This window comes from Oncorhynchus gorbuscha, linkage group LG09, assembly GCF_021184085.1.
Source record: "Oncorhynchus gorbuscha isolate QuinsamMale2020 ecotype Even-year linkage group LG09, OgorEven_v1.0, whole genome shotgun sequence".
Taxonomy (NCBI): Eukaryota; Metazoa; Chordata; class Actinopteri; order Salmoniformes; family Salmonidae; genus Oncorhynchus; species Oncorhynchus gorbuscha.
This window is the reverse complement of record NC_060181.1, coordinates 19,948,475-20,088,474: the sequence shown is the minus strand read 5'-3', so window position 1 is coordinate 20,088,474 and position 140,000 is coordinate 19,948,475. Positions and strand designations below refer to the sequence as shown.

The 140,000-nt window shown below is 44.6% G+C and overlaps 6 protein-coding genes across 16 annotated transcripts in view; 2 read left to right on the top strand and 4 right to left on the bottom strand.

The window, feature by feature from the left end:
- LOC124043258 (engulfment and cell motility protein 1-like) overlaps positions 1–32,516 on the top strand; it is a 224,797-nt gene extending 192,281 nt beyond the window's left edge. For all 7 annotated transcript variants that reach the window (XM_046361639.1, XM_046361640.1, XM_046361641.1 and 4 more), the window contains 6 exons: positions 10,910–11,073; positions 18,632–18,744; positions 25,953–26,060; positions 26,780–26,862; positions 30,660–30,737; positions 30,934–32,516. In XM_046361639.1, coding sequence (XP_046217595.1) covers positions 10,910–11,073; positions 18,632–18,744; positions 25,953–26,060; positions 26,780–26,862; positions 30,660–30,737; positions 30,934–31,134 — 747 coding nt within the window. In that variant the 3' untranslated portion in view covers positions 31,135–32,516. The remainder of the gene's footprint in view (positions 1–10,909; positions 11,074–18,631; positions 18,745–25,952; positions 26,061–26,779; positions 26,863–30,659; positions 30,738–30,933) is intronic.
- Positions 32,517–60,054: 27,538 nt separating this feature from the next.
- Positions 60,055–92,266, bottom strand: pex1 (peroxisomal biogenesis factor 1). Of its 2 annotated transcripts, XM_046361631.1 has the most exons (24): positions 92,015–92,265; positions 91,661–91,807; positions 91,474–91,557; positions 91,087–91,201; positions 90,084–90,832; positions 89,805–89,924; positions 89,529–89,652; positions 88,052–88,164; positions 87,845–87,930; positions 87,309–87,441; positions 86,973–87,069; positions 86,712–86,882; positions 86,426–86,580; positions 79,918–80,104; positions 77,028–77,194; positions 76,569–76,703; positions 76,159–76,223; positions 75,923–76,065; positions 71,070–71,173; positions 67,475–67,651; positions 61,499–61,735; positions 60,796–60,984; positions 60,567–60,697; positions 60,055–60,377 (listed from the first exon to the last, which is right to left on the bottom strand). In XM_046361631.1, the coding sequence occupies exons 1-24, from the start codon at positions 92,120–92,122 to the stop codon at positions 60,293–60,295; spliced, it is 3,822 nt and encodes a 1,273-aa protein (XP_046217587.1). In that variant the 5' UTR covers positions 92,123–92,265; the 3' UTR covers positions 60,055–60,292. The 2 variants fall into 2 exon arrangements, with proteins under 2 accessions (XP_046217587.1, XP_046217588.1); XM_046361632.1 differs by lacking the exons at positions 60,055–60,377; positions 60,567–60,697; positions 60,796–60,984 and having other exon boundaries at positions 61,595–61,767; positions 92,015–92,266.
- A 62-nt stretch (positions 92,267–92,328) lies between these two features.
- On the top strand, positions 92,329–94,252 carry rbm48 (RNA binding motif protein 48). The gene is made up of 5 exons (XM_046361633.1): positions 92,329–92,490; positions 92,681–92,871; positions 93,043–93,188; positions 93,310–93,914; positions 94,014–94,252. The coding sequence occupies exons 1-5, from the start codon at positions 92,368–92,370 to the stop codon at positions 94,083–94,085; spliced, it is 1,137 nt and encodes a 378-aa protein (XP_046217589.1). The 5' UTR covers positions 92,329–92,367; the 3' UTR covers positions 94,086–94,252.
- A 1,098-nt stretch (positions 94,253–95,350) lies between these two features.
- LOC124043257 (progranulin-like) lies at positions 95,351–105,298 on the bottom strand. Of its 3 annotated transcripts, XM_046361636.1 has the most exons (7): positions 105,113–105,292; positions 104,648–104,744; positions 104,409–104,549; positions 103,779–104,084; positions 102,745–102,918; positions 102,270–102,416; positions 95,351–97,177 (listed from the first exon to the last, which is right to left on the bottom strand). In XM_046361636.1, exons 3-7 carry the CDS (start codon positions 104,547–104,549, stop codon positions 97,049–97,051), a joined length of 897 nt encoding a protein of 298 aa, XP_046217592.1. In that variant the 5' UTR covers positions 104,648–104,744; positions 105,113–105,292; the 3' UTR covers positions 95,351–97,048. The 3 variants fall into 3 exon arrangements, with proteins under 3 accessions (XP_046217592.1, XP_046217593.1, XP_046217590.1); XM_046361637.1 differs by lacking the exon at positions 104,648–104,744 and having other exon boundaries at positions 102,270–102,413; positions 105,113–105,298; XM_046361634.1 differs by lacking the exon at positions 104,648–104,744 and having other exon boundaries at positions 105,113–105,291.
- A 15,678-nt stretch (positions 105,299–120,976) lies between these two features.
- Positions 120,977–126,435, bottom strand: fam133b (family with sequence similarity 133 member B). 2 transcript variants are annotated; one of them, XM_046361629.1, is made up of 11 exons: positions 126,286–126,435; positions 125,387–125,484; positions 125,004–125,082; positions 124,777–124,893; positions 124,631–124,681; positions 124,400–124,471; positions 123,994–124,089; positions 123,721–123,792; positions 123,513–123,605; positions 123,181–123,234; positions 120,977–121,777 (listed from the first exon to the last, which is right to left on the bottom strand). In XM_046361629.1, exons 1-11 carry the CDS (start codon positions 126,307–126,309, stop codon positions 121,688–121,690), a joined length of 846 nt encoding a protein of 281 aa, XP_046217585.1. In that variant the 5' UTR covers positions 126,310–126,435; the 3' UTR covers positions 120,977–121,687. The 2 variants fall into 2 exon arrangements, with proteins under 2 accessions (XP_046217585.1, XP_046217586.1); XM_046361630.1 differs by having other exon boundaries at positions 123,721–123,756.
- Positions 126,436–138,778: 12,343 nt separating this feature from the next.
- Positions 138,779–140,000, bottom strand: part of LOC124043251 (cyclin-dependent kinase 6-like) — a 73,997-nt gene continuing 72,775 nt past the window's right edge. Inside the window, exons 7-8 of the mRNA XM_046361628.1 lie at positions 139,725–139,860; positions 138,779–139,571 (exon numbers count right to left, since the gene is read on the bottom strand). Of these exons, the coding sequence (XP_046217584.1) occupies positions 139,422–139,571; positions 139,725–139,860 (286 nt within the window). The 3' untranslated portion in view covers positions 138,779–139,421. The remainder of the gene's footprint in view (positions 139,572–139,724; positions 139,861–140,000) is intronic.

Below are 140,000 nucleotides of genomic sequence, written 5' to 3'. Positions count from 1 at the left end.
GAGAGGAAGAGAGGGTAACATAATTAACCATCAGCCTGTTAGTAGGATAGAGAGAGGAAGAGAGGGTAACATAATTAACCATCAGCCTGTTAGTGAGAGGAAGAGAGGGTAACATAATTAACCATCAGCCTGTTAGTGAGAGGAAGAGAGGGTAACATAATTAAACATCAGCCTGTTAGTAGGAGAGAGAGAGGAAGAGAGGGTAACATAATTAACCATCAGCCTGTTAGTGAGAGGAAGAGAGGGTAACATAATTAACCATCAGCCTGTTAGTAGGAGAGAGAGAGGAAGAGAGGGTAACATAATTAACCATCAGCCTGTTAGTAGGAGAGAGAGAGGAAGAGAGGGTAACATAATTAACCATCAGCCTGTTAGTATGAGAGCGAGAGGAAGAGAGGGTAACATAATTAACCATCAGCCTGTTAGTAGGAGAGAGAGAGGATGAGAGGGTAACAGAATTAACCATCAGCCTGTTAGTAGGAGAGAGAGAGGAAGAGAGGGTAACATAATTAACCATCAGCCTGTTAGTAGGAGAGAGAGAGGAAGAGAGGGTAACATAATTAACCATCAGCCTGTTAGTAGGAGAGAGAGAGGAAGAGAGGGTAACATAATTAACCATCAGTCTGTTAGTAGGAGAGAGAGAGGAAGAGAGGGTAACATATTTAACTATCGGCCTGTTAAAGAGAGATTTAGAGGGTAGCTGAATTAACCATCAGCCTGTTAGAGAGACCACCTACAACACCCTCTTCATTCACTAAGGAAGGAACCCACCCCACCCATCTAAATATACATATTTGTCCCCTCTATCACTTCAATCTATACAGTTATAGTATATGTTTCTAATGTGATAAATCAACAAAATGAAATCAAAGTTTATTGGAGACTTCCACAGATCTGCAGATGTTATTGAAGGTGCAGTGAAATGTTTGTGTGTCTAGCTCCAGTGTAGTAATAATACCTAGCAATCACATAATCCCAAAATAAATCAATTAATCCATGTCAGAGTGCAGAATGTAAATATACTGTATATACACTGACTACACAAATCATTAAGGACACCTTCTCTTTCCTTGACATTGACTGATCAGGTGAATTGAGGTGAAAGGTATGATCCCTTATTGATGTCGCTTATTAAATCCACTTCAATCAGTGTAGATGAAGGGGAGGAGACAGGTTAAAGAAGGATTTTAAAGTCTTGAAACATTTGCCCACTGAAGTCGGTTACGACGCCGAACTGCAGTCAGGTCAAAACCGTGGTGAGGACAACGAGCACGCAGATGCGTTTCCCTAAGACGGGTTCTGACAGTTTGTGCAAACCCAGTTTCATCAGCATCCGAGTGGCTGGTCCCGCAGTTAATGAAGCCGGATGTGGAGGTCCTGGGCTGCCGTGGTTACACGCGGTGTCCGGTTGTGAGGCCGGTTGGACATACTGCCAAATTCTCTAAAACAACGTTGGAGGCGACTTCTGGTAGAGACATGGCAACAGCTCTGGTGGACCTTCCTGCAATTAGCATGCCAGTTGCAGGCCCCCTGAACTTGAGACATCTGTGGCATTGTGTTGTGTGTCAAAACTGCACATTTTAGAGTGGTCTTTTATTGTCCCCAGCACAAGGTGCACCTGTGTAATGATTACGCTGTTTAATCAGCTTCTTGATATGCCACACCTGTCAGGTGGATGGATTGCCTTGGCAAAGGGAGAAATGTTCACTGACATGGATGTAAACCATTTTTTGAGAAATTAGCTTTTTGTGCGTATGGAAATCCCAGAGATGGGTTCTTTTTATTTCAGCTGATGAAGCAATGCCATTTTTTTGAGACCAATACTTTACATTTTGCGTTTATATGTTTGTTCAGTATATTTACAGTCGTGGCCAAAAATATTGGCACCCTTGTACTTTTTTCAAGTAACTCACAATTTCCCATAAAAATAAGTACAAATTGACCAAAGTATTTTGCCTCCACAATTCTTTATTTCACTGTTAATATTACAGAACCTTTGTTCTTGTTTCAGAAAATAAACAGAAATGGCATTGACAAAATGATTGTCATCTGAGACTTGGTAGCACAGCCTTTGGTCAAAGTAACTGCAAAGCTTCCTGCACCTCTGTACTGGCAGTTTGGCCCCTCCTCTTGGTCAAACTGCTCCAGTTCACCCAGATTAGAAGGGTGCCTTCTCCTAACTGCTGTTTTCAGATCTCTCCACATGTTTTCAATGGGATTTAGATCTGGACTCATTGGTGGCCACTTCAGAACAGTCCAGTGTTTTGTCTTGAACCATTCCTGGGCGCCTTTTGAAGTGTGTTTGAGGTCATTGTCCTGCTGACACTGGGTCCAACATTGCTCTTCAAAATGCCTTGGTATTCTCCTGGTTTCATGATGCCATGCACACGTTCAAGGCATCCAGTGCCAGAGGCAGGAAAGCAACCCCAAAACATCACTGAACATCCTCAACTTTTGACTGTAGGGAAGGTGTTATTTTATTTGAAGGCTTCCCTACCTTAGTTACAACACAACTGATTTGCTCAAACACATTAAGAAGGAAATAAATTCCACAAAGGAACTTTTAACAAGGCACACCTGTTAATTGAAATGCATTCCAGGTGACTATCTCATGAAGCTGGTTGAGAAAATGCCAAGAGTGTGCAAAGCTGTCATGAAGGCAAAGGGTGGCAACTTTGAAAAATCTAAAATATATTCTGATTGGTTTAACACTTTTTTGGTTACTAAATGATTCCATATTTGTTATTTCATAGTTTTTATGTCTTCACTATTATTCTGCAATGTAGAATATAGTCAAAATAAAGAAAAACCCTGGAATGAGTAGGTGTGTCCAAACTTTTGACTGGTACTGTATAAATATGTTTGGACACATTCCAGGGTTGATTCCAGGCCTTTTCTTTATTTTTACTATTTTCTACATTGTAGAATAATCTTGAAGACATCAGTGCTGCATCAGATGACCTGGCCTCCGCAATCGCCCGACCTGAGATGGTTTGGGATGAGTTGGACTGCAGAGTGAAGGAAAAACAGCGAACAAGTGCTTAACATATGTGGGAACTCCTTCAGGACTGTTGGAAAAGCATTCCAGGTGAAGCTGGTTGAGAGAATGCCAAGAGTGTGCAAAGTTGTCATCAAGGCAAAGGTTGGTTACTTTGAATAATCTAAAATCTCTATGAGCTTTGCACACCTGGATTGTACAATATTTGCACATTATTCATTTTCAAATTCAAGTTCTGTCAGGTTGGTTCTTGATCATTGCTAGACAGCCATTTTCAAGTCATGGCATTGATTTTCAAGACGATATAAGTCTAAACTTCAACTAGGCCACTCAAACATTACATTTCGTCTTGGTAAGCAACTCCAGTGTATATTTGGTCTTGTGTTTTAGGTTATTGTCCTGCTGAAAGCTGCATTTGTCTCCCAGTGTCTGTTGAAAAGCAGACTGAACAAGGTTTTCCTCTAGGATTTTGCTTCGTTTGCTTAGTTCTTTTCCGTTTAATTTAATTTTTAAAAGTCCTTGCCGATGACAAGCATACCCATAACATGCTGCAGCCACGACCATGCTTGAAAATATGGTACTCAGTGATGTGTTGTTTTTGATTTGCCCCTAACATAATGCTTTGTGGTTAGGACATAAAGTTAATTTTTTTTCCCACATTTTTTTGCAGTTTTTACTTTAGTGCGTTATTGCAAACAGGATGCATGTTTTGGAATATTTTTATTCTGTACAGGATGGCCATAACAAAGGGGTTGAATAATTATTGACTCAAGACATTTCAGCTTTTCATTTATTTATTTATTTATTTTACCACTTTTTTTCCCCAATTTCGTGGTATTCAATTTGAAGTTACAGTCTTGTCTCATCGCTGCAACTCCGGACAGGCGACGGTCGAGAGCTGTGCGTCTTCCAAAACACAACCCAGCAAAGCCGAACTGCTTCTTGACACAACGTCCGTTTAACCTGGAAGCCAGCCGCACCAATGTTTTGGAGGACCGTGTCAGCGTGCACTGCGACGGGCCTGCCACAGAAGTCGTTAGTGTGTGATGGGACAAGGATATCCCTGCCGACCAAACCCTCCCCTTAGCCGGACTACGCTGGGCCAATTGTGCGCCACCCTATGGGTCTCCCGGCTGCGGCCTGCTGCGACAGAGCCTGGACTCGAACCCAGAATCTCTAGTGGCACAGCGTGCACTGCGATGCAGTGCCTGAGAACACTGCGCCACTCGGGAGACCCAGGTTTTCATTTTTTATGAATTTGTCAAATGTCCTAAAAATAAAATTCCACTTTGACATTATGGCTTGTTGTGTGTAGGACAGTGACACAAAATTCCACTTTCAATCCAATTTAAATTCATGCTGTAATACAAATACATGTGGAAAAAGTCAAGGGGTATGAATACTTTCTGAAAACACTGTAGATACTCAGCTTTTAGAGACTCCCTAATACTGTTCCTGCCTCACACTTGGCGATTGAATAGAGACTCAAGCCCCCATGTGTAAACTCATCAAAAAAGAAACGTCCTCTCACTGTTAACTGCATTTATTTTCAGCAAACGTAACATGTGTAAACATGTGTGTGAACATAAGATTCAACAACTGAGACATAAACTGAACAAGTTCCACAGACATGTGACTAACAGAAATGGAATAACGTGTCCCTGAACAAAGGGGGGGTCAAAATCAAAAGTAGCAGTCAGTATCTGGTGTGGCCACCAGCTGCATTAAGTACTGCAGTGCATCTCCTCCTCATGGACTGCACCAGATTTGCAAGTTCTTGCTGTGAGATGTTACCCCATTCTTCCACCAAGGCACCTGCAAGTTCCCGGGCATTTCTGTGGGGAATTGCCCTAGCGCTCACCCTCCGATCCAACAGGTTCCAGATGTGCTCAATGGGACTGTAACGCTCATTCCTTTGACGATAAACGCGAATCCGTGACTGGTCAGTGAAGAGCACTTCAGTTTGTGCCCATAGGCGATGTTGTTGCCGGTGATGTCTGGTAAGGATCTGCCTTACAACAGACCTGCAATCCCTCAGTCCAGCTTCTCTCAACCTATTTGCGGACAGTCTGAGAACTGATGGAGGGATTGTGTGTTCCTGGTGTAACTCGGGCAGTTGTTGTTGCCATCCTGTATCTGTCCCGCTGGTGTGATGTTCGGATGTACCGATCCTGTGTAGGTGTTGTTACATGTGGTCTGCCACTTCGAGGGCGATCAGCTGTCCGTCCTGTCTCCCTGTAGCGCTGACTTAGGCATCTCATAGTACGGACATTGCAAGTTATTGCCCTGGCCACATCTGCAGTCCTCATGCCTTCTTGCAGCATGCCTAAGGCATGTTCACGCAGGTGAGCAGGGATCCTGGGCATCTTTCTTTTGGTGTTTTTCAGAGTCAGTAGAAAGGCCCCTTTAGTGTCCTAAGTTTTCATATCTGTGACCTTAATTGCCTACCTTCTGTAAGCTGTTAGTGTCTTAACTGCCATTCCACAGGTGCATGATCATTAATTGTTAATGGTTCATTGTACAAGCATATGAAACAGTGTTTAAATCCTTTAAAATTCAGAGATGTGAAGTTATTTGGATTTTTACGAATTATCTTTGAAAGACAGGGTCCTGAATAAGGGACGTTTCTTTTTTTTGCTGAGTTCATGTATGATTGTGTGTGTGTATCGACAGTATGGACACGATATAAATGGGAAAAGTGTGTACAGCAGTAGTCATATAGGATGAGCCATGACTAAAATACAGTATACACAGTTGAAGTCTGAAGTTTACATACACTTTGGTTGGAGTCATTAAAACTTGTTTTTCAACCACTCCACAAAATTCTTGTCAACAAACTATAGTTTTGGCAAGTCGGTTAGGACATCTACTTTGTGCATGACACAAGTCATTTTTCTAACAATTGTTTACAGACAGATTATTTCACTTATAATTCACTGTATCACAATTCCAGTGGGTCAGAAGTTTACATACACTAAGTTGACTGTGCCTTTAAACTTCTGATAGGCTAATTGACATTATTTGAGTCAGTTGGAGGTGTACCTGTGGATGCATTTCAAGGCCTACCTTCAAACTCAGTGCCTCGTGTTTGACATTTTTTTTCACCTTTATTTAACCAGGTAGGCTAGTTGAGAACACCTTTATTTAACCAGGTAGGCTAGTTGAGAACACCTTTATTTAACCAGGTAGGCTAGTTGAGAACACCTTTATTTAACCAGGTAGGCTAGTTGAGAACACCTTTATTTAACCAGGTAGGCTAGTTGAGAACAGGTTCTCATTTGCAACTGCGACCTGGCCAAGGAAAGCATAGCAGTGTGAACAGACAACACAGAGTTACACATGGAGTAAACAATTAACAAGTCAATAACACAGTAGAGAAAAAAGGGGAGTCTATATACAATGTGTGCAAAAGGCATGAGGAGGTAGGCGAATAATACAGTTTTGCAGATTAACACTGGAGTGATAAATGATCAGATGATCATGTACAGGTAGAGATATTGGTGTGCAAAAGAGCAGAAAAGTAAATAAATAAAAACTGTGGGGATGAGGTAGGTGAAAATGCATGGGCTATTTACCAATAGATTATGTACAGCTGCAGCGATCGGTTAGCTGCTCAGATAGCTGATGTTTGAAGTTGGTGAGGGAGATAAAAGTCTCCAACTTCAGCGATTTTTGCAATTCGTTCCAGTCACAGGCAGCAGAGTACTGGAACGAAAGGCGGCCGAATGAGGTGTTGGCTTTAGGGATGATCAATGAGAGACACCTGCTGGAGCGCGTGCTACGGATGGGTGTTGCCATCGTGACCAGTGAGCTGAGATAAGGCGGAGCTTTGCCTAGCATGGCCTTGTAGATGACCTGGAGCCAGTGGGTCTGGCGACGAATATGTAGCGAGGGCCAGCCGACTAGAGCATACAAGTCGCAGTGGTGGGTAGTATAAGGTGCTTTAGTGACAAAACGGATGGCACTGTGATAAACTGCATCCAGTTTGCTGAGAAGAGTGTTGGAAGCAATTTTGTAGATGACATCGCCGAAGTCGAGGATCGGTAGGATAGTCAGTTTTACTAGGGTAAGCTTGGCAGCGTGAGTGAAGGAGGCTTTGTTGCGGAATAGAAAGCCGACTCTTGATTTGATTTGCGATTGGAGATGTTTGATATGGGTCTGGAAGGAGAGTTTGCAGTCTAGCCAGACACCTAGGTACTTATAGGTGTCCACATATTCAATGTCGGAACCATCCAGTGTGGTGATGCTAGTCGGGCAAGCGGGTGCTGGCAGCTATCGGTTGAAAAGCATGCATTTGGTTTTACTAGCGTTTAAGAGCAGTTGGAGGCCATGGAAGGAGTGTTGTATGGCATTGAAGCTCGATTGGAGGTTAGATAGCACAGTGTCCAATGACGGGCCGAAAGTGTACAGAATGGTGTCGTCTGCGTAGAGGTGGATCAGGGAATCGCCCGCAGCAAGAGCACCATCATTGATATACACAGAGAAAAGAGTCGGCCCGAGAATTGAACCCTGTGGCACCCCCATAGAGACTGCCAGAGGATCGGACAACATGCCCTCCGATTTGACACACTGAACTCTGTCTGCAAAGTAATTGGTGAACATAATGGGAAAATCAAAATAAATCAGCCAGCAATTTCCAATTGCCTGAAGGTAAACACCATGAGACCACACAGCTGTCATACCGCTCAGGAAGGAGACGTGTTCTGTCTCCTAGAGATGAACGTACTTTGGTGCGAAAAGTGCAAATCAATCCCAGAAAAACAGCAAAGGACCTTCTGAAGATGCTGCAGGAAACAGGTACAAAAGTATCTATATCCACAGTAAAACGAGTCCTATATCGGCATAACCTAAAAAGCCGCTCAGCAAGGAAGATGCCACTGCACCAAAACCGCCATAAAAAAAGCCACGGTTTGCAACTGCACATGGGGACAAAGATTGTAATTTTTTGAGAAATGTCCTCTGGTCTGATGAAACAAAAATAGAACTGTTTGGCAATAATGACCATTGTTATGTTTGGAGGAAAAGGGAGGAGGCTTGCAAGCCAAAGAACACCATTCCAACCGTGAAGCACGGGGGTGGCAGCATCATGTTGTGGGGGTGCTTTGATGCAATAGGGACTGGTGCACTTCACAAAATAGATGGCTTCATGAGGATGGAAAATTATGTGGATATATTGAAGCAACATCTCAAGACATCAGTCAGGAAATTAAAGCTTGGTCGCAAATGGGTCTTCCAAATGGACAATGACCCCAAGCATACTTCCAAAGTTATGGCAAAATGGCTTAACGACAACAATGTCAAGGTATTGGAGTGGCCATTACAAAGCCATTACAGACCTCAATCTTGTAGAAAATGTGTGGGCAGAGCTGAAAAAATCCTGTGCGAGCAAGGAGGCCTACAAACCTGACTCAGTTACACCAGCTCTGTCAGGAGGAAGGCTACTTGAAATATTTGACCCAAGTTAAACAATTTAAAGGCAATGCTACCAACTACTAATTGAGTGTATGTAAACTTCAGACCCACTGGGAATCTGATGCAATAAAACCTGAAATAAATCATTTAAAATAAAGTGGTGATCTTAACTGACCTAAGACAGGAAATTTTTACTAGGATTAAATGTACATGTAAAGTGGGTGAAACAGTATGGAAACAGTACTAAAGTGACCAGTGTCCAATGACTTTAGGGTGGTAGCCAGCTAGTACCCGTGACCAAAGTTCAAGGCAGGGTACTTGGTGGAGGCAGGCTAGTGGTGACTATTTAACATTCTGATGGACTGGAGTTTGATAAACAGCTTCTGTCTTTTAGTCCCAGCTTTGATGCACCTATACTGTCTCCTCTTTTTAGTGGGGTGAAGTGGCCGTGGCTGAGGTTATTGATGTTTTTTTTGGCTTCCTGTGACACCGGGTGCTGTAGTTGTCCTGAAGGGCAGGCAGTGTGCTCCCGATGATGTGTCGGGTAGACCTCACCACTCTCTGGAGATCCCTGAGGATGCGGGCGGTGCAGTTGCCGTACCAATAGTGCATCTGTAGAAGTTTGAGGGTTTTAGGGGCCAAGACTAATTTCTTCAGCCTCCGGATGTTGTTGCGCCTTCTTCACAACACTGTCTGTGTGAAGGGACCATTTCAGGTCGTCAGTGATGTGCACGCCGAGGACTTTTGTAAACTCCACTGCGGCCCTGTCTATGTGGATGGGGGCATGCTCTCGCTACTAGCTCCTGTAGTCCATGATCAGCTCCTTCGCTTAGTTGAGGAAGAGGTTATTTTCCTTCACAGTCATGGGTGAACAGGGAGTACATGAGGGGGCTGAGCACGTACCCCTGTGGGTCCCCCATGTTGAGGATCAGCGTGGCGGAGGTGGTGTTGCCTACCTTCACCATTTGGGGTCATCCCATCAGGAAGTCCAGGACTTGTGGAGGGAGGGATTTAGACTCAGGGCCTTGAGCTTAGTGATGTGCTTGGAGTGCACTATGGTGTTAAACACTGAGCTGTAGCTAACGACCAGCATTCTTACAAAGGTATTTCTCTTGTCCAGGTTGGATAGGGCGGTGTGGAGTGCAATGGAGATTGCGTTGTCCATGAATCTGTTGGGGCGGTATGTGAATTGTAGTGGGTCTAGGGTGTTGGGTAAGGTGGAGGTTATATGGTCCTTAACTAGCCTCTCACAGCACTTCATGATGACAGAAGTGAGTGCTACGGGGCGATAGTCATTTAGTTCAGTTACCTTCGCTTTCTTGTACAGGAACAATGGTGGACATCTTAAAGCAAGTGGGTACAACAGACTGGTATATGGGGAGATTGAATATGTCCGTAAACACTCCAGCCAGCTGGTCTGCACATGCTCTGAGGACGTGACTTGGATTCCGTCTGGGCCGGCAACCTCATTAGGGTTAACACGCTTAAATGATGTGCTCACGTCAGCCACAGAGAATGAGAACAGTCCTATTGAGCTGTGGGGGTCTGTGTTGGCAGCACTTTTTCCTCGAAGCGGAGGAGGCGTTTAGCTCATCCGGAAGCCGGTATCTGCGACATGGGTCACAGAGGAGTTTATTCTACAGTCATAACAGCATGTTACACGTTCCATTCAGTAGAACATGTTATTGATGTGATCTGTGGTCATCTAGATATCAATGATGGAATTGTCTCCTGTTAAATTCCTGTTTTAATAAATATGCATGTTTAGTGTACCTGGCTCGCTCAAAGATTTGAGCTCTAATTGTGTGAGCGCTGATCGCACTGCTCCTACAGTCAAAGAAAACAACGGCTGCCTTCCCTATGTAGTGAACTACTTTTGACCAGGGCCCATTGGGCTCTGTTCAAAAGTAGTGCACTATATATGGAATATGGTGCCTTTTGGGACAAAGACGAGGCCTTTGGAGTGTGACAGCAGCCCGTGTCGTCCCAGACTGACAGGTTTTTTGATATGCTGATCATTTGCTTGTTCGTCTGGCTTTCTGCCGCAGGCGTTCACTTCCTCCCCTTCTCACATCGTGTCTCTCCCGAATCCGCTCCTGCTATTCTCCTGAGCTCTGCAAACATCCTGTAGAGCAGATACGTTTTGAGGTGGGATGTTTGCCTGAGAGCTCCAAAAAGTGATCTGAAAATGTCCACTGAGACATCTACTTGTGTGCAAGTAATACAAATACAAATATTCCATCCAAAGTGCCTTCATAAAATGGCATCTTTCCATCACATCATGGGACGGTTTCCTAAACAGAGATTCATCCTAGTCCAAAAAAAGTAAGAACCTCCATTGAGAATGCTTTCTAAACCAGGTATAAAATACATCCGTGTGTGGGAAGCCAGCCCCATATGTGTAACCTAGATTTCCTTCTCTCTCTACCTCCTATCCAGACATCCAAGGTCTTTCCACCTCTCCACTCCTCTAAATCCCCCTCTTTCTTCTCCTCCCAGGTGATGCAGGTGGTGAGGGATCAGACCATGCGAGCGCTGACACAGAAGCCTAATTCCCTGGACCAGTTGAAGAGTCGCCTGCAGAACCTGAGTTACACTGAGATCCTGAAGATACGCCAGTCTGAGAGGATGAACCAAGAAGACTTCCAGTCCCGCCCCATCCTGTGAGTTGTGTGTCTGTGTGTGTCTGTGTGTGTGTGTGTGTGTGTGTGTGTGTGTGTGTGTGTGTGTGTGTGTGTGTGTGTGTGTGTGTGTGTGTGTGTGTGTGTGTGTGTGTGTGTGTGTGTGTGTGTGTGTGTGTGTGTGTGTGTGTGTGTGTGTGTGTGTGAGAGGATGGGAAAGGGGGATACCTCGTCAATTGTACAACTGAATACATCCCGAGTGGCACATCGGTCTAAGACACTTCATCCCAGTGCTAGAGGCATCACTGCAGACCCTGGTCCGATTCCAGGCTGTATCACAACCAGCCGTGATTGGGAGTGCGGCTCACAATTGGCCCAGCGTCGTCCGGGGTAGGCCGTCATTGTAAATAAGAATTTGTTCTTAACTGACTTGCCTAGTTCAATAAAGGTTAAATAAATACTGAAACATGTCTTCCGCATTTAACCCAACCCCTCTGAATCAGAGAGGTGCGGCTACCTTAATCAACGTCATCGGCTCCCGGTGAACAGTGGGTTAACTGCCTTTCTCAGAGGCAGAGCAACAGGTTTTTACCCTGTCAGCTCGGGGATTCGATCCTACCCGCCAGTCCAACGTGCGTGATGGTCCTCTCAATAGGAAAAGACGGAACTGCTTGAGAAGGACACAGCAGTCAGTGATATCGATGTCTAGATGTACCCAATCCTTCATTAAAAGAAGAAAAAAACATTGAGGCAGAATGGAAATAGGAAATAAAGGAAATAGCTGCTAATATTCATGACATGGATGTCCTCATGCCCCATCCTTTACCCAGTCCAAAAACAGACGAAAACAAAGGGAACAAGAGACAATATGACTGTGGAAGAAAGGAAACACGTTAGTTAATACTAATTTAATAAAACGTCCCTCCACCCTCGCTCATTTCCATCCTTTATCCATTTGTTCATATAATGTCGGCTATTGGCACAGCACACCTGCGTTCGGTTCCCCTCAGGATTGAAAATCTGCATTAAAATCGAATTTGTCTACAAATGGTGTTCTGAGTGAACCCTCCATTACGGTCGTATAGTGCATCAGACTAGAGAGAGTGTATGTTCAGTTCTATTAAAGCACTCATTAACTGCTTATGGATGAAGTCGTAGTAATAAAGCACATTGTTTGTCCTGTCACTGTATTTTAAGGAATTTAGCATCTAGCGGCATTGAAAATCATTTCATGCAGCCAGTTTGGTCTCTGACGAACCGGACAGTGGCATGTATGGAGCTGATATTGATCATGTGAAAAAGGGTCGTTGTTATTGGAGGAATGAGGGAGGGGAAATGGTTTTAGCTTTTAGACGGTAAGCGCCAGATGTTTGGGACGTGGGGTTGTTCAAACCTTAGGATTGCAATGTGCTGGAAAGAAAGACCTGTGTAACATTGACCTTCTGTAAGGGCACTCACTCAAATTAGACCAGCTTATATGAACAGGGTCTTAACAAGAATGAATATTACATTCATTAATGCAGAGGAAACATTTATGAGAGAAGGTGTTAGGCTGCATCTCATATGGTTTGAAAATAAAAGAAGGCCGCACACTCTAAGAGCTCAGATGCAAACATTTAATTACCAATTACCAACGTTTCGACAGCCAAGCTGTCTTCTTCAGGGTATAATGCAGGGTATAAACATAATCTCATATGGTTCCAGGTTGGTTCCAGATTTCCTACATAGGGCCCTTGGTCAAAAGTAGTGCACTCAATGTACAGCTTTACCTAATGTAATGTACAATACAGTAACTGTATAGAAGGGGAGAAAAGTCATGTATAATTCATTCTTGAGTCCTCCACATAATTTGCTTCAATATTTCACGCTTCAATAATGAAGTACGTTTCCATTTCTATTTGTATTCCACTCCCATCTCAGTGGGTCCTGCCACTCTATACTCTGTGTCCAGGAACATTTGATACAAGCCATCCCAGAGATTTATCTACAGGATGTGGCCTTTGAAAGAGCTCATTTGGTTGCTTTTCAGAGGTGAAGAGTGAATGAGATTGAGCTGCAATGAATCTGATTTATAAAATGGCAGTGCCAAAAGTCTGAGACACAGACAGGGCAACAGACAGTCTGAGACACAGACAGGGCGACAGACAAAGTCTGAGACACAGACAGGGCGACAGACAAAGTCTGAGACACAGACAGGGCGACAGACAAAGTCTGAGACACAGACAGGGCGACAGACAAAGTCTGAGACACAGACAGGGCGACAGACAAAGTCTGAGACACAGACAGGGCGACAGACAAAGTCTGAGACAGACAGACAGACAAAGTCTGAGACACAGACAGGGCAGACAAAGTCTGAGACACAGACAGGGCGACAGACAAAGTCTGAGACACAGACAGGGCGACAGACAAAGTCTGAGACACAGACAGGGCGACAGACAAAGTCTGAGACACAGACAGACAGAAAGTCTGAGACACAGACAGGGCGACAGACAAAGTCTGACAAAGACACAGACAGGGCGACAGACAAAGTCTGAGACACAGACAGGGCGACAGACAAAGTCTGAGACACAGACAAACAGACACAGGCGACAGACAAAGTCTGAGACACAGACAGGGCGACAGACAAAGTCTGAGACACAGACAGGGCGACAGACAAAGTCTGAGACACAGACACAGACAAAGTCTGAGACACAGACAGGGCGACAGACAAAGTCTGAGACACAGACACGACGACAGACAAAGTCTGAGACACAGACAGGGCGACAGACAAAGTCTGAGACACAGACAGGGCGACAGATAAAGTCTGAGACACAGACAGGGCGACAGACAAAGTCTGAGACACAGACAGGGCGACAGACAAAGTCTGAGACACAGACAGGGCGACAGACAAAGTCTGAGACACAGACAGGGCGACAGACAAAGTCTGAGACACAGACAGGGCGACAGACAAAGTCTGAGACACAGACAGGGCGACAGACAAAGTCTGAGACACAGACAGGGCGACAGACAAAGTCTGAGACACAGACAGGGCGACAGACAAAGTCTGAGACACAGACAGGGCGACAGACGAAGATGATTTCACTATGTGGAGTAACTGAATCCTTAGCGTCCCTTCCCACTGACAGATATCAGAGTAGGGTGAAGTTTCCCCTAGATGCTGATCTTGGGTCAGTTTAACATTTTCCTAACTAGGATTTGGGGAGAGGAAGCTGATCCTCGATCTGTACCTAGGGGAAACTTCAACCTTACATGTATGTCAACTCAACATCCAACGTAATGATGTAGTCCACTGATAAACAGAAAGCACAGAGCCAGTGGAAATAATTGCTAGGGCAAGGCACAGAGAGCCTGACCTAATGAGAAAGAAAATCTGATTCGACAGTCCTCTCCACAGCAGCCCTCTGATAGGCTGTTTTTTCCACAGCAGCGTCCTGACTGGCTGGGAAGTCATGGACTATGTGGGCCCGCGTGTTTCCCCAGTCAGACGAGGTTTTATGTATAACTCATGTTTGTAGATGTTAGGGGCTATGTTCAGAGGAAGAGCATGCAGAGAAACCTACATGCTAGGCTAAATGACAGATCACTGCAGGGGGCTGTGCATCTCACTCCAGGGGATTACGTGTGTGTGTGTGTGTGTTTGTGTATGCGTTTTCCTCTTATGTTTTCCCACCTCACCATATGGTCCTCGCACCCATAATGCTTTGTGTGTGGACAGAGTCAGTTGTTTATGTTTCCAGTTTGAATAGTGCTGTTCTATTCTAATAGGTCGTCTGGTTAGTGTGCCTAATTCCAGTTTGAATAGTGCTGTTCTATTCTAATAGGTTGTCTGGTTAGTGTACCTAATTCCAGTTTGAATAGTGCTGTTCTATTCTAATAGGTCGTCTGGTTAGTGTACCTAATTCCAGTTTGAATAGTGCTGTTCTATTCTAATAGGTCGTTATTATTATTATATTATGAGTAGTGCTGTTCTATTCTAATAGGTCGTCTGGTTAGTGTGCCTAATTCCAGTTTGAATAGTGCTGTTCTATTCTAATAGGTCGTCTGGTTAGTGTGCCTAATTCCAGTTTGAATAGTGCTGTTCTATTCTAATAGGTCGTCTGGTTAGTGTACCTAATTCCAGTTTGAATAGTGCTGTTCTATTCTAATAGGTCGTCTGGTTAGTGTACCTAATTCCAGTTTGAATAGTGCTGTTCTATTCTAATAGGTCGTCTGGTTAGTGTGCCTAATTCCAGTTTGAATAGTGCTGTTCTATTCTAATAGGTCGTCTGGTTAGTGTGCCTAATTCCAGTATGCCTCAGGCTGTGACTGAGTCTAGTCAGGACTGATTTAGACCTGGGACACCAGGTGGGTGATTCCCCTCTAGTCAGGGACTGATTTAGACCTGGGACACCAGGTGGGTGATTCCCCTCTAGTCAGGGACTGATTTAGACCTGGGACACCAGGTGGGTGATTCCCCTCTAGTCAGGGACTGATTTAGACCTGGGACACCAGGTGGGTGATTCCCCTCTAGTCAGGGACTGATTTAGACCTGGGACACCAGGTGGGTGATTCCCCTCTAGTCAGGGACTGATTTAGACCTGGGACACCAGGTGGGTGATTCCCCTCTAGTCAGGGACTGATTTAGACCTGGGACACCAGGTGGGTGATTCCCATCTAGTCGGGGACTGATTTAGACCTGGGACACCAGGTGGGTGATTCCCATCTAGTCAGGGACTGATTTAGACCTGGGACACCAGGTGGGTGATTCCCCTCTAGTCAGGGACTGATTTAGACCTGGGACACCAGGTGGGTGATTCCCCTCTAGTCAGGGACTGATTTAGACCTGGGACACCAGGTGGGTGATTCCCCTCTAGTCAGGGACTGATTTAGACCTGGGACACCAGGTGGGTGATTCCCATCTAGTCAGGGACTGATTTAGACCTGGGACACCAGGTGGGTGATTCCCCTCTAGTCAGGGACTGATTTAGACCTGGGACACCAGGTGGGTGATTCCCCCTAGTCAGGGACTGATTTAGACCTGGTCAGGTGGGAGTCAGGGACTGATTTAGACCTGGGACACCAGGTGGGTGATTCCCATCTAGTCAGGGACTGATTTAGACCTGGGACACCAGGTGGGTGATTCCCATCTAGTCAGGGACTGATTTAGACCTGGGACACCAGGTGGGTGATTCCCATCTAGTCAGGGACTGATTTAGACCTGGGACACCAGGTGGGTGAGTCAGGGACTGATTTAGACCTGGGACACCAGGTGGGTGATTCCCATCTAGTCGGGGACTGATTTAGACCTGGGACACCAGGTGGGTGATTCCCCTCTAGTCAGGGACTGATTTAGACCTGGGACACCAGGTGGGTGATTCCCATCTAGTCAGGGACTGATTTAGACCTGGGACACCAGGTGGGTGGTAGGGACTGATTTAGACCTGGGACACCAGGTGGGTGATTCCCCTCTAGTCAGGGACTGATTTAGACCTGGGACACCACCAGGGGATTTGGGTGATTCCCATCTAGTCGGGGACTGATTTAGACCTGGGACACCAGGTGGGTGATTCCCATCTAGGGGACTGATTTAGACCTGGGACACCAGGTGGGTGATTCCCATCTAGTCAGGGACTGATTTAGACCTGGGACACCAGGTGGGTGATTCCCCTCTAGTCAGGGACTGATTTAGACCTGGGACACCAGGTGGGTGATTCCCATCTAGTCAGGGACTGATTTAGACCTGGGACACCAGGTGGGTGATTCCCCTCTAGTCAGGGACTGATTTAGACCTGGGACACCAGGTGGGTGATTCCCCTCTAGTCAGGGACTGATTTAGACCTGGGACACCAGGTGGGTGATTCCCATCTAGTCAGGGACTGATTTAGACCTGGGACACCAGGTGGGTGATTCCCATCTAGTCAGGGACTGATTTAGACCTGGGACACCAGGTGGGTGATTCCCATCTAGTCAGGGACTGATTTAGACCTGGGACACCAGGTGGGTGATTCCCCTCTAGTCAGGGACTGATTTAGACCTGGGACACCAGGTGGGTGATTCCCATCTAGTCGGGGACTGATTTAGACCTGGGACACCAGGTGGGTGATTCCCCTCTAGTCAGGGACTGATTTAGACCTGGGACACCTGGGACAGTCAGGGACTGATTTAGACCTGGGACACCAGGTGGGTGATTCCCCTCTAGTCAGGGACTGATTTAGACCTGGGACACCAGGTGGGTGATTCCCCTCTAGTCGGGGACTGATTTAGACCTGGGACACCAGGTGGGTGCAATTAATGATCAGATAGAACAGAAAACCAGCAGGCTCCGTTCGTCATAGGGTAAGAGTTGACTGCCCCTGCCCTAAATAGTGCACTATTTTGACCAGGGAATAGGGTGCCATTTGGGACAAAACCCAGTGTGTGTTGTGCCAGTGAGTCTCTATCTCTCTCTCTTACTGACTGACTGGTCTCTGTTTTCTCTGTTACACTGACTGACTGGTCACTGTGTGACTGACTGACTGGTCTCTGTGTGTACAGTAAGGGTATATAGTTAACATAACTTGTGATGGTTTAAATGTTCCGATTAGGCATGACAAATCAATTACCTATTGACATTATACTTCACACAAACATTTCATATGCATTGAATGTAGCATTTTCACCATTGTGTAGTAAGATGTATCTTAAAAAGTATTGACTCGAGCAAATATGATGTAACAATACTGGATGGGTTGCGCTAGCTGACTGGTCTCTGTTTTCTCTGTTACACTGACTGACTGGTCTCTGTGTGACTGACTGACTGGTCTCTGTTTTCTCTGTTACACTGACTGACTGGTCTCTGATACTGACTGACTGGTCTCTGTGTGACTGACTGACTGGTCTCTGTGTGACTGACTGACTGGTCTCTGTGTGACTGACTGACTGGTCTCTGTGTGACTGACTGACTGGTTTCTGTGTGACTGACTGACTGGTTCCTGCATTACTGACTGACAGGTTCCTGTTTTCTCTGTGTTACTGACTGGCTGGTCTCTGTTACTGACTGGCTGGTCTCTGTTACTGACTGGCTGGTCTCTGTTACTGACTGGCTGGTCTCTGTTACTGACTGACTGGTCCCTGCGTTTCTGACTGACTGGTCCCTGCGTTTCTGACTGACTGGTCCCTGCGTTTCTGACTGACTGGTCCCTGCGTTTCTGACTGACTGGTCCCTGCGTTTCTGACTGACTGGTCCCTGCGTTTCTGACTGACTGGTCCCTGCGTTTCTGACTGACTGGTCCCTGCGTTTCTGACTGACTGGTCCCTGTGTTTCTGACTGACTGATTCCTGCATTACTGACTGACTGGTCTCTGTGTTTCTGACTGACTGGTCCCTGTGTTTCTGACTGACTGGTCTCTGTTTTCTCTGTTACACTGACTGACTGGTCTCTGTGTTACTGACTGACTGGTATCTGTGTTACTGACTGACTGGTCCCAGTGTTACTGACTGGTTCCTGTGTTACTCACTGACTGGTATCTGTGTTTCTGACTGATTGGTCCCTGTGTTACTGACTGACTGGTCCCTGTGTTTCTGACTGACTGTTTCCTGTTCTCTCTGTGACTGACTGACTGTTTCTCTGTCTTGTCCGTAGGGAGCTGCGGGAGAAGATCCAGCCAGAGATCATGGAGCTGATCAAACAACAGAGGCTCAACCGTCTGTGTGACGGAACCTGCTTCAGGAAGATCAGCAGCCGCCGGAGGCAAGGTGGGGGTGACACACACACACACACACACACACACACACACACACACACACACACACACACACACACACACACACACACACACACACACACACACACACACACACACACACACACACACACACAACTTACTTAGACTGCCTCCTCTGTCACTATTTGCCTTTGTGATTGGGTCAGTAATGGCTCTGTCACTGTGAATCAAGAAAACACACACATACACACGCACAAACATGTGTGTGCCAAACCAAACATTAAGAACACCTTCCTAATATTGAATTGTGCAATCCATGTCTCAAGACTTAAAAATCCTTCTTTAACCTGTCTCCCCCCTTTCATCTACACAGATTGAAGTGGATTTAACAAGTGACATCAATAAGGGATCATAGCTTTCACCTGGATTCACCTGATCAGTCTATGTCAAGGAAAGAGCAGGTGTCCTTAATGTTTTGTGTAGTCAGTGTTTAACACAGTGTCAGGAATTTACTAAGACATCCTACTGCTTCCAAAAGCAGCTAATATCTGAGCTGTGTGGCCCTTACCTTTTTGTCTGGAACGGTTTCTGTCCCCAGCTCTACAGTTCCACTGAGCCTCATTGCTCTGAAGTGCATGAATCGATTTCACTAATGGAGGAACAGCCTAATTAAATTCTCGGCCGTGCTTCTGAAGCTCTTTCCCGGTCATCTCAGAGTTCTGGAATAGACATGAAGTTGGTTATTGTGACTCTTCAGAACCTTTGGACCCAGATAGAACCAGTTCCTTCAGTGCTGCGGATGTATCAGATGTCTGGGGGAAATGTAGGGCGTTTTATCTGTTAGTGACTCCTCTTTTGTCTGGGCGTTTGTTGGCGTCGTGTGTCCCAGGTCCCATGACATTCTACATAGCTTTTATTAACAGTAACATCAAAATCCCTCCTTTCAGTAGAAGCTTAGTTTATGGCTGTGTTCCCAAATGGCAACTTATTCCTTATATAGTACATTACTTTTGACCAGCGCCCTATTGGTCCTGGTCAAAAGTAGTGCACTTTACAGGGAATAGAGTTCCATTTGGGATATAGCATATATCTCCCTGTCCTTGATTTAACTGTGGCGGTGGAATGGAAGCCTGTTCATCCTTTCCCTGTGGAGCTGGAGGACATATGAAGCGTTTACACTTCAGAGGGGAGTGTTTGGGGAGCATTGAGCCTAATATCCTTTTTCACACTGACTGACTGGCTGGCGCGTAGGCCTGGACACAGCAGGGAGAGAGGACAGCACAGCACAGCACAGCACAGGGGGAGGCCTTATCGGTTAGCACCGCTATAATGTGGTGCCTTTCACAGCCGGCGAGGATTAAATCTCCCACCCGAGACCAGACTCCGTCTCTCTCTATCCTATCCTCCTCCGTCTCTCTCTATCCTATCCTCCTCCGTCTCTCCCTGTCCTCCTCTGTCTCTCCCTGTCCTCCTCTGTCTCTCTGTCCTCCTCCTTCTCTCTCTGTCCTCCCCCATCTCTCTCTGTCCTCCTCCGTCTCTCTCTGTCCTCCTCCATCTCTCTCTGTCCTCCCCCATCTCTCTCTGTCCTCCCCCATCTCTCTCTGTCCTCCTCCGTCTCTCTCTGTCCTCCTCCGTCTCTCTCTGTCCTCCCCCGTCTTTCCCTGTCCTCCTCGGTCTTTCCCTGTCCTCCTCCTTCTCTCTCTGTCTTCCTCCTTCTCTCTCTGTCCTCCTCCTTTTCTCCCTGTCCTCCTCCTTCTCTCCCTGTCCTCCTCCTTCTCTCTCTGTCCTCCCCCGTCTCTCTCTGTCCTCCTCCGTCTCTCTCTGTCCTCCTCCATCTCTCTCTGTCCTCCTCCTTCTCTCTCTGTCCTCCTCCGTCTCTCTCTGTCCTCCTCGGTCTCTCTCTGTCCTCCTCGGTCTCTCTCTGTCCTCCTCGGTCTCTCTCTGTCCTCCTCGGTCTCTCTCTGTCCTCCTCCTTCTCTCTCTGTCCTCCTCCTTCTCTCTCTGTCCTCCTCCTTCTCTCTCTGTCCTCCTCCTTCTCTCCCTGTCCTCCTCCGTCTCTCCCTGTCCTCCTCCGTCTCTCTCTGTCCTCCTCCTCTCTCTGTCCTCCTCCTCTCTCTGTCCTCATCCGTCTCTCTCTGTCCTCCTCGGTCTTTCCCTGTCCTCCTCGGTCTCTCTGTCCTCCTCCTCTCTCTGTCCTCCTCCTCCTCTCACTGTCCTCCTCCGTCTCTCTCTGTCCTCCTCAGTCTCTCTCTGTCCTCCTCCTTCTCTCTCTGTCCTCCTCCGTCTCTCTCTGTCCTCCTCCTTCTCTCTCTGTCCTCCTCCTTCTCTCTCTGTCCTCCTCCTTCTCTCCCTGTCCTCCTCGGTCTCTCTCTGTCCTCCTCCGTCTCTCCCCTGCACAGACATAAACTGCTTCTGTCTCTCTCGCGCTGTCTCTTTCATGCACGCACACACATGCACACACAGGTTACGTATTGTTGAGGTGCCTTGGAAGCGCTGTCGTCCCAGCCCAGGGCCTGTGGGCTATTGGCTGTCTGCCACCACACTGTAGTGAACACAACTGAATAATTAGTATAACTGCAGATCCACACCTCCACCCGGCACTTTCTAAGTGCTTCATTCCTAAAGGACTCCTCTCAAATCATATTTCCACATACAATATATGCATACAAATCACTAAGTGTGAGGCAGGAACAGTATTAGAGTCTCTAAAAGCTGAGTATCTACAGGGCCTTCAGAAAGTATTCACACCCCTTGACTTTTTCCACATTTTGTTGTGTTCCAGCCTGAATTTAAAATGGATTAAATTGAGATTTTGTGTCACTGAAAAACTCACAGCTGTAATCATTGCCAAATGTGATTCTAACAATGTATACTTATGTAAATGAGATATTTCTGAAAAAATCTATTTAATCCATTTTGAATTCAGGCTCTAACACAACAAAATGTGTAATAAGTCAAGGGGTGTGAATACTTTCTGAAGGCCCTGTAGCTGACAAACAGCATCAGTCTGAGGCCCCTGTCTTTCAAGTATCTCCAACCTAGATATCTCCAGTCTAGATATCTCCAGCCTAGATATCTCCAACCTAGATATCTCCAGTCTAGATATCTCCACTCTAGATATCTCCAGTCTAGATATCTCCAGCCTAGATATCTCCAGCCTAGATATCTCCAGTCTAGATATCTCCAGTCTAGATATCTCCAGCCTAGATATCTCCAGCCTAGATATCTCCAGCCTAGATATCTCCAGCCTAGATATCTCCAGCCTAGATATCTCCAGCCTAGATATCTCCAGCCTAGATATCTCCAGCCTAGATATCTCCAGCCTAGATATCTCCAGCCTAGATATCTCCAGCCTAGATATATCCAGTCTAGATATCTCCAGTCTAGATATCTCCAGTCTAGATATCTCCAGTCTAGATATCTCCCGTCTAGATAGCTCCAGTCTAAATCCTCTCGCTCTCTTGTCCCTCGCTCTCTTTCTCTCTTGTCCCTCGCTCTCTTTCTCTCTTGTCCCTCGCTCTCTTTCTCTCTCTTGCTCTCTCTCTCTTGTCCCTCTCTCTCTCTTTGCTCTCTCTCTCATTCTCTCTCCTCTTTTCTCTCTCTCTCTCTCTCTCTCTCTCTTTCTCTCTCTTTCTCTCTCCTCTCTCTCTCTCTTTCTCTCTCTACCTCTCTCTCTTTCTATCTCTTTCTCTCTCTTTCTCTCTCTCTCTCACTCTCTCTCTCTCTCTCTCATTACCTCTACCTCTTTCTCTCTCTCTCTCTACCTCTCTCTCTCTCTAACTCTTTCCCTCTCTTTACCTCTCTACCTCTCTTTATCTACCTCACTCTACCTCTCTTTACCTGTCTTTTCTCTCTACCTCTCTCTCTCCTCTCTTGCTCTCTCTCTCTCTCTCTCCTCTCTCTCTGCTCCCTAAGCAGTCAGTCAGTCGTCTCACACCACCACTACACTAGGCACGACACAGCCACTCCCCACAGACCAGCGCCAGCCTCCCTGCTGCCAAATGTCTATTCTCAGCAATTAGGATTTGGACTGTGTTGTCCATGCGAGCGCCAACCAACCCTCCCTGGTCCCCAGCCTAGTTCTGCTCTTCCAGGGACATGCATAATGGGTAGAGAATAAAGTGCCAGGCCTTGCTCTACAGGAGGCCTGTCCACAGTGCCCAGGCATGCCAGCCTGTGTGCCAGCCGGCCCCAACTGCCCAGTGCCGGGTGCTATCAGTCACGCTAGCCACCTCCGACACATGAGAACATCACACACCACAGCCCATGAGAATAGAGGTCGGCCGATTATGATTTTTCAACGCCGGTACCGATTATTGGAGGACCCCCCCCCCACCAAAAAAAGCCGATATTGATTAATATGCCGATTATTATAAATGTATTTGTAATAATGACAATTACAACAATACTGACTGAACACTTATTTGAACTTAACATAATACATCAATAAAATCAATTATGCCTCAAATAAATAATGAAACATGTTCAATTTGGTTTACATAATGCAAAAACAAAGTGTTTGAGAAGAAAGTAAAAGTGCAATATGTGCCATGTAAAAAAGCTAACGTTTAAGTTCCTTGCTCAGAACATGAGAACATATGAAAGCTGTTGGTTCCTTTTAACATGAGACTTCAATATTCCCAGGTAGGAAGTTTTAGGTTGTAGTTATTATAGGAATTATAGGACTATTTCTCTCTATATGATTTGTATTTCATAGACCTTTGACTATTGGATGTTCTTGTAGGCACTTTAGTATTGCCAGTGTAACAGTATAACTCCCGTCCCTCTCCTCACCCCTACCTGGGCTTGAACCAGGAACACATCGACAACAGCCACCCTCGATGCAGCGTTACCCATGCAGAGCAACGGGAACAACCACTACAAGTCTCAGAGCGAGTGACGTTTGAAACGCTATTAGCGCGCACCCTGCTAACTGAATAGCCATTTCACATCGGTTACACCAGCCTAATTTCGGGAGTTGATAGGCTTGAAGTCATAAACAGCGAAATGCTTGGAGCATTGCGAAGAGCTGCTGGCAAAACGCACTAAAGTGCTGTTTGAATGAATGTTAACGAGCCTGCTGCTGCCTACCATCGCTCAGTCAGACTGGTGCCTACCATCGCTCAGTCAGACTGGTGCCTACCACCGCTCAGTCAGACTGGTGCCTACCACCGCTCAGTCAGACTGGTGCCTACCATCGCTCAGTCAGACTGGTGCCTACCATCGCTCAGTCAGACTGGTGCCTACCACCGCTCAGTCAGACTGGTGCCTACCACCGCTCAGTCAGACTGGTGCCTACCATCGCTCAGTCAGACTGGTGCCTACCATCGCTCAGTCAGACTGGTGCCTACCACCGCTCAGTCAGACTGGTGCCTACCACCGCTCAGTCAGACTGGTGCCTACCACCGCTCAGTCAGACTGGTGCCTACCATCGCTCAGTCAGACTGGTGCCTACCATCGCTCAGTCAGACTGGTGCCTACCATCGCTCAGTCAGACTGGTGCCTACCATCGCTCAGTCAGACTGGTGCCTACCATCGCTCAGTCAGACTGCTCTTATCAAATCATAGACTTAATTATAACATAACACCCAGAAATACGAGCCTTTGTTTCCGGATTTGACCATATTAATGACATATAATTTCGAAAACAAAAAGTTTATTCTTTCAGTGAAATACGGAACCGTTCCATATTTTATCTAACGGGTGGCATCCATCAGTCTAAATATTCCTGTTACATTGTACAACCTTCAATGTTATGTCATAATTACGTAAAATTCTGGCAAATTAGTTCGCAATGAGCCAGGCTGCCCAAAATGTTGCGTATACCATGACTGTGCTTGCAATGAACGCAAGAGAAGTGACACAATTTCACCTGGTTAATATTGCCTGCTAACCAGGATTTCTTTTAGCTAAATATGCAGGTTTAAAAATATATACTTCTGTGTATTGATTTTAAGAAAGGCATTGATGTTTATGTTAGGTACACGTTGGAGCAACGACAATCCTTTTTCGCGAATGCGCACCGTATCGATTATATGCAACGCAGGACACGCTAGATAAACTAGTAATATCATCAACCATGTGTAGTTATAACTAGTGATTATGATTGGTTGATTGTTTTTTCATAAGATAAGTTTAATGCTAACTAGCAACTTACCTTGGCTTCTTACTGCATTCGCGTAACAGGCAGGCTCCTCGTGGAGTGCAATGAGAGGCAGGTGGTTAGAGCGTTGGACTAGTTAACCGTAAGGTTGCAAGATTGAATCCCTGAGCTGACAAGGTAGAAATCTGTCGTTCTGTCCCTGAACAAGGCAGTTAAACCACCATTCCTAGGCCGTCATTGAAAATAAGAATGTGTTCTTAACTGACTTGCCTAGTTAAATAAATGTGTAAAAAAAACTGCAAAATTGGTGCCCAAAAATACCAATTTCCGATTGTTATGAAAACTTGAAATCGGCAATCAAATTAATCGGCCATTGCGATTAATCGGTTGACCTCTACATGAGAACATCACAGACCATGGGATCATCACATACCACAGCCCCATAGTGGTACACAGTGAAAACATTTTCCAGGAGACCATCATCAGACAGACCAGAAAGGTCCAATCAGCCCCACACAGCACTGAACACAGAGTTCCAGATGATGCCATTGGGAAGGTGCTATAGGGTGCCTAGATGCAGGCTGAACATTATTTTGTCCCCCTGTCAATAAAACTGCTAAACAGCAGGGGAGACTGAGGGAGACGGACTGGTGCCAGGCCTGTAGGGCTTCATGTGGAATTGCCACCTGGTCACAGTCTGGCCTGGCTGGGAAGGGGGTGTATGGTAGGCTGTTGTTCTGTGTCTGACTGTCCATATGGGATAGTGTTAGGGTTGTTGCGTCTGGTGTTGCTGCCTTTAGAAAGTAGCGTAAATATGCTTTGGGTGGTTCTGATCTATACAGTACATACACAATCCAGGTGTATTAGTGTCTGTTTCACCAGGTTTGTTGGTCTTTATGCTGGTCTTTTTTTTTCTCTGTCTCTCTCTCGCTTTCTCTCTCTCTCTCTCGCTCTCGCTTTCTCTCTCTCTCTCGCTTTCTCTCTCTCTCGCTTTCTCTCTCTCTCGCTTTCTCTCTCTCTCGCTTTCTCTCGCTCTCGCTTTCTCTCTCTCCCGCTTTCTCTCTCTCTCTCGCTTTCTCTCTCTCGCTTTCTCTCGCTCTCGCTTTCTCTCTCGCTCTCTCTCTCTCTCTCTATAGATAAGTTCTGGTACTGTCGACTGTCTCCGAACCATAAAGTCCTGCACTATGGAGATCTGGAGGAGAGCCCTCTGGGAGAGGTGTCCCATGACCTTCTACAGGAAAAATGTGAGTAATGTGAGCAACACAAATACTGCTCTGGGTCAATGACTGAAACGAATAGCAAAAATCGCTGAAGTTGGAGACTTATATTACCCTCACTAACTTTAAACATCAGCTGTCTGAGCAGCTTACCGATCTCCGCAGCTGTACATAGCCCATCTGTAAATAGCCCATCCAATCTACCTACCTCATCCCCATATTGTTTTTATTTAATTTTCTGCTCTTTTGCACACCAGTATTTCTACTTGCACATCATCATCTGCTCATTTATCACTCCAGTGTTAATTTTCTAAATTGTAATTACTTTGCTACTATGGCCTATTTAGTGCCTTACCTCCTCACGCCATTTGCACACACTGTATATAGACTTTATTTTTTTCCATTGTGTTATTGACTGTATGCTTGTTTATTTGCAGTTGTTTATTTGCAGTTGTAAATGAGAACTTGTTCTCAACTGGCCTACCTGGTTAAATAAAGGGGAAATAAATTTAAAAATGAAAAACAAACTGACTGTCAGTTTTCTTTTTTTCTTTTTTTTTTTTAGCTAAGTGCAACTTGCAAAATAATAGTTTACTGCCAGGGTGCCTGACGAAGATGGTTGTTACTGACGTTGTTAGTAGTTAATGTAGCATGTCAACAGAATAGCAGTTGACACTAAATCTAACGGGTGATTATGAGAGGACGTTATTCTTGATGTTGACGTTCCTCTCTTCCTCCTCCCGTAGTGCCTGTGGCCGATATCAAAGCGGTGGTCACTGGTAAGGACTGTCCTCACATGAAGGAGAAGGGAGCTCTGAAGCAGAACAAGGTGAGTGTGTGTACAGTATCTGTCTGTGTTTCTGTGTCTTATATCACAGTATCTGTCTGTGTTTCTGTGTCTTATATCACAGTATCTGTCTGTGTTTCTGTGTCTTATATCACAGTATCTGTCTGTGTTTCTGTGTCTTATATCCCAGTATCTGTCTGTGTTTCTGTGTCTTATATCCCAGTATCTGTCTGTGTTTCTGTGTCTTATATCCCAGTATCTGTCTGTGTTTCTGTGTCTTATATCACAGTATCTGGCTGTGTTTCTGTGTCTTATATCACAGTATCTGTCTGTGTTTCTGTGTCTTATATCCCAGTATCTGTCTGTGTCTGTGTGTCTCATATCACGGTATCTGTCTGTGTTTCTGTGTCTTATATCACAGTATCTGTCTGTGTGTCTCATATCCCAGTATCTGTCTGTGTCTGTGTGTCTCATATCACAGTATCTGTCTGTGTTTCTGTGTCTTATATCACAGTATCTGTCTGTGTCTGTGTGCCTTATATAACAGTATCTGTCTGTGTGTCTTATATAACAGTATCTGTCTGTGTGCCTTATATAACAGTATCTGTCTGTGTGTCTTATATAACAGTACCGTTTTCAGTGCTGTGAAAAAGTATTTGCCCCCTTTCTAATTGTCTCTACTTTTACATATTTTTGAAACTGAATGTTATCAGATCTTCAACCAAAACCTAATATTAGAGAAAGGGAACCTGAGGGAACAAATAACACAACAATTACATATTTATTTCATTTTTTATCATGAACACAGTTATGCAACACCCAATTCCCCTGTGTGAAAAAGTAATTGCACTCAGTAGCTAGTTGTGCCACCTTTAGCTGCAATGACTTCTACCAAATGCTTCCTGTAGTTGTTGATCAGTCTCTCACATCGCTGTGGAGGAATTTCAGCCCACTCTTCCAAGTGCAGCTGGGTCATGCAGAAAGACAATGATCCAAAACACACAATTAAAAAGCAAAAAAATTGAAGTTTTGGAATGGCATAGTCAAAGTCTAGACCTAATCCCAATTGAGATGTTGTGGCAGGATTTGAAACAAATTTCACTGAGTTAAAGCAGTTCTGCATGCAAGAGTGGGCTGAAATTCCTCCACAGTAGAGGGCTCCTGAGTGGGACAGCGGTCTAAGCCACTGCATGTCTGTGTGTCTGTGCCTTATATAACAGTACAGTAGAGGGCTCCTGAGCCACTGCATGTCTGTGGTCTAAGCCACTGCATGTCTGTGTGTCTGTGCCTTATATAACAGTACAGTAGAGGGCTCCTGAGTGGGACAGCGGTCTAAGCCACTGCATGTCTGTGTGTCTGTGCCTTATATAACAGTACAGTAGAGGGCTCCTGAGTGGCATAGCGGTCTAAGGCACTGCATGTCTGTGTGTCTGTGCCTTATATAACAGTACAGTAGGTGGCTCCTGAGTGGGACAGCGGTCTAAGGCACTGCATGTCTGTGTGTCTGTGCCTTATATAACAGTACAGTAGGTGGCTCCTGAGTGGCACAGCGGTCTAAGGCTCTGCATGTCTGTGTGTCTGTGCCTTATATAACAGTACAGTAGGTGGCTCCTGAGTGGGACAGCGGTCTAAGGCACTGCATGTCTGTGTGTCTGTGCCTTATATAACAGTACAGTAGGTGGCTCCTGAGTGGGACAGCGGTCTAAGGCACTGCATGTCTGTGTGTCTGTGCCTTATATAACAGTACAGTAGAGGGCTCCTGAGTGGGACAGTGGTCTAAGGCACTGCATGTCTGTGTGTCTGTGCCTTATATAACAGTACAGTAGGTGGCTCCTGAGTGGTACAGCGGTCTAAGGCACTGCATGTCTGTGTGTCTGTGCCTTATATAACAGTACAGTAGAGGGCTCCTGAGTGGCACAGCGGTCTAAGGCACTGCATGTCTGTGTGTCTGTGCCTTATATAACAGTACAGTAGGTGGCTCCTGAGTGGGACAGCGGTCTAAGGCACTGCATGTCTGTGCCTTATATAACAGTACAGTAGAGGGCTCCTGAGTGGTACAGCGGTCTAAGGCACTGCATGTCTGTGTGTCTGTGCCTTATATAACAGTACAGTAGAGGGCTCCTGAGTGGTACAGCGGTCTAAGGCTCTGCATCGCAGTACTAGAGGCATCACTACAGACCCGGCTTCGATCCCGGGCTGTATCACAACCGGCCATGATCGGGAGTCCCATTAGGCGGTGCACAATTGGACCAGCATCGCCCGGCTTAGGGGAGGGTTTGGTCGGCTAAGGCCGTCATTGTAAATAAGCATTTGTTCTTAACTGATTTGCCTAGTTAAATTAAATAAACACAAATATGTCAGTGTAGCTGTGCCTTATATGATAACATGATAGCCAACTCAATATCAAGGTATATCAACCCACTATCAAAGTAGATGTTGACATGCCAGCCAAGTTAAACCCAAATCCCTCTATCTTCTATGTATAGACATCTTAACCAAGGTGAAATAGCTGTGTTCAGTCCTGCCAGCCTGTCTGCTGGTACGAAAGCCCCAGCCTCCGCAGATCCTGTCTCAGTAGTGACTAGAAACCAATACATTCTGCTGACACTGACAGATTAGGTCCTGTAAATATAGCCTTGAAGACAAAGGAGCACCGCTCCTCTCTCGCCTGGACCTTTATTACTCTGTCCATAAATCTGGTGTCTGAAAGAATGGGCCTACAGGTCTGTGGGCTGGCTGGATGGCTGGCAGGCTGGATGGCTGGATGGCTGGCTGGATGACTCGACCTTATTTGGGCTGTTTGAATGAGAACACGAGCGGAGCAACATTCATTAGTCAAGCTGTAAGACACAAAAAGTAACCTCTGTGGTCACGGGCAGCGCAGCCATAAACCTAGGATTCGTCTCTAATGGCACCCTATTCCCTATGGGCCTTGGTCAAAAGTGTACTATATGGTTAATAGGGTTGTGGTCAAAAAAGTGCACTATACTGGGTGCCATTTGGGACGTGGAATCACTCTACAGTATACTGGGCCTGGGAGATGGGGAGCCAGGGTACAGTTCAGAGATATCTGTTTGTCAGGCCTATTGGATTGACCTATTGTGTTGAATCAAATACAACATGTCCCATAGTACTAGGACACACATACAGTAGGTGCTCTGGATCAATGCGCTTCCACCATCTATGTGGTTGCGTGCCATATGCTACAAAATGTATCATTATTTCTGCGGCATTTGATGACGAGCGAGAGACATCTGTTTCAATGGAGCCTTAACAGATGTGAACAAATGAGACATCAGCTCTCCTTCAGTGTTCTCTGTGTGGAACTCTCTCAGGTGTCCCTATACATTCCCCATCTGACTCATTGTTTGCATCCACCTGTGTACTTCTGACCCGTGTGGAGAACACAATAAACTGATCCAAAGTCAACTTTTGTGTGTTTTCTCTCTAAGGATTAAGTTAGACTCCAGGGGCAACTTTTCTCCTGTGTTGGATAACCGTCTCAAAGTGCCTTTGCATCCCAGTTTGTCCCCTAGCTGTCCCCCTGCTCGGTGTGTCCTGTCCCCTGGCACACAGACATGACAGCCAAACCATCTGAGAACGTGTTATAGAGGCACTGTGGGAGGGATGCACACACTGGAGTGGTGAGGAGCTCATTAGCATGTTAGTGACAGTGTTACATTTCAACTCCCTCCTTCTGTCTCTCTCTCCTCTCCTTCTCTCCCTTCCCCTCCCCTCTTTCTCTCCGCTCTCTCTCCCTCCTTATCTCCCTCTATCACTCTGTCACTCCCACATTCTCCCCTCCCTCCCGGTCTCTCTCTTTCCCCCTCTCGCTACAGGAGGTTCTGGAGCTGGCGTTCTCCGTCCTCTACGAGTCAGACGAGTATTTAAACTTCATCGCTCCGGACAAGCATGAGGTAAGCACTGAGCAGTTGGCACAGTCACCCAGCCAATGACAGGATTCAGAGATGGACTGAGAGGAAGTCAATGGAGGTTGTCCATTTTACAGCACGACGTGGAACACTTAATGTTAATACACTGATGTACGGTTGTGTGTGTCTTTGTCTGTGTGTCTGTGTGTGTGTGTACTCATCCTCTCCTATCTCTCCTCAGTACTGTGTGTGGACGGACGGTCTGAACGCCCTCCTGGGAAAGGAGATGACCAGTGACTTCACCAAGTCAGACATGGATACCCTACTCTCCATGGAGATGAAGCTCCGCCTCCTCGATCTGGAGAACATCCAGATTCCAGAGGCCCCTCCCCCAATTCCCAAGGAGCCTAGCAACTATGACTTTGTTTATGACTGCAACTAACTAACCAACCGATCAAAATCCCCTAGCTACTGTACTGGACCTACCAACTCTCTCTTTCCTAAAACGGCAACTGGAAAAAAAGAAAAAGAAACTAATGACGATGAAAATTATGAGTGACAGAAAAAGGATTCTATTGAACTAGTTTCCTTCCTTCTTGCTATACTTGCTAAACTTTCTTTTTGAATTAAAGGGTGCGATTTAATACGTTTGCAGCGCTTAATGACTCTTTGCGACACTAGGTGGCCCACTGACTGAATCATCACGTCACCATGGAGACCAAACCAAGAAGCATCCATATGGGTCCTTTGAGTCCTAAACCAGAGATGTTCTAACATTCTCTAAGTTTTGTTGTTTGGTCATCACTCTCCAAGATGTCTTCACAGTGTTCTTCTCACCTCAACCCTGCTCACTCTTCACTCCTCCTTCACTGAAGAATTTGCCATTTGCTTGGGGTTTGTTGTAGAAACTCTCTTTGATAATCGCTTGGTTGTCCTTTTTTCGTTTTGTTGATTTTCTACAGACTGTTGGATGAGAGGTGTGGCGTTTTATAAAATATAAAGAAGTGCTGGGGACGTTAGTCTTTAGTTCTCCAACGTTCTGTGTGTTCAAAATGGCACCCTATTCCTTATATAGTGCGCTACTTTTAGTGCTTTTAGTACTTTTAATAAAGTAGCGCACTATATAGGGAATAGGGTGCCATTTCAGAAGCAGGCTCGGTCCCCCATTCACACTTACGTGGCAGCTAATGTCTCTGAGAGGAAGAAAGGATCAAGCGTGTTTAAGACGTTGAAGTGTGTATTAACACTTTTCTCCCAGGTATCTTTCTGCATACTTCACATCCTGTGTAGACTGTTACAATACGTGTGTCATTCTAAAACCTGACACTGTTATACAATACGGGAAACTGCCTCTGAAGTTCCTGAAGTCTTCTATCCTGTATCACGGCTGCTTTGACCATGCTGTATACCCAAACAAACATAACTGTAATATATGCTTGTTCAGACATACACATCTCTTCCCTCCGACTTGATCCTGGTCAATCAGGCTCCATTACGACTGCTGTAACATTTCCAAGCAATATTGAGCAACAAAAACAAACGTTGTTAAGCTGATGGTGTAATTGAGTGATATTTGTGATGCTGCCAAGTAGTCCGTATGGGGGACGTTTGCGTTTTTAGTAAAGGGAAGTTGATCTCTGTTTGTTTTCAAGAACTATGTGGCCGTCAATTTGGAGGTTCATGGAAATGTAATTTAAAAGCGAATCATGAGTCAACATTTTTAATATGATTTATTATTTTCCATATTTAATACCTTCAGATGTTTGTCTCTAGGTCTGAAAGCCCCTCAACCTGCTGTTTACATTAAAGATTTAAGGAAACTGACCTCTTGTTGCATTGTCCATGTCTTTATCTACACTGAACAAAAATATAAACACAACATGCTAAGATTTTACTGAGTTACAGTTCATATAAAGCCATCAGTCAATTGAAATAAATAAATTAGGCCCTAATCTATGAATTTCCCATGACTGGGACTGTAAATATGCATCTGTTGGTAACAGATACCTTAAAAATATATATATAATTGAACTGGAACAGCGTGTTCCAGTTCAATTATATATATACACTACTGTGACCCAGAGCATCCCAAACGTGCTCAGTGGGTGACATGTCTAGTGAGTATGCAAGCCGTGGAAGAACTGGGACACATTTTAAGCTTCCAGGAATTGTGTACAGATCCTTGCGACATGGGGCTGTGCATTTTAGTGCTGAAGCATGAGGTGATGGCGGCAGATGAACGGTACAACAATGGGCCTCGGGATCTCTGCATTCCAAATGCCATCGATAAAATGCAATTGTGTTCATTGTCCGTAGCTTATTCCTGCCCACACCATAACCCCACCGCCACTCTGTTCACAACGTTGACATCAGCAAAACGCTCGACTTACACAACAGCAGCAACGCCAGCCAGAGTTGAAACTGTGATTCATCTGTGAAGAGCACACTTCTCCAGCATGCCAGTGGCCATCGAAGATGAGCATTTGCCCACTGAAGTCGGTTATGACGTCGAACTGTAGTCAGGTAAAGACCCTGTTCAGGTTGACGAGTATGCAGATGAGCTTCCCTGAGTTTCTGACAATTTGTGCAAAAATTCTTCAATTGTGCAAACCAACATCTTCATCAGCTCTCCGGGTGGCTCATGTCAGACCATCCCGCAGGTGAAGAAGCCAGATGTGGAAGACCTGGACTGGCGTGGTTACATGTGGTCTGCGGTTGTGAGGCCGGTTAGACGTACTGCCAAATTCTCTAAAACAACGTTGGAGGCGGCTTAATGCAGAGAAATTAACATTAAATTATCTGGCAACCATTCTGGTGAACATTCCTGTAGTCAGCACACCAAGTGCATGCTCCCTCAAAACCTGAGACATCTGTGGCGTTGTGTGACAACTGCGCATTTTAGAGTGACCTTGTATTGTCCCCAGCACAAGGTGCACCTGTGTAATGACCATGCTGTTTAATCAGCTTTTTGACATGCCACACCTGTCATGGAATATCTTGGCAAAGGATAAATGCTCACTAACAGGGATGTAAACACATTTGTGAAATAAAATTGGGAGAAGCTTTTTGTGAGTATGGAACATTTCTGGGATCTTTTATTTCATCTTAAACATGGGACCAACACTTTAGATGTTGTGTTTATATTTTTGTTCAGTAAGGTTTCCTATCACACAAGATACCCATACTGCAACATTTATCGTTGATATGGCTTTCTATACAGTCCATTTTGAATAATTGGTGAGACTTCTCTATGTACTGTACGTGTCAGTCTCTTGGATCAGAGTTCTTCCACAGACGAGAGAGAGTGAGATGAGTGGCAGTGATGCCCTGGTGTTGCTGCCTGGTTGTACATACTCTGCTGTGTTTGGGCATATTTATTATCTTTACACAGGTGACAGTGGTTCTTTCTCCCTCTCCGCGCTGAACGCTCCCTCATACACACACTCGCTCCTCCGCGGGGGAATCTCAGGCCATTTACCACTCTGTGGCTCGACCCAATGGAGTCTGTCTGAACAATGTTCCATTCTGTCCATAGACTCCTGAGGGAAGACTGTTCATTTGTTAATGGAAGATGATTTCCCTGGTCATTTTCATATAGCTTAGTATTTGTGTCAGCATTCAACATCTCTCTCACACACACACACACACACACACACACACACACACACACACACACACACACACACACACACACACACACACACACACACACACACACACACACACACACACACACACACACACACACACACACACACACACACAGAGAGAGTTTATATTTAAGCAGCAGGTCACCCCGGAATACACTCCATTTGTCCCTGTACTGTGGTGCTGGCCTGATCAGGCATGTTGGGCTGTTAAGTGGATTAGTCACAGTGGCTGATGGCTCTGATGTGCATCTGGTAATATGTGGATAAAAGAGGGACAAAGTTCCCTCCTCCCTCCCACCTCTTCCTACTGTGCCCTCCTCCCTCATTCTCTTGTTTTTTCTCTGTCTCACTCGCTATCGATCAAATCAAATTATGGGTCACATACACATGTTAATGCGAGTGTAGCGAAATGCTTGTGCTTCTAGTTCTGACAATGCAGTAATATCTAACAAGTAATCTAACAAATTCACAACGACTACCTTATACACACAAATGTAAGGGAAGAATAAGAATATGTGCATATATATATCTGGATGAGCCATGGCCAAACTGCATAGGCAAGATGCAGTAGATGGTATAGAGCAGTATATACATATGAGATGAGTGATGTAGGATATGTAAACATTATTAAAGTGGTGTTATTTAAGGTGAATAGTCCATTTATTAGTGTTCAGAGATTTGAGTCAGTATGTTGACAGCAGTCTCTCTATGTTAGTGATGGCTGTTTAACAGTCTGATGGCCTTGAGATAGGAGCTGTTTTTCAGTTTCTCGGTCCCTGCTTTGATGCACCTGTACTGACCTCGCCTTCTGGATGATAGCGGGGTGAACAGGCAGTGGCTCGGGTGGTTGTTGTCCTTGATGATGTTTTTGGCTTTCCTGTGACATCGGGTGGTGTAGGTGTCCTGGAGGGCAGGTAGTTTGCCCACGGTGATGCGTTGTGCAGACCTCACTACCCTCTGGAGAGCCTTGCGGTTGAGGGCGGAGCAGTTGCCGTACCAGGCGGTGATACAGCCCGACAGGATGCTCTCGATTGTGCATCTGTAAAAGTTTGTGAGTGATTTTGGGTGACAAGCCAAATTTCTTCAGCCTCCAGAGGTTGAAGAGGCACTGTTGTGCCTTCTTCACCACACTGTCTGTGTGGGTGGACCATTTCAGTTTGTCCGTGATGTGTACGCCGAGGAACTTAACTTTCCACCTTCTCCACTACTGTCCTGTGGATGGGGGGGTGCTCCCTCTGCAGTTTCCTGAACTCCACGATCATCTCCTTGGTTTTGTTGATGTTGAGTGAGAGGTTATTTTCCTGACACCACACTTCCAGAGCCCTCACCTCGTCCCTGTAGGCTGTCTCGTTTTTGTTGGTAATAAAGCCTACCACTGTAGTGTTGTCTGCAAACTTGATGATTGAATTGGAAGCTTGCATGGCCACGCAGTCATGGGAGTACAGGAGAGGGTTGAGAACGCACCCTTGTGGGGCCCCAGTGTTGAGGATCAGCAGGGTGGAGATGTTGTTACCTACCTTCACCACCTGAGGTGAAGCATGTGGTGACAACAGACTGGGATAGGGATTGATTGAATATGTCCGTAAACACACCAGCCAGCTGGTCTGCGCATGCTCTGAGGACGCGGCTAGGGATGTCGTCTGGGCTGGCAGCCTTGCAAGGGTTAACACGTTTAAATGTTTTACTGACGTTGGCCATGGAGAAGGAGAGCCCACAGGCTTTGGTGTCAGTGGCACTGTATTGTCCTTAAAGTGATGAAAGAAGTTGTTTAAATTGTCTGGGAGCATGACGTCGATGTCCGCGACGGGGCTGGATTTCTTTTTGTAATCCGTGATTGACTGTAGATCCTGCCACATAGGTCTTGTGTTTGAGATGTTGAATTGCGACTCTATACTGACGCTTTGCTTCTTTGATTGCCTTGCGGAGGGAATAGCTGCACTGTTTGTATTCGGTCATGTTTCCAGTCGCCTTGCCTTCAGTTTTGCGCGAATGCTGCCATCAATCCAAGGTTTCTGGTTAGGAGATGCACTTGCTAATTAACTCGCTCACCGAGTCGGCGTATAAATCAATGTTGTTGTCTGAGGCTATCCGGAACATATCCCAGTCCACGTGATTGAAGCAATCCTGAAGCGTGGAATCTGATTGGTCAGACCAGCGTTGTATTGACCTGAGCACGGGCGTTTCCTGTTTTGTTTTAGTTTCTGTCTATAGGCTGGGAGCAACAAAATGGAGTCATGGTCAGATTTGCCAAAGGCAGGACGGGGGAGGGCCTTGTATACATCGCAGAAGATAGAGTAGCAATGATCCAGAATGCTAGCAGCCCGTGTCGCGCATTCGATATGCTGATAGAATTTAGAAAGTCTCGTTCTCAGGTTAGCTTTGTTAAAATCCCCGGCTACAATAAATTCAGCCTCAGGATGTATGGTTTCCAGTTTACATAGAGTCTAGTGAAGTTCTTTCAGGGCCGACGAGGTATCTGCTTGGGAGGGGGGGATATACACGGCTGTGACTATAATCGAAGAGAATTCTCTTGGACGATAATGCGGTCGGCATCTGATTGTAAGGAATTATCGGTCAGGTGAACAAAAGGACTTAAGTTCCTGTATGTTGTTGTGATTACACCATGAGTCGTTAATCATAAGTCATACATTCCCCGCCCTTCCTCTTACCAGAGAGATGTTTGTTTCTGTCGGCCCAATGCATGAAGAAACCGGGTGCCTGTACCGACTCTGATAACGTATCCCGAGTGAGCCATTTTTCCTTGAAACAGAGAATGTTACAATCTCTGATGTCTCTCTGGAAAGCAACTTGTGCCATAATTTCATCCACCTTGTTATCTTGAGATTGGACATTGGCGAGTAATATGCTCGGGAGCGATGGATGGTGTGCTCGCCTTCTGAGTCTGACCAGTAGGCCGCTCCGTCTGCCTCTCCTGCGGCAACCGCTTTGTTTTGGGTCGGCCACTGGGATAAGAACACATGTCCAGGGTAGAGGTCCGAATAAAGGATCCGCTTCGGGAAAGACATATTCCTGGTCATAATGTTGGTAAGTTGTCATCGCTTTCATATCCAATAATTCTTCTCGGCTGTATGTAATAACACTTGAGATTTCCTGGGCTAACAATGTAAGAGATAATACATCAAATACATTAAAAAACTCATAACTGGGGCTTCCAGTGACGCAATTTAGGAAATAGTTTTTCGTACTGCACATCGGTTGGATATTTCCCCCTCCCTAAATTCAAGTATTTACTCTGAGCATTGTAATAACTTACGCAAAATGGAAAAGGGGAAAATAGGAAAAGGTCGCGGAGGTACAACAACAGCCCGTAACAAGACAGCAGAAGATATAATCGTCGATGAACCCAAAATGGCTAATGCTAGCGCAAATAAGATAGCAGCAGCAGAAGAACCCTCATTTTGTGAGATGATGAAGGAGGAATTGCGCGAGGCGCTCAAAGGCTTATGAGAGGAACTTTGAGAATATGTAAGAAAATAACTAAATGAGTTCAAGAAGGACATTAACCAGAAACTGGACGAAAACAAATTAGAACTTCACAGCATATCTACAAGAATGGGGGACACAGAACAGCACATTGGCGAAACGGACACATGGAACTCGGCAGTCAAAATACTCTATGCCCAACTTCGTGGAGGGTCTATTCAAGGGCATACATGAAGAGGACACTGACCTGGGAATCGAGAGAGCACACCGAGCTCTGGCCTCAAAACCCCCCAGCAGCGCCCCACCAAGATCCATAGTAGTATGGTTCCTAAAAGTCTCAGTCATAGAGAAAGTCTTACATGCAACCTGGAAAAGGCCTGTTAACGTCCAAGGCCAACGAGTGTTCTTTGATCATGACTACGCGGGAGAGATACTGAAAAGAAGGAAAGAATACACCCCCATTAAGAAAGCACTTATAGAGAAGGGTATACGCTTCCAAACACCATACCCGGCAAAAATGCGGGTATTTCTAGAAAATGGCCCGGTTACATATGAGCATGCAGGCAAGGCGGCTGAGGATCTGAAGTCGAGGGGTATCCCAGTGGAGTATACCGCCAGGAGAAAGGCGACATCACCGGCGGAAAGACTCCAGCAGGCTCTCCCATGGATCATTGTCGACAAGCAGAGTCATGGAGAAAGAAACCACCTAGGAGAGAGGACGTTCACATCCGAGAGAGACTCAGGCATTTCCAACGGGAAGATGTAAGACACTGAACCGGATTTAACAGAATTAAGTTACCACGAGCTGTTAAGACTTTGGGTTGTTATGGTTGACATTGCAATAGGTAAAAGTCTGTGTTCTTTACGAACACACTAAGTAGCGTCACAGTAATAACATATATATTAGCTGAGGATTAATGACACATTGACAACGGGGTGACAGAAGGGCGTATCAAGGGGAGGATTCATGATATCCAAGCATGACCGATATAGTTTTCACTTGTAATTAACCGATGTGTATAAGCGACGAAATAGGCGCCCTTATTATTTTCAGTTCCAACAGGTCTTGTTTGTGACTACGTCACGCATTTTCATATCTGAGCGAGGGGCCCATCCTGCGGACAGGCTCAGCACCTCAAACCCCAGAGGCAAGAGACAGTCCTCTGACATGGGAGTCAGAATACCAAAGTATTTTCCCACTTTGGTTTACTTTATTATCGTTCTTGATTTTTAGTTCATTTTTAGGTTCATGATAAGAAGGCAGAAATGGTGCACAGGTTTTCTATTTATATTGATGCATCACCGGGAATTTAAGGTCATAAGTCTCAATGTAAACGGACTGGGGAGTTACATCAAGAGAAGTAAGGTCATAAGTCTCAATGTAAACGGACTGGGGAGTGACATCAAGAGAAGTAAGGTCATAAGTCTCAATGTAAACGGACTGGGGAGTGACATCAAGAGAAGTAAGGTCATCAGTCTCAATGTAAACGGACTGGGGAGTGACATCAAGAGAAGTAAGGTAATAAGTCTCAATGTAAACAGACTGGGGAGTGACATCAAGAGAAGTAAGGTAATAAGTCTCACTGTAAACGGACTGGGGAGTGACATCAAGAGAAGTAAGGTCATAAGTCTCAATGTAAACGGACTGGGGAGTGACATCAAGAGAAGTAAGGTCATCAGTCTCAATGTAAACAGACTGGGGAGTGACATCAAGAGAAGTAAGGTAATAAGTCTCAATGTAAACGGACTGGGGAGTGACATCAAGAGAAGTAAGGTCATAAGTCTCAATGTAAACGGACTGGGGAGTGACATCAAGAGAAGTAAGGTAATAAGTCTCAATGTAAACGGACTGGGGAGTGACATCAAGAGAAGTAAGGTAATAAGTCTCAATGTAAACGGACTGGGGAGTGACATCAAGAGAAGTAAGGTCATCAGTCTCAATGTAAACGGACTGGGGAGTGACATCAAGGTGAAGTAAGGTAATAAATCTCAATGTAAACGGACTGGGGAGTGACATCAAGAGAAGTAATGTCATCAGTCTCAATGTAAACGGACTGGGGAGTGACATCAAGAGAAGTAAGGTCATCAGTCTCAATGTAAACGGACTGGGGAGTGACATCAAGAGAAGTAATGTCATCAGTCTCAATGTAAACGGACTGGGGAGTGACATCAAGAGAAGTAAGGTCATCAGTCTCAATGTAAACGGACTGGGGAGTGACATCAAGAGAAGTAATGTCATCAGTCTCAATGTAAACGGACTGGGAGTGACATCAAGAGAAGTAAGGTCATAAGTCTCAATGTAAACGGACTGGGGAGTGACATCAAGAGAAGTAATGTCATCAGTCTCAATGTAAACGGACTGGGGAGTGACATCAAGAGAAGTAATGTCATCAGTCTCAATGTAAACGGACTGGGGAGTGACATCAAGAGAAGTAAGGTCATAAGTCTCACTGTAAACGGACTGGGGAGTGACATCAAGAGAAGTAATGTCATCAGTCTCAATGTAAACGGACTGGGGAGTGACATCAAGAGAAGTAAGGTCATCAGTCTCAATGTAAACGGACTGGGGAGTGACATCAAGAGAAGTAATGTCATCAGTCTCAATGTAAACGGACTGGGGAGTGACATCAAGAGAAGTAATGTCATCAGTGTCAATGTAAACGGACTGGGGAGTGACATCAAGAGAAGTAATGTCATCAGTCTCAATGTAAACGGACTGGGGAGTGACATCAAGAGAAGTAATGTCATCAGTCTCAATGTAAACGGACTGGGGAGTGACATCAAGAGAAGTAATGTCATCAGTCTCAATGTAAACGGACTGGGGAGTGACATCAAGAGAAGTAAGGTCATCAGTCTCAATGTAAACGGACTGGGGAGTGACATCAAGAGAAGTAAGGTCATCAGTCTCAATGTAAACGGACTGGGGAGTGACATCAAGGTGAAGTAAGGTAATAAATCTCAATGTAAACGGACTGGGGAGTGACATCAAGAGAAGTAATGTCATCAGTCTCAATGTAAACGGACTGGGGAGTGACATCAAGAGAAGTAAGGTCATCAGTCTCAATGTAAACGGACTGGGGAGTGACATCAAGAGAAGTAATGTCATCAGTCTCAATGTAAACGGACTGGGGAGTGACATCAAGAGAAGTAAGGTCATCAGTCTCAATGTAAACGGACTGGGGAGTGACATCAAGAGAAGTAATGTCATCAGTCTCAATGTAAACGGACTGGGAGTGACATCAAGAGAAGTAAGGTAATAAATCTCAATGTAAACGGACTGGGGAGTGACATCAAGAGAAGTAATGTCATCAGTCTCAATGTAAACGGACTGGGGAGTGACATCAAGAGAAGTAATGTCATCAGTCTCAATGTAAACGGACTGGGGAGTGACATCAAGAGAAGTAAGGTAATAAGTCTCAATGTAAACGGACTGGGGAGTGACATCAAGAGAAGTAAGGTCATCAGTCTCAATGTAAACGGACTGGGGAGTGACATCAAGAGAAGTAATGTCATCAGTCTCAATGTAAACGGACTGGGGAGTGACATCAAGAGAAGTAATGTCATCAGTCTCAATGTAAACGGACTGGGGAGTGACATCAAGAGAAGTAAGGTCATCAGTCTCAATGTAAACGGACTGGGGAGTGACATCAAGAGAAGTAAGGTCATCAGTCTCAATGTAAACGGACTGGGGAGTGACATCAAGAGAAGTAATGTCATCAGTCTCAATGTAAACGGACTGGGGAGTGACATCAAGAGAAGTAATGTCATCAGTCTCAATGTAAACGGACTGGGGAGTGACATCAAGAGAAGTAATGTCATCAGTCTCAATGTAAACGGACTGGGGAGTGACATCAAGAGAAGTAAGGTCATAAGTCTCACTGTAAACGGACTGGGGAGTGACATCAAGAGAAGTAATGTCATCAGTCTCAATGTAAACGGACTGGGGAGTGACATCAAGAGAAGTAAGGTCATCAGTCTCAATGTAAACGGACTGGGGAGTGACATCAAGAGAAGTAATGTCATCAGTCTCAATGTAAACGGACTGGGGAGTGACATCAAGAGAAGTAAGGTCATCAGTCTCAATGTAAACGGACTGGGGAGTGACATCAAGAGAAGTAAGGTCATCAGTCTCAATGTAAACGGACTGGGGAGTGACATCAAGAGAAGTAATGTCATCAGTGTCAATGTAAACGGACTGGGGAGTGACATCAAGAGAAGTAATGTCATCAGTGTCAATGTAAACGGACTGGGGAGTGACATCAAGAGAAGTAATGTCATCAGTGTCAATGTAAACGGACTGGGGAGTGACATCAAGAGAAGTAATGTCATCAGTCTCAATGTAAACGGACTGGGGAGTGACATCAAGAGAAGTAAGGTCATCAGTCTCAATGTAAACGGACTGGGGAGTGACATCAAGAGAAGTAAGGTCATCAGTCTCAATGTAAACGGACTGGGGAGTGACATCAAGAGAAGTAATGTCATCAGTCTCAATGTAAACGGACTGGGGAGTGACATCAAGAGAAGTAATGTCATCAGTGTCAATGTAAACGGACTGGGGAGTGACATCAAGAGAAGTAATGTCATCAGTCTCAATGTAAACGGACTGGGGAGTGACATCAAGAGAAGTAAGGTCATAAGTCTCACTGTAAACGGACTGGGGAGTGACATCAAGAGAAGTAATGTCATCAGTCTCAATGTAAACGGACTGGGGAGTGACATCAAGAGAAGTAATGTCATCAGTCTCAATGTAAACGGACTGGGGAGTGACATCAAGAGAAGTAAGGTAATAAATCTCAATGTAAACGGACTGGGGAGTGACATCAAGAGAAGTAATGTCATCAGTCTCAATGTAAACGGACTGGGGAGTGACATCAAGAGAAGTAAGGTCATCAGTCTCAATGTAAACGGACTGGGGAGTGACATCAAGAGAAGTAAGGTCATCAGTCTCAATGTAAACGGACTGGGGAGTGACATCAAGAGAAGTAAGGTCATCAGTCTCAATGTAAACGGACTGGGGAGTGACATCAAGAGAAGTAAGGTCATCAGTCTCAATGTAAACGGACTGGGGAGTGACATCAAGAGAAGTAATGTCATCAGTGTCAATGTAAACGGACTGGGGAGTGACATCAAGAGAAGTAAGGTAATAGCAAAGATGAAACGGGAGAGAGGTGACATACTATTCTGTCAGGAAACTCACTTATCTACACCTGAACACGAGAAACTCAAGAAAATGGGATATAGGAACACTTTTTTTCTTCTTACAAAATGGGTAGAAGGGGAGTTGCAATCTTGATCCCAAATTCAGTTAATTTTGAGTTTGTCAGAAATAAAAGACAAGGAGGGGATTTATACTTGTTAAATATAAACTGGATAACAAGGAAGTTACATTCATGTATACGCATCGTATACGCATCTCAAGGGAGTGACATGGTCTTCTACAGGAAGGTGTTTGATTTAATTACCACAGAAACCTCTGGCACTCTTATCTGTGTATGGTATTTTAACACAATTTTAAACTCTAAATTGGACAGCACAAATCAAAATAGGAAAATTAATCTAGTTGCTAAAAAGATTAATAGGATACTGCAGGATCTAGGACTGCTCAATGTATGGCGTGACATCCACAAGACCGATAAGGAATATCCTTTTTACTCAGCCTGCCACACTGAATACTCCAGGTTAGACAATTTTTTTATGTACAGTGCAGATAGACACGGGCTTAAGGATTGTAGGATCGGGCAGAGCGACTTATCAGATCCTAATGGAGTTTACCCAACTCTACACCTTGATAGCAAACCAAGAAATACTATATGGAGACTTAATACAAGCATGCTGAATGATACAGCATTCAAGGAATCAATAAAGACAGAATTGAACATCTATCTGGAGAATAATGACATTGATATATTGTGGGATGCAGCTAAGGCGGTTATTATAGGGAAGTTCATAGCCACATCTCTCAATAAAAAGATTAAAGCACAGAAACTGCTGACATTACAGGAAACCCTAAGAAACTTAAAACGATCTCATAGTCAATACAAAGACACTCTTATATTACAAGAGATTCAAAAGGTAAAACAGGAAATTGACCAGATTTATAGAGAAGAAGTAGAGAAACTCAGGTTCCTGAAACAACGATATTATGAAGCAGACTCAAAGGAAACCAAATTACTAGCATGGAGACTCAGGAAACAACGATATTATGAAGCAGACTCAAAGGAAACCAAATTACTAGCATGGAGACTCAGGAAACAACAATCTTATGAAGCAGGCTCAAAGGAAACCAAATTACTAGCATGGAGACTCAGGAAACAACGATATTATGAAGCAGGCTCAAAGGAAACCAAATTACTAGCATGGAGACTCAGGAAACAACGATATTATGAAGCAGACTCAAAGGAAACCAAATTACTAGCATGGAGACTCAGGAAACAACAATATTATGAAGCAGGCTCAAAGGAAACCAAATTACTAGCATGGAGACTCAGGAAACAACAATATTATGAAGCAGGCTCAAAGGAAACCAAATTACTAGCATGGAGACTCAGGAAACAACCAGCACAGAATACCATTTTCAAAACAAAAGACCCCAAAACATAAAAGATCACATGCAAATGAGATGAAATACAGAATGCATTTGAATCATATTACACAAACCTGTACAAGCAACCAGAGAAGCAGATGCACAGACAATAGAGCACTTTTTGAACTCACTCGATCTCCCGTCAATTGGGACAGAACAAAATGATAGACTACCTTTAGAAATGTCCACCGGAGAAATTAATAAAGCAATATCTCAACAAAAGGTCAACAAGTCTCCAGGCACTGATGGCTTCCCTTCAGAATGGTTCAAGGCCTTCAGAGAACAATTAGCACCTCTACTTAAGGCCTGTTTTAACTGGACTCTGAGGGAGGGGGGTCTGTGTGCTTAACGTACACAAGACCCAAGCCCTAGTATATAATTATACCCCACAGGAAGAGCTGAAGAGTAGGCATAACTTCACCTGGACCTCTTCATCCATTATATATCTGGGAGTAAATTTACCAAAAGATACACTCAAACTTTATTGCATGAATTACAATCACATTAACAAGAAAATATATGACGACCTAGACAGGTGGAATTCACTTCTCTTGGATCTTAGTAGTAGAATTGTAACAATTAAAATGAACATCCAACCGAGGTTACTGTATTTGTTCCAATCACTGCCCATAGAAATTGCACCTAAACAGTTTAGAGAATGGGATAAACAATATCAAGTTTTATCTGGAACAGTAAGAGACCAAGAACTAGATATACAACATTACAATTACCAAACAACTGTGGGGGTGTGGCCTTACCAAACCTAAAAGAGTATTATGTGTCAGCCCAATTGAGACCTCTGGTGTGTTGGTGCAATTCAGAATTTGAATCCAAATGGAAGGACATCGACACTACTTTGACAGAGACACACATACAGTCAGTTTTAGGAAATAGCAATGCTTACCGAGTCTGCACATTGTCAAAGCTTTCCTTCATTTTGGGTCAGTCACAGTGGTCAGGTATTCTGCCACTGTGTACTCTCTGTTTAGCGCCTAATAGCATTCTAGTTTGCTCTGTTTTTTTGTAAATTCCTTCTGTATCTCGCTCTCTCGATGCTTTGCCTCAGGAGCTCAGACAGGTCATGGCTTTCCCAGGATGTTATTGCTTTTCAGTGAAGTTGCAATAATGATCTTATAAAACAATATTTGTTTCACCAAGTGTCAAAGGTTACTAATACACAATACAATGCATTTAATCTGTACCTTACAAATTGCCAGACTTGTCAGAAGGCAAAAATCCCTACTCAGTGTCATCGTCTGAAGTGCAGCAAAAATAGTTGTTCAAAAACTCAAAATGAAGTGATCAGAAATCTGTGACATGCCAAATTAGTACTAAAACACACTTATCCCCAGACACTGAAAGGAGATAATGTGAGTGCACCCTGGACTCACCTGTGAGTGAAGCCTTTGCTCATCTCATCTGAAGTTGTGAGCAGTCATGCTGTATGTGAATGCTGCTAAAGGCCTCAGCACAGCGGGGGGCAGCTACTCTCCTCTTAAAGCAGGCAACACTAATCAATCTGATTAAGGGTGGCACTGATGTGATGGGAAACACGTTTCTCCGTAACACGCTCACTAACCTCTCACTACACCTAGGATACGTCCCAATTATCTGTCCTGCCTCCTGAAGTGTACACTCGTTCATTACATCCCAGAAATGTACAAACACTGGATTGGTGTTGGCACAGGTCAGATGGAGTTTTCATTTGCCAGTAATTTCCTTTCAAATCCATGAAGGGAAGTGAACAAGTGCACCCTTCAAGAAGAAAGAGATATCATTGGGCACACTCTGACAGGCATCGAGAGATGCCCAGAATGGTCAAAAACAACCAAACCCCGGAATAGATATTTCTACTGCCTGTAATTTATATTTAATAGTACTCTGCCATCCCCTGGGCTTTATTGACTAACTGACATTCTACCTTAGTCATTTGACAAATCTGGAAACATAAAATAGGGGCGCCTTGGGCCCAAGTTCCACAATACATTTCTTCTTCGACTGCCATTGTTTCTAATTGAGTTTTTCTACCCCAGAGTGTACGTTCTCTTTGAAATGATTTACTTCTTAACACATTTGATAAATTCTGTCTTCTCATTGGAGAGATTATCTTTGTTATTGATGTTGATACCACAGCCGGCTCCATTCTTAGCTCTCCCTCCAATCACTATTTTGCTTGAGGGCACCAATCTTGGAGTAATGTGGAACATGTTCTCAGTTATAGTTTGGAACAGAAATTGGAGTGTCTTCGCTAGGAACCAAATGGAGGTAAACAGGTCGAAACAGGGAGAGACTACCCTGAATTTGTCCAATAAGAAACGCTTTCGTTGCTAAACGTTTTGCTACGGTGTGTACTCCTCGATAGCCCACTTTTTAAAACAGTAACTCAACCACCTAGATTCTTAAGCTATACAGTGTTATCAATACATGATATTCAAAATAAATTACTCAAAATCAAATCAATCTAGTCAAAAAATGTATGTACCGATTCCAATCTCTGTGGCCGTAGGGCAGCAGAATTAACAGGGCCAAATTATTTCATTATCAGAGAGAGGAAGCCTATCTTTTTTAAGAGAATCAGCATACAGAGATATTATTCAGAGCTTAATTTGATCTACACCCTCAGTGTTATTTATTTCCTAATTATCCATCTCATATGATCTACCTGGAGGGATGCCATACTGTCTCTAGAATAAATAACAAGATTGTTGGGAATAATCAAATAAGTTAAAATGTACATTTGTGCATAGGACCTGAGTCTGTGTCTGAATGTTGCACATAGTCTGGTGTGTGGGTGCCAAGACATCTATTTTCAGTTGTTTGAAGCTGGTGCACAAAACCAAAAGTAGAAGATGCAAAAATGTTACTTAAGCACAGGGAGCATAGAAATAGAGCACATAGAACAGATATGTAATTTCTTAAGACTTGCTTTCAATGGGAATGATAGATATAACTCATATTTCTATGTGAATATGTTTGGGTTACCCAAAAAGTTGCAGCTTTAACAGTTTAGGCCTACTTATAAAGCTCACTCAAACAACCAACTCAAGGTCTCAAGAAGTGTTTTACCACGCAGATTCTTTGTTATAATCTCTAGCCATTCTAATCTGATCACACACGCACACCAACGTGTGTTCTCGTCTTCAAAGCTTCAAAGGAATCTCAGGCGAAGACGTGAGTCTTCTCTTTATTTATAGCCTGTTTGATTGTCTGCCTGGGAGACATTTTGAACTTGTCACACCGTATTTCTTCAGTGTTTCAGGGAGTATGCCTGTCATAAAGGTAACCATTTTAATAAATAGTCTCTGTCTCAGAGTCTCTGTCTGTCTGGTCTGGTCTGGTCTGGTCTGGTCTGTCTGTCTGTCTGTCTGTCTGTGCTATTCTGGAATTGGTTCTCTGCCTTTTCCCAGCAGTCATGTCACACGGGTTTGTTGTTTTGTATTCAGTTTGTTGTATTCCTCAGGAACTAATTCAATGAGTGTTGCTTTTTGATGCTGGGAAATAGACCAGGCACTTTATTGAAAAACAAAGCCTGCTTTTGGGATTACTTTGAAAAAGCTTGGCTCTGTGGGGGAGGAGGAGGCTTCGTGTGACAAACAAACAACATTGCCCTGGGCGCTGTTTTTTGGTTCACAGGGTTTATTTAGCTAAATTAACCAATTTTTAAAGCTGTCGTTCGCCCTTCTGTTTGTTCTCTTCCATCTGACAGAATTGTGTCCTATGTGAGGGGGAGAGGGACGGAGGGACAGAGGGGGCCTTGGCCACAGATGTTGTCTTAGTCCGTAGCTGTATACAGTCGGGAGGATAGAATGAACAAAGATTGATTTAGACACACAAAGCCGCCCAGTGGCCTTGTGTGTACATCTATTTCTCTGTTGTCATTTGAACCAGAATGCACCACCTTCACGGGACAGAACAGTCTACATTCAGTGTCACAGGTACCCCCTTTTTTTAGGGAGGGGTGTATTTATGTTGCCATGTGGCAGAGAGGAATATTTGCAGTTTCACAGCTAATCTGACGTGTTCACTTCGAAAACCGCAATTATCATTGTTTTTCATTACAGGAAATGAGCTTTAAAACTGCTAACTGAGTGTATGTTTACCAAAGACGGTAATGTGAAGAACAACATGACCTGCACCAAAGTCTAGGATTAGGATACAGGCCAACGACTAGAAAAAGTGTCTTTTTACATGGAGTTTAGTAGGTTACTAGTAGTAGGTTACTAGTTTCACAAATTTTAGTCTTGAAACCTTTGGTTGTTTACTACACTACCTTCCTCACTCTGTTTAGCACATGGCCTCACATGTGAATCCTTAAAGAGATGGGTGGGGTTAAGGCTTAAGAGGGTGTGAACGATGCTGAATGAAGAGCTCTCCAGTAGGTCTCAAAACATTTTCTCAAAAGTGAGGTTGCAAGTTTATGAACTTCCAAGCATAATTACTTTTCCATTATACCTCAAATGCAGTGTAAGATATATCGTTTGTAGCTCTGAGTTGACTTTTATCCAATTTAAAAATAAAATAAAATTCAAATGTTGCTATATAAGACCGAATAGGTCTAGGTCGGTCACATATGCTCTCTGGGGGGCAAGACCTCCTACCACGCGAGTGCCTCCATTTAAACATCCGTGTCACACAGAACAAAAAAGGCCAGGTGATCTATCTCGGACAGCTCTTCGGCACGTGTCTCTCTCTGCAGCTCTGGTGATGGGTTAGCAGACTCCTTTCTCTCTGTTGATGGGTTAGCAGTCTCCTCTCTCTCTTTCTCTCTCTTTTTCTCTCTCTCTTTTCTCTCTCTCTCTCTCTCTCTCTCTCTCTCTCTCTCTCTCTCTCTCTCTCTCTCTCTCTCTCTCTCTCTCTCTCTCTCTCTCTCTCTCCAGCTCTGTGGTGGGTTAGCAGTCTCTCTCTGTGGTGGGTTAGCAGACTCCTTTCTCTCTCTCTCTCTGTGGTAGGTTAGCAGTCTCCTCTCTCTCTCTCCCTCTCTCTGCAGCTGTGTGATGGGTTAGTAGTCTCTCTCTCTCTCTGCAGCTCTGTGATGGGTTAGTAGTCTCCTCTCTCTCTCTGCAGCTCTGTGATGGGTTAGTAGTCTCCTCTCTCTCTCTGCAGCTCTGTGATGGGTTAGTAGTCTCTCTCTCTCTCTGCAGCTCTGTGATGGGTTAGTAGTCTCTCTCTCTCTCTGCAGCTCTGTGATGGGTTAGTAGTCTCCTCTCTCTCTCTGCAGCTCTGTGATGGGTTAGTAGTCTCTCTCTCTCTCTGCAGCTCTGTGATGGGTTAGTAGTCTCTCTCTCTCTCTCTCTGCAGCTCTGTGATGGGTTAGTAGTCTCCTCTCTCTCTCTGCAGATCTGATGGTTTAGCAGTCTCCTTTCTCTCTCTCTGCAGATCTGATGGTTTAGCAGTCTCCTTTCTCTCTCTCTGCAGATCTGATGGTTTAGCAGTCTCCTTTCTCTCTCTCTGCAGATCTGATGGTTTAGCAGTCTCCTCTCTGTCTCTGCAGATCTGATGGTTTAGCAGTCTCCTCTCTGTCTCTGCAGATCTGATGGGTTAGCAGTCTCCTCTCTGTCTCTGCAGATCTGATGGTTTAGCAGTCTCTCTCTCTCTGCAGATCTGATGGTTTAGCAGTCTCCTCTCTGTCTCTGCAGATCTGATGGGTTAGCAGTCTCCTCTCTCTGCAGATCTGATGGTTTAGCAGTCTCCTCTCTGTCTCTGCAGATCTGATGGGTTAGCAGTCTCCTCTCTGTCTCTGCAGATCTGATGGTTTAGCAGTCTCCTCTCTCTCTCTGCAGCTCTGTGATGAGTTAGCAGTCTCCTTTCTCTCTCTCTGCAGCTCTGTGATGGGTTAGCAGTCTCCTTTCTCTCTCTCTGCAGCTCTGTGATGGGTTAGCAGTCTCCTTTCTCTCTCTCTGCAGCTCTGTGATGGGTTAGCAGTCTCCTTTCTCTCTCTCTGCAGCTCTGTTGATGGGTTAGCAGTCTCCTTTCTCTCTCTCTCTCTGCAGCTCTGTTGATGGGTTAGCAGTCTCCTTTCTCTCTCTCTCTCTGCAGCTCTGTTGATGGGTTAGCAGTCTCCTTTCTCTCTCTCTGCAGCTCTGTTGATGGGTTAGCAGTCTCCTTTCTCTCTCTCTCTGCAGCTCTGTTGATGGGTTAGCAGTCTCCTTTCTCTCTCTCTCTCTCTCTGCAGCTCTGTGATGGGTTAGTAGTCTCCTCTCTCTCTGCAGATCTGATGGGTTAGCAGTCTCCTCTCTCTCTGCAGATCTGATGGGTTAGCAGTCTCCTTTCTCTCTCTCTCTCTCTGCAGCTCTGTGATGGGTTAGTAGTCTCCTCTCTCTCTGCAGATCTGATGGGTTAGCAGTCTCCTCTCTCTCTGCAGATCTGATGGGTTAGCAGTCTCCTTCTCTCTCTCTCTCTCTCTCTCTGCAGCTCTGTGATGGGTTAGCAGTCTCCTTTCTCTCTCTGCAGATCTGATGGTTTAGCAGTCTCCTTTCTCTCTCTCTGCAGCTCTGTGATGGGTTAGCAGTCTCCTCTCTCTCTCTGCAGATCTGATGGGTTAGCAGTCTCCTCTCTCTCTGCAGATCTGATGGGTTAGCAGTCTCCTCTCTCTCTCTGCAGATCTGATGGGTTAGCAGTCTCCTCTCTCTCTGCAGATCTGATGGGTTAGCAGTCTCCTCTCTCTGCAGATCTGATGGGTTAGCAGTCTCCTCTCTCTCTGCAGATCTGATGGGTTAGCAGTCTCCTCTCTCTGCAGATCTGATGGGTTAGCAGTCTCCTCTCTCTCTGCATATCTGATGGGTTAGCAGTCTCCTCTCTCTCTGCAGCTCTGTGATGGGTTAGTAGTCTCTCTCTCTCTCTGCAGCTCTGTGATGGGTTAGTAGTCTCCTCTCTCCCTCTGCAGATCTGATGGGTTAGCAGTCTCCTTTCTGTTGATGGGTTAGCAGTCTCTCTCTCTCTCTCTCTCTCTCTCTCTCTCTCTCTCTCTCTCTCTCTCTGCAGCGCTGTGGTGGGTTAGCAGTCTCCTCTCTCTCTCTGCAGCTCTGTGGTGGGTTAGCAGGCTCCTCACTCTGTTGATGGGTTAGCAGTCTCATCTCTCTCTCTGCAGCTCTGTGGTGGGTTAGCAGTCCTCTCTCTCTCTGCTGCTTTGTGGTGGGTTAGCAGTCCTCTCTCTCTCTCGCTCTCTCTCTCTCTGCAGCTCTGTGGTGGGTTAGCAGTCTCCTCTCTCTCTCTCTCTCTGCAGCTCTGTGGTGGGTTAGCAGTCTCCTCTCTCTCTCTGCAGCTCTGTGGTGGGTTAGCAGTCTCCTCTCTCTCTCTTTGCAGCTCTGTGATGGGTTAGCAGTCTCCTCTCTCTCTCTGCAGCTCTGTGATGGGTTAGCAGTCTCCTCTCTCTCTCTGCAGCTCTGTGATGGGTTAGCAGTCTCTCTCTCTCTCTCTCTCTCTGCAGCTCTGTGGTGGGTTAGCAGTCTCCTCTCTCTCTCTCTGCAGCTCTGTGATGGGTTAGCAGTCTCCTCTCTCTCTCTGCAGCTGTGTGATGGGTTAGCAGTCTCCTCTCTCTCTCTGCAGCTCTGTGGTGGGTTAGCAGTCTCCTCTCTCTCTCTCTCTGCAGCTCTGTGATGGGTTAGCAGTCTCCTCTCTCTCTCTGCAGCTCTGTGATGGGTTAGCAGTCTCCTCTCTCTCTCTCTCTCTCTCTCTCTGCAGCTCTGTGATGGGTTAGCAGTCTCCTCTCTCTCTTTCTCCCTCAGCAGCTCTGTGATGGGTTAGCAGTCTCCTCTCTCTCTCTCCCTCAGCAGCTCCGTGGTGGGTCAGCAGTCTCCTCTCTCTCTCTATGCAGCTCTGTGATGGGTTAGCAGGCTCCTTTCTGTCTGTGGTGGGATAGCAGTTTCTCCTCTCTCTCTGCAACCATGTGTGGTGGTTAGCCCATGTGTGGCTGGTGCTGCAGTGGCTGCACTGACAAAAGGCTATATTTTAACCATATTTAACACTGCATTCATAGCCTACTGTGCCAACGTGTAGGACGATGAGCGATTTTCCAGCAGCAATACTGTAGTCAGCTCATAGCTACAGCCCAAAGAAAAGACCAAAGAAAGAGCAGAAGTGAACCAAAGTCTGAGAGGAAAAGGAAAGAGCTAGAGGACATAGAAAGTACTGTAACAGCTAATCAGAAGAGCTTTGAGACATCTTCAGTCACAGCAGCAGAAGCATAACCCTGAGACTACGTTGGCAGACATTTCACGGAGCACTTTGGAGACCTCCTTGAGAGTTTAGTTTCTTACCTGTCAGGCAGTGTCGTCATTTAAGCTTTGAGCTCTCTAGACCTAAGGCCTAAATTCAATCCAGCTGTCGATCCGTGTTATGGACCGATTCAGACAGGAAAGGTATGCCTTCCCTACACACTTGTCAGTAGTTGGTATTCAGACTTATGCAGGTGGGTTCGCAAGTGCGTGGTTACGTTGCGGGCGCTGAATAAATGTAATTCAAGCGATGAAAACCCTTCAACTTGCTGGCCAACAGATTTTCTCGTCAGCGGCAACGATGTTAAGATGAAACAGTCAGAGGTCACCAAGTGCAACATAGCTTCGGCATGTAATTTAGCTCGAAAGATGTTGGCATCGACTAATTGTCTCTGGCCCCCTCCCAATTAGGGGGAGTGATAAGCTTTACAGCAGACTCACACAACTCAATCGCTGGTTGAAAGGTGTATTCAGCCCCTCCCAAAAGATAGAATTTGTAGATAACTGGCCCTCTTTCTGGGACTCACCCACAAACAGGACCAAGCCTGGCCTGTTGAGGAGTGACGGACTCCATCCTAGCTAGAGGGGTGCTCTCATCTTATCTACCAACTTAGACAGGGCTCTAACTCCCCTAGCTCCACAATGAAATAGGGGCTGTTAGCCAGCCTGCCATCTTAGTGGAGTCTACCCCTAGCACAGTCTCTTAGTGGAGTCTGCCCCTAGCACAGTGTAGATGTTTTCTTTAATGAGTCTGACATGCAGTATATACTGTTGCTCCCAGACCAGGCCCAAATCCCCGCTATTCACATGAAGAAAATACAGAGATTCAGGGGGCGCAGATCCGAGTGTCTTGTGAGAATTTGTCGGCGAGTGGGGAACCCACCACTACCATCCGTTCTATTGGCCAATGTTCAATCACTGGAGAACAAACTGGTTGAGCTCCGTTCGAGACTATCCTACCCACAGGATATTAAAAACTGTAATATCTTTTCACCGAGTCTTGCCTGAACGACGACACACATAATATAGTTGGCTTGAATTTCTGTGCATAAGCAAAACCGGTACCTCCAGTAAGACGAGGGGTGGTGGTGTGTGTCTTTGTCAAAAACAGCTAGTGCGCGATGTCTATTAGTAAGGAAGTCTAAGCAAACAAAAATGCTCATCCAGAAGTGGCGTTCCTAGTGGCCGGGGACATTAATGCAGGCAAACTTAAATCCATTTTACCTAATTTCTACCAGCATGTCACATGTGCAACCAGAGGGGGAAAAAATCTAAACAACCTTTACTCCACACACAGAGACAAGTACAAAGCTCTCTCCCACCCTCCATTTGGCAAATCTGACCATATCTCATAACCTCCTTCTTACAAGAAAAAACTAATGCAGGAAGTACCAGTGACTCACTCAGTATGGAAGTGGTCAGATGATGCAGATGCTACACTAAAGGACTGTTTTGCTAACACAGACTGGAATATGTTCCGGGATTCATCCAATGGCATTGAGGAGTATACCATCTCAGTCACTGGCTTCATCAAAAAGTGGATTGACGATGTCATCCCCACAGTGACCGTACGTACGTACATATCCCAACCAGAAGCCATGGATCACAGGAAACATCCGCACCAAGCTAAAGGCTAGAGCTGCCACTTTCAAGGAGCGGGACACTAATCCGGACGCTTAGAAGAAATCCTGCTATGCCCTCAGATGAACCATCAAAGAGGCAAAGCATCAATACAGGACTAAGATTGAATCCTACTACACTGGCTCTGACACTTGCAAACTATTGAGTACTACAAAGGAAATCCCAGCCGCGAGCTGCCCAGTGACGCGAGCCTACCAGATGGGCTAAATGCCTTTTATGCCCGCTTTGAGGCAAGCAACACTAAAGCATGCATGAGAGCACCAGCTCTTCCTTTCAACATTCACAAGGCTGCGGGGTCATATGTGTTACCAGGATGTGTACTCCCTGTACTGACCAACTGGCAAGTGTCTTCACTGATATTTTCAACCACTCCCTGACCGAGTCTGTAATAGCTACATGTTTCAAGCAAACCACCATAGTCCCTGTGTCCAAGTAAAGATAACTTGCCTAAATGACTACCACCCCGTAGCACACACGTCGGTAGCCATGAAGTGCTTTGAAAGGCTGGTCATCTCTCACATCAACATCATTATCCAGGAAACCCTAGACCCACTCCAATTCGCATACCGCCCCAACAGATCCACAAATGACGCAATTGCACTCCACACTGTCCTTTCCCACCTGGACAAAAGGAACACCTATGTGAGAACACTGTTCATTAACTACAGCTCAGCATTCAACACCATAGTGCCCACAAAGATCATCACAACGCTACGGACCCTGGGACTAAACACCTCGCTCTTGCAACTGGATCCTGGACTTCTGCCACAGTGATCCTCAACACTGGGCCCCTCAGGGGTGCATGCTTAATCCCCCCCTGTACTCCATGTTCACCCACGACTGTGTGGCTAAGCACAATTCACCATCATTAAGTTTGCTGACGACACAATGGCGGTAGGCCAAGCCTCCTGCCATCCAGGACCTCTATACTAGGCGGTGTCAGAGGAAGGCCCAAAATATTGACAGACTACAGTCACCCAAGTCATAGACTGTTCTCTCTGCTACCATATGGCAAGGGGTACCGGAATCCAGGTCCAAAAGGCTCCTTAACAGCTTCTACCCATGAGACTGCTGAACAATGAATCAAATAGCCACCCGTAATATTTACATTGATACCCCCCCACACACTGCTGCTACTTGCTGTTTATTATCTATGCATAGTCACTTTACCCCTAACTACATGCACAAATTACATTTAGTTTATTTTGTAAATATTTTCTTAACTATATTTTCTTAACTGCATTTTGGTTAAGGGCTTGTAAATAAGAATTGCCCGGTAAGGTCTACACCTGTTGTATTCGGCGCATGTGACAAATACACTTTGATTTGAACTTTGCGTAATACCCGAGATGCAGTCACACCGCTAAAAATAATTTGTCACAAGAATCTAGCAAAGAAGCAAATGACAGATACCTCTTTTAATATGCGTATTTCTCCAAAACTCAGTTGTCCTGAGTCTGTACAGAACTGCCAGGACCTCGGATCAATGGAGACAAGTTTCTTAGTCATGTATCTTTCAACACATTCACAAAAATAATAATGGCCTCTAAACCTTCCAGCGGCCTACTGGACCCTGTTCTAACTAAACGACTGAAAGAGTTACTTCTTGTGCTTGGCCCTCCTATGTTGAACATAATGTCTCCCTATCCTCCGGATGTGTATCAAATTTACTAAAATCTGAAACTTTGTCTAAAAATAATGCAGAAAAGCTAATCCATGCTTTTGTCACTTCAGCCTACTGTAATGCTATACTCTCCAGTTCCCTGGATAAAGCACTAGAATCCTGACAATAACCCCCAAATTTGATCATATTACTCCAGTGCTAGCCTCTGGCTTCCTGGTAAGGCTAGGGCTGATTTCAAGGTTTTACTAACCTACAAATCTAAATCATTAGTTTCTGTACTAACCTACAAATCATTACATGGACTTGCTCCTACCTAGCTCTCCAATTTGGTCTTGTTGTACATGCCTACACGTCACAAGACCCAGGCCTCATTGTTCCTAGAATTTCTAAGCAAACAGCTGGAGACATGGATTTCTCCTATAGAGCTCCATCTTTACGGAATGGTCTGACGATCCATGTAAGAAACGCAGTCTTGGTCAGCCTTTGACTTTACTGAAGACTCATCTATCGCTTAAGTAGGTGCTAAGATTGAGTGTAGTCTGACCCAGGGGTGTGAAGGTGAACAACCACCCTTGCGGTCTTTGACTGGCTGGCTACACTCTTCACTGGGATTCTCTGACCCTATTACCGGGGCTTACTAGTGCTCTTCCATGCCGTCCCTAGGAGGGGTGCATCACGTCTTGCCAGGCTTTTTTCGCTATATTCGACTTGAGTGAGTGGAGTTACTGACGTTATGTTGCGCCCTCTCAGGCTGGTGTGGTGGGGGAGATCTTTTTGGGCTATACAGTGGGGCAAAAAAAGTATTTAGTCAGCCACCAATTGTGCAAGTTCTCCCACTTAAAAAATGTAATTTTCATCATAGGTACACTTCAACTATGACAGACAAAATGAGAAAAAAAATCCAGAAAATCACACTGTAGGATTTTTAATTAATAAATTTGCAAATTATGGTGGAAAATAAGTATTTGGTCAATAACAAAAGTTTCTCTCAATACTTTGTTATATACCCTTTGTTGGCAATGACAGAGGTCAAATGTTTTCTGTAAGTCTTCACAAGGTTTTCACACACTGTTGCTGGTATTTTGGCCCATTCCTCCATACAGATCTCCTCTAGAGCAGTGATGTTTTGGGGCTGTTGCTGGGCAACACGGACTTTCAACTCCCTCTAAAGATCTTCTATGATCTTGAAATGCTTCTTACGAAGCCACTCCTTCGTTGCCCGGGCGGTGTGTTTGGGATCATTGTCATGCTGAAAGACCCAGCCACGTTTCATCTTCAATGCCCTTGCTGATGGAAGGTTTTCACTCAAAATCTCACGATACATGGCCCCATTCATTCTTTCCTTTACACGGAGCAGTCGTCCTGGTCCCTTTGCAGAAAAACAGCCCCAAAGCATGATGTTTCCACCCCCATGCTTCACAGTAGGCATGGTGTTCTTTGGATGCAACTCAGCATTCTGACGAGTTGAGTTTTTACCAAAAAGTTATATTTTGAGAGTCCCTGGCGGCGTAGTGTCTTACTGATGGTAGGCTTTGTTACTTTGGTCCCAGCTCTCTGCAGGTCATTCACTAGGTCCCCCCGTGTGGTTCTGGGATTTTTGCTCACTGTTCTTGTGATCATTTTGACCCCACGGGGTAAGATTTTGCGTGGAGCCCCATATCGAGGGAGATTATCAGTGGTCTTGTATGTCTTCCATTTCCTAATAATTGCTCCCACAGTTGATTTCTTCAAACCAAGCTGCTTACCTATTGCAGATTCAGTCTTCCCAGCCTGGTGCAGGTCTACAATTTTGTTTCTGGTGTCCTTTGATAGCTCTTTTTGATCTTCGCCATAGTGGAGTTTGGAGTGTGACTGAGGTTGTGGACAGGTGTCTTTTATACTGATAACAAGTTCAAACAGGTGCCATTAATACAGGTAACGAGTGGAGGACAGAGGAGCCAGAAATCTTGCTTGGTTGTAGGTGACCAAATACTTATTTTCCACCATAACTTGCAAATAAATAAATTAAAAATCCTACAATGTCATTTTCTGGATTTATTTTCTCATTTTGTCTGTCATAGTTGAAGTGTACCTATGATGAAAATTACAGGCCTCTAATCTTTTTAAGAGGAAGAACTTGCACAATTGGTGGCTAACTAAATACTTTTTTGCCCCATTGTCTCAGGGTAGTGAGTTGGTGGTCTGTTGATATCCCTCTGGTGGTGTGGGTGCTGTGCTTTGGCAAAGTGAGTGGGGTTACAGTGCATTCTGAAAGTATTCAGACCACTTGACATTTTCCACATTTTGTTAAGTTACAGCCTTATTCTTAAATGTATTAAATCGTTCCCCCCCCCCACAATCTACTCACAATACCCCATAATGACAAAGCAAAAACAGGTTTTAGAAATGTTTGCAAATGTATAAAAAAAGTCATACTTTGTTGAAGCACCTTTGGCAGTGATTACAAGCTACAAGCTTGGCACACCTCTATTTGGGGAGTTTCTCCCATTCTTCTCTGCAGATTCTCTCAAGCTCTGTCAGGTTGGATGGGGAGCTTCGCTGCACAGCTATTTTCAGGTCTCGCCAGAGTTCAAGTCCGGGCTCTAGCTGGGCCACTAAAGGACAATCAGAGACTTGTCCGAAGCCACTCCTGCGTTGTCTTGACTGTGTGCTTAGGGTCGTTGTCCTGTTGGAAGGTGAACATTCACCCCAGTCTGAGGTCTTGAGCACTCTGAGGCAGGTTTTCATCAAGGATCTCTGTACTTTGCTCCGTTCATCTTTGCTTCGATCCTGACTAGTTTCCCAGTCCCTGCTGCTGAAAAACATCCCCACAGCATGATGCTGACACCACCATTCTTCACCGTAGGGATGGTGCTAGTTTCCTCCATACGTGATGTTTGGAATTCAGGCCAAAGAGTTCATTCTTGGTTTCATCAGACCAGAAAATCTTGTTTCTCATGGTCTGAGAGTCCTTTAGGTGCCTTTTGGCAACTCCAAGCGAGCTGTCATGTGCTTTTTTACTGAGGAGTAGCTTCCGTCTGGCCACTCTACCATAAAGGCCTCGTTGGTGGAGTCCCCCCCACTTGCTCAGTTTGGCCGCCAGCTCTTGGAAGAATCTTGATGGTTCCAAACTTCTTCCGTTTAAGAATGACGGAGGCCATGGTGTTCTTGGGGAACTTCAATGTTTTGGTACCCTTCACCAGATCTGTGCCTCAACATAATCCTGTCTCGAAGCTCTACGGACAATTCCTTCGTTCTCATGGCTTGGTTTTTGCTCTGACATGCACTGTCAACTGTGCCTTTCCAAATCATGTCCAATCAATTTAAATTTAACCACAGCTGGATTCCAGTTAAGTTGTAGAAACATCTCAAGGATGATCAATGGAAACAGGATGCATCTGAGCCCAATTTCGAGTCTCATAGCAAAGGGTCTGAATACTTATGTGAATAAGGTATTTTATATTTTTATTTAATACACTTGCAAAAAAAATCTATATCTGTTTTCACTGTGTAGATGAGAATTTTAGAATAAGACTGTAACGTAACACAATGTGTATAAAGTCAAGTGGTCTGAATACTTTCCAAATGCACTGTATATCCTGCCTGGTTGGTCCTGTCTGGGGGTATCGTCGGACAGGGCCACATTGTTGCTTTCTCTTTGAGGTTTTAGGCTGGGTTTCTGTATAAGCACTTTGACATCTGCTGATGTAAAAAGGGCTTTATAAATACATTTGATTGATAATCAGGACACGTTAGCACCAGGTGGGGCTATTGTGTAGACCTGACCAATCTTGATCGGATGACGAAAACCATAAAGGTCTAAGCGGATCTAGAGTAGCATCGTTTTCTCCAGCTAGTGCAGGGTTCCACATAGGCGCCCCCAGGGTCATTTTATTTGGCCCAAAATCATTTTCATTGGACATGTATAAAGAGTCATATGTAATCATATCCCAATGTAAATCAAGGTTTGAAATGATTCTTTTTTTTTGTTGCCAAATACTATATCTGTTTGGGTTTCATGCGGTCAATTTGTAGTGTACAAATTATAACCATGTCCCAGCTGCTCAAGAAAAAAAAGAAATGTCACATGGCTGAACGAAATTGAGGACCCCTGATCTGTTGGTTCCTAGCTGGAAAACATGTGCCTCTGCATTAGTGATATCACACTTATACAGTACTGTAGGTGTAACATCTGAAAATAAACATGATAAATGAAATGCAAAAAATATGAAGTAATATCATAATGCTAATTGTTTAATTTGTGATACATTGTATGTTTTTTCCATGATAATTTAATTGGAAACATTAACAATCAATATGTCCGTATCATACAATCATATTTACATTTAAATGCATACGTGTGCATGAATTTATATTATGTAGCAGATACATTAAATAAAAATGGCTAAATTACAAAATGACCATTAAATTAAGGTCAAAATTAACAGAAAGACATACACGTGTCATTAAGCGAGCGTTACTCTTTGGCCGGGTTTGAACGTCACTGTGCTCTGAGACTTTCCTTCTCCCGAAGCTCCAAAGGACTCATACCTGATGAGACAGAAAACAACAAGGCTGGAAAGAAAAAGTCTTTACACCAGGGATGGGAAACTTTGATGTGGGTGCTGGCCACCAAAAACAGAACTCATCATGAGAGGCTGCAGGGGCTGGTGGGTATGCATATATATTTGGTGTTTTGATTTCCTGAGAAATGGATTGATGTATTGCAGTACTACTCACAGGTCAGTGTACCTCCTCCAGTCCTGCTTGCTGAGGGAGGATCTGGTGGCATTCAGGGCTGAGGTGAGGTGGGCCTGACACAGGAGCAGACCTGTCCTGATGGGGCCACCCTGGACCGGGACACTGTCCTCCTGCACAGACAAACACCTCCTACAGTTACTAGTGCTTTGAGATGAATGTATGAACAGTGCTTTATAAACAGAGTTACTATTCTAGATAAAGTACTTACAGTAGCTCGTCTGTAGTTGCTCTTGATGTTGCTGATTTCCAGACGGAGGCGGTCTAGCTGCTCATGGCTGAGCTCCTCGTAGCCATCCTGTAGAGAGGACATATAGGCCGGGGGGTGGGAGAAGCCAGGGTCTCTGACCGACGCACCGGTCAGGTCATTAGAGTTGGGCCCCGAGACACCCTGGGAGTTCTAAGGGGACAGACAAAGGGAGGGTGAGAACAACACAGCTCTCCACATAAAGAATTACATGTCATTTAAAAAGATTAGCTAATGTTGCTAATAACTTGTAGGTCTATAAGGGGTAACACTTCATTTGGATAGTCCCAAGAAGATGGTTTGTAGATGTTCAATAACTGTCAACAACATTTCAACTACCTATCCACTAACCCTTATTGTTAGCGAGCAGTTGCTTAGATAATCCCATATAGATCTATGGATGGTCATACTATCCAAAAAAAAGTCTTCCCCTACACGGTTCTTTCCATATTACACTATTCTCATCCCACTAGTTCCCTTTCCATGACACTATGTGATTGATTGAACAATCAATCATAATATTGTGTCCCAAATGGCCCCCTATGCCCAATATCATGCACTACTTTTGACTAGTACCCTATGGCCCCATAGGACCCTGTTTAAAATGTACAGTAGTTCACTACATAAGAGAACAAGGTGCTGTTTGGGACGCAGACCATCATCTCACCAGTCCTGTGGGGGAAGGGTTGCCCAGCTCGGATTCAGAGGAGCTGCCGAAGTACAGCCTCCAGATGTTACCACGGGGGTCCTCAGGGGGGACGTCGCTGAGGTCCAGCAGCACCATGGAGTGGTCCAGCCCGCACCCTCTCTCCCCTTCCCCAGTTGAGTCATCAGACCCACTGCTGTGGTTCAGAAAGATCATAGAGGACAGGCTTATGTCGCTGTCCGAACCCGACCCCAGGTCCTAGAGGGAGAGAGGGGAGAGGTTTACTGGTCCTGGAGGGAGAAAGGGATAGAGAGGAGAGTTTTACTGGTTCTGGAGGGAGAGAGGAGAGGTTTACTGGTTCTGGAGGGAGAGCGAGGAGAGGTTTACTGGTCCTGAAGGGAGAGAGGGATAGAGAGGAGAGGTTTACTGGTTCTGGAGGGAGAGAGAGGAGAGGTTTACTGGTCCTGAAGGGGGAGAGGGATAGAGAGGAGAGGTTTACTGGTTCTGGAGAGAGAGAGGAGAGGTTTACTGGTCCTGAAGGGAGAGAGGGATAGAGGAGAAGAGGTTTACTGGTTCTGGAGGGAGAGAGAGGAGAGGTTTACTGGTCCTGAAGGGAGAGAGGGATAGAGGAGAGGTTTACTGGTCCTGAAGGGAGAGAGGGATAGAGGAGAGGTTTACTGGTTCTGGAGGGAGAGAGAGGAGAGGTTAACTGGTCCTGAAGGGAAAGAGGGATAGAGAGGAGAGGTTTACTGGTTCTGGAGGGAGAGAGGAGAGGTTTACTAGTCCTGGTGGGAGAGGGATAGAGAGGAGAGGTTTACTGCTTCTGGAGGGAGAGGTTTACTGGTCCTGAAGGGAGAGAGGGATAGAGAGGAGAGGTTTACTGGTTCTGGAGGGAGAGAGGAGAGGTTTACTAGTCCTGGTGGGAGAGGGATAGAGAGGAGAAGTTTACTGGTTCTGGAGGGAGAGAGAGGAGAAGTTTACTGGTCCTGGAGGGAGAGAGAGGTTTACTGGTCCTGGGGGGATAGAGAGGAGAGTTCTACTGGTCCTGGGGGTAGAGAGGGAGGAGAGGTTTACTGGTCCTGGAGGGAGAGAGGTTTACTGGTCCTGGAGGGAGAGAGGGGAGAGGTTTACTGGTCCTGGGGGGATAGAGGGAGGAGAGGTTTACTGGTCCTGGGGGGATAGAGAGGAGAGGTTTACTGGTCCTGGAGGTAGAGAGGGAGGAGAGGTTTACTGGTCCTGGAGGGAGAGAGGGATAGAGAGAAGTTTACTGGTTCTGGAGGGAGAGAGAGGAGAAGTTTACTGGTTCTGGAGGGAGAGAGAGGAGAGGTTTACTGGTTCTGGAGGGAGAGAGAGGAGAGGTTTACTGGTTCTGGAGGGAGAGAGAGGAGAGGTTTACTGGTCCTGGAGGGATAGAGTGGAGAGGTTTACTGGTCCTGGAGGGAGAGAGAGGAGAGGTTTACTGGTCCTGGAGGGAGAGAGAGAGGAGAGGTTTACTGGTCCTGGAGGGAGAGAGGGATAGAGAGGAGAAGTTTACTGGTCCTGGAGGGAGAGAGGGATAGAGAGGAGAGGTTTACTGGTCCTGGAGGGAGAGAGAGGAGAGGTTTACTGGTCCTGGAGGGAGAGAGAGGAGAGGTTTACTGGTCCTGGAGGGAGAGAGAGGAGAGGTTTACTGGTCCTGGAGGGAGAGAGAGGAGAGGTTTACTGGTCCTGGAGGGAGAGAGGGAGGAGAGGTTTACTGGTCCTGGAGGGAGAGAGGGAGGAGAGGTTTACTGGTCCTGGAGGGAGAGAGGGAGGAGAGGTTTACTGGTCCTGGAGGGAGAGAGGGAGGAGAGGTTTACTGGTCCTGGGGGGATAGAGAGGAGAGGTTTACTGGTCCTGGAGGTAGAGAGGGAGGAGAGGTTTACTGGTCCTGGAGGGAGAGAGGGATAGAGAGAAGTTTACTGGTTCTGGAGGGAGAGAGAGGAGAAGTTTACTGGTTCTGGAGGGAGAGAGAGGAGAGGTTTACTGGTCCTGAAGGGGGAGAGGGATAGAGAGGAGAGGTTTACTGGTTCTGGAGAGAGAGAGGAGAGGTTTACTGGTCCTGAAGGGAGAGAGGGATAGAGGAGAAGAGGTTTACTGGTTCTGGAGGGAGAGAGAGGAGAGGTTTACTGGTCCTGAAGGGAGAGAGGGATAGAGGAGAGGTTTACTGGTTCTGGAGGGAGAGAGAGGAGAGGTTTACTGGTTCTGGAGGGAGAGAGGAGAGGTTTACTAGTCCTGGTGGGAGAGGGATAGAGAGGAGAGGTTTACTGCTTCTGGAGGGAGAGGTTTACTGGTCCTGAAGGGAGAGAGGGATAGAGAGGAGAGGTTTACTGGTTCTGGAGGGAGAGAGGAGAGGTTTACTAGTCCTGGTGGGAGAGGGATAGAGAGGAGAAGTTTACTGGTTCTGGAGGGAGAGAGAGGAGAAGTTTACTGGTCCTGGAGGGGAGAGAGGTTTACTGGTCCTGGGGGGATAGAGAGGAGAGTTTTACTGGTCCTGGGGGTAGAGAGGGAGGAGAGGTTTACTGGTCCTGGAGGGAGAGAGGGAGGAGAGGTTTACTGGTCCTGGAGGGAGAGAGGGAGGAGAGGTTTACTGGTCCTGGAGGTAGAGAGGGAGGAGAGGTTTACTGGTCCTGGGGGGATAGAGAGGAGAGGTTTACTGGTCCTGGAGGTAGAGAGGGAGGAGAGGTTTACTGGTCCTGGAGGGAGAGAGGGATAGAGAGAAGTTTACTGGTTCTGGAGGGAGAGAGAGGAGAAGTTTACTGGTTCTGGAGGGAGAGAGAGGAGAGGTTTACTGGTTCTGGAGGGAGAGAGAGGAGAGGTTTACTGGTCCTGGAGGGATAGAGTGGAGAGGTTTACTGGTCCTGGAGGGAGAGAGAGGAGAGGTTTACTGGTCCTGGAGGGAGAGAGGGAGGAGAGGTTTACTGGTCCTGGAGGGAGAGAGAGAGGAGAGGTTTACTGGTCCTGGAGGGAGAGAGGGATAGAGAGGAGAAGTTTACTGGTCCTGGAGGGAGAGAGAGGAGAGGTTTACTGGTCCTGGAGGGAGAGAGAGGAGAGGTTTACTGGTCCTGGAGGGAGAGAGAGGAGAGGTTTACTGGTCCTGGAGGGAGAGAGAGGAGAGGTTTACTGGTCCTGGAGGTAGAGAGGGAGGAGAGGTTTACTGGTCCTGGAGGGAGAGAGGGAGGAGAGGTTTACTGGTCCTGGAGGGAGAGAGGGAGGAGAGGTTTACTGGTCCTGGGGGGATAGAGAGGAGAGGTTTACTGGTCCTGGAGGTAGAGAGGGAGGAGAGGTTTACTGGTCCTGGAGGGAGAGAGGGATAGAGAGAAGTTTACTGGTTCTGGAGGGAGAGAGAGGAGAAGTTTACTGGTTCTGGAGGGAGAGAGAGGAGAGGTTTACTGGTTCTGGAGGGAGAGAGAGGAGAGGTTTACTGGTCCTGGAGGGATAGAGAGGAGAGGTTTACTGGTCCTGGAGGGAGAGAGAGGAGAGGTTTACTGGTCCTGGAGGGAGAGAGAGGAGAGGTTTACTGGTCCTGGAGGGAGAGAGGAGAGGTTTACTGGTTCTGGAGGGAGAGAGAGGAGAGGTTTGACTACCTTTGACTACTGGAAGTTCTTATAGGCACTTTAGTATTGCCAGTGTAACAGTATAACTTCCGTCCCTGTCCTCGCTCCTACCTGGGCTTGAACCAGGAACACAATGACAACAGTCACCCTCTAAGCAGTGTTACCCATGCAGAGCAACGGGAACAACCACTCCAAGTCTCAGAGCGAGTGACATTTGAAACGCTATTAGCGCGCACCCCGCTAACTAGCTAGCCATTTCACATCGGTTACACAAGCCTAATCTCGGGAGTTGATAGGCCTGAAGTCATAAACAGCTCAATGCTTGAAGGACAACGAAGAGCTGCTGGCAAAACGCACGAAATTGCTGTTTGAATCAATGCTTACGAGCCTGCTGCTGCCTACCACCCTTCAGTCAGACTGCTCTATCAAATCATAGAATTAGTTATAACATAATAACATACAGAAATACGAGCCTTAGGTCATTAATATGGTAGAATCTGGAAACTATCATCTCGAAAACAAGACTTTTATTCTTTCAGTGAAATACGGAACCGTTCCGTATTTTATCTAACGGGTGGCATCCATCAGTCTAAATATTCCTGTTACATTGCACAATCTTCAATGTTATGTCATAATTACGTAAAATTCTGGCAAATTAGGCGTCCCAAACTGTTGCATATACACTGATTCTGCGTGCAATGAACGCAAGAGAAGTGACACAATTTCACCTGGTTAATATTGCCTGCTAACCTGGATATATTTTAGCTAAATATGCAGGTTTAAAAATATATACTTCTGTGTATTGATTTTAAGAAAGGCATTGATGTTTATGGTTAGGTACACTTTGGAGCAATGATACACACCACCTTGATTATATGCAACGCAGGACACGATAAACTAGTAATATCATCAACCATGTGTAGTTAACTAGTGATTATGATTGATTGATTGTTTTTATAAGATAAGTTTAATGCAAGCTAGAAACTTAACTTTGCTTACTGCATTTGCGTAACAGGCAAATCGTCCCTAATTAATCGGCCATTCTGATTAATCGGTGGACCTCAAGTCTGAATACTTTTCAAATGCACTGATAGGTGTACGGGCTCATTGTAATGTCTGGGATGGACTAAATGGAACGGTATCAAAATATGGATACCATGTTTGACTCCATTCCAGCCATTACAAGGAGCACGTCCTCCTATAGCTCATCCCACCAGCCTCCACTGCCAGAAACCTCAAAAGATTATTGGTCCTTCACAGTGAGCCCAGCAGATCTTTCTGTTGGTTACTTTTACAGATCCATTTAGCTCTACCATTCATTAAAACTAAAATTAATAATTAAAATTCATTACCCTGTTAACCTTTTAGGGCAGGCGGAACCCCTCGACAACATTGTTAATCTACCCATCGTGTCCGATTTCAAAAATGCTTTACAGCGAAAGACAACAATATGATTATGTTCGGTCAGCGTTAAGTCACAAAATCACACACAGCCATTTTCCAGCCAAAGAGAGGAGTCACAAAAATCAGAAATATAGATTTGATGATCTTCCTCATAGGACATTATGTTACACAATACATGTATGTTTTGTTCGATAATGTGCATATTTATATCCAAAAATCTCAGTTTACATTGGCGCGTTACGTGCAGTAATGTTTTGATTCCAAAACATCCGGTGATTTTGCAGAAATACTCATAATAAACATTGATAGAAGATACAACTGTTATTCACAGAATTAAAGATGGACTTCTCCTTAATGCAACCTCTGTGTCAGATTTATGGAAAAAGCACAATCTGAGAACGGCACTCTGAAGAAAAGCACTGGAACGAGAGGTAACTCTGTCGGGAGCGCACGTCATGAGACCAAGGCTCTCTGCCAGACCACAGACTCAGAGGTCTCATGAGCCCCTCCTGAATAGTAGAATCCTCAAACCAGTTTCTAAAGATGGTTGACATCTAGTGGAAGCCCTAGGAAGTGCAACCTCATCCATATCTCAATGTGTATTCGGTAGGTCAAGCTTTGAAAAACTACAAACCTCAGATGTCTCACTTCCTGGTTGGATTTTTCTCAGGTTTTCGCCTGCCATATGAGTTCTGTTATACTCACAGACATTATTCAAACAGTTTTAGAAACTTCTGAGTGTTTTCTATCCAATACTAATAATAATATGCATATATTAGCATCTGGGACAGAGTTGGAGGCAGTTCACTCTGGGCATGCTATTCATCCAAAAGTGAAAATGCTGCCCCCTATCCCAAAAAGGTTAATGACATAAATCCATGTAGTTCTACTATTATATCCATAGTTCTCTCTACTGAAGCTATGGTATTAGAACCAATAGCTGACTGAATATCATACATTGCTATAGTGCATCTCTACCAATAGACCTGCAGCGCCCCCTGGTGGCAGAATGACTCACGTGCAGCAGGCTGGGCCCCAGGCTGCTGTGGATGGCCTCTAGCTGGGCATTGTACAGCAGGGCCTTCAGGTCAGCGCCAGTGAACGTGTCTGTGGCCCCGGCTATCTGCTCCAGGTCCACATCGTCAGCCAGGGGAACCGAGTGGCTCAGAGCCCTCAGGATCTCTACACGCGCCTCCTAGAGGAGGCGCAACATACAATCACTAAAAAGTCTGCGTCCCAAATTACAAGCTATTCCAAACATAGGGCCAGTCCTAGTGCATTATATAGGACTGAGTGTCGTCAGGAGGGGGACAGTAGACTATATAGGACTGAGTGTGGTCAGGAGGGGACAGTAGACTATATAGGACTGAGTGTGGTCAGGAGGGGGACAGTAGACTATAGGACTGAGTGTGGTCAGGAGGGGGACAGTAGACTATAGGACTGAGTGTGGTCAGGAGGGGGACAGTAGAGACTATAGGACTGAGTGTGGTCAGGAGGGGGACAGTAGACTATAGGACTGAGTGTGGTCAGGAGGGGGACAGTAGAGACTATAGGACTGAGTGTGGTCAGGAGGGGGACAGTAGACTATATAGGACTGAGTGTGGTCAGGAGGGGGACAGTAGAGACTATATAGGACTGAGTGTGGTCAGGAGGGGACAGTAGACTATATAGGACTGAGTGTAGTCAGAAGGGGGACAGTAGAGACTATATAGGACTGAGTGTGGTCAGGAGGGGGACAGTAGACTATATAGGACTGAGTGTAGTCAGGAGGGGGACAGTAGAGACTATATAGGACTGAGTGTGGTCAGGAGGGGGACAGTAGAGACTATATAGGACTGAGTGTGGTCAGGAGGGGGACAGTAGACTATATAGGACTGAGTGTGGTCAGGAGGGGGACAGTAGACTATATAGGACTGAGTGTAGTCAGAAGGGGGACAGTAGAGACTATATAGGACTGAGTGTGGTCAGGAGGGGGACAGTAGAGACTATATAGGACTGAGTGTGGTCAGGAGGGGGACAGTAGACTATATAGGACTGAGTGTGGTCAGGAGGGGGACAGTAGACTATATAGGACTGAGTGTAGTCAGAAGGGGGACAGTAGAGACTATATAGGACTGAGTGTGGTCAGGAGGGGGACAGTAGAGACTATATAGGACTGAGTGTAGTCAGGAGGGTGACAGAGACTATAGGACTGAGTGTGGTCAGGAGGGGGACAGTAGACTATATAGGACTGAGTGTGGTCAGGAGGGGACAGTAGACTATATAGGACTGAGTGTGGTCAGGAGGGGGACAGTAGACTATATAGGACTGAGTGTGGTCAGGAGGGGGACAGTAGACTATATAGGACTGAGTGTGGTCAGGAGGGGGACAGTAGACTATATAGGACTGAGTGTGGTCAGGAGGGTGACAGTAGACTATAGGACTGAGTGTGGTCAGGAGGGGGACAGTAGAGACTATATAGGACTGAGTGTGATGAGGAGGGGACAGTAGACTATATAGGACTGAGTGTGGTCAGGAGGGGGACAGTAGACTATATAGGACTGAGTGTGGTCAGGAGGGGGACAGTAGAGACTATATAGAACTGAGTGTGGTCAGGAGGGGGACAGTAGAGACTATAGGACTGAGTGTGGTCAGGAGGGGGACAGTAGAGACAATATAGGACTGAGTGTGGTCAGGAGGGGGACAGTAGACTATATAGGACTGAGTGTGGTCAGGAGGGGGACAGTAGAGACTATATAGGACTGAGTGTGGTCAGGAGGGGACAGTAGACTATATAGGACTGAGTGTAGTCAGAAGGGGGACAGTAGAGACTATATAGGACTGAGTGTGGTCAGGAGGGGGACAGTAGAGACTATATAGGACTGCGTGTGGTCAGGAGGGGGACAGTAGACTATATAGGACTGAGTGTAGTCAGGAGGGGGACAGTAGATACTATATAGGACTGAGTGTGGTCAGGAGGGGGACAGTAGACTATATAGGACTGAGTGTGGTCAGGAGGGGGACAGTAGAGACTATATAGGACTGAGTGTGGTCAGGAGGGGGACAGTAGAGACTATAGGACTGAGTGTGGTCAGGAGGGGGACAGTAGACTATAGGACTGAGTGTGGTCAGGAGGGGGACAGTAGAGACTATAGGACTGAGTGTGGTCAGGAGGGGGACAGTAGACTATATAGGACTGAGTGTGGTCAGGAGGGGACAGTAGAGACTATATAGGACTGAGTGTGGTCAGGAGGGGACAGTAGACTATATAGGACTAAGTGTAGTCAGAAGGGGGACAGTAGAGACTATATAGGACTGAGTGTGGTCAGGAGGGGGACAGTAGACTATATAGGACTGAGTGTAGTCAGGAGGGGGACAGTAGAGACTATATAGGACTGAGTGTGGTCAGGAGGGGGACAGTAGAGACTATATAGGACTGAGTGTGGTCAGGAGGGGACAGTAGACTATATAGGACTGAGTGTAGTCAGAAGGGGGACAGTAGAGACTATATAGGACTGAGTGTGGTCAGGAGAGGGACAGTAGAGACTATATAGGACTGAGTGTGGTCAGGAGGGGGACAGTAGACTATATAGGACTGAGTGTGGTCAGGAGGGGGACAGTAGACTATATAGGACTGAGTGTAGTCAGAAGGGGGACAGTAGAGACTATATAGGACTGAGTGTGGTCAGGAGGGGGACAGTAGAGACTATATAGGACTGAGTGTAGTCAGGAGGGTGACAGAGACTATAGGACTGAGTGTGGTCAGGAGGGGGACAGTAGACTATATAGGACTGAGTGTGGTCAGGAGGGGGACAGTAGACTATATAGGACTGAGTGTGGTCAGGAGGGGGACAGTAGACTATATAGGACTGAGTGTGGTCAGGAGGGGGACAGTAGACTATATAGGACTGAGTGTGGTCAGGAGGGGGACAGTAGACTATATAGGACTGAGTGTGGTCAGGAGGGTGACAGTAGACTATAGGACTGAGTGTGGTCAGGAGGGGGACAGTAGAGACTATATAGGACTGTGATGAGGAGGGGACAGTAGACTATATAGGACTGAGTGTGGTCAGGAGGGGGACAGTAGACTATATAGGACTGAGTGTGGTCAGGAGGGGGACAGTAGAGACTATATAGAACTGAGTGTGGTCAGGAGGGGGACAGTAGAGACTATAGGACTGAGTGTGGTCAGGAGGGGGACAGTAGAGACAATATAGGACTGAGTGTGGTCAGGAGGGGGACAGTAGACTATATAGGACTGAGTGTGGTCAGGAGGGGGACAGTAGAGACTATATAGGACTGAGTGTGGTCAGGAGGGGACAGTAGACTATATAGGACTGAGTGTAGTCAGAAGGGGGACAGTAGAGACTATATAGGACTGCGTGTGGTCAGGAGGGGGACAGTAGACTATATAGGACTGAGTGTAGTCAGGAGGGGGACAGTAGATACTATATAGGACTGAGTGTGGTCAGGAGGGGGACAGTAGAGACTATATAGGACTGAGTGTGGTCAGGAGGGGACAGTAGACTATATAGGACTGAGTGTAGTCAGAAGGGGGACAGTAGAGACTATATAGGACTGAGTGTGGTCAGGAGAGGGACAGTAGACTATATAGGACTGAGTGTGGTCCAGACCTGGTCAGGAGGGGGACAGTAGAGAGACTTGTCCAGGCGGCCAGGCCTCAGCAGGGCAGGGTCTATCAAGTCTGGACGACTAGTGGCAGCCAGGACATACACACCTGGACGCAAGCGCACAAACACATACACATACACACACACATACACAAACACACACACATACAGAGAGGGAAACATAAGACAAGCAAACCGCTAAGCAAAAGGAACATTACTCACTAAAATGATAGTGCTGGTAAAATGACTGTACTGTTCCTTTGTCTAAATATATAAAATATTTAAGTATATCATAAATCTAAATCAAGCCGACTAAGCAAAGCCTAATGGAATGGGCCAAAAGCTAGTAGGATGGATAGATTAAATCAAAGTTTATTTGTCACGTGCGCAGAATACAACAGATGTAAACCTTACAGTGAAATGCTTACTTACAGGCGCTAACCAATGGTGCCAAAAAAAGGTGTGTGTGTAGGTAGGTAAGTAAAGAAAGAAAACAACAGTAGAAAGACATTTGAAAAAAAGAGTAGCAAGGCCATATACAGACACCTGTTAGTCAGGCTTATTGAGGTAGTATGTACATGTAGGGATCGTTAAAGTGACTATGCACAGATGATGAACAGAGTAGCAGAAGCATAAAAAGAGGGGTTGGTGGGTGGTGGGACACAATGCAGATAGCCCGGTTAGCCAGTGTTGCTTGCCTCAAAGTGAGCATAGAAGTGATTTAGCTCGTCTGGTAGGCTCGTGTCACTGGGCAGCTCGCGGCTGTGGTTCCCTTTGTAGTCTGTAATAGTTTGCAAGCCCTGCCACATAAGATGAGAGTCGGAGCCGGTGTAGTATGATTCAATCTTAGCCTGTTTGATGGTTCGTCACAGGGCATAGCAGGATTTCTTGTAAGCTTCCGGGTTAGAGTCCCACACCTTGAAAGAGGCAGCTCTACCCTTTAGCTCAGTGCGAATGTTGCCTGTAATCCATGGCTTCTGGTTGGGGTATGTACGTACAGTCACTGTGGGGACGACGTCCACGATCCACTTATTGATAAAGCCAGTGACTGATGTGATGTACTCCTCAATGCCATCGGAAGAATCCCGGAACATATTCCAGTCTGTGTTAGCAAAACAGTCCTGTAGTTTAGCATCTGCTTCATCTGACCACTTTTTTATAGACCGAGTCACTGATGCTTCCTGCTTTAAATGTTGCTTGTAAGCAGGAATCAGGAGGATAGAGTTGTGGTCGGATTTACCAAATGGAGGGAGAGCTTTGTACACGTCGCTGTGTGTGGAGTACAGTTGATCTGTTTTCCCTCTGTTTGCACATTTAACATTTTGATAGAGATGTGGAAGAACTGATTTATGTTTCCCTGCATTAAAGTCTCCTGCCACTCAGAGCGCCGCCTCTGGGTGAGTGGTTTTCTGAGTGCTTATTTCCTTATACAGCTGACTGAGTGTGGTCTTAGTGCCAGCATCTGTCTGTGGTGGTAAATAAACAGCCACGAAAAGTATAGCTGAGAACTCTCTAGGCAAGTAGTGTGGCCTGCAGTTTATCACAATATACTCTACTTCAGGCGAGCAAAATCTAGATACTTCTTTTTATTTCGTGCACCAGCTGTTGTTTACAAATATGCACAGATCCCCCCCCCCCCCCCCGTGATCGTACCTCGTCTATTTTATTGTCCAATGATTGCATGTTGGCGAGTAATATCTACGGTAACGGCAGCTTTCCTAGTTTTCTGCGGGTCCGGACGAGGCATCCGGCTCTTCGATCCTCTCAGTCACTTCCTCTTGCAAATAATTGGGATGTCTGCCCTGTGGGTTGTTTGGAGAAGATCGTGTGAGTCCTGCTTGCTGCTGTTGTTGTTGAAGAAATCTTTGTGTAATCCGAGGTAGTGATCGCTGTCCTGATATCCAGAAGCTCTTTGTCTAATCCGAGGTGAGTGGTCGCTGTCCTGATATCCAGAAGCTCTTTGTCTAATCCGAGGTGAGTGGTCGCTGTCCTGATATCTAGAAGCTCTTTGTCTAAGCCGAGGTAGTGATCACTGTCCTGATATCCAGAAGCTCTTTGTCTAATCCGAGGTGAGTGGTCGCTGTCCTGATATCCAGAAACTCTTTGTCTAATCCGAGGTGAGTGATCTCTGTCCTGATATCCAGAAGCTCTTTGTCTAATCCGAGGTGAGTGATCGCTGTCCTGATATCCAGAAGCTCTTTGTCTAATCCGAGGTGAGTGATCGCTGTCCTGATATCCAGAAGCTCTTTGTCTAATCAGAGGTGAGTGATCGCTGTCCTGATATCCAGAAGCTCTTTGTCTAATCCGAGGTGAGTGATCTCTGTCCTGATATCCAGAAGATCTTTGTCTAATCCGAGATGAGTGATCGCTGTCCTGATATCCAGAAGCTCTTTGTCTAATAATATAATAATATAATAATAATATATATATATAATAATATATGCCATTTAGCAGACGCTTTTATCCAAAGCGATTTACAGTCATGTGTGCATACATTCTACGTATGGGTGGTCCCGGGGATCGAACCCACTACCCTGGCGTTACAAGCGCCATGCTCTACCAACTGAGTTACAGAAGGACCACTAATCCGAGGTGAGTGATCGCTGTCCTGATATCCAGAAGCTCTTTGTCTAATCCGATGTGAGTGATCTCTGTCCTGATATACAGAAGCTCTTTGTCTAATCTGAGGTAGTGATCTCTGTCCTGATATCCAGAAGCTCTTTGTCTAATCTGAGGTAGTGATCACTGTCCTGATATCCAGAAGCTCTTTGTCTAATCCGAGGTGAGTGATCTCTGTCCTGATATCCAGAAGCTCTTTGTCTAATCTGAGGTAGTGATCTCTGTCCTGATATCCAGAAGCTCTTTGTCTAATAATATAATAATAATATATATATATAATAATATATGCCATTTAGCAGACGCTTTTATCCAAAGCGACTTACAGTCATGTGTGCATACATTCTACGTATGGGTGGTCCCGGGGATCGAACCCACTACCCTGGCGTTACAAGCGCCATGCTCTACCAACTGAGTTACAGAAGGACCACTAATCCGAGGTGAGTGATCGCTGTCCTGATATCCAGAAGCTCTTTGTCTAATCCGATGTGAGTGATCTCTGTCCTGATATACAGAAGCTCTTTGTCTAATCTGAGGTAGTGATCTCTGTCCTGATATCCAGAAGCTCTTTGTCTAATCTGAGGTAGTGATCACTGTCCTGATATCCAGAAGCTCTTTGTCTAATCCGAGGTGAGTGATCTCTGTCCTGATATCCAGAAGCTCTTTGTCTAATCTGAGGTAGTGATCTCTGTCCTGATATCCAGAAGCTCTTTGTCTAATAATATAATAATATAATAATAATATATATATATAATAATATATGCCATTTAGCAGACGCTTTTATCCAAAGCGACTTACAGTCATGTGTGCATACATTCTACGTATGGGTGGTCCCGGGGATCGAACCCACTACCCTGGCGTTACAAGCGCCATGCTCTACCAACTGAGTTACAGAAGGACCACTAATCCGAGGTGAGTGATCGCTGTCCTGATATCCAGAAGCTCTTTGTCTAATCCGATGTGAGTGATCTCTGTCCTGATATACAGAAGCTCTTTGTCTAATCTGAGGTAGTGATCTCTGTCCTGATATCCAGAAGCTCTTTGTCTAATCTGAGGTAGTGATCACTGTCCTGATATCCAGAAGCTCTTTGTCTAATCCGAGGTGAGTGATCTCTGTCCTGATATCCAGAAGCTCTTTGTCTAATCTGAGGTAGTGATCTCTGTCCTGATATCCAGAAGCTCTTTGTCTAATAATATAATAATATAATAATAATATATATATATAATAATATATGCCATTTAGCAGACGCTTTTATCCAAAGCGACTTACAGTCATGTGTGCATACATTCTACGTATGGGTGGTCCCGGGGATCGAACCCACTACCCTGGCGTTACAAGCGCCATGCTCTACCAACTGAGTTACAGAAGGACCACTAATCCGATGTGAGTGATCTCTGTCCTGATATACAGAAGCTCTTTGTCTAATCTGAGGTAGTGATCTCTGTCCTGATATCCAGAAGCTCTTTGTCTAATCTGAGGTAGTGATCACTGTCCTGATATCCAGAAGCTCTTTGTCTAATCCGAGGTGAGTGATCTCTGTCCTGATATCCAGAAGCTCTTTGTCTAATCAGAGGTAGTGATCTCTGTCCTGATATCCAGAAGCTCTTTTCTGCCGTAAGTTACGGTTGCAGAAACATTATGTACAAAGAATTTACAAATATCGCGGAAAAAAACACATAATAGCACAATTGGTTAGGAGACTGTAAAACGGCGGCCATCTCCTCCGGCGCCATCTTGGAAATACTAACCCTGTGTAGGGAATGGGATAGATAGGGTGCTAACCCTGGGTGCTGCGTCCCGTGTGTAGGGACTGGGATAGATAGGGTGCTAACCCTGGGTGATTCGTCCTGTGTGTAGGGACTGGGATAGATAGGGTGCTAACCCTGGGTGATTTGTCCCCTGTGTAGGGACTGGGATAGATAGGGTGCTAACCCTGGCTGATTTGTCCCCTGTGTAGGGACTGGGATAGATAGGGTGCTAACCCTGGGTGATTCGTCGCCTGTGTAGGGACTGGGATAGATAGGGTGCTAACCCTGGGTGATTCGTCCCCTGTGTAGGGACTGGGATAGATAGGGTACTAACCCTGGGTGCTGTGTGCCCTGTTAATTTGTCTAAATATATAAAAAAATGAAAGTATATCATAAAACTAAATCAAGCCGACTAAGCAAAGTCTATTGAAATGTATGTTAAACATATGACAGCAGTGTCTGTTCTAGATGCCGCCCTCCTCTCTCCGTACCCTGTAGTCCCTCCACCCCATCCAGCTGGGTCAGTAGCTGGTTGACCACCCGGTCAGTGACCCCGGTGTTGTCGTGACCCCTCCTGGGTGCCAAGGAGTCAAACTCATCAAAGAACAGGATGCAGGGCTTTGCAGCCTGGGCTCTGCAGGGGAACAGAAACACATAGTATAGGTTAACACTACACCAGCACAGTGTGTAGCTATGGTTACAGTATTGTGTAGCAAAGTGCACACACCTCTGGAAGACGTCTCTGACAGCCTGCTCACTGGCTCCAATGTACTTGCTGAGGAGTTCGGGACCCTGAAAACAGTATTAAAAACACACTCATATGCGACTCAATGAAACCACGCAACAATAAGTTCCCAGTGTTAACACTCACCATGTATTCTTGTATTAGAACGTATTTCAATCAATCAAATGTATTTCTAAAGCCCTTTTTATATCAGCAGATCTCTCAAAGTGCTGTACAGAAACCTGGCCTTTAAGCATTTATATATCTAGTCACCGATACTGGGGCTGTGAACACAATTGGCACCCTATTCCCTACATAGTGCACTACTACCCTATGGTCCCTGGTCAAAAGTAGTGCACTATATAGGCAATAGGGTGCGATTTGAGACGGGTCCTGGTACATTTCAAACCCACCTTGATACTGATGAAGTTCATCCCACTCTCCTTGGCCACGGCACCAGCCAGCAGGGTTTTCCCAGTGCCTGGAGCGCCGTACAGCAGAAGTCCTGAGCGCTGCCGGATGGGAAGGCTGGAGAAGAGCACCGGATACTGGAACATACAAAGACTGACATGAGTGGGAGATGGGCGACTATCCAGTAACACACCAAGTACCTCATATCAAATTCTATAGGCAAACAGCTCCACCAAAGCTCTGAGACAAGGTTCAACAGCAACACCAACTAATGGATTCATCCAACCTGTCCTGTATACTGTATAACCTGGGTAAGTAATTGAGAAACATTTTTCTGGTACAATAACAACCTGGTCTTCCTGTGAGATTTGTACTGACCTGATCCCAGATCATAGTCACGCTCACTATAGGAGTTAGCAAGACAACACACACAGATCTGGGACCAGGCTAGTGATATTCACCTTGGCCGGTAGCAGAATGGTGTCCATGAGTAACTGGCGTACTAGATGCAGTCCCCCTACTCTCTCAAGGCCTGCACCACTGGGGCTCTGCAGCTGAGCCCCCCACAGGGTGGGAGGGGTGAAGCCCTTCAGAGCCTGCACAAAATCCCTCCACGACAGACACACTCCTGGGACGAGGAGAAGACACAGACAGGGTATACGACGTTACAATAAGGACAGCATAAGGACTGATTCTCATTTCAATGGACAACCAAGTACAGTACTCTATTACTGTAGTCATTGCATGTGATAACCATGTGTTGTTCATTTTGTCTTAGTGGTTTGTGATTGAAGTTGGGAGATGTGTGTTATGGTTTTGGTGTGACTGAAATATCTATAGCCTTTGTTTACTAATTCAAGGTCATTTTTAGGAATCGGAAGGATGCCACAAACAGAGATAGTTTTATATTTAGGCCCAAAGCTAGTAGGATAGATGGATAGGGTACTAACCCTGGGAGCTGTGTCCCCTGTGTAGGGAATGGGATAGATAGGGTACTAACCCTGGGTGCTGTGTCCCCTGTGTAGGGACTGGGATAGATAGGGTACTAACCCTGGGTGCTGTGTCCCCAGTGTAGGGAATGGTATAGATAGGGTACTAACCCTGGGTGCTGTGTCCCCAGTGTAGGGAATGGGATAGATAGGGTACTAACCCTGGGAGCTGTGTCCCCAGTGTAGGGAATGGGATAGATAGGGTACTAACCCTGGGTGCTGTGTCCCCTGTGTAGGGAATGGGATAGATAGGGTACTAACCCTGGGCATTGTGTCCCCTGTGTAGGGAATGGGATAGATAGGGTACTAACCCTGGGAGCTGTGTCCCCTGTGTAGGGAATGGGATAGACAGGGTAATAACCCTGGACATTGTGTCCCCTGTGTAGGGAATGGGATAGATAGGGTACTAACCCTGGGAGCTGTGTCCCCTGTGTAGGGAATGGTATAGATAGGGTACTAACCCTGGGCATTGTGTCCCCTGTGTAGGGAATGGGATAGATAGGGTACTAACCCTGGGCATTGTGTCCCCTGTGTAGGGAATGGGATAGATAGGGTACTAATCCTGGGAGCTGTGTCCCCAGTGTAGGGAATGGGATAGATAGGGTACTAATCCTGGGAGCTGTGTCCCCTGTGTAGGGAATGGGATAGATAGGGTACTAACCCTGGGCATTGTGTCCCCTGTGTAGGGAATGGGATAGATAGGGTACTAACCCTGGGTGTTGTGTCCCCTGTGTAGAGAATGGGATAGATAGGGTACTAACCCTGGGCATTGTGTCCCCTGTGTAGGGAATGGTATAGATAGGGTCCCCCCCCCCCTTTAAGATTTAGATGCACTATTGTAAAGTGACTGTTCCACTGGATGTCATAAGGTGAATGCACCAATTTGTAAGTCGCTCTGGATAAGAGCGTCTGCTAAATGACTTAAATGTAATGTAAATGTAAGGGTACTAACCCTGGGCATTGTGTCCCCTGTGTAGGGAATGGGATAGATAGGGTACTAACCCTGGGTGCTGTGTCCCCTGTGTAGGGAATGGTATAGATAGGGTACTAACCCTGGGAGCTGTGTCACCTGTGTAGGGAATGGTATAGATAGGGTACTAACCCTGGGAGCTGTGTCACCTGTGTAGGGAATGGTATAGATAGGGTACTAACCCTGGGCATTGTGTCCCCTGTGTAGGGAATGGGATAGATAGGGTACTAACCCTGGGTGTTGTGTCCCCTGTGTAGAGAATGGGATAGATATTTATTTATTTTACCAGGCAAGTTGACTGAGAACACGTTGTCATTTACAGCAATGACCTGGGGAATAGTTACAGGGGAGAGGAGGGGGATGCATGAGCCAATTGTAAGCTGGGGATGATTAGGGACAGCTTGGGAATTCAGCCAGGACACCAGGGTTAACACCCCTACTCTTACGATAAGTGCCATGGGATCTTTCATGACTTCAGAGAGTCAGGACACCCGTTTAATATCCCATCCAAAAGACGGCACCCTACACAGGGCAGTGTCCTCAATCACTGCCCTGAGGCATCCCCTGTGTAGGGACTGGAATAGATAGGTTACTAACCCTGGGTGCAGCATGCCCTGTGTAGGGACTGGAATAGATAGGTTACTAACCCTGGGTGCAGCATGCCCTGTGTAGGGACTGGAATAGATAGGTTACTAACCCTGGGTGCAGCATGCCCTGTGTAGGGACTGGAATAGATAGGTTACTAACCCTGGGTGCTGCATGCCCTGTGTAGGGACTGGAATAGATAGGTTACCAACCCTGGGTGCTGCGTACCCTGTGTAGGAACGGGAATAGATAGGTTACCAACCCTAGGTGCTGCGTGCCCTGTGTAGGAACGGGAATAGATAGGTTACCAACCCTGGGTGCTGCGTGCCCTGTGTAGGGACTGGAATAGATAGGTTACCAACCCTAGGTGCTGCGTGCCCTGTGTAGGAACGGGAATAGATAGGTTACCAACCCTGGGTGCTGCGTGCCCTGTGTAGGAACGTGAATAGATAGGTTACCAACCCTGGGTGCTGCGTACTGAGGAACGGGAATAGATAGGTTACCAACCCTGGGTGCTGCGTGCCCTGTGTAGGAACGGGAATAGATAGGTTACCAACCCTGGGTGCTGCGTGCCCTGTGTAGGGACGGGAATAGATAGGTTACCAACCCTAGGTGCTGCGTGCCCTGTGTAGGGACTGGAATATATAGGTTACTAACCCTGGGTGCTGCGTGCCCTGTGTAGGGACTGGAATAGATAGGTTACCAACCCTGGGTGCTGCATGCCCTGTGTAGGGACTGGAATAGATAGGTTACAAACCCTGGGTGCTGCATGCCCTGTGTAGGGACGGGAATAGATAGGTTACCAACCCTGGGTGCTGCGTGCCCTGTGTAGGGCGTTGGCATGGATGGCCCTCTCTAGCAGCAGGGCCAGGTCACTGGGCAGGTAGCCCTCTGTTTCCTTGGCAATAATCCCCAGGTCGAGCGTGTGTAGGGTCTCCTTGGATACAGCAGTCTTACTGAGGATCAGACAGCGCAGGATCTCTCCTCTCTGGGCCTGACAGGCAGACAACACAGTCAAAATACATATCAAATCTAATCTAATTTTACTTGCCACATTCTTCATGAACATCAGGTGTTGACTAACAGTGAAATGCTTCCTTACAGGTCCTTTTCCAGAAAATATATATATTTTTAAATGCTACGCTTACAGATGGTCCACATGAACTGTTTACAGATGGTCCACATGAACTGTTTACAGATGGTCCACATGAACTGTTTACAGATGGTCCACATGAACTGTTTACAGATGGTCCACATTAACTGTTTACAGATGGTCCACATTAACTGTTTACAGATGGTCCACATTAACTGTTTACAGATGGTCCACATTAACGGTTTACAGATGGTCCACATTAACTGTTTACAGATGGTCCACAAGGAAGTTTTGAATCATGTCAAAACTTCCTTACAAACTAAGGGAAAAATGGAGGTCTACGGCATGTGATATTTTAGAGAGAAGCTACCTGAGGGCCCAGTTCAATGACCTTGTGACGTTCATGGAAAAACAGGCCAAAATACTGCAGGATCCGTCGTACGGAGATATCCAAGATCCCCTGTCCAACAAAAGGTTTTTTAAAACCAAAACAGAAGCTGACTTTAAACAGCAGTTCAAGTCCAAGAGTAGGGGAAGCAGCTTTGCCACTGCAGTAGATGTAGTGGCAGATTGTGACTCGGAAAAACGCCTAAAAGAACAAACATTCAAAGTCAAGAAACCAGGTGCCTACCCTTCTGATGCTCCCAGAATCTCATGTGTATTTTGCGCTGGTGAGCATTTCCTGGTCGACTGCCAACAGGTGAAGGCACAGCCACACGAAGCCAAGGTTGAGTTTCTGAGATCAAAAGGCCTTTGTTTTGGCTGTTTGATGAGAGGACACTTAAGCAAAGAATGTAAAAGAAGGATGACCTGTCAGAAATGTCAAAGAAAGCACCCCACTATCCTGCACATTGAAGGAAGAGAGAGATTTAGATCTCTGAAGGCAGATACGAGTGGTGTAGCAGTAAAGTGGGAGGAGACTGTCAGCAGTGCTCTTGTTTCACTGGAAGCTGGTGAAGATACCGGGGCTGGTACAGATTGTGCACTTGCGATTGTGCCAGTTCAAGTAAAGATGGCAAATGGAAGCAAGTCTACGTTAACCTATGCATTTCTCGATTCTGGTAGCTCAGCAACATTTTGTACGGAGAGACTCATGAGGCAGTTGCAAGCTAAAGGCAGTGAGACTGAAATTCTGCTACGCACAATGGGGCAGGAGAGTCCTACCAAGAGCTTTGAGATATCTGGATTAGAGATTGGCAATGTGGAAGGTGACACATTTCTTGCATTACCAAAGGTCTACACCCAAAATAAGATCCCAGTGACAAGAGAGAACATTCCCACTCAGAAAGATCTCAAAAGGTGGCCATACCTGAAAGAGGTTCAGTTGAAGGAAATTGACGCCGACGTCGAACTCCTGATTGGCGTAAATGCTCCAAAGGCAATGGAACCCTGGAAAATCATAAATAGTCAAGGCAATGGACCGTATGCAGTGAAAACCCTCTTTGGATGGGTGATGAACGGTCCTCTTAACAATTTTACCATGGCAGAAGAATCTGGGCATCCTACGGTGATGGCCAATCGTATCTCAATTGCCGACCTGGGGGTTCTTCTTGTAAATCAGTACAACCATGACTTCCCTGAGAGAGGGTATGAAGAGAAAAGTGAGATGTCAGCTGAGGATCGTAGGTTTATGGAGATCGTATCAAGTTCCATAACCCTCAAAGACCATCACTACTACTTACCGTTGCCCTTTCGCAAAAAAAGACGTAGTCCTGCCAAACAATCGTGACATGGCAAAGCAGCGGGCTCTAAATATTATCAGGAAATTCGAGAAGGACAAAGGTTACGCTGCAGAGTACAAAGGCTTCATGGAAGAGATGATAACAAAAGGTTACGCCGAGAAGGTACCACAAGAACAGCTCCTCAGAGAGAAAGGCAAGGTATGGTACATACCACACCATGCGGTTCACCATAAGCGCAAAGGAACGATACGAGTAGTGTTTGACTGTTCATCATCCTATAAAGGTATATCTCTTAACAGTGAACTCCTTCAAGGCCCTGACCTGGCAAACACGCTTATAGGAGTCTTGCTAAGATTTCGGCAAGAGCACATTGCCATGATGGCAAACATCGAAGGAATGTTCCATCAAGTACGTGTCCATGAAGATTACTTAGACTTCCTGCGATTCCTATGGTGGCCGGATGGTGATACTAACAAAAGATTGGAGGAGTACAGAATGACGGTACATCTTTTTGGTGCTATATCCTCTCCAAGTTGTGCAAACTTTGCGCTGCGAAAGACTGCAGAAGACAACTGTGAGCGGTACGATGAAGAGGTCATTCAAACAGTCAAGTCCAACTTCTATGTTGATGACTGCCTCAAGTCAGTGGCCACAGAAGAACAAGCCATAGCTCTCACGAAAAACCTCAGGGATGTGTGCTCTCAGGGTGGGTTCAAATTGACCAAGTGGGTCAGCAACAGCCGCACTGTGCTGGCTTCTATCCCTGATGAACACAAAGCCAAGCAGATAAAAGAACTGGACCTGGACAGAGAAAAGCTGCCTGTTGAAAGAGCACTTGGAATCCGATGGAACATTGAAAGTGATGCATTTACCTTCCGAGTCACTGTCAAGAACAGACCCCTTACAAGAAGAGGTATTCTCTCAACTGTCAGCTCTATTTATGATCCTTTAGGTTTCCTCGCCCCATTTGTATTAAAGGCAAAGCAAATCCTTCAAGTGCTCTGCAAGCTAAAGACACTGTCCTGTCCATGTAGCAACAAAGACACTGTCCTATCCATGTAGCAACAAATACACTGTCCTGTCCATGTAGCAGCAAAGACACTGTCCTGTAGCAGCAAAGACACTGTCCATGTAGCAACAAAGACACTGTCCTGTCCATGTAGCAAAGACACTGTACTGTCCATGTAGCAGCAAAGACACTGTCCATGTAGCAGCAAAGACACTGTCCATGTAGCAACAAAGACACTGTCCATGTAGCAACAAAGACACTGTCCATGTAGCAACAAAGACACTGTCCATGTAGCAACAAAGACACTGTCCATGTAGCAACAAAGACACTGTCCATGTAGCAACAAAGACACTGTCCATGTAGCAACAAAGACACTGTCCATGTAGCAACAAAGACACTGTCCTGTCCATGAACGACAAAGACACTGACATGTCCATGAACGACAAAAACACTATCATGTCCATGAACGACAAAGACACTGTCCTGTCCATGTAGCAGCAAATACACTGTCCTGTCCATGTAGCAGCAAAGAAACTGTCCTGTAGCAGCAAAGACACTGTCCATGTAGCAGCAAAGACACTGTCCATGTAGCAGCAAAGACACTGTCCATGTAGCAGCAAAGACACTGTCCATGTAGCAGCAAAGACACTGTCCATGTAGCAGCAAAGACACTGTCCATGTAGCAGCAAAGACACTGTCCATGTAGCAGCAAAGACACTGTCCATGTAGCAGCAAAGCAGCAAAGACACTGTCCATGTAGCAACAAAGACAGTCCAGCAAAGACACTGTCCATGTAGCAGCAAAGACACTGTCCATGTAGCAACAAAGACACTGTCCATGTAGCAACAAAGACACTGTCCATGTCCATGTAGCAACAAAGACACTGTCCATGCAACAAAGACACTGTCCATGTGAGCAACAAAGCAGTCCAAAGACACTGTCCATGTAGCAGCAAAGACACTGTCCATGTAGCAGCAAAGACACTGTCCATGTAGCAGCAAAGACACTGTCCATGTAGCAGCAAAGACACTGTCCATGTAGCAGCAAAGACACTGTCCATGTAGCAGCAAAGACACTGTCCATGTAGCAGCAAAGACACTGTCCATGTAGCAGCAACTGTCCAAGCACAAAGACACTGTCCATGTAGCAGCAAAGACACTGTCCATGTAGCAACAAAGACACTGTCCATGTAGCAACAAAGACACTGTCCATGTAGCAACAAAGACACTGTCCATGTAGCAACAAAGACACTGTCCTGTCAAAGACACTGTCCATGTAGCAACAAAGACACTGAACGACAAAGACACTGTCCATAGCAACAAAGACACTGTCCTGTCCACGAACAAAGACACTGTCCTGTCCATGAACGACAAAGACACTGACATGTCCAACAAAGACACTACATGTCCATGTCCACTGTCCTGTCCAAGCGACAAAGACACTGTCCATCAAATGTAGCAGCAAAGACACTGTCCATGTAGACAAAGACACAGCAAAGACACTGTCCATCATGTCCACTGTCCAACAGCAAAGACACTGTCCAAGACAAAGACACTGTCCATGTAGCAGCAAAGACACTGTCCATGTAGCACAAAGACAACAAAGACACTGTCATGTCCACTGTCCAAGCGACAAAGAGCAACAAAGACACTGTCCTAGCAACAAAGACACTGTCCATGTAGCAACAAAGACACTGTCATGTCCACTGTCCAACGACAAAGACACTGTCATGTCCACGAACGACAAAGACACTGTCATGTCCACGAACGACAAAGACACTGTCATGTCCACGAACGACAAAGACACTGTCATGTCCACGAACGACAAAAACACTGTCATGTCCACGAACGACAAAAACACCGTCATGTCCACGAACGACAAAAACACCGTCATGTCCACGAACGACAAAACACCGTCATGTCCATGAACTGTCATGTCCATGAACGACAAAGACACCGTCATGTCCATGAACGACAAAGACACCGTCATGTCCATGAACGACAAAGACACCGTCATGTCCATGAACGACAAAGACACCGTCATGTCCATGAACGACAAAGACACCGTCATGTCCATGAACGACAAAGACACCGTCATGTCCATGAACCACAAAGACACCGTCATGTCCATGAACGACAAAGACACCGTCATGTCCATGAACGACAAAGACACCGTCATGTCCATGAACGACAAAGACACCGTCATGTCCATGACAAAGACACCGTCATGTCCATGAACGACAAAGACACCGTCATGTCCATGAACGACAAAGACACTATCATGTCCATGAACGACAAAGACACTATCATGTCCACGAACGACAAAGACACTATCATGTCCACGAACGACAAAGACACTGTCATGTCCACGAACGACAAAGACACTGTCCATGTAGCAGCAAAGACACTGTCCATGTAGCAGCAAAGACACTGTCCATGTAGCAACAAAGACACTGTCCATGTAGCAACAAAGACACTGTCCATGTCCAGACACTGTCGACAAAGACACTGTCATGTCCATGAGCGACAAAGACACTGTCCTGTCCATGACGACAAAGACACTGTCCTGTCCATGAACGACAAAGACACTCATGTCCATGACGACAAAGACACACTGTCATGTCCATGAATGTCCGACAAAGACACTGTAGCAGCAAATACATGTCCACAAAGAACATGTAGACAAAGACACTGTCACTGTCCACTGAAGCGACAAAGACAAAGACACTGTCCATGTAGCAGCAAAGACACTGTCCATGTAGCACAAAGACACTGTCCATGTAGACAAAGACACTCATGTCCCACAAAGAACTGTCCATGACAAAGACACTCCATCATGTCCACAAAGACACTGTCCGACAAAGACACTATCATGTCCCACAAAGACACTGTCCGACAAAGACACTATCATGTCCATGAACGACAAAGATACACTGTCCTATCATGTCCACAAAGAACGACAAAGATACTATCATGTCCATGAACGACAAAGACAACGACGACAAAGATACTATCATGTCCACAAAGACCGTCATGTCCGACAAAGATCACTATCATGTCCATGAACGACAAAGACACCGTCATGTCCATGAACGACAAAGACACCGTCATGTCCATGAACGACAAAGACACCGTCATGTCCATGAACGACAAAGACACCGTCATGTCCATGAACGACAAAGACACCGTCATGTCCATGAACGACAAAAACACCATCATGTCCATGAACGACAAAAACACTATCATGTCCATGAACGACAAAGACACTATCATGTCCATGAACGACAAAGACACTATCATGTCCACGAACGACAAAGACACTGTCATGTCCAATAAATATTAATTCAGTTACTTCTTGTTCATTTGCTGGATTAGACAAAATAGATATTTCAGAGAATTAGCAACCAGCGCAAAGTCAAGCTGGATAAATGGATGTTATTCTCCCCCGATGCTAACCTGAGCCATTAAAGGTAGAAATGCTAAACTGACCCAAAATCAGCACAGAGGGGCAACTTGACCCTACCCCAGTTACCTGATCAGGAGGCTGGATGTGTATGAAGCCCTGGAGGAAGTGGGAGCCCTGCACCTCCCTGAGTGACGGGTGGAGGGAATGTTCACTGTGACTGCTGACGACCAGAGACACCAGGCTGGAGCGCACCACCACGTCATGTACCATGTCCCTTAGACCTGGACAACACACACGGGGAGGGGTCACAACACACACACAGATATTAGATGTCTATGAACAAGAAACACACACACACGGACGCGTATGCGGATGCGGATATGGACACACACAGAGTTGTGTAGTATCATACTCTGGGCAATGTGCAGCCTTAGCAGAGCCTCTGGTCCGTGTTCATGTTCCGGTGAGGTCGGTGCCCCCGTCACATGATCCAGGTCATCCAGCAGGACCACAGAGGGCTGTCTCCACACCGCCTGTTCAAAAACCTCTTCCAATATCTGCCTCACGGTCTCTGCTCTCTTCCCTACAGAACATTATACAACAACACTGTATCATCATGGTCAAAAATAAACAAGTCACCACAGACACAATAAGTGAAAGGTCCAACTCCCACCTTTCAGCTTTTTGCAGTCAACCACCTCCACATGAGCATCCAGGTCCTCCATAGTTTTCCTACACAGAGCTTTGGAGAGTGCAGTCTTCCCACTTCCCTGTGAGGGAATACAAAACACACACGGGACAGTCACACCAATGCTCACAGTCCACAATCTGATTGAGTGGGTCACTACAGCTGGCAGTGGTATCCGTTTTAACCTACATATTAGCCCTTAATATCAAGATAAAACTGTTTTAACTCAATGTGATCTGACTTGGACATTCAGATCATGTCAGAATCAGTCCTGCTGATTTCTGGGAAAGATTAACAGGATGACATGAGGTCAGAGGATACCCTGGTCCCTGTGATGAGTAGGGCTCCGCCCCGGAGGCCCCGGCCGGTGGACACCAGCTCCCAGGAGAGAGGCCGTCCCATCAGGCTGTGGGAGAGGAAGTCAAACCCCGTCCTGATCAGCTCCTCCACACCACTGGGGACAGCACAAGAGGAGAACACAGGTCACATCATGGCAGGGCAGTGACACACTTTGGCCGCGTTCCAGGCTGACTACATTGCAGATGCATGCCAGATCGCATCGTGCCTGGATAGGGGTTTGACATGTCAACTAAGCAAATCATTTGATATGGCAGTCTGTTGCCCGACTGCGCAGCGGGATGATGTTACATTGCATCAACCAATGGTTGTGTGCCCCGTCTGCAATGTAGTCGGCCTGGAACTCGACCAATATAAAAACAGCTACCATTAATCAACATTCAACCAAAAACATAAATCCTATACCGTTTGTGAGATGTTTAGTATAAAAATATCCATTTGGTTCACACAGCTATCACTTCAACAGGTTAGTGTGTTCTGTAAGGAATCTGGTGGTTTACCCAAGACTGCTGAGAGAGGGTAGATCTTGATTAGGTGTCTCACCCATGGCTTTCATTGTAGGCACAGTTACAGGTTCCCTGACAACCTAGACATCATGAGAAGGGGGGGGCGGCGACGACGACGACGGCTCAATATTAGGAAGGTATTCTTAATGTTTTGTACACTCAGTGTATGAAGTCTGAGTTAGCAAAGCTTGTCACTAGTACCATTATGTCTGTTTTCTGTATCACACATGGAGCCAACAGAAACAACTGGTCAGGCGCTTTACTCTCCGGCTCAGGTTCTGACTTCAACACAGTCAGAGCGAACTCCACCTTGCCTGAAGTGAGAAGATCAAGATTGTATTACATTTACAATGCACTCCACACACTTTGGGTGAGGTTGAAGAACCTGCTGCCAACCACCACAGAGTGACTTATTCCCTCTGACATTTCTTGATTTGTATTATTTGTGTACAGTGCCTTCGACAGTATTCATACCCATTGACTTATTCCACATTGTTGTGTTCCAGCCTGAATTAAGAATGGATAGATTTGTTTCTCACCCATCTACACAATGACAACATGAAAACATGTTTTTAGAAATGTTTGCAAATGTATTGATAATGAAATGAATAAATATCATATCACATTCAATCTTGCCGTGGTAAGCAACTCCAGTGTAGACTTGACCTTGTGTTTTAGGTTATTGTCTTGCTGAAAGGTGAATTTACCTCCCAGTGTCTGTTGGAAAGCAGACTGAACCAGGTTCTCCTCTAGGATTTTGCCTGTGCTTATAGCTGTATTCCGTTTCTTTTTATCCTAAAAAAAAAGAAATCCCTAGTCCTTGCCGATGACAAGCAGACCCATAACATGCCACCACCATGTTTGAAAATATGAAGAGTGGCACTGTGTTGGATTTTCCCTGAACATATCACTTTGTATTCAGGAAAAAAAAAGTACAGTTTCCTTCCTCTCCGGCAACTGAGTTAGGAAGGACGCCTGTGTCTTTGTAGTGACACTATCCAAAACCTAATTAATTACTTCACCATGCTCAAAGTGATATGCAGCATCTGCTTTTTTAAATTTTTACCCATCTACAGTGTTTGCGAGGCATTGAAAAACCTCCCTGTTCTTTGTGGTTGAATCGGTGCTTGAAATTCACTACTCGATTGATGGACCTTACAGATAATTGTATGTGTGGGATATAGAGATGAGGCAGTCATTCAAAAATAATGTTAACCACTGTTATTGAACACAGAATGAGACCATGCAACTTATTATTTGACTTAAGCTAAATTTTACTCCTTTATTTAGGCTTTCCATAACAAAGGGGTTGAAAACTTACTGACAAGACATTTCAGCTTTAAATTTGGAATTAATTTCAAAAAGGTTCTACAAACAAAATACCACTTTGACATTATGGGGTATTGTGTGAAGATCAGTGACACATAATCTAAACAACTTAAATTCAGACTATAACACTACAAAATGTGAAAAAGGTCAAGGGGTGTGAATACTTTCTGAAAACACTGTATTTGTTTGACATTTTACTGCACAGCTAGAAGCTAGTAACACAAACATTTCACTGCAGCCGCTATAACTTCTGCTAAAGTGGGTACATGACCAATAAACTTGGATTTTAATTTTTATAGTGCACTATAAAAGGGGACAGGGTGCCATTTGTGATGCAACCTATGTGTACCTTCAGTGGCAGGTAGGAAGATGGTGTTGGAGCGGCCAGTCAGACAGGCTAGTGGTTCGTGGCTCTGGGTGTGCAGCCAACCCAGGAAGGCAGTCTGAATCTCCACCTCACTCTCTGCTGCAGGCTTGGAGGACATCAGGGCAGGGGTCAAACAGCAACACGAAAAGTACAAGATTAGGCTGAATAGAACAGTAGAATCCATAGAATTGCGTATTCCAAATGTACCAATATGTCAAAGCTCTGGAGATATAACATTTCAAAATAAATGTTACTCACTAGTGGATGTAAAGGCTGCAGGTGGATACTGGTGGCTACTTTAGGAGTTGACTTGATTGGCTTGATTCTCACTGATGAGTGTGGGTTGATATGAAGACTAGTTTCCAGGGATTGTGGGATCTGAGAAAAACAACTGTATGAGGCATGGATACATATGAGCCTCAATATGAATACGTTAGGGCTGACAAACCTGTAAACCATGTGTAGAATGGGTCATTTGATTTGGCCTACATCGTGTCCAACTTGAGTTTAGACCATGGCTTCAGTACATGTACTCACCCAGACCCTTCCACTGTGGAGCTCTCCCTCTCTAGATGATCCCTGCTTCCCTTTCAACCCCTCTGTAAGGTGACACACCACCTTGACTACAGTGGCATCCTCTTTTTCCTCCCAGTCTCCTACCCCACCAGCACCACCTGGCTGGGGAGCACCACCAGCCCCGCCACTCTTCTTCTTTTCCATGGCCTGCTTAGCCCGCTCTCTCACCTCCTTTGGAGAGAGCACCTTGGACAGTAGGCCATACGTCACAGCTGGCTGGCCTCCATTGATATTACCTCCCATCTGCTGGCCCCAGGGCAGGATGTGGGCAACCCCGTGGGTGGCACTCAGAGGGCCAGGAGACACGGGCAGTGCTCTGCACACTCTGAAGACTGAGTCACTGAGGAGGGCAGGGATGGTGGGGATGGGTGGAGTCTCTCTCACAGGGTCACAGTTCCCTGTTAGCATATACCTGACCAGGCTCTTTACGTCTGCTATCCCGCCCCACTGCCGGGGGCTCTGGAGGGCAGCAGCGTTAGGATGTTGTTCTACAGGGAGTCCAGTCCCCTGAACGCTGAACTCCTGAGAGGACCTGGAGGAGGGTGAGAGGTCAAAGTTCGGCTGTCTGTGGAGGGGCATGTTCTGATTGGATAAGGATGATCCAAAAGGAGCGCAGGAGAGGTCCTCACTTCCAGCACGGATTTTAGGAGAGACGTGTAGCTCTGTGAACTGCTCTAATCGACCGTACGGCACAGTTGGGGTGAGTGAAGCTGCAGAAGAATAAGAGTATGAACGATAGTATGACATCAACTGCAGAGGAGGCTGGTGGGAGGAGCTATAGGAGGACTGCTCATTGTAATAGCCAGAAATTACATTCCAGAAATTACAATGAGCTTGTCGTCCTCCTATAGCTCCTCCAATCAGCCTCCTCTGATCAACTGTTTCTTTGGTCATAACATAGGAGCTGGTGAGTTCATCGCTGTTAGACGTTGAGAAAATGTAAAAAGTGAAAATCAGTGCTGACCGATTCTGATGTAGATGACTGTTCTCTGGTCCACCCACACAGGAAACACTGCATCAGGAAACACCACTCTAATCTGATCCAGGAGCTGCTGCTCCAGCTCTGCACTGTGGAGCTCCTGAGGACAAGACATGGTTAAATATTTGCCCATCCTAGACTGTACATTTACGAACCATATTGACAGCTGCTCTACAATGTTGAATTTGCTTTGACAGCAAAAGATCAAAAATAGCATGTCTGTTGCATGACAACGACAAAGGAGTTGAATGAAGAATAAACCCACAGGCAACACTCCCAGGCTATACTAAAACCATACGATACTAAATGTTTCTGATGGGTGAGCTTGCCTATTGCACAATACTGTACAAAGACCTCTCTATAGGTTCTCACCAGGATTTCCCAGTCGTCAGAGGAGAGTGGCTCCACAAACACCTGCTGTACAGACAGGACCTGCTGGCACGACCTCAAGAAGCCCTGAAACCATCCAACATGAGTTAGTAATCAGGAAAAGTGGGGTTATCAAGGCCTGATGAGTTTGGGGAATGGGCAAGAGAATTAGTGAATGGGACATCATTACCTGCTCTCCATCTCTGAGTCCAAGCTTCTCTCCCAGTTGCCTGCTCAGCGCTACTTTATGGTCCTCCTGGTTGGCAGGGCTTCTGCTTCTGGTCCAGCTGAGGAACACACGGGCATCATGACCCCAGGACAGCTCCAGGGCCTGGTTCTTTATAACACAGAAGATAGCTAATTGCATAAAAAAACGTTGGGAAAATGTCATACTACAGATCAGACCAGAAGAAATGGCATGCAATGGTTACAAGTGCAAGTTAGCTACCGGTAGTTTGTTGATAGTTTGGCATAGTTATTATTTGACACAACTTAAAAGACAACACTAACTAGCTGTTAGCTAGCTAGCTAGTTTATAGCTTACGTCTTGGAGAGAGAGCTGTTTTAACAAGTTTGGAGGAAGGTGAAGAAAACAGTTTCTCGTGTTGTGGAAAATCAGAGTGACAGGTTGGATGCCATGATTGCCCAACATAACTAAATATGTTTACAATATCATCAAAATGTCCCTTTTCAAAGCATGGAAATATATTGTTAGTAGCTAGCTAGCTAAGCGACGTGGATGTACTCTTGGGGATCGAGGCTTTCGGTGCTATGTCTGGCAGGCAAAAGTAGCTGATCTGCTTTTTTTGTTTTTCACAGAGACATCGATGAGCTCAGATCCGATTATTGTCGTCTGGGAAACTACTTCCGGTTTGGTGCTTGTTGTAATTCGCAAACATGGCAGGATTTACCAACAGCTCGTGTTGGAGCACCCCAGAGGTTTATAAACATCATGAGCAGCAAAAGATTTGCCCCTCACGACCGAAGTATAGAGAAGGGAGGAGACCTAAAGCAGTCAAGGTAGGAATATCGTTTCCTACCTTAACTGCAGCGAAATGCTGGATATAGCGTGGATACAGGATACAGCATTTCGCTGTATCCATGCTCAATACTTGGCCAAGTGAGCTAGCTAGCTAGACATCTAATGTATTTGGTTGATTGATAGATACAATTTATTGTATTTCTAACCTGTGCTATATTGCCCCTGTAGGTGTACACCATCAACTTGGAGTCTCGTTACCTGATGTTGCAAGGAGTCCCAGCCATCGGGGTGATGACAGAACTGATCGAGCTCTCTGCGCTGTACGGGGCTGTGGAGGAGTACAGGGTGCTGGATGAGTACCCTGCAGAGCAATTCACAGAGGTCTACCTCATCAAGTTCCAGAAACTCACCAGTGCAAGGTTAGGACAGGTTTTATAGGTTAGGATGAGATAGACAGGGATAGGTGTTTTCCCTGACCATGTAACCTGGTCAGGAAAAACTTCAGGCCCTAGTTTTATCTACCCTAGTTGTACACCAGCTGGTAGATCACATGTCTCAGCCAGTTATGCTTTAAAGTAATTGTGTTTCAGGGCGGCCAAACGGCACATGGATGAGAAGAGTTTCTTTGGAGGTTTACTACATGTGTGCTATGCCCCAGAGTATGAGACGGTGGAGGACACCAGACTAAAGCTGCAAGACCGGAGACGATATGTGAACAGGACGACTCAAAATAAAAGTACAAATGTTGTGCTAGCAGAATATTATCAGAACTATATCTGGTATGTCATTCCCAATGTAAGAAGGATTATTATGATGAAGTTAGTTGACATATGATTCTTCTTTTTTGGGTTGAAAAGCAAAGGAACAGGACCAGGGGGATGAAGAGTGCAAAAAGCCCATGTCTTCAGATACAGTTGCTACCACAGCCAGGACTTCCTCAGGTGATGATCAGAGATCCAGTGATGCGAGCAACAAGGGAGAGACTTCGAGTACCAGCCAAGGCCATTATTTAGGATTTCCCTTATTGCCTTTACCCCCACAGGAGTTTCTTCCTTCCAGACATGCCTCATCTTATGATCGGTTGTATAGTTATCAGGCAAACCAATGCAGGACTATTCCAACAGAGGACAAAATGGGGTCATTGCATAATGCCATAAATACTAAACAGCAGCTGGCACCCAACATAAGCAGCGTTCCCTCCTCTTCTGGGGGAGACAGAGGAATAGTGAAAAGACTGAGTAAGAATCCACCCCTTGCAGTACCCCCAAGATTCGTACCGAGGACCACCCATTTGGAGAACAGAAAACGGAAAATAGTAGAAAATAATAAAGACTCACTTTTTGGCTTTGTGGACAAAAATGAAATCCTCATTGGACCAAAACTACCAGACCGGCCTAAGATGGATATGGCGGACGAGTCATTGAACATAACAGCCAACATGATCAGAAATACATTGAAAAAGGTATATTCGTGGTCATTTGCCTCTTAAAATTGTTCACTCACAATTTCATACAATTGAAGAGTGATACTACAGAAAATGAATTTCTTTCCTTGTTCTCAGGTTGCATCAGTTCCTGAAGTCAAGCCAACAGAGAAGAAGACAAAGTCAGCAAAGCCTCGGAGGAGAATCTAACAGACCTGAAAGACTGCTTCTCACATGGAATGAGGTGGACATTAGCAAGTTCCTACATTTACACCATTCAAATATATTTTCTCAACATGTTTTATTTCTACATTTCCCATCAGTGTATAAGAAGAATTTGTTTATACAAAAATTAAAAATGGTGTTATGAAAATGAATAACTTAGTGATGTCCTTAACGCTCAAGTGGATCCTGGAATGCAACCTGCTCATATGCCAATATGCTCTGTAACACCAAGGGAAAGTGCATGTCAGACAATGGCAAAATATTGTCCAATCCAGACAGACAAGTCATTACATTGTTTTTACAGTCTTAACTTCAAGGGTCACCTTGGCATCGTGAAGGCAGGTTCCAAAAGCCTCAAGAAATAGATTCTCATCTCTCACTGCCTTTTCAAAGTTTGCATAGGACAGTCTGCTGTCATGGTCCTGAGGAAGGAAACGTCTCATTGATATTTTATGTTCAGACAGTATATTTAATCTGAAACATGAATTGGTCAATTGTGGCCAAGTTAAACAGTGATTGTAAACACAGGGTATAATGAAGTTAGCTTGGCAGGTTAAACAATAGGGAGCACAGCATTCAGCCTGGTTTAACCTGATGAAAATTAAGATAAACATTTTGCCATTAACATCTTCTTGAGCGTGATCACCACCAGGTCTTTGATGCCCTCGTCTGGGTCCTCCTCTGTGGGCTGTCTGATCAGGCTGTTCTTCAGCATGTGGAACGTCTCTTCCCGGGAAATGTACCCAAGTCATACACATCAAAGCTGTGAAAACCAAATGGGGGACCATACATGGGTAGAAATATCATAGATAGCAGTCGAAAAGCCTACATGATACACTTTATATCTTTCTTAAACTGTATTTTTTCATCCTATGTCCCATGGAGAAAGACTGATAGTCCCTCGGTCCACTCTTTCACACTGACGTAGCTGTCGTTGTCCTTGTCAAATGCGCAAAAGACTGGAATATAATACCAATTTTTTTTGTGATACCTTACCACATCAGTATCATACTTTATTTGGTGCTTACATTCTGTTTCATGTGACAAAAGTGACACCTACCTCTATCCATGATCATATGATCAGTCATTCCAAAGGTGTTGTGGGGAATATTCCTGAATTTCCCACTGTCCAGGCCATTCCCTATCCTCCTGTCACTCTGATCCCCCAGGAGTCCATTGAATAGTCGTATCAGACACTCCGTTTCTGTTTAGTGTTAGTACTGCTTCCATATGCATCATTTCAATTTACGTAGACTGATATATGTTTTTATTAATTTGCATAAACACAGGACATACTTGACATGATCTCAACAAAGCAAGATTATAGCGCCCTCATCTGTCACCTAAACAGTGGTGCCAACACGTTCAATGGAAGTTGAGTTTTGGTTGGAGGAGCTAGACAACAATAGATAGCTATGAACTTTTCTTTTGTTTGCACTTTTTGTTATTAGATATATAGCTACTGTAGCTAGATAAATGCAGAGAAGAAGAAACTAGGTAGTTGGCTACTAAGAAGTTCTGCGAGCCGTTACTGTAACGTAGCTATCTCAGGACGCAACATAGACTCCCTGCCAACTGACATTAGCTATCAAAACTCATACTTACAGTGTTTGACCGTGTTTAGAAAGAGTTTCAGCGAGATTCTGAATCAATTTTCTATTCATTGTAGACATTACAGCCATTGTAGATAGGAGGCAGGATTGTTGGCTCGTAGCTAGCCGTAGATACATAAACACTAACGTTAGCTACTGTTTTTCCAGAACTAGTTTGACAACATTATTTGGGTTAAACAATTATTGAATAATGATGGACAACTATATGATTATCCAGAATGTATTAGAACACACAATGTTATATTCACTCCAGAGGAGTATCAAATTGTTGTTAGAGCTGTCCCTAAAGGTGCTATTCTTCTTTTAGGAGAATATAACAGTACTCAAAGTGCAACTTTTTGTAGCCTCAATACAACTAGAAGGAATTGACATTTTAAACTATAAATGTAATAACGTGTATATAAGGAAACTATGTCAATATGTTACTATTCCCTCTGCTAAAATGTACTGGAATGCAGCCCTAGGACAAGTGAACTGGGTGGTCCTTCTGTAGCTCAGTTGGTAGAGCATGGCGCTTGTAACGCCAGGGTAGTGGGTTCGATCCCCGGGACCACCCATACGTAGAATGTATGCACACATGACTGTAAGTCGCTTTGGATAAAAGCGTCTGCTAAATGGCATATATTATTATTATTATTAACTAACGTTAGCTACTTGATGTTGTTACCATAGTAACTCCAATCCGCGTACACAGAGCTGCACGTATAATACAGGCAATGGCTCAGAAAGTGAGGAGCATGAATGATACAGAATAACTGATGACTTATGAACGCTCAACACCCGTTGAATAAGGCCGGTGTCAGTAAACGTTGGCGTAATGAAAGTGATGACAGCAGTACAGTTACAGTCACCAACGCTCTGGATAATATGAAAACAGCCTAACCAGCTCTGACAGGCTGAGTAAAATAGTCTTAGTTAGCCAGTTAGCTTGGGTGCTTGACTGCAGTTGTGAGGTCAGAATGATGGGATCAACCCTACTCATTGGCCAAAGCGTCTAGTGTGCGCTCTGAATGTAGTAACTGACAATCTTGACAGCGCTCTGAATTTATGATCGCCCAGAGCGTACTCTGAGCACACCCATGCGCTCCAGAATTAATTTATTAATTTTACCCATACTGTACATAAATATTTGACTGATACAATTTAGCCAGTGGAGATTGATAGCCTATAAGGAATGATACACTAAATACTCAACAAGGAAACATTTGAATGATTGGGTGACATGATTTAACATTCTTGTATTCATCAGTGCAAGGTTAAATTCAAATGCATTCACAAAAAGGGTACAATCCAATGTCAGTACAGTGACATGATCATAAACCATTTGAAATAGTGTCAGTCCTGATTAGCATCATCCTTCAGACCTGAAGGAATCTGAGAGTACCATTTCCTGCACTTGTATGAGTTTGGGTCACAGGTGTATCCATATTCACAGCAATGCAGGCCATCTGCACAACACTTTGCCTAAAAATTAAAAATAGGTCTCAGAACATGATAGTAATATAAAATCGGCATAATATTGCACGTGATCTTAAAGTGATAACTCTACCTACATGTACATATTACCTCAATTACCTCAACTAACCGGTGCCCCCTGTACAGTTGAAGTCGGAAGTTTACATACACCGTAGCAAAATACATTTAAACTCAGTTTTTCACAATTCCTGACATTTAATCATAGTACAAATTCCCTGTCTTATGTCAGTTAGGATCACCACTTTATTTTAAGAATGTGAAATGTCAGAATAATAGTAGCGAGAATGACTTATTTCAGCTTTTATTTCTTTCATCACATTCCCAGTGGGTCAGAAGTTTATATACACTCAATTGGTATTTGGTAGAATTGCCTTTAAATTGTTTAACTTGGGTTAAACGCTTTTGGTAGCCTTCCACAAGCTTCCCACAATAAGTTGAGTGAACTTTGGCCCATTCCTCCTGACAGAGCTGGTGTAACTGAGTCAGGTTTGTAGGCCTCCTTGCTCACACACGCTTTTTCAGTTCTGCCTACAAATGTTCTATAGGATTGAGGTCAGGGCTTTGTGATGGCCACTCCAAGACCTTGACTTTGTTGTCCTTAAGCCATTTTGCCACAACTTTGGAAATATGCTTGGGGTCATTGTCCATTTGGAGGACCAATTTGCGACCAAGCTTTAACTTCCTGACTGGCCCCCCAATGGTGGAACAAACTCCCTCACGACGCCAGGACAGCGGAGTCAATCACCACCTTCCGGAGACACCTGAAACCCCACCTCTTTAAGGAATACCTAGGATAGGATAAAGTAATCCTTCTCACCCCCCCCCCTTTAAGATTTAGATGCACTATTGTAAAGTGACTGTTCCACTGGATGTCATAAGGTGAATGCACCAATTGGTAAGTCGCTCTGGATAAGAGCGTCTGCTAAATGACTTAAATGTAATGTAAATGATATCTTGAGATGTTGCTTCAATACATTGTCATGACTTTGGCCTCTTTGGGTATAGCAAGCCCCATCCCCCTCTCCCTGCCTCCCCCTTTCCTCCTTCAACTAGGTTGCTCTGGTCAGAGAGACATCGTAAATTCCTGGGGATCTCCTCATGGACACACAGTATAGAGAGTAAATTTTCATAGAGAAAAAAGCAATTCCTTCCACCTCACAGAACTTGAGTTACCAACAAATGTCATGTTTCGGAGTAAGTATAAAAGATCGGTGAAGAATCCAGATACAAACTGGTCCATTTGTCACACCTTGGGGAATCTCATGGGAGACGGTGTGGCCACATTACCATAACACTTTTTATATAATAGCCTCAGATATGAGGTTTACATCTAATTGTTGTATAAGATGAATGAGTGAGTATGATACTGTTTGTAAAATTATGTAATACGATTTTGGACGTGTTTAATGAAGGAAAACTGAAAAGGGGGATTGGAGTTAACTAAATCAGAGGACCGCCCCTGAGCCCAGTTAGGGTCAGGCGTCCTGGGACAGCCCTTTTCTGCCTTCCGAATAAAACCCCCACTCGGGTTTTCAATCAGCAGACCGAGCTTACCTTAATTACGAGATGGCTAAAGGTTGCAGATCATGTTTTTCTCCATTAGGAGAGTACAAAGGTTGTAGACCATTGCTGAATCTTTTAACCATACCATGCGGTTAAACTCTTAGACTATCGATACCGACAGAATAAGAACAAGTCTTTGATATTAATTACTAGTCTGCAGTTAAGAATTCGGTATCATTGAACATGAAGAATGACAACCGCCGAAACATCCATTCTATAACGAAACGAATGAATGTCACTCTGAACTATCCACTATAAATACGACAGAGAGAGAGACGGACAATTCTACAAAAGAAATTAACTTTTCACCAGCGATCAAGACGACACACTGAGCGTAAATATATACAGTATATTGATTGCAATTGTTTCCAAATAAGTGAGCGTTCATGTGCAAAGGATTAGCATTTCAATTGTTATAATTATCACTTTGTAGTGACTTCTTAGTCGACCCCCACTTCCCCTTTTGTCTAACAAGCCGCCATGCTGGTTTAGCCCACTAGAGCACATTCTCCTATCATTTCTTGTAACCACATTTACCTTGTTTGTTTGTTTATGCATTTCTGTGAATTACTTAGTAATAAATAAATGATTTAAGACAATTGATGTATGGATGACTCATAGTGAAGACTGGGTTCGTGCAGATAACCAACAATTTATGACGTTTGGAATGAGACTAACGTGAGGTAAAGTAAATAATTCATTAATCAGAAGACTATGGATCAGATATGAAAATATCTGAAAGGTTATATTAGGAAATTATAGCCTTGTAATCTGAATATTTTTTCCTTGGTGCCCCGACTTCCTAGTTAGTTAGTTACATGATTAATCAGTCTAATCGCGTAATACTAATTACAGAGAATCTTTGATAAAAATTAAGTCTTCAGTTAATGATAGTAAATACACGACAACATCCACATCATTTTCCAGCCTCATGATGCCATCTATTTTGTGAAGTGCACCAGTCCCTCCTGCAGCAAAACACCCCCACAACATGACGCTGCCACCCCCGTGCTTCACGGTTGGGATGTTGTTCTTCGGCTTGCAAGCCTCCCCATTTTTCCTCCAAACCTAATGATGGTCATTATGGCCAAACAGTTCTATTTTTGTTTCACCAGACCAGAGGATGTTTGAAGTACGATCTTTGTCCCCATGTGCAATTGCAAACCGTAGTCTGGCTTTTTTATGGCGGTTTTGGAGCAGTGGCTTCTTCCTTTCTGAGCGGCCTTTCAGGTTATGTTGATATAGGACTTGTGTTACTGTGGATATAGATACTTTTGTACCTGTTTCCTCCAGCATCTTCACAAGGTCATTTGCTGTTGTTCTGGGATTGATTTGCACCTTCCACACCAAAGTACGTTTATCTCTAGGAGACAGAACGCATCTCCTTCCTGAGCGGTATGATGGCTGCGTGGTCCCATGCTGTTAATACTTGCGTACTATTGTTTGTACAGATGACCGTAGTACCTTCAGGCGTTTGGAAATTCCTCCCAAGGATGGACCAGACTTGTGGAGGTCTACAATTTTCTTTCTGAGGTCTTGGCTGATTTCTTTAGATTTCCCCATGATGTCAAGCAAAGAGGCACTGGATTTGAAGGTAGGCCTTGAAATACATCCACAAGTACACCTCCAATTGACTCAAATTATGTCAATTAGCCTATCAGAAGCTTCTGAAGCCATGACATAATTTTCTGGAATTTTCCAAGCTGTTTAAAGGCACAGTCAACTTAATGTACATAAACTTTGACTAGAGGTCGACCGATTAATCGGAATGGCCGATTAATTAGGGCCGATTTCAAGTTTTCATACCAGTCGGAAATCTGTATTTTTGTTGGCCTATTTGCCTATTTTTTTTTAATTACACCTTTATTTAATCTTTATTTAAATAGGCAAGTCAGTTAAGAACACATTCTTATTTTCAATGACGGCCTAGGAACGGTGGGTTAACTGCCTCGTTCAGGGGCAGAAAGACAGATTTTCACCTTGTCAGCTCAGGGAGCCAATCTTGCAAGATTACAGTTAACTAGTCCAACGCAATAACGACCTGCCTCTCTCTCGTTGCACTCCACAAGCCTGTTACGCAAATGCAGTAAACCAATGTAAGTTGCTAGCTAGCATTAAACTTATCTTATAAAAAACAATCAATCATAATCACTAGTTAACTACACACGGTTGATGATATTACTAGATATTATCTAGCACGTCCTGTGTTGCATATAATCTGACTGAGCATACAAGCATACAAGTATCTAAGTATCTGAGCGGTGGTAGGCAGAAGCAGGAGCGTAAACATTCATTCAAACAGCACTTTCGTGCAGCTCTTCGTTGTGCGTCAAGCATTGCACTGTTTCTGACTTCAAGCCTATAAACTCCTGATTCAAACTTCACACGCTCTGAGCCTTGGGGTGGTTGTTTCCCTTGCTCTGCATGGGTAACGGAGGAGAGGGACGGAAGCTATAATGTTACACTGGCAATACTAAAGTGTCCACAAGAACATCCAATAGTCAAAAGTTTATGAAATACAAATGGTATAGAGGGAAATAGTCCTATAATAACTACAACCTAAAACTTCCCACCTAGGAATATTGAAGACTCATGTTAAAAGGAACCACCAGCTTTCATATGTTCTCATGTTCTGAGCAAGGAACTGAAACGTTAGCTTTCTTACATAGCACATATTGCACTTTTACGTTCTTCTCCAACACTTTGTTTTTGCATTATTTAAACCAAATTGAACATGTTTCATTATCTACTTGAGGCTAAATTTATTTTATTGATGTATTATATTAAGTTAAAATAAGTGTTAATTCAGTATTGTTGTAATTGTCATTATTACAAATACATTAAAAAAAGAGAAAATGTAATCGGCCGATTAATCGGTATCAGCTTTTTTGGTCCTCCAATAATCTGTATGGTATAGGCGTTGAAAAATCATAATCGGTCAACCTCTACTTCTGACCCACTGGAATTGTGATACAGTGAATTATAAGTTAAATAATCTGTCTAAACAATTGTTGGAAAAATGTATTGTGTCATGCACAAAGTAGATGTCCTAGCCGACTTGCCAAAACTATAGTTTGTTAACAAGAAATTTGTGGTGGTTGAAAAACGAGTTATAATGACTCCAACCTAAGTGTATGTAAACTTCTGACTTCAACTGCATATAGCCTCGATATTGTTATTTTACTGCTGCTCTTTAATTATTTGTTACTTTTATTTGCTACTTTTTTTAGGTATTTTTCTTAACTGTATTGTTGGTTAAGGGCTTGTAAAGTAAGCATTTCACTGTGAGGTCTACACCTGTTGTATTCAGCGCATGTGACAAATAACATTTGATTTGATTAAAACATTTCACACTGCTCTGCACGTGCACTACAGATAAAATGTTCATTACATTATTAAACATGCTCTACCTACATAACATTGATATACTACTTTATCAAATGATAGCTCAGTGGTATTTAATGTCAGTTGTATTAAATCCCCTCTAGAGTACACCCAACACTTTCAGTATATTTACCAGTGGGAATGGGCAACATCCCCATTTGCCATTAGGTCCCTTGCAGCAGCTGGTTGCAGAAGGACAATAGAATTTAGTGTCACAGTGAGTGACTCCAGCCTGTGGCGTGCTGTCAGTGGCCTGAACTAGAGCTGTCCATGAGACCTGCTAAAAGACGAGGGAAAGAAGATAACCACACCGTCAATGTTCTACTCAGGGGTTCAACATGTAAAAAAGAACACGCACATCTGAGTATCTGGTTGCGTGGGAACAATGTGATGACATTACTAACTACTCTCAGAGGTTCAAATGTAATAGCATACCAGTGTGCCGGAAATCATTCTATATTCATTATTATTTTTAATGCCCATAAGGTGGGAATCAAAAGTGATTTTCTCTTAGACTGACTTGAATGGCACAGGAACAAACATAGAAAGAGAACAATGTCCACAGCCTACACAAACATTGGTTGTGAGTGTGACGCATAGGTACCTACCTGATCATGGACCTTGTTTTCCGGTTTGGAGACCTTGATGGCTTCGATCATTGAAGGGGCCTGCCTCGGAGCAAAAGGGTACCTCAGGTTGCCGTACCTCACACACTTTGTGTATGTGGGGTCACAGTCATAGCCATAGGGACAGCAGTGGTACCCATCTAGACAGCACCTACCCTGTGGAAATACAGAAGTACACAAGTTGATACAGTGAGCTACAAAAGTATTGGTGACAGTGACACGTTTGTTGTTGTTGTTTTGGCTCTGGGGGTATGATATTTGTGCGTCTAACTTTCTTACTCATCACTATTCACGATTTATTCAGGACTATCCATAATCATGGTAGCATCCACATTAATGTAGAAATGTTTAGAAACATATTATAATCTTATTTACAATAAAAGTGACTCCAAAATTACACAATAGATCATCTGAAAGTTTGTAGTCACACGCTTGATGTATTCATTGTGGTGCTGGGACCAAATACTACACTTTAGACGACTTCAATACACATATAAGTGAAATTCTACAACATATTTTTTGTCCCCTGAAATGGAGGGACTATGTACAAAACTTTCTGTAATTTCTAAACTGTTGAACCAATATAGATGACAATAACCTCAAATTAAAGCTGACAGTCTGCACCTTAACCTCTTAGTCATTGTATAATTTAAAATCCAAAGTGCTGGAGTACAGAGCCAAAACAACAACAACAAATGTCACTGTCCCAATCCTTTTATAGCTCACTGTATATTGACAATAGCCATTTTGGAATTAAGTACAACGTATATTGATTCAGTATATTGTTTCCTGCATACCAATTTTGCATACCACAGCTCTCAAATTCTTGTTTTTAATATTTCTGAGAAAATATCCAGTTTAGAAAAATATGAATAACTTATTGTGTCGTATGTTTTGTTTTTTAGCTGTAATAAAAACCTAATACAATAACAACAGCTACTCTATAACACTATTACAAATTGACAAGAGCCCTTCAAGCCAACATACTACAAGCAGAGAAACACTAGTCAACTCACAGGAGAGTAAGGACAGCAGAACCACAGGCCTGTGGGGTGGTGGCAGCAGGTGGTGCCATCGGGACAAGCATAATAGTTGTCACATTGCACCTTGCCGACCATGGAGCTCTCCATTGCATTGCTCTGGACAGGGCTGCTGTCAGATTCGAGCGGAGCAGAGACAGGAGAGCTTGGTTCCTCTGCAGCCACCTTGTTCAGCATGGGCACACTGCTCCATGGATGGTCGCCTTTCTCACACTTCTGGGTGATGGCATTGCAGTTGAAGCCTGACGGGCAACAGTGGGCCATGTCAGAGCAACACACCGCCTGGAAAACATCATGAGAAAAAGGTGACATGCAGTCAAAATACCTTTATGGGGTCTTTGCTCATACAGCTTTCTGAACCCAAAGTCTTTCAACTGAAATATTGGTTTTGTAACCCAAAAGAAAAGGAAACAACAGTACCAGTGTGTTGGTTTCTTTTTCCAGTATTTACAACCTTAGTGCTGCTGAGAATCCCATTTACTAGTGTTATCAAATTCCCTAGCCTGGTTCCAGATGTTTGTGCCGCCAATTGCTATGGCTGTTCACATGACAAACAGATCTGGGACCAGGCTACAAATTGCCCTAATGTGAACCCTGGTTACTCACATTGGGAACTGGACAGCAGGCATATCCTCCTTTAGTCAAACAACAGGTTGTTTGATCAGAGCAGACCTTCCCACCAGGGCACGTGATATAGCAAGAGGCAGACCCTGTCAGCACTAACACCAATGCAGCTATGCTCCACATCTAAAGGATAGGGATTTAACAAGTGGTTACAATTTAGAAGAATTTTGTAGTTGGTTGAGTATGATGTTTATTTTTTTAAGTTTACTGGATCATTATACCTTGTGGAATTTTCAACTCTTTGTCTTTATCTTGGGGTACGTTTGTAAATTCCCTCTGGAGTGTCAGTTCTGTCAGATTATTTGTTTGTAACGCACCCTTAGATGAGCAATAGTAAGATGAAAAACATGAGGGTGGTTTGAGAGTGCCAGAGCGAAATGCTCTGAATTTAGCCTACAAATGGTTAATCTGACAATGCTCTGAATTTATGATAGCACAGAGCACACTTTGAACGCACTCTGGCACTCCAGAATCCAGAGTGAATTTACGAACACGCTTCCACAGCACTAACATGGTGTCTCGGTTTACTTTCAATTTCAAATGCATCTAAATTTAGACGACTTCTGACTTACTTGACTAAGATTCAAATAATTGAATACATTTGTTGTTTACTAATTCTTATATTTATGATTTCTAATTGCATAGTTTAAAATGAAATGATTTTCTCTTTTTTAAATCTCACTTACCTTAGCCTTGATATTGAGCTCACTTTAGTGATCCAAACACTTCCTGTGATGAGATTACACAATGGGGTGACTGCATGAATCCTTGACCAATTCATACACTAGATTTGATCCTCCCACTTTTTATAACAAATAAGTAACTTTATGTCATTTCCCCATGTTTGTCAACAATGCACTAAACAGAAGTTTAGGTCAGTGACGAATACAGAAGTAGTTAACAGTATATTACCATGTCCAATAGCACCAGTTGGCTTTATAGACCCTTTGTTTTTCATTATGTCAGTCTGTCAATGATCACTAGACCTTATAGTCTCGGGAATCGTGAATTTGGCCAAGGTGTGGAAAATGAAGAACCCCAACGACTTCTATATTTAAAGGTGTAATAGACAAACAATAGACAGAAATATGCACACAGGGAGACAGACACGCTCCTCTGATAGGTTCGTAGCAATCTGCCAACCCCTTCAAAGGTAGGCAGGCAATACTTTTGCTTATCTGTTCGTTCTCCAAGTGTTCTGGGCCCCTGGTCAAAACATGAATCAAGGAAATCAAGACCACTTGGTTCAGTGAGCCATATATTACATATCTCTATCATTTGAAACCACCAATGGCTGAATTTACATGACCTCAGGGATGTTACCTAGAAGTCACCTAGGATACTAGGTTCTGCTTTTATGGTGACTCCTAACCTCTTGGAAGTCATTCAGGGGCTGAGTTCAGATTTAAGGGGGGGGGGGACAAAAATGTAGATATTAACAATAGCTCAAACTATATGAAGGACTTAAATAGGCCTCCTTTAACCTTTGATACCAATCATTCCTATGACACATTCTTCACTCCCCTAGACTGTGTTCATCGCAATAGTTGTTTAATAAGTCTAGGAGTTATTTCAAAAACGATTAATCATTTTCAGAGAAATGTGGAATATAAGGAAGGAAAAAGTGAGAAATTATGTAAGGTACAGCATTACTCTTATCACGGTTGTCTGTAGTACGATTGATTCCTCTGTGTGACCTGAGTCCTTAACTGTACTGTAAAGTTATTGTCATGCAAATTGCAGCGTTTCTCAATACATCATAGCCATCTATGGTTTCCATAGTTAGTTTGGTGAAAGTGTCTGCTGTATACATCTATTTAGTATTGTGTTGCAAACCACAGTGGTAAGGAATACAGTCTGTTTTAGGGAATCTGGGTGTATCCATGAGGAACTTTGTCCAGATTGAGGATGTCTACAAATGTTCTGTTTAAAGCCAGAATCCGCCCTACTTCTTGTGTAGTGTTTTCACTTAGAACGAAAACAAGGGGGTGGCACCAAACAATCGGTCATTTACAGGTGGCACCATTGACTGAATACATCAATATGTGTCTTACAATAAATAATATTTTGAAAGAATAATTGTGAAATATTAGCCTTCTGGGCTAATCCCGGCTACTCGAATGACACTGCTGCCTCAGAGTTGGAGAGGAAGTGAAAGTCACTGCAAACTAAGGGAGAGGTAAAAACAAAATGTACACAATAGTTATCCGGAAGAAAATGGGGGAGGGTTATGCAATTTGTAATTTAGTCCAGGGGAGGGTCATGTCAAAATCAAATCAAATCAAATGTATTTATATAGCCCTACGTACATCAGCTGATATCTCAAAGTGCTGTACAGAAATTCAGCCTAAAACCCCAAACAGCAAGCAATGCAGGTGTAGAAGCACGGTGGCTAGGAAAAACTCCCTAGAAAGGCCAAAACCTAGGAAGAAACCTAGAGAGGAACCAGGCTATGTGGGGTGGCCAGTCCTCTTCTGGCTGTGCCAGGTGGAGATTATAACAGAACATGGCCAAGATGTTCAAATGTTCATAAATGACCAGCATGGTCCAATAATAATAAGGCAGAACAGTTGAAACTGGAGCAGCAGCACGGCCAGGTGGACTGTGGACAGCAAGGAGTCATCATGTCAGGTAGTCCTGAGGCATGGTCCTAGGGCTCAGGTCCTCCGAGAGAGAGAACGAAAGAGAGAAAGAGAGAATTAGAGAGAGCACACTTAAATTCACACAGGACACCGAATAGGACAGGAGAAGTACTCCAGATATAACAAACTGACCCTAGCCCCCCGACACATAAACTACTGCAGCATAAATACTGGAGGCTGAGACAGGAGGGGTCAGGAGACACTGTGGCCCCATCCGAGGACTCCCCGGACAGGGCCAAACAGGAAGGATATAACCCCACCCACTTTGCCAAAGCACAGCCCCCACATCACTAGAGGGATATCTTCAACCACCAACTTACCATCCTGAGACAAGGCTGAGTATAGCCCACAAAGATCTCTGCCACGGCACAACCCAAGGGGGGGTGGCACCAACCCAGACAGGATGATCACATCAGTGACTCAACCCACTCAGGTGACGCACCCCTCCCAGGGACGGTATGAGAGAGCCCCAGTAAGCCAGTGACTCAGCCCCTGTAATAGGGTTAGAGGCAGAGAATCCCAGTGGAAAGAGGGGAACAGGCCAGGCAGAGACAGCAAGGGCGGTTCGTTGCTCCAGAGCCTTTCCGTTCACCTTCCCACTCCTGGGCCAGACTACACTCATTCATATGACCCACTGAAGAGATGAGTCTTCAGTAAAGACTTAAAGGTTGAGACCGAGTTTGCGTCTCTGACATGGGGAGGCAGACCGTTCCATAAAAATGGAGCTCTATAGGTGAAAGCCCTGCCTCCAGCTGATTCTTAGAAATTCTAGGGACAATTAGGAGGCCTGCATCTTGTGACCGTAGCGTACGTGTAGGTATGTACGGCAGGACCAAATCAGAGAGCTAGGTAGGAGCAAGCCCATGTAATGCTTTGTAGGTTAGCAGTAAAACCTTGAAATCAGCCCTTGCTTTGACAGGAAGCCAGTGTAGGGAGGCTAGCACTGGAGTAATATGATCAAATGTTTTTGTTCTAGTCAGGATTCTAGCAGCCGTATTTAGCACTAACTGAAGTTTATTTAGTGCTTTATCCGGGTAGCCGGAACGTAGAGCATTGCAGTAGTCTAACCTAGAAGTGACAAAAGCATGGATTAATTTTTCTGCATCATTTTTGGACAGAAAGTTTCTGATTTTTGCAATGTTACGTAGATGGAAAAAAGCTGTCCTTGAAATGGTCTTGATAAGTTCTTCAAAAGAGAGATCAGGGTCCAGAGTAACGCCGAGGTCCTTCACAGTTTTATTTTAGACAACTGTACAACCATTAAAATTAATTGTCAGATTCAACAGAAGATCTCCTTGTTTCTTGGGACCTAGAACAAGTATCTCTGTTTTGTCTGAGTTTAAAAGTAGAAAGTTTGCAGCCACCCACTTCCTTATGTCTGAAACACATGCTTCTAGCGAGGGCAATTTTGGGGCTTCATCATGTTTCATTGAAATGTACAACTGTGTGTCATCTGCTTAGCAGTGAAAGTTAACATTAAGTTAACATTTTAACATTAACATTGAATGACATCTCCAAGAGGTAAAATATATAGTGAAAACAATAGTGGTCCTAAAACGGAACCTTGAGGAACACCGACATTTACAGTTGATTTGTCAGAGGGCAAACCATTCACAGAGACAAACTGATATCTTTCCGACAGATAAGCTCTAAACCAGGTCAGAACTTGTCCGTGTAGACCAATTTGGGTTTCCAATCTCTCCAAAAGAATGTGGTGATCGATGATATCAAAAGCAGCACTAAGGTCTAGGAGCACGAGGACAGATGCAGAGCCTTGGTCTGATGCCATTAAAAGGTATTTTACCACCTTCACAAGTGCAGTCTCAGTGATATGATGGGGTCTAAAACCAGACTGAAGCATTTCGTATACATTGTTTGTCTCCAGGGAGGCAGTGAGTTGCTGCGCAACAGCCTTTTCTAACATTTTTGAGAGGAATGGAAGATTCGATATAGGCCGATAGTTTTTATATTTTCTGGGTCAAGGTTTGGCTTTTTCAAGAGAGGCTTTATTACTGACACTTTTAGTGAGTTTGGTACACATCCGGTGGATAGAGAGACGTTTATTATGTTCAACATAGGAGGGCCAAGCACAGGAAGCAGCTCTTTCAGTAGTTTAGTTGGAATAGGGTCCAGTATGCAGCTTGAAGGTTTAGAGGCCATGATTATTTTCATCATTGTGTCAAGAGATATAGTACTAAAACACTTGAGCGTCTCTCTTGATCCTAGGTCCTGGCAGAGTTGTGCAGACTCAGGACAACTGAGCTTTGAAGGAATATGCAGATTTAAAGAGGAGTCCGTAATTTGCTTTCTAATAATCATGATCTTTTCCTCAAAGAAGTTCATGAATTTATCACTGCTAAAGTGAAAACCATCCTCTCTTGGGGAATGCTGCTTGTTAGTTAGCTTTGCGACAGTATTAAAAAGGAATTTCGGATTGTTCTTATTTTCCTCAATTAAGTTAGAAAAATAGGACGATCGAGCAGCAGTAAGGGCTCTTCACGTAATTTGTAATCAATTAAATGTCATACTGCTAAGTGTTTGAGAATTAGTTGCTTACAGTATTATAGCATCTCATGTGTGCCCGATGATGCCCCTCATCCCTGATTCTCTGCTGGGCTCGCAATATCAAGTGTTCCTAGTGTAGTCTCAGAAGAATTATCCATAGCCTATTCCAGCCTTTCTCAAACCCTGGTCTGTGGACCGGCGTAGGTCCGTGGAGGAATTCTTGCTGGTCTGCAGCATATTTGTCTTGAATAAATACTTGTTGTTGGCCCACTTGCGCAATGCACTGAACAATTTATGTACTTTATGTAGTTAAAAAATTGTTAGGTGGGCAGCACTGATTGGTGGCGTTCACTGGGCTATATTTGGCTATAAGAGAGGGAGATGTATCGTAAAAGTTTTGTAATAGTTCCCGGTTATTGATTTTTGTTTGATTGTTCAGGTAACACCAGTGAAATTTAACAGGAAGTTAGGGTATACTAACATTATAATCTGTTTTCATTATGGGGAACAATGAAAGGTCCGCAAAGTGGATTGCAGGCTGAGTTTATTTTATTTTAAAGGGACAGTGCACGTTTATCACAGTTGTGTGTGTCTAATGGCAGGGTATTCCTATCAAGCATTTTGGGGAGACTATTTGGAGAAGGACTGAATGAGTTACATGAAACATTGAGGAAATTTAAAAAACGAATGATTGGAGGGAGTACATTTCCATTTTCCAAGAGACATGTCTTAAAGGGGTACACTCACATATGGAATATTAGAAGTTTTGTTTTCTGAGTTTAAATTAAACACGTGAATTCTTTAGATAAAGGGTTCTTCAATTTGTCTAATATTGTATGGAACACGACAGTAAAAGGGTGGTATGACTCTTGACCTCTATCATGGCTTTCCCTTGTGGTCTGATCAGCCTCATGGGAGGGCCATTTGGATAAGGAATTTAAGGTAATTTGTGATACTGATTTTAAGGTAAATTGAGTAACTGATAATTATGAACGAGTATATAGTACTTTGACATAGTTGTAATTTGAACCAATGAGACGAAAGAAATGGCATAGCCTTGGGCTAAGGGTAGACTTCCTTAAGTCTCTCTTCCGATGGCCATAAGGGTACAATCATGTAACTTTGTGGAGGGTTCCAGAGTAGTAATTCTGATCTGATCATGTTATTTGAAACTTTGTTTAATCTTTTGACCGGTAGTAGTATTTTTTATATACACTGCTCAAAAAAATAAAGGGAACACTTAAACAACACAATGTAACTCCAAGTCAATCACACTTCTGTGAAATCAAACTGTCCACTTAGGAAGCAACACCAAGATTGGCAAATTCGCCACTGGCGCCCTGTGCTCTTCACAGATGAAAGCAGGTTCAAACTGAGCACATGTGACAGACGTGCCAGAGTCTGGAGACGCCGTGGAGAACGTTCTGCTGCCTGCAACATCCTCCAGCATGACCGGTTTGGCGGTGGGTCAGTCATGGTGTGGTGTGGCATTTCTTTGGGGGGCCGCACAGCCCTCCATGTGCTCACCAGAGGTAGCCTGACTGCCATTAGGTACCGAGATGAGATCCTCAGACCCCTTGTGAGACCATATGCTGGTGCGGTTGGCCCTGGGTTCCTCCTAATGCAAGACAATGCTAGATCTCATGTGGCTGGAGTGTGTCAGCAGTTCCTGCAAGAGGAAGGCATTGATGCTATGGACTGGCCTGCCCGTTCCCCAGACCTGAATCCAATTGAGCACATCTGGGACATCATGTCTCGCTCCATCCACCAACGCCACGTTGCACCAGACTGTCCAGGGGTTGGCGGATGCTTTAGTCCAGGTCTGGGAGGAGATCCCTCAGGAGACCATCCGCCACCTCATCAGGAGCATGCCCAGGCGTTGTAGGGAGGTCATACAGGCACATGGAGGCCACACACACTACTGAGCCTCATTGTGACTTGTTTTAAGGACATTACATCAAAGTTGGATCAGGCTGTAGTGTGGTTTTCCACTTTAATTTTGAGTGTGACTCCAAATCCAGACCTCCATGGGTTGATAAATTTGATTTCCATTGATAATTTTTGTGTGATTTTGTTGTCAGCACATTCAGCTATGTAAAGAAAAAAGTATTTAATAAGACTATTTCATTCATTCTAGGATGTGTTATTTTAGTGTTCCCTTTATTTTTTTGAGCAGTGTATATATGATGCTCCGGGAGAATAGTGGGTTAAAAGAATCCCCGGCAGTGGAGGGACTCAATGCCCCGTATAGTAAACAATTAAAAATTGCTTTCCTCAGTGGAATGCTTCCCGAGATAAGCCATACCATTAAACAGAACTTAGTAGGGTGGGGGCGAGCTGAGCTCAGAGAGGTGGAGAGATACGCCATACCATTAAACAGAACTTAGTAGGGTGGGGGCGAGCTGAGCTCGGAGAGGTGGAGAGATAAGCCATACCATTAAACAGAACTTAGTAGGGTGGGGGCGAGCTGAGCTCGGAGAGGTGGAGAGATAAGCCATACCATTAAACAGAACTTAGTAGGGTGGGGGCGAGCTGAGCTCAGAGAGGTGGAGAGATACGCCATACCATTAAACAGAACTTAGTAGGGTGGGGGCGAGCTGAGCTCGGAGAGGTGGAGAGATAAGCCATACCATTAAACAGAACTTAGTAGGGTGGGGGCGAGCTGAGCTCGGAGAGGTGGAGAGATAAGCCATACCATTAAACAGAACTTAGTAGGGTGGGGGCGAGCTGAGCTCGGAGAGGTGGAGAGATACGCCATACCATTAAACAGAACTTAGTAGGGTGGGGGCGAGCTGAGCTCGGAGAGGTGGAGAGATAAGCCATACCATTAAACAGAACTTAGTAGGGTGGGGGCGAGCAGAGCTCGGAGAGGTGGAGAGATAAGCCATACGATTAAACAGAACTTAGTAGGGTGGGGGCGAGCTGAGCTCGGAGAGGTGGAGAGATAAGCCATACCATTAAACAGAACTTAGTAGGGTGGGGGCGAGCTGAGCTCAGAGAGGTGGAGAGATAAGTAGTTCACTAGGAGCAGCAAGACTCAGAGGAGAATGTGGATTTTTAGCAGGACAAATTATGAGGAGCGAGGGAATAGACTCTATTGAGGAGGAGGAGGAGGTTCAGGATTCTGTTGTAAACACTGACTGTGAAGGTTTCGAATTGGCTACCATTCATTTGGTATTACAACAGGAGTAAAACCAAATGCATGCTTTTCAACCGATCGCTGCCTGCACCCGCATGCCCGACTAGCATCACCACCCTGGATGGTTCCGACCTTGAATATGTGGACATCTATAAGTACCTAGGTGTCTGGCTAGACTGCAAACTCTCCTTCCAGACCCACATCAAACATCTCCATTCGAAAATCAAATCAAGAGTCGGCTTTCTATTCCGCAACAAAGCCTCCTTCACTCACGCTGCCAAGCTTACCCTAGTTAAACTGACTATCCTACCGATCCTCGACTTCGGCGATGTCATCTACAAAATGGCTTCCAACACTCTACTCAGCAAACTGGATGCAGTCTATCACAGTGCCATCCGTTTTGTCACTAAAGCACCTTATACCACCCACCACTGCGACTTGTATGCTCTAGTCGGCTGGCCCTCACTACATATTCGTCGCCAGACCCACTGGCTCCAGGTCATCTTCAAGTCCATGCTAGGTAAAGCTCCGCCTTATCTCAGTTCACTGGTCACGATGGCAACACCCATCCGTAGCACGCGCTCCAGCAGGTGTATCTCACTGATCATCCCTAAAGCCAACACATCATTTGGCCGCCTTTCGTTCCAGTACTCTGCTGCCTGTGACTGGAACGAATTGCAAAAATCGCTGAAGTTGGAGACTTTTATCTCCCTCACCAACTTCAAACATCAGCTATCCGAGCAGCTAACCGATCGCTGCAGCTGTACATAGTCTATAGGAAAATAGCCCACCCATTTTCACCTACCTCATTCCCATACTGTTTTTTATACTGTTTTTATTTATTTATTTTTCTGCTCTTTTGCACACCAATATCTCTACCTGTACATGACCTGATCATTTATCACTCCATTGTTAATCTGCAAAACTGTATTATTCGCCTACCTCCTCATGCCTTTTGCACACATTGTATATAGACTGCCCATTTTTTTTCTACTGTGTTATTTACTTGTTAATTGTTTATTCCATGTGTAACTCTGTGTTGTCTGTTCACACTGCTATGCTTTTATCTTGGCCAGGTCGCAGTTGCAAATGAGAACTTGTTCTCAACTAGCCTACCTGGTTAAATAAAGGTGAAATAAAATAAAAAAATAAAAGGAACAGAAATCCTATTTATCATCGATAATAAACGGGGGAGGATATGGTCCTTTGAGGTTTGGACAGGACATAGTTTAAGCAAATAAGGCAGGAAAATAGATTGAGATAGAAAAATAGTGATTTTATAATCATTCAAATTAATTATGAAAAAAAAATGTTGCCGTTCTTAGGGATGGTAAATTACTGTAGATAATGTATCCCACACTATGCAACATATATTAAATGATTGATGAGACTGATTTTAAGGTTAACCCATGTTATTGTTAGATAAAATACAGTGGACTCCCAATGGAGAGAGCTCATTAGTACAGAAAGCACATGATATGGTTAGCATTCATTTTGGCTTTATTTGATCATTAGAAGATTTTTATTTAAATAGTATTAACGTTGACAGGGATCTATGACATCTGTGGTGATTTAGGATTATTGATAGGATCGAGATAGGTTGATTAAGGTTATGTAAGGACTTTAGAGATTGCCCCCATAGACATGTTTTTTCTAAAATCCATGAGTTCAGATAATGCCAAACAGTGAGACACTTAGTCAATAGTTGGTAACAACCCATATTTGATAAAGACTGCTATGAGAAAGAGCGAAAGACAGATAGGAGGAAAGGCAGATGGAGGAGCCCTCCCCGTGCTGCTGAGACCTTGAAGGTTTGAGAGCAGAGAGGAGAAGTTTTAGAAGGGGGGTCAGGAAATGAGCAAGGTAGGAGTGACACAGAATAGGTGAATAAACAGATACTGAGTGGAATGAATGTTTAGTTGGTTTCAGGAACTATGGTGTAAAACACGGAAACATTGCCAAGAAATTATTCGGCACAGCAGGCCGACATAGTAGCATTGACTAGTGCCTGTGAAATAAGAAAGGAGAGAAAAGGGTTACTGTTTAAATAGACAAGCACATATACATCTAAGAACATACAAAGCAGCACAGATAACTCTTAAAGTAGATAAGACACTTGACAGAGAATTGATACAGGATAGACATGAACAGAAGCCCAAGGGAGAATTGGACATGTGGAGAATGAAAGGGGCTCTCCTACATGATAATGTCAGAACATAAGGATAATTTACTCATCTTACCTAAGTCATTGTTTAGAGTAGGCAAGGTTGTTACCTGGGCAGAGCCAGATATCAAAGGGGGGATGGGTAAGTTGTGGTCTAGAATAGGATGGGGCCTAGGGGGGTCTAGGATAGGACACTTTGTGGCCTATTGGATAATAAATGAATAAATAAAAACTCAAACTAACTTGGCCCTCTTGCTTGTTTGTAGGTGACCAAAGACTTATTACTTAAATACTTATACATTCTTTAAAAATCCTACAATGTGATTTTCTGGATTTTTTTTCTCATTTTGTCTGTCATAGTTGAAGTGCTTCTCTCACATGGATATATAAAACTGGAGCTCTGCAGGAGAAATCCCTGCCTCCAGCTGCTTGCATAGACAGCCCAACAATCCAGCCAAAGGCAAGTGTGGGTAGCTGCAGCCCCGGAGTGGGCGTGTTAAAAGGAGTGGGTGTATGGAAAGGAGTGGGCGTGTTGAAAGGAGTGGGTGTATGGAAAGGAGTGGGCGTGTTGAAAGGAGTGGGCGTGTTGAAAGGAGTGGGCGTGTTGAAAGGAGTGGGCGTGTTGAAAGGAGTGGGCGTGTTGAAAGGAGTGGGCGTGTTGAAAGGAGTGGGCGTGTTGAAAGGAGTGGGCGTGTTGAAAGGAGTGGGCGTGTTGAAAGGAGTGGGCGTGTTGAAAGGAGTGGGTGTGTTGAAAGGAGTGGGCGTGTTGAAAGGAGTGGGTGTATGGAAAGGAGTGGGCGTGTTGAAAGGAGTGAAAGGGGTGTATGGAAAGGAGTGGGCGTGTTGAAAGGAGTGGGTGTTGAAAGGAGTGGGTGTTATGTGTATGGAAAGGAGTGGGCGTGTTGAAAGGAGTGGGTGTATGGAAAGGAGTGGGCGTGTTGAAAGGAGTGGGTGTATGGAAAGGAGTGGGCGTGTTGAAAGGAGTGGGTGTATGGAAAGGAGTGGGCGTGTTGAAAGGAGTGGGTGTATGGAAAGGAGTGGGCGTGTTGAAAGGAGTGGGTGTTGAAAGGAGTGGGTGTGAAATGGAAAGGAGTGGGCGTGTGGGTGAAGTGGGCGTGTTGAAAGGAGTGGGTGTATGGAAAGGAGTGGGCGTGTTGAAAGGAGTGGGTGTATGGAAAGGAGTGGGCGTGTTGAAAGGAGTGGGTGTATGGAAAGGAGGGCGTGTTGAAAGGAGTGGGTGTATGGAAAGTGGGCGTGTTGAAAAGGGGTGTATGGAAAGGAGTGGGCGTGTTGAAAGGAGTGGGTGTATGGAAAGGAGTGGGCGTGTTGAAAGGAGTGGGTGTATGGAAAGGAGTGGGCGTGTTGAAAGGAGTGGGTGTATGGAAAGGAGTGGGCGTGTTGAAAGGAGTGGGTGTATGGAAAGGAGTGGGCGTGTTGAAAGGAGTGGGTGTATGGAAAGGAGTGGGCGTGTTGAAAGGAGTGGGTGTATGGAAAGGAGTGGGCGTGTTGAAAGGAGTGAATAAAAACACCCACTCCTCTCTACATTTTCCTCCTCTGTCTCTGCTGCTAAAGCCACTTTCTACCACTCTAAATTCCAAGCATCTGCCTCTAACCCTAGGAAGCTCTTTGCCACATTCTCCTCCCTCCTGAATCCTCCTCCCCCTCCCCCCCTCCTCCCTCTCTGCAGATGACTTCGTCAACCATTTTGAAAAGAAGATCGACGACATCCGATCCTCGTTTGCTAAGTCAAACAACACCGCTGGTTCTGCTCACACTGCCCTACCCTGTGCTCTGACCTCTTTCTCCCCTCTCTCTCCAGATGAAATCTCGCGTCTTGTGACGGCCGGCCGCCCAACAACCTGCCCGCTCGACCCTATCCCCTCCTCTCTTCTCCAGACCATTTCCGGAGACCTTCTCCCTTACCTCACCTCGCTCATCAACTTATCCCTGACCGCTGGCTACGTCCCTTCCGTCTTCAAGAGAGCGAGAGTTGCACCCCTTCTGAAAAAACCTACACTCGATCCCTCCGATGTCAACAACTACAGACCAGTATCCCTTCTTTCTTTTCTCTCCAAAACTCTTGAACGTGCCGTCCTTGGTCAGCTCTCCCGCTATCTCTCTCAGAATGACCTTCTTGATCCAAATCAGTCAGGTTTCAAGACTAGTCATTCAACTGAGACTGCTCTTCTCTGTATCACGGAGGCGCTCCGCACCGCTAAAGCTAACTCTCTCTCCTCTGCTCTCATCCTTCTAGACCTATCGGCTGCCTTCGATACTGTGAACCATCAGATCCTCCTCTCCACCCTCTCCGAGTTGGGCATCTCCGGCGCGGCCCACGCTTGGATTGCGTCCTACCTGACAGGTCGCTCCTACCAGGTGGCGTGGCGAGAATCTGTCTCCTCACCACGCGCTCTCACCACTGGTGTCCCCCAGGGCTCTGTTCTAGGCCCTCTCCTATTCTCGCTATACACCAAGTCACTTGGCTCTGTCATAACCTCACATGGTCTCTCCTATCATTGCTATGCAGACGACACACAATTAATCTTCTCCTTTCCCCCTTCTGATGACCAGGTGGCGAATCGCATCTCTGCATGTCTGGCAGACATATCAGTGTGGATGACGGATCACCACCTCAAGCTGAACTTCGGCAAGACGGAGCTGCTCTTCCTCCCGGGGAAGGACTGCCCGTTCCATGATCTCGCCATCACGGTTGACAACTCCATTGTGTCCTCTTCCCAGAGCGCTAAGAACCTTGGCGTGATCCTGGACAACAAACTGTCGTTCTCAACTAACATCAAGGCGGTGGCCCGTTCCTGTAGGTTCATGCTCTACAACATGCGCAGAGTACGACCCTGCCTCACACAGGAAGCGGCGCAGGTCCTAATCCAGGCACTTGTCATCTCCCGTCTGGATTACTGCAACTCGCTGTTGGCTGGGCTCCCTGCCTGTGCCATTAAACCCCTACAACTCATCCAGAACGCCGCAGCCCGTCTAGTGTTCAACCTTCCCAAGTTCTCTCACGTCATCCCGCTCCTCCGCTCTCTCCACTGGCTTCCAGTTGAAGCTCGCATCCGCTACAAGACCATGGTGCTTGCCTACGGAGCTGTGAGGGGAACGGCACCTCAGTACCTCCAGGCTCTGATCAGGCCCTACACCCAAATAAGGGCACTGCGTTCATCCACCTCTGGCCTGCTCGCCTCCCTACCACTGAGGAAGTACAGTTCCCGCTCAGCTCAGTCAAAACTGTTCGCTGCTCTGGCTCCCCAATGGTGGAACAAACTCCCTCACGACGCCAGGACAGCGGAGTCAATCACCACCTTCCGGAGACACCTGAAACCCCACCTCTTTAAGGAATACCTAGGATAGGATAAAGTAATCCTTCTCACCCCCCCCCCCCTTAAAATATTTAGATGCACTATTGTAAAGTGGTTGTTCCACTGGATGTCATAAGGTGAATGCACCAATTTGTAAGTCGCTCTGGATAAGAGCGTCTGCTAAATGACTTAAATGTAAATGTAAATGAAAGGAGTGGGTGTGTGGAAAGGAGTGGGTGTATGGAAAAGAGTGGGCGTGTTGAAAGGAGTGGGCGTGTTGAAAGGAGTGGGTGTGTGGAAAGCAAATCAGCTCATTTGGCAGATTCTTTGCCACTCAAGAACGTTTGGCATGGCTGATTGGACTGCACGATGACATAAGCCGGCGACCAGTGCACCAGTGTTGTAGCTACATGCCTGCTGACCTCATGTGCTTCCTACCGCTACTGGGTATCACGGTCATGCACCGGTGGGAGCTAACGTGGCCATTTTTTCTTTCACATTATTTAATTTCAAGTAGAATAGCAGCCTACACAATAAATAACTAATATTGGTAACTATCTCGATGTCACCTTGATATATAAACTCAGCCAAAAAGGAAATGTCCCTTTTTCAGGACCCTGTCTTTCAAAGATAATTAGTAAAAATTCAAATAACTTCACAGATCTTCATTGTAAAGTGTTTAAACACAAAGTTTCCCATGCTTGTTCAATGAACCATAAACAATTAATGAACATGCACCTGTGGAACGGTCGTTAAGACACTAACAGTGTACAGACGGTAGGAAATGAAGGTCACAGTTATGAAAACTTAGGACACTAGAGGCTGAGGCCAAACTCGGCAGAAAATCTGTCTCCCCTTCCAGCAGGTAGCGCTGTTTTGCCCACTAAGGAAGGTCAATGAGAGTGCTGGATTTGGTCAAAATTAATGGGTGAGGTTTATTTGATCGAACATAAGTTTTGTAGTGCTTAAATTGTTACAAGTGTACTGATATAAGACATGAAAAAAACAATCTGAGATGGCTTTGCATATCCACGGCATGAGGTTAGTAGCATAGCATCTCTCTCCATTGAATACAGACAATTGACATTGACAACCCTCATTGAACATTTAAAAAACAATTACAATAACGAGATGTATCCACCAATCCAAAGAAAGACGGGAGATAGACAGCCTGCTGTGCCACTTTGTGGACAACAAGTCTTATTGTTAGGGTGGCGAGATATGTATCTTGTCAGTATATCCATAATATTTGTGGCAGCTCAGAGCTCAACCCCCTTGTTTTCGTTCAAAGTGAAAACACTACATAAGAAGTGGCCGGCGTGTGGTCGCCCACAAACTGCAGATTTCAGCTTCTTTTTTAAATTTTGTATAAATTAATACAGTGGGGCAAAAAAGTATTTAGTCAGCCACCAATTGTGTAAGTTCTCCCACCTAAAAAGATGAGAGGCCTGTAATTTTCATCATAGGTACACTTCAACTATGACAGACAAAATGAGAAAAAAAAATCCAGAAAATCACATTGTAGGATTTGTTATGAATTTATTTGCAAATAATGGTGGAAAATAAGTATTTGGTCACCTACAAACAAACAAGATTTCTGGCTCTCACAGACCTGTAACTTCTTTAAGAAGCTCCTCTGTCCTCCACTCATTACCTGTATTAATGGCACCTGTTTGAACTTGTTATCAGTATAAAACACACCTGTCCACAACCTCAAACAGTCACACTCCAAACTCCACTATGGCCAAGACCAAAGAGCTGTCAAAGGACACCAGAAACAAAATTATAGACCTGCACCAGGCTGGGAAGACTGAATCTGCAATAGGTAAGCAGCTTGGTTTGAAGAAATCAACTGTGGGAGCAATTATTAGGAAATGGAAGACATACAAGACCACTGATAATCTCCCTCGATCTGGGACTCCACGCAAGATCTCACCCCGTGGGGTCAAAATGATCACAAGAACGGTGAGCAAAAATCCAAGAACCACACGGGGGGACCTAGTGAATGACCTGCAGAGAGCTGGGACCAAAGTAATAAAGCCTACCATCAGCAAGGGCATTGAAGATGAAATGTGGCTGGGTCTTTCAGCATGACAATGATCCCAAACACACGGCCCGGGCAACGAAGGAGTGGCTTCGTAAGAAGCAGTTCAAGGTCCTGGAGTGACCTAGCCAGTCTCAAACCCATAGAAAATCTTTGGAGGGAGTTGAAAGTCCGTGTTGCCCAGCAACAGTCCCAAAACATCACTGCTCTAGAGGAGATCTGCATGGAGGAATGGGCCAAAATACCAGCAACAGTGTGTGAAAACCTTGTGAAGACTTACAGAAAACATTTGACCTCTGTCATTGCCAACAAAGGGTATATAACAAAGTATTGTGAGAAACTTTTGTTATTGACCAAATACTTATTTTCCACCATAATTTGCAAATAAAGTCATTAATAATCCTACAATGTAATTTTTTTTCTCATTTTGTCTTTCATAGTTGAAGTGTACCTATGATGAAAATTACAGGCCTCTCATCTTTTTAAGTGGGAGAACTTTCACAATTGGTGGCTGACTAAATACTTTTTTGCCCCACTGTATTTCATGATGCTTCCAGGATGGTAAATTACAAGTATAAATGTTATGTTACTCTTATTATTATTATTATTATTATCCAATACAAATTGGTGAATTGGTGAACGCACCAATTTGTAAGTTGCTCTGGATAAGAGCGTCTGCTAAATGACTTAAATGTAAATGTACAAATCATTCATCCACACACAAAAAATAATCACTATATTATCAAGGATAAAACAATACTTTAATAATTAAAACCCATTCATTTATAGATATTCAGTTGTAGGATTCATTACATTAACAGAATTGAACAGTTTATCCCTTGTGATAATGACAATTTCACTCGTATTTTCACAATCCCAACTTCAATATGAGGCTGGCAAGAGAAGTGACCATCATATCAGAATGCATGCATCATGACACTGGGCACCAGCATAACAATGTCCCAAAATGACCTCAGTGTAGCTAGTGATGCACGAGAACTCCAAGAATGGTAAAATAGACATAGAAGGGCAGCATACCAAAGGTGTAAAAAATGTACACTGCTGATCAATATCCATGTATGGAAGTTCATTTTCATTTCATATGCAAATGTTTCAGTTCAGTTGGGCCACACTTGACAGACTTATGGTATCCTCGACGACGTTCATTTGGATCTAATAAAAACTAGCAACAGACAAAAGAAAAACAAATATGCAAAGTTGTCACAGAGGGTTTGATGACCCGTAACTCCCAGTTCACCAGTCCTTAATTAACATTAGAAACCCCATATCCCATCTCCCCACCATCTCAACTCTCATGAGCAGAAAGCTAGCGGTTCCCCTAATCCATCAACTACCCCCATCATGGGAGCAGCCTAGATGGGATTTTTTGGTAGTGGAAAGGCAGATGCTCTCTAGTGGTGGACAGTTGGACAGAGAACCACAGCGCTAGATGTTAGTCTAACTCAACGTCAGAAGAGGTCTTCTTCTTCTTCTTCCTGCCATGTTTCTTGTGCTTCTTTTTCCTCTTCTTCTTTGATTTGTCCTGTTAACATTTACAACAGTTGGGTAAGTAAGTGTTAAACTTCCATTCTGCTATGTTTTTCTATAAAATATGTCAGTGCAGAAAAATATTACTCAGTATGTATGTGGTCCTTTGTGGCTCAGTTGGTAGAGCACGTCGCTTTTAACGAAACATATCTTAAAATGTATGCATGCATGACTAAGATGCCTTGGATAAAAGCATCTGCATATATTATATTTACAAATATTCTACATTTGAAACAATCCCAAGAGATAGTCATGTAGTTATCTGCTGACAGAGGCACGTTGCCATTTCTGGTCATTTGCTAACATACACTACATGACCAAAAGTATGTGGACACATGCTTGTCAAACATCTCATTCCAAAATCATGGGCATAATATGAAGTTGGTCCCCACTTTGCTGCCATAATAGCATCCACTCTTCTGGGAAGGCTTTCCACTAGATGTTGGAACATTGCTGCAGGGACTTGCAGAGCATTCGTAAGGTCGGGTTATGATGTTGGGTGATTAGGCCTGGCTTGCAGTCAGTGTTCCAAATCATCCCAAAGCTGTTTGATGGGGTTGAGGTCAGGGCTCTGGGCAGGCCAGTCAAGTTCTTCCACACCGATCTCCAAACCATTTATGTATGGACCTCACTTTGTACATGGGGGTATAGTCATGCTGAAACAGTAAACAGGAACAGGAAATTGGAAGCACAAAATCATCTAGAATTAAATTGTATTCTGTAGCGCTAAGATTCCCCTTCACTGGAACTAAGGGAGCTAGCCCAAACCATGAAAAACAGCCCCAGACCAAAATGCATCCTCCACCAAACTTCACAGTTGGCACTATGCATTGGGGCAGGTAGCGTTCTCCTGGCATCCACCAAACCCATATTCGTCCGTCGGACTGCCAGATGGTGAAGTGTGATTCATCCCTCCAGAGAATATGTTTCCACTGCTTCAGAGTTCAATGTTGGCGGGCTTTACACCACTCCTCCCAACGCATGGCACTGTGCATGGTGATCTTAGGCTTGTGTGCAGCTGCTCGGCCACGGAAAACGAGGACAGACGATTGTGTGACCTACCACTCCCCAGCTGAACAGTTGTTGACCAGGGCAGAAATTTTACAGACTTGTTGGAAAGGTGGCATTTTATGACAGTGCCACGTTGACAGTCACTGACCTCTTCAATATGGGCCAGTTTACTGCCAATGTTTGTCTATGGAGATTGCATGGCGGCGTACTTGATTTTAAACACCGGTCAGCAACAATATGGCTGAAATAGACTAATCCACTAATTTAAAGGGGTGTCCACATAGCTTTGTAAATATAGTGTATTTTGGTCACTAGTCATTAAATCTGACATGGGGAGTGGCCGTTTTCATCCTGTGGTTAGTGTATGCTTATCTGACAACCACTTACTGCTGCTATTTTTTCTTTCTCCTCATTACTTCTCTTTCTCTTCTTAGGTTCACCCTACAGAGACATTGCAAAAATTAACCAACCACAATATATGGGGAAAGGCCGCTGACAGTTTCCTAACGTCCAATCAAAAAGTGCAGTATTTCACAATGATACAGAATGCAACAAAAAGTTCCTTTCATATAATACTTAAACTGCAGATGACCTATGCCTTCCAATGAGGAACAAAAATACATCCCATAAGTGGTCATCTAAGTCAATACATAACACATTATTTTCAGTCATAAAACATGGCAAATGAATATAAAGGTGACAAAGGTGAATGTACTTACACCCTCCTCCACTTCTGAGTCAGCTGACGACTCGGAGGATGAGTCTTTATGACTTTGCTCGGCTTTCCTCTTCTTCCTGCGGCTCTTTTCATCCTGAAGGTTAAACATTTACAGCCCTCAGCTCACTGTAGCCCAGCATGTTCAAAACCTTCTTCAGGCAGCAATACACAAAATAGGACTAACAGCCACACGAATGTCCTTAAATTACCTTTTCTTTCTTCTTCATCTCCATCTCCATCTTCGTCTTCTTGGAGAGAAACAGAATGAGAGGGAAGGAGCCCTTTTTTTGCATACAAAACATGAAGATTTAATGAAGTACTCACACAACAAAAAAAAGTTCAACTTTGAAATGAATGAACAGAAATCAAACAATGGCTAAACAGAGAAGCACGTGACGAAAGACATTTCTAAGAGTGCAGAAATGTCTTCAATTAAAATGAATGTAAGGAAATAGATGGAATACTCTCCACATCAAAGTAACCTTGCTGTCGGGCTCCGATTCTACAGTCGAGTCTTCTGATGCTTTCTTGGAGGACCGCTTCTTTTTACGTTTCTTTTTCACACTCTTCTTTTCATTCTGACCAAACAGACATCAGACAAAAACTCAGTTTCAATCTATCACATTTCCACTCTTTGAATTAGCAGGACAATATTTAACTGGAAACGCATATTCATAAAGGGGGTAGAAGCCAATCCCCAAACAAAATATCAACAGTATAAATGTATTCACAATATATATATATTCACAATACTTCACACAGCTCTTCGTGCCTACCTTAGAAATACAATTACTTCTAATGTATTATATTTCTATGGTGCCCACAGGGTGGCTGGGAAACAGTATGGCAAGCTGACACAGACTTGTCACCAAATACTCTGGTACATACCTCGTCTTCAGAGTCTGAGGAGGAGCTGCTAGAGGAATCAGAACTCGATGAGGAGGAGGAGGGAGAGGAATGCTTGACCAAACACAATGAAAGCAGAGCTCATTAGATTTGAAGACAGCAAGTGACACAAAGATACCTTTGTGAAAAGCTTACACTTTAGATGACAGATACCACTACCGCAATATGCATACCAACAGCCTTCAACAAAACATTGGAGACAGCTTTCCTCACCCTGTTGGATTTCTTTCCCTTTTCTTTTTTCCCCTTCTCTTTCTTCTTTTTCTAAACACAAAACCGAGATCTGGTATGAGAGGTGGATACATTAAAACAAAATGTTTGTATTCGAATGTTAGACATGGATAGAACTGGAAGCATACCTCTTTCTTCTCCTTCTTCTCTCTCTTCTCCTTCTCCTTCTTCTCCTTCTCCTCTTTCTCCTTGTCAACGCCACCCAGTAACTTCTCTCTGTTCTTCGCCAGCTCTTTCTTCCAATTCTATACAAAGCAAATTGTGATATTTGAATGTAAGAAAAAAAGAAAACACTGGATTTGTGGTATAATAACAACCGGTCAATAAAGTACAATTGTTGACATTTGAACAATACCTCGTTCATTTGATCCTCAAAGTCCGCCAGAGCTCTGGAGCCTTTCTTCTTCCTCTCGATGATCTCCTTCACCTCTTCCCTGATGAACAAAAACCATCATCACTCAATGAATCACAACTGACGGTGATGTAGGCCTAGGTCCAAACATTCAAGGGCATAGCAACATTTTACTGTGACTTGCAGGCAGCATTTCATAGCGTGTAGCCTATTACTATAAAACAGCAATGCCTTACTACCCCGATTTACACACCTAGAATCCACCATTTTGCCTGTTGACAGTCTTCAGTAACATCAATGATGGTATGTCCATCTCGCCAGTTATACAACCTGGAGCCCTTTCAGGCACAAATCATAGGTCCTTTGGTGTGTTATCTTAAGCTTACCATGTTGGCCGTGGTCTGCTCAGGTAATCCTGGATAGACGGTCCTGCGTTGGGTGCAGGTCCCTTGGCCCGTGATGCAGCTATGGGGTTCACATATGACTGAAAACACACAAGGGAGACAGTCAGACCAGACATCTCAATGACATCTGGCTACCGTAGACAAGAAACACTAGTCTAGACAGGATCGGATGCATAATAACACACAATATTTTGACCTGGCTAGGTTGGTTCAGTCATTTTGACTAGACTGTCAATACCAATTCTATGGCCTTTCCATACAAATGTAATGTTAACACATTCATAACATAGATACAGCGTAGACAGCCAGTCCGGCCAATTCGGGTGATGAACTCGAGCCTAGTTGGCAGGCGTAGTTACAGTAATAGTTGTTTTTTTCGACAGTGCGCTTGGGATTATGTTAGCAGAACAGGCACAGGGTGTGCTCGCTAGTTCGCTATATCATTATACACTAGCTAAATAACATAAATAGATATATTTCGAACTTAATAGTTAGCTACGTTAGTTCAGGTGTGGCTCCGTTTAGCGGTCCTTCATATCTGCTAACGTTTACTTGTTCTTCGATATCTGCCAGGTTAGTTTGCCTAGTTAGCTATATTCGTTTGATATATATATATATATATCGTATGTTAAAATAACTCACATTTCCGCACCTTTGATATAGCTAGTTTTAAAGGGATTCGACTTGTCTGCACACTAACGTAAACTACTGTTAGCTAGCTAACTTATAGGGCCTAGCTAACATACCTAACGTTACAGGCCCATGCGTTCCGTGCCAGTTAGCTATAGCCAACACGTTTGTTTGTTTTCATGCATAACGTTATTATTTATCGTAAAAAGCTAAATATCTACATGCCTGTAATGATTTAACACGTGGCTTACCACTCTATTGTCTCTTTTCCCCATTTCTGCAGATTTCGCCTACTATTGGGCGAATATCACTCAATTGAGAACCGTAGCATGCTTCCCGTCGTTAGCCACCACAACAAGCGAGCTTCTCTAGCTACGTAGCTAGATTCTCTGACGACGACGGACACACAAACCTGTGATGACTGCCACCTAGCGGAAAATACATATATTAGATTGTATTAGAGAGAACACATGCACAGGGTTGCAGATGTATGTAATGACAGGGTACAGTGAAATTAATAAGCTCCGAGCTCCAACAATGCAGTACAAAGTGAAATAAAACAATACAAATATAATAGAGGGGGGGGGGGCAGGTAGCTGACTAGTGATGATGGTCTGTGGGTAGAAGCTATTGGCCAGTTTGACATGTTTTTGCCATGATGCTCCTAGAATGCCCACGTCTGAGTGATGGAAACGGAGAGAACCGGTCATGGCTCAGAATATCCAGGGGTCCCTGATGATCTTCTTGCCCTTTCTGTGACACCTGGGGTTGTAGGTGTCCTGAAGGTCAGGCAGTGTGCACCCAGTGGTGCATTCAGCTGAGCGTACCCCCTCTGTAAGCACCTTGTGGTCTGTGGCGGGGGAGTTGCCGTACCCAGCTGTGATGCAATATTCAACAGTATTTTCTTGATGGTGCTCCTGTAGAACACTGTGAGGGCCCTAGGGAACAGACTGAATTTCTTCAGAATCCCGAGTTTGATGAGTCGCTATTGTGCCTTCACCAGTGTCCGTGTGGTTTGACCATTTCAGCTCCTTGGAGTTGTGTACGCAGAGGAACTTGAACTTTTTGACCGTCTCCATGGTGGCACAGTTGATGAGGATGGGCGCGTGCCCAGCCTGGTACCTCCTGAAGTCCACAATCAGCTCCTTTGTTTAGCTGACTTTGAGGTTGTTTACCTGGCACCACGCCATTAGAGTGCCTACCTCCTCCCTGTAGGCCACCTCGTTGTTGTTGGTAATCAGGCTGTCATGTTGTCAGCAAACGTTATGATGGAGTTGGAGTTGTGTGAGACCACACAGTCGTGGGTATACATTGGAATACAGAAGGGGGATGAGAACGCCCATCAGGAAGTCCAGGACCCAGCTTGCATAGGGAGATCAGTTCCAGGGCCGTGCGTTTTGTGGTGAGCTTAGAGGGCAGTATGGTATTGAAGGCTGAGCTGTAGTCGATGAACAGCATCCTCACATATACATTCCCTTTGTCCAGGTGGGTGAGGGCAGTATGGTATTGAAGGCTGAGCTGTAGTCGATGAACAGCATCCTCACATATACATTCCCTTTGTCCAGGTGGGTGAGGGCAGTGTGGTATTGAAGGCTGAGCTGTAGTCGATGAACAGCATCCTCACATATACATTCCCTTAGTTCAGGTGGGTGAGGGCAGTATGGTATTGAAGGCTGAGCTGTAGTCGATGAACAGCATCCTCACATATACATTCCTTTTGTCCAGGTGGGTGAGGGCAGTGTGGTATTGAAGGCTGAGCTGTAGTCGATGAACAGCATCCTCACATATACATTCCCTTAGTTCAGGTGGGTGAGGGCAGTGTGGTATTGAAGGCTGAGCTGTAGTCGATGAACAGCATCCTCACATATACATTCCCTTTGTCCAGGTGGGTGAGGGCAGTGTGGTATTGAAGGCTGAGCTGTAGTCGATGAACAGCATCCTCACATATACATTCCCTTTGTCCAGGTGGGTGAGGGCAGTATGGTATTGAAGGCTGAGCTGTAGTCGATGAACAGCATCCTCACATATACATTCCCTTTGTCCAGGTGGGTGAGGGCAGTATGGTATTGAAGGCTGAGCTGTAGTCGATGAACAGCATCCTCACATATACATTCCTTTTGTCCAGGTGGGTGAGGGCAGTGTGGTATTGAAGGCTGAGCTGTAGTCGATGAACAGCATCCTCACATATACATTCCCTTAGTTCAGGTGGGTGAGGGCAGTGTGGTATTGAAGGCTGAGCTGTAGTCGATGAACAGCATCCTCACATATACATTCCTTTTGTCCAGGTGGGTGAGGGCAGTATGGTATTGAAGGCTGAGCTGTAGTCGATGAACAGCATCCTCACATATACATTCCCTTTGTCCAGGTGGGTGAGGGCAGTGTGGTATTGAAGGCTGAGCTGTAGTCGATGAACAGCATCCTCACATATACATTCCCTTTGTCCAGGTGGGTGAGGGCAGTATGGTATTGAAGGCTGAGCTGTAGTCGATGAACAGCATCCTCACATATACATTCCCTTTGTCCAGGTGGGTGAGGGCAGTATGGTATTGAAGGCTGAGCTGTAGTCGTTGAACAGCATCCTCACATATACATTCCCTTTGTCCAGGTGGGTGAGGGCAGTATGGTATTGAAGGCTGAGCTGTAGTCGATGAACAGCATCCTCACATATACATTCCTTTTGTCCAGGTGGGTGAGGGCAGTGTGGTATTGAAGGCTGAGCTGTAGTCGTTGAACAGCATCCTCACATATACATTCCCTTTGTCCAGGTGGGTGAGGGCAGTATGGTATTGAAGGCTGAGCTGTAGTCGTTGAACAGCATCCTCACATATACATTCCCTTTGTCCAGGTGGGTGAGGGCAGTGTGGTATTGAAGGCTGAGCTGTAGTCGATGAACAGCATCCTCACATATACATTCCCTTTGTCCAGGTGGGTGAGGGCAGTGTGGTATTGAAGGCTGAGCTGTAGTCGATGAACAGCTACGGGTTGGTAGCACTAACTTCAGTTATTTTCCCTTTCTTGGGCATGGGGATGATAGAGGACATCTTGAAGCAGGTGGGGATTTCACCTGAGCTAGAGATTAAAAACACAGGTAGATATAAGCATTAAGGCCTAGGGGCGGTGAGTTATATGGCCAATATACCACAGCTAAGAGCTGTTCTTAGGCACGATGCAACGCAGAGTTGTATAGCTGTGGTATATTGGCCATATACCACAAACCCCTGGGATGCTTTATTACTATTATAAACTGGTTACCAACATAATTAGAACAGTAAACAAGTAGTTTTGCATCATACCCGTGGTATATTTAAGAAATAAGGCCCAAGGGGGTGTGGTATAGGGCTAATATAGCCCTAAGTCGTGGTATATTGGCTATATGCCACCAACTCCCGAGGTGCCTTATTGCTATTATAAACAAGTTACCAACATAATTAGAACAGTAAACAAGTAATATTGTCTCATACCCGTGGTACAGTCTCATATTCCACAGCTTTCAGCCAATCAGCGTCCAGGAGCCAAACTACCCAGTTTATAAAGTCTTATATACCACGGCTTTCAGCCAATCAGCGTCCAGGAGCCAAACTACCCGGTTTATAAAGTCTTATATACCACGTCGTTCAGCCAATCAGCGTCCAGGAGCCAAACTACCCGGTTTATAAAGTCTTATATACCACGGCTTTCAGCCAATCAGCGTCCAGGAGCCAAACTACCCGGTTTATAAAGTCTTATATACCACGGCTTTCAGCCAATCAGCGTCCAGGAGCCAAACTACCCGGTTTATAAAGTCTTATATACCACGGCTTTCAGCCAATCAGCGTCCAGGAGCCAAACTACCCGGTTTATAAAGTCTTATATACCACGGCTTTCAGCCAATCAGCGTCCAGGAGCCAAACTACCCGGTTTATAAAGGCTTATATACCACGGCTTTCAGCCAATCAGCGTCCAGGAGACAAACTACCCGGTTTATAAAGTCTTATATACCACGGCTTTCAGCCAATCAGCGTCCAGGAGACAAACTACCCGGTTTATAAAGTCTTATATACCACGGCTTTCAGCCAATCAGCGTCCAGGAGCCAAACTACCCGGTTTATAAAGGCTTATATACCACGGCTTTCAGCCAATCAGCGTCCAGGAGACAAACTACCCGGTTTATAAAGTCTTATATACCACGGCTTTCAGCCAATTACCATCCAGGGCTTGAATGGCCCGGTTTATAATTACCTTTATAAAATGACAGGAATTGCGTTAGTAAGATAATACACAATAATGCCAGTGGAAACACAATTAACACACTAAATTTGACATTTATTTCACTAAAATAAAATGACAAGCAGTTGTGAATACAATATCAGAAACGTTAAGCTGCTACATACACTTAGATAACCTTATGGTGGGTCATAATATGTTTTTAAAATACGATTTGAGAGCATTACTGTATAACAGCAAAACCAGTTTAGAGAAAGACAAAATGGATAAATACAATTGAAATAAAAATAAGTAGCAAACTATGTTCCTATTTGATACTCTGTATTTCCTCAAATCCAGTTTCTTGGCAAAACTACAATATTAGCAAAAAATGGCATTGTAAAAATGGGGATTCTGGCATCAACAACCTGATTCAGAACAGCTTTGAATGACAATATATAAAATGCATTTTATTTTAAATATGGTGCTGAACAAACATAAGACCAGGCTACATAATGGACCTAGACTAGACATGATGTTATATAGCAAGACCTTTAGTTAGTTAAATAGCATAACTTCCCCAAAATCAGTAACTTCTTCACATGAAAAACACATCATCATTGTACTGTACATGAAACATAATTTCAAAAGAAGAACACTACAAATACTAGAAAAATACTAAACAAGTAAACTGCACAAATAAGACCTTATGTACAAGAAAAAAACACTAAAGACTAAATCATTTGGGGCTTCATTGGAGAGTCATTGAGCAAGTCCTTTTACTAGGATCACTACTATTGTACACCTGTAGCTAAAGTACAGAAGACACCACAATATGAACTGGTTGGGCTTCTATGCTTAATTTAGGCATGGTGATCTGTATTGCATTGGTTGGGGGGGGGGGGTATTAGCTTGTTATCTGTGTTTGGCCTCGCTGGATGCGCCCAAATGGCAACCTATTCCCTAGATTGTGCACTACCTTTGGCCAGGGCCCTAGGGAATAGGGCTCCATTAGGGACTCCGCCTCTGTTTTAAGGACATAAGTTATAATAACAAATCTCAAACATGATATATTGGGTCTATTTCAAAATAAGACTTGTATGACTGTATGGTGCTAATTCTGCATTGTTGAGATGAGAAGTAATTTAACATGTATAGGAATGATCCATATTTGTTATGTAATACTATGTAATCCATTGTTGTTTTGATATGCAGTATAGAAGAGATTTGCGTGGAATGCTAAATGTGTTGTTGCAAAAAGAAAAGGGACTCATGATCTGTCAATTCTGCTATGTCATGATCTTCGGTCAATTCTGCTATGCCATGATTTTCTGTCAATTCTACTATGTCATGATTTTTGATCAGTTCTGCTATGGAATGATCTTCGGTCAATTCTGCTATGTCATGATCTTCTGTCAATTCTGCTATGTCATGATCTTCTGTCAATTCTGCTATGTCATGATCTTCTGTCAATTCTGCTATGTCTTGATCTTTTGTCAATTCTGCTAATTTGATTTGATTTGTGTCATGATCTTCGGTCAATTCTGCTATGTCATGCTCTTCTGTCTATTCTGCTATGGCATGCTCTTCTGTCTATTCTGCTATGGCATGCTCTTCTGTCTTCTGCTATGGCACGCTCTTCTGTCTATTCTGCTATGGAATGCTCTTCTGTCAATTCTGCTATGTCATGATCTTCTGTCAATTCTGCTATGTCATGATATTCTGTCAATTCTGCTATGTCATGATCTTCTGTCAATTCTGCTATGTCATGATCTTCTGTCAATTCTGCTATGTCATGATCTTCTGTCAATTCTGCTGTCATGCTCTTCTGTCAAATAGAAAGATACACATTCTTTACAGATTGTTTATAATAAAATATACTGAGTGTACTAAACATGACATAGACTGGCCAGGTGAATCCAGGTGAAACAAGGATTTTTAAGCCTTGAGACAATTGAGTTATGGATTGTGAATGTGTGCCATTCAGAGGGTGAATGGGCAAGACAAAATATTTATGTTCATTTAAATAGGGTATGGTAGTAGGTGCCAGGCACACTGGTTTGTGTCAAGAACTGCAACACAACAGTTTTTCACACCGTTTCCTGTATGTATTAAGAATGGTCCACCACCCAAAGGACATCCAGAAAATTTGACACAACTGTGGGAAGCATTGGAGTTAACATGGGCCAGCATCCATGTGGAACGCTTTCCACACCTTGTATAGTCCCTGGCCTGATGAATTGAGGCTGTTCTGGGGTACTCATTATTAGGAAGGTGGTCCTAATGGTCTGTTCACTCAGTGTATATTGTGATGTTTACACATTTTTTTCCAGCATTATTTGCAGCTTCACATGTTAACAACATTGAAATACCACAACAAAAACAACTAAATATCCACAGCCTAACGCAACCCAATTCAATATTAAGCACATTATACATTTGTTAATTATTTGAATGAATCCCAAACAAGAACGCTCGCATATACAAAGCAGATTTTTTATTCAAATGGTGCAACATGAAGCAATCACCACTGATGGCATTTATTCATGTAAACATAATGCCCATTACCTCCATATCCTCATTGTAAATTAAGTTACCATGTCATAAGTGGGCATTTCATATACATTTGTGGCCTTTACTTTCATCCTTGGAGCTAAATGTGTTAAAATACTACATTTTCAGTACTGTTCATTAGCTAAAGGGTATTTGCAATACAAAGCTATCATACTGTCGGTGCATTTGTGTAATTGTAGGAAATGTATGGCAGACCCCATGTAGGTGGCTGTAAAAAAGTACAACTTTATTATTTTCTATTACATAGACAAAAGTATTCTTGTCCTGTGTTTTAGGTTTACAAATGACCAATAAACCTCTTAAATAAAATAACACAGTGATAGTTTCAAGTGAATATAGACTAAAATGATGATAGTCTACACTCTAGGCAAAAACTGGTTGAATCAACATTGTTTCCACGTAATTTCAACCCCCAAAATCTATGTCATGACGTTGACTCAACGTGGGAAAATAATTGGATTTGCAAAAAGTAATTAGTAATAGGGCATTTCGTCTTTTTTTCACCCAACGTTTAACCTAAATCCAATGACATTTTTTTTTTGATTTCACACTGAATTGACAACTCAACCAACTGTAAATCAAAACAAGACGTTGAACTGATGTCTGTGCCCAGTGGGTACTTGTTAGTAGGGCAGTTGGTACTTGTTAGTAGGGCAGTTGATGTTGAACTGAAGTCTGTGCCCAGTGGGTACTTGTTATTAGGGCAGTTGACGTTGAACTGATGTCTGTGCCCAGTGGGTACTTGTTATTAGGGCAGTTGACGTTGAACTGATGTCTGTGCCCAGTGGGTACTTGTTATTAGGGCAGTTGACGTTGAACTGATGTCTGTGCCCAGTGGGTACTTGATAGTAGGACAGTTGACGTTGAACTGATGTCTGTGCCCAGTGGGTACTTGTTAGTAGGGCAGTTGACGTTGAACTGATGTCTGTGCCCAGTGGGTACTTGTTAGTAGGGCAGTTGACGTTGAACTGATGTCTGTGCCCAGTGGGTACTTGTTAGTAGGGCAGTTGACGTTGAACTGATGTCTGTGCCCAGTGGGTACTTGTTAGTAGGGCAGTTGACGTTGAACTGATGTCTGTGCCCAGTGGGTACTTGTTAGTAGGGCAGTTGACGTTGAACTGATGTCTGTGCCCAGTGGGTACTTGTTAGTAGGGCAGTTGACGTTGAACTGATGTCTGTGCCCAGTGGGTACCTGTTAGTAGGGCAGTTGACGTTGAACTGACCGATACCAAGAAAGCTTGACAATTCCTATTTCTAGAGAGTTGTAACATGAAGTCTGCAACAGAGATGAGTATCCATCAGTGACATGAACCTGACAGAACAGAGATGAGTGTCCTTCAGTGACATGAACCTGACAGAACAGAGATGAGTGTCCATCAGTGACATGAACCTGATAGAACAGAGATGAGTATCCATCAGTGACATGAACCTGACAGAACAGAGATGAGTGTCCTTCAGTGACATGAACCTGACAGAACAGAGATGAGTATCCATCAGTGACATGAACCTGACAGAACAGAGATGAGTGTCCTTCAGTGACATGAACCTGACAGAACAGAGATGAGTGTCCTTCAGTGACATGAACCTGACAGAACAGAGATGAGTGTCCTTCAGTGACATGAACCTGACAGAACAGAGATGAGTGTCCTTCAGTGACATGAACCTGACAGAACAGAGATGAGTGTCCTTCAGTGACATGAACCTGACAGAACAGAGATGAGTGTCCTTCAGTGACATGAACCTGACAGAACAGAGATGAGTATCCATCAGTGACATGAACCTGACAGAACAGAGATGAGTATCCATCAGTGACATGAACCTGACAGAACAGAGATGAGTGTCCTTCAGTGACATGAACCTGACAGAACAGAGATGAGTGTCCATCAGTGACATGAACCTGACAGAACAGAGATGAGTGTCCATCAGTGACATGAACCTGACAGAACAGAGATGAGTATCCTTCAGTGACATGAACCTGACAGAACAGAGATGAGTGTCCATCAGTGACATGAACCTGACAGAACAGAGATGAGTGTCCATCAGTGACATGAACCTGACAGAACAGAGATGAGTGTCCTTCAGTGACATGAACCTGACAGAACAGAGATGAGTATCCATCAGTGACATGAACCTGACAGAACAGAGATGAGTGTCCATCAGTGACATGAACCTGACAGAACAGAGATGAGTGTCCTTCAGTGACATGAACCTGACAGAACAGAGATGAGTATCCATCAGTGACATGAACCTGACAGAACAGAGATGAGTATCCATCAGTGACATGAACCTGACAGAACAGAGATGAGTGTCCTTCAGTGACATGAACCTGACAGAACAGAGATGAGTATCCATCAGTGACATGAACCTGACAGAACAGAGATGAGTGTCCATCAGTGACATGAACCTGACAGAACAGAGATGAGTGTCCATCAGTGACATGAACCTGACAGAACAGAGATGAGTATCCATCAGTGACATGAACCTGACAGAACAGAGATGAGTATCCATCAGTGACATGAACCTGACAGAACAGAGATGAGTGTCCTTCAGTGACATGAACCTGACAGAACAGAGATGAGTGTCCTTCAGTGACATGAACCTGACAGAACAGAGATGAGTGTCCATCAGTGACATGAACCTGACAGAACAGAGATGAGTGTCCATCAGTGACATGAACCTGACAGAACAGAGATGAGTATCCATCAGTGACATGAACCTGACAGAACAGAGATGAGTGTCCTTCAGTGACATGAACCTGACAGAACAGAGATGAGTATCCATCAGTGACATGAACCTGACAGAACAGAGATGAGTGTCCATCAGTGACATGAACCTGACAGAACAAACACATCTACTGCTACATGGAGATGAGAGCACAGTTCAAATGGATGTCATGTCATTAAACCAAGTGTCCCCTGACACTGAAAACACGTATGATATCAAACATATCATAGCAGACGTGCAGTTTGATTCACGTAGTCATGAATTCTGTGATATGAGTATAGTATCAAAATCATGTTATAGCATTATTGTCAGCCACGGAAACAGTCGATGTCTGATCATGAATGTGCAAAGTGTGTCAGAATGATTTCTGATTTGATTTCTAAAAAGATCCTGAGTGTATTTGTGTGCTAGCAGCACTAGATATACCAGAGTGAAAGTTATGGTCTAGATTACTGTGCAGTAAGAAGTTTTACAAACAAAATAACTCTATTTACCTTGACTTGTTGTCAGCCAATCCCTCGGAGGGAGCGAGTCTGAAAGCACTCTAGCTAGTCATAGTGAATCAATATGCCATTGGAGTGCTCCTCAACGTGAGCATAATAAGTAAGGTGAGCATCATTGTTAAAACAACCATTCTTAACACAGAACAGCTGTGTTTCAACATGACCCCCTGTATGCTTTTATGTAACCCTCTGAGACTAAGTCCAAATGAAGAAGGTACAATGTTCAACATCCTCTGAATCCGACGTATCCACCTCCCCTTTCTCAATACAAAATCTCACAACTAATAACATTTCACTGACCAACACCTATACTACTGCTACCCTGCTACACATGCCAGTGTGCTGGATATGCAAGTCACACCACTACTGCCAGGATAAGTGCAGTCTCTAGCACTAGCCTATACCAGTCCATTACCCGATCCATTCTACATGCCTCACATTGTCAAACCTTTCCTCTTTTGGATTTGACCTAGTCTTGTAATTTATTTTCTAGCGGGGAATTTTGCAATATCATTTTTAATTTCAATCCCCACACATGATTTAAAGTCCAATAAAATTAAGACTTAATAGAAAATAGAAATCAACTGTCAACAATGGTGCGTACATCGACCTTATTCTTATACAACATGTAGTCACTCCAGTATGCTCTGTGTATCAGGTCATCAGGTCATTTTATTTCGGAAAAATATCAGTTTGTCTCTGTGGATGGTTTGTCCTCTGACAAATAAATTGTACGTTTCGGCATTCCTCAAGGTTCTGTTTTAGGACCACTATTGTTTTCACTATATATTCTACCTGTTGGTGCTATGCGGACGACACACAGCTCTACATTTCGATTAAAGATGGTGAAGCCCCAAAATTGCCTACTCTGGAAGCCTGTGTTTCAGACATAAGGAAGTGTATGGCGGCAAATTATTTTAAACCCGGACAAAACAGAGATGCTAGTTCTAAGTCCTAAGAAACAAAGAGATCTGCTGTTGGATCTGACAAATAAGCTTGATAGTTGTATAGTCGTTTCAAATAAAACTGTGAAGGACGAACATATCAAGAATATTTCAAGGACAGCTTTTTTTCCATCCTTGTAACATTACAAAAATCAGAAACTTTTTGTCCAAAAATGATTTTAGATTAGACTACTGCAAGGCTCTACTCTCCGGCTACCCGGATAAAGCACTAAATAAACTTCAGTTAGTGCTAAACATGGCTGCTAGAATCCTAGAATGACTAGAATTAAAACATTTGATCATATTACTCCAGTGCTAGCCTCTCTACACTGGCTTCCTGAGAAGGCTAGGGCTGATTTCAAGGTTTTACTGCTAACCTACAAAGCATTACATGGGTTTGCTCCTACCTATCTCTCAGATTTGATCCTGCCGTACATACCTACACGTACGCTACGGTCACAAGACACAGGCCTCCTTATTGTCCGTAGAATTTCTAAGAAAATAGCTGGAGGCAGGGCTTTCCCCTACAGAGCAAAGGGAATAGTCTGCCTATCCATGTGAGAGAAGCAGACTCGGTCTCAACCTTTGTCTTTACTGAAGACTCATCTATCTCTTCAGTAGGTACTATGATTGAGTGTTGTCTGACCCAGGGGTGAGAAGGTGAACAAGGCACAGGAGCGACGGACCGCCCTTGCTGGTTCTGCCTGGCTGGCTCCCCTCTCTCCACTGGGATTCTCTGCCTCTAACCCTATTACAAGGGCTGAGTCACAGGCTTACTGGTGCTCTTCCATGTCGTCCCTAGGAGTGGTGCGTCATTTGAGTGGGTTGAGTCACTGACGTGATCTTCCTGTCCGGTTTTGCACCCCCTCGGCTTGTGAAGTGGAGGAGATCTTCATGGGCTATACTCAGTCTTGTCTCAGGGTAGTAAATTGGTGGTCTGTTGATATAGCTGTAAAGGTTTGGGGGCTGTGCTTTGGCAAAATGGGTGGGGTTATATCCTGCATGATTGGCCCTGTCCGGGGGTATCGTCGGACGGGCCACAGTGCCTCCCCCCATTCAGCCTCCAGTATTTATGCTGCAATAGTCTATGTGCCGGGGGCTAGGGTGAGTCTGTCCTATTTTGTGTAATTATCCTGTCTTATTAGGTGTCCTGTGTGAATCTAAGTATGCTCCCTCTAATTCTCTCTCTCTCCCTTCCTGGAGGGCCTGAGCCCTAGGACCATGCCTCAGGACAACCTGGCCTGATGACTCCTTGGTGTCCCCAGTCCACCTGGTCGTGCTGCTGCTCCAGTTTCAACTCTTCTGCCTGAGAATAGGGAACCCTGACCTGTTCACCGGACGTGCTACCTTGTCCCGGACCTGCTGTTTTTGACTCTCTCTCTCTACCGCACCTGTTGTCTCGACCTCTGAATGCTTGGCTATGAAAAGCCAACTGACATTTATTCCTGAGGTACTGACCTGTTGCACCCTCTACAACCAGTGATTATTATTTGACCCTGCGGGTCATCTATGAACGTTTATAAATCTTGAAGAACAATCTGGCCTTAAATGGCCATGTACTCTTATAACTTCCACCCGGCACAGTCAGAAGAGGACTGGCCACCCCTCAGTTCCTCTCTAGGTTTCTTCCTAGGTTCCTGCCTTTCTAGGGAGTTTTTACTAACCACCGTGCTTCTACATCTGCATTGCTTGCTGTTTGGGGTTTTAGGCTGGGTTTCTGTACAGCACTTTGTGACATCAGCTGATGTAAAAAGGGCTTTAGAAATACATTTGATTGATGGATCAGGTCATCAGAAAGAGTAACACATAGGCTCTTGAATGGTGTCCATCAGATTTCATCTCACTTTATGACACTGAAGTATGGATGCCATAAGAAGAACTCAAAGTGATCCATTTTCAGTTGTTCCGTGGAGTGCTTCGTTCGCACCAGTCAAAGTCTTTTAAGCTGAAGCCCATCAGAATCCTGCTCCAGCCTGCAGTAACACAGGACTACCTGTAGATGGCAGTGATATAAAAACACAAATGTATGTTTGGACCATAAGCAGCGCTAGGCAGTGTGAGGTCCTCCTGCATGGGATAAACATATGTGTGTGTATCCTCTCTCTCAGTTCAGTCGTGGAGATGAGCTCCAGGTGAGATCCATGCCGACCTACCCTTGGTGCTTGGTGTTCCCTCACTGAGGAGCCTCTTCTCAGGCTAAGGCAGAAGAGACAAGAGGCAGCAGCTCCTGGACATCCAGAGGTTCTCCCCTGGTGGTAGTACATCTCAGCTTTAAGGGTCCTTGCATTGTTTACATTTTTTAATTTAAAAAAATTATCCTAAAAAGCAGCATTCAAATCAGTACATTGTGGAAGACAGCACTGTTGCATTTTAGAATCAAATGTCTGTCTGTTGCTCTCTTTCTCTGTCTTTGTGTCCATCTCTCTCGCTCTCTCTCTCTTGTCCTGGGACGGGGGGCTGTCAGGCAGCGCTCTCCTCCATGGTGGGCTTGTTGCTGGCAATGGGCTGAGCGTACACACTCTTACTGTCACTATCCACACTCTGGAAGTAGGGGTGGGTCAGAGCAGCAAACGCTGATATCCTTTTGGCGGGATTGAATGCCAGGAATTGCTGTACAGAGAAAGAAAAGAGAGAGACAAATATTATAATGATAACATTTTCTTCAATAAGAAGAAAAGTATGAGTTTCATTCCTATTGGACAAATCAATTTGAAACAGTACGTACTGTATTTAGAGTGTGGTGTGTGTGCGTCTAATACTCACCAGTATAAGGGACTTCCCCAGCTCGTCCATGTCAGGGATGAGGTTTCCGATTGGCTGAGGGAGTCGTGGAGAGAAGGCACTCTGTGGTAGAGCAACTTCTTGGGGCCAGTCCTCCACCGAGGGAACACCGACCACACTGAGGGATCATCATCATCATCATTTTCACCACTATTTTCATCGTCATCATTATCATTATCATCAGAATCACAAGCCTCATTATTTGCCAATTGATTGTTAAAACTGTAAATATGATTTATAGCATGATGTACAACATGG

Bases quoted from the DNA above. Each gene is read 5' to 3' on its own strand.
- fam133b (XM_046361629.1), bottom strand. From the start codon at position 126,309: ATGGGGAAAAGAGACAATAGAGTG. The intron at 125,485-126,285 runs GTAAGCCACGTG...GTGTGTTTTCAG, and splicing joins GGAAAAGAGACAATAGAGTG to TCATATGTGAACCCCATAGC. The intron at 124,472-124,630 runs GTGAGGAAAGCT...TGTTTGGTCAAG, and splicing joins AGGGAAAGAAATCCAACAGG to CATTCCTCTCCCTCCTCCTC.
- LOC124043257 (XM_046361636.1), bottom strand. From the start codon at position 104,549: ATGTGGAGCATAGCTGCATTGGTGTTAGTGCTGACAGGGTCTGCCTCT. The intron at 102,417-102,744 runs GTAGGTACCTAT...CTCGTCTTTTAG, and splicing joins AAAACAAGGTCCATGATCAG to CAGGTCTCATGGACAGCTCT. The intron at 97,178-102,269 runs GTAAATATACTG...TTTAATTTTTAG, and splicing joins GATGTTGCCCATTCCCACTG to GCAAAGTGTTGTGCAGATGG.
- pex1 (XM_046361631.1), bottom strand. From the start codon at position 92,122: ATGTTGGGCAATCATGGCATCCAACCTGTCACTCTGATTTTCCACAAC. The intron at 89,925-90,083 runs GTGAGTACATGT...TGTTTTTCTCAG, and splicing joins TCCACAGTGGAAGGGTCTGG to ATCCCACAATCCCTGGAAAC. The intron at 87,070-87,308 runs GTATCCTCTGAC...ATTCCCTCACAG, and splicing joins TACTCATCACAGGGACCAGG to GGAAGTGGGAAGACTGCACT.
- rbm48 (XM_046361633.1), top strand. From the start codon at position 92,368: ATGGCAGGATTTACCAACAGCTCGTGTTGGAGCACCCCAGAGGTTTAT. The intron at 92,872-93,042 runs GTTAGGACAGGT...ATTGTGTTTCAG, and splicing joins CAGAAACTCACCAGTGCAAG to GGCGGCCAAACGGCACATGG. The intron at 93,915-94,013 runs GTATATTCGTGG...CCTTGTTCTCAG, and splicing joins TCAGAAATACATTGAAAAAG to GTTGCATCAGTTCCTGAAGT.